This window comes from Saccopteryx leptura, chromosome 1 (assembly GCF_036850995.1).
Source record: "Saccopteryx leptura isolate mSacLep1 chromosome 1, mSacLep1_pri_phased_curated, whole genome shotgun sequence".
Taxonomy (NCBI): Eukaryota; Metazoa; Chordata; class Mammalia; order Chiroptera; family Emballonuridae; genus Saccopteryx; species Saccopteryx leptura.
Genome location: NC_089503.1, coordinates 108,236,241 through 108,338,723, shown reverse-complemented (window position 1 = coordinate 108,338,723; position 102,483 = coordinate 108,236,241). Strand labels below are relative to the sequence as shown.

Below are 102,483 nucleotides of genomic sequence, written 5' to 3'. Positions count from 1 at the left end.
CTCAGAAACTGGGATTGTAGTCTGCCTCAATCATTAACCATTGCTTTAGTTTATTTGCTTTTTAAATTTTTATAAAGTTTATTGGGGTGACATTGGTTAATAAAATTATATAGGTTTCAGGAGTACAATTCTATAACACACCATCTGTTTATTGTACTGTGTGTTCACCACCCCAAGTCAAGTCTCCTTCCATCACCCTTTATCCCCCTTCACCCCGCCCACCCCCTTTCTCTTTTGAAATCCCTCTTGTAAACTATTGTCTGTGTCTATGAATTTTTCCTTTGCTTAATCCCTTCACCTTTTTCACCCAGTTCCCCAACCCTTATCCTGACAGCTGTCAAGTCTGTTCTCTGTATCTATGAGTCTGTTTCTATTTTGTTTGTTAGCTTATTATGTTCATTAGATTCCACATATAAATAAAATCATATGGTATTTGTCTTTCTCTGACCAGCTTATTTCATTCAGCATAATGCTCTCCAGGCCCATTCATTCTGTCACAAAGGGTAAGATTTCCTTCCTTTTTATGGATAAGTAGTATTCTGTAAAGATGACTCATTAAATACCTGACTGCTTGCACCATAGGCTTAATTTGTAGAACCACCTACATCGTTGCCTCCTAAAATAAGAGACAACTATTTACCTGAATTGACTTATTCTCAAGACTGACACTGTTTCTGAGACCGCTATATAACAATAATGTCTTAACTGGTTCTTTCCTAATGCTCCAACCTAAAATTTGGCATAGATATTGAGCTGCCTATAGACTCATATATGGCAAGCATCTCTCTGAGGAACTTCAGGGACTCAACATTGCCACATTGGCATTGAGGGGTTTTAAAATGTTTTGTTCAATCTATGATGTATTTTGATTAAAAAAAATCCTGATCAAAAGGGCGAATTGAGGAATAAAGAAATAAAATGAAATCACTAGAGTCAAGCTGTTAAATTACTAAATTGAAGTAGGCTGAGGCATAAGGAAATGATTCTATCCTTGCTTTAACTAGCCCAGGGAACTTAAACTTTTGAACTCTCCAGTTATGTTTAGAGAGAGAATGAGAGAGAGAGAGAGAGAAGGAGGAAGAGAGAGAGAGAGAAGAAGGGAGGGAGAAAAAGAGAGTGGGAAAGAGAGAGAGAGAAAGAGAGAGAGAGAAATTCTATAGATAACCCTCTGATTATCCCCTGAAGGAGTTAAGATAAGAATGTCACCATGTCCAAACTGCCTGACATCCATTATCCAGGCCACCGGACTTCTGGAAGATTATCATCTCAGACCAATCCAGAGGCTAAGAATGGAAAACCAATTCTTCTCAATAATGTACTTTTTACTACAAGTCCTCTTAGCTTTTCTTTCTTCTTCACAACACACTGGGTATTGCCTGGTTGAGTTTCCGGTTTGAAACCCTAAGACCCTTGAAAACAATTTTGCTATTTGATTTGTAGCCAAAGCCTCCTGACTTTTTGTGCTCAGTTAACAAAAACTAGGAAAGTATATTATAAAAACTAAAAGAAGGCCCTGGCCGGTTGGCTCAGTGGTAGAGTGTCGGCCTGGCGTGCAGGAGTCTCGGGTTCGATTCCCGACCAGGGCACACAGGAGAAGCGCCCATCTGCTTCTCCACCCCTCCCCCTCTCCTTCCTTTCTGTCTCTCTCTTCCCCTCCGGCAGCCGAGGCTCCATTGGAGCAAAGTTGGCCCGGGCACTGAGGATGGCTCTATGGCCTCTGCCTCAGGCGCTAGAATGGCTCTGGTTGCAACAGAGCAACGGCCCAGATGGGCAGAGCATCGCCCCCTGGTGGGCATGCCCGGTGGATCCCAGCTGGGTGCATGCGGGAGTCTGTCTGCCTCCCCGTTTCCAACTTCAGAAAAATACAAAAGAAAACCCCCAAAAACCTAAAAGAAGAGTCTTTCAAGAAGGAGAAAACAGCCCATAGTGCTGACCCCCGAAAGTCAAGCAAGGTCTAGCAGACATCGAAATCACCATCCCAATGTCCTTGTCATACTTAGTCCTAACCGATAGACAAGATGAGGACTGAAAAGTATCCTTTAGGTTTGTTTGGTGGCATGGAACTCACTGGGACCTTAGGATAATGGGCTCAGAAGCTTAGAGTAGACTGAGAAGTGAGAGTGAGGTGGGACATGAAAACCTAAGCGAAGATGCCTCTTTCTAAAGTTTGGCTCTCTGGTGGAGGGCAGGGCATGGGGGCGGGAAGCTTGAGGAGGAAGAAAGACACCGCCAAAGCATGGGCTTAGTTTGCTTTGAGATAAGCTAGAGCCAGGCTCATTGAAATACTAATGGACAGGGTCAGTAGAGACTAAAGGACCAGAGAGACAGAAGATAATAGAGAGCAAAGTTTCCCGGACAGGTAACATGTGATGGCAGCCAGGGCACAGGTGCAGGGACTCCATAAGGAGAGAAGTTAAAGTTGTCTTCCACCGTAACAAGAGGGACAGAGGGAAAATGGTGGAATAAAGGCACTGGAAAGCTTGGGATGATGGGGAATATGGACCAGGAGTCACAACTCTCTGGGTAATGCTGAGTTAGATCCATGAGGAGAGGGAGAATTTTTCTTCCTATCTTCTCCATCAATAAAAATACCCATTTAGGCCCTGGCCAGTTGGCTCAGTGGTAGAGCGTCGGCCTGGCGTGTAGAAGTCCCAGGTTCGATTCCCGGCCAGGGCACACAGGAGAAGCGCCCATTTGCTTCTCCACCCCTCCCCCTCTCCTTCCTCTCTGTCTCTCTCTTCCCCTCCTGCAGCCGAGGCTCCATTGGAGCAAAGATGGCCCGGGCGCTGGGGATGGCTCCTTGGCTTCTGCCCCAGGCTAGAGTGGCTCTGGTTGCGGCAGAGCGACGCCCTGGAGGAGCAGAGCATCGCCCCCTGGTGGGCGTGCCGGGTGGATCCCGGTTGGGCGCATGCGGGAGTCTGTCTGACTGTCTCTCCCGGTTTCTAGCTTCAGAAAAATACAAAAAAAAAAAAAAAAAAATACCCATTTAATCTCCAGTGATGGCTCTATTCATAAATATCAAAGCCAATCTTTCATAATAATATAACAGCCTAACTGGTGGAGGCGCAGTGGATAGAGCGTTGACCTGGGACTCTGATGCTCCCTGGTTCAAAACCCTGAGGTGGCTGGCTTGAGCGCAGGCTCATTTGGCTTGAGTGCAGGCTCACTAACTTCAGTGTGCAGTTGCTACTTGAGCATGGGATCACTGACATGATCCCATGGTCACTGGGCTGGTCACTGGCTTGAGCAAGGGGTCCCTGGCTCAGCTTGAGTCCCATCCCCTGTCAAGGCACATATGAGATGCAATCAGTGAACAACTAAAGTGACACAACTATGAGTTGATGCTTCTCATCTTTCTCCTTTTCTGTCTGTCTGTCTGTCTCAAAATAATAATAATAATTATTATTATTATAATTTAAGAAACCTAAGACTAAATAGTCTAAATTCATCCTCTCCTAAATTAGCTTCTTCAGCATGTATATACTGGGTCAAAATTAGGCAGTGGGTTTATAATGCCCAAGCACATCATGCTGTACCCTACAGAATGCACCTGATTTAAATGAGACTAAACCACTTATAGCAAGAATGGAAAGAGAGACCTTAAGAAACACACATGGATATCCACATGGAATAGAATGAAGTTGGACCCTTACCTCACACCATATGCAAAAATTAACTCAAATGGATCAAAGAGTCAAAATACACAAGTTAAAACTGTAAAACTCTTATAAGAACACCTGGGGTAAGCCTTTATGAACTCAGTTTTGGCAAAGGAATCTTAGCTACGATACTCAAGCACAGGCAACAAAAGAAATATTAGATAAACAGGATTTCATCAAAATTAAACTTTTGTACTACAAAGACAACAAAAAAGTGAAGAAAACAACTCGCTGAATGGGAGAAAATATTTGCAAATTATATGTCTGATAAGGGACTTCTATCTAAAATTATATAAAGAACTCTTAATTCATAAAGACCATACAATTAAAAAACAAAGGATCTCAATAGACATTTCTCTGGTTCCAAGAAAGATAGACAAACGGCCAACAAGCCCATGAAAAGATGTTCAGTATCAACATTATTAGTTATCAGAGAAATGAAAATTTAAAAATGCAACAGATACCACTTCTCACCCACTAGGATGGCTAGAATAAAAAAGGCAGGTAATAACCAGGGCTGGCTCTTTAAGACATGGAGAGATAGAATCCACATACATCACTAATGGGAATATACAATAGTCCAGCCACTTTGGAAAACAGTCTGACAATTCCTCAAGAACTTAAACAAAGAGTTACAATTTGATCCAAACATTCTGTTTCTAGATACATACCCAACAGCCATGAAAACACGTCCATACAAAAACATGCACACAAATGTTTTTAACAGTATTATTCACAATAGCCAAAAGGTGGAAATCCAAATGCCCACACTGATGAAGGGATAAACCACACAAGTTATTAGGCCATACAAAGGAAGGGAGTTCTTTTTTTTTTTTTTTTTTAATTTATTTATTTTTTACAGAGACAGAGAGTGAATCAGAGAGAGGGATAGACAGGGACAGAGGGATAGACAGGGACAGACAGACAGGAATGGAGAGAGATGAGAAGCATAAATCATTAGTTTTTCATTGCGTGTTGCAACACCTTAGTTGTTCATTGATTGCTTTCTCATATGTGCCTTGACCGCAGGCCTTCAGCAGGCCGAGTAACCCCTTGCTGGAGCCAGCGACCTTGGGCTCAAGCTGGTGAAATTTTTTTGCTCAAACCAGATGAGCCTGTGCTCAAGCTGGCGAGTTCGGGGTCTCGAACCTGGGTCCTCTGCATCCCAGTCTGACGCTCTATCCACTGCGCCACCGCCTGGTCAGGCAGGGAGTTCTAATACATGCCACAATGTGGATGAACAGATTATGCCAAGTAAAACAAGGTGATCACAGAACACGCCATATGTGATTTCATTTACATAAAATATCCAGAATAAGCAAATATAGAGACAGATAAATAATCGATTGCTTAAGGCTGAGGAGCATGAAGGGTCAGGCACTGACAGCTAAAAGGTATGGGGTTTTTTTACTTCTTTTCCAAGTGAGAGGAGGGGAAATAGACAGGCTCCCACATGCGCCCCAACCGGGATCCACCCAGCAACCCCCATCTGGGGCCATGCTTGCAAGTGAGCTATTTTTAGCACCTGAGGTGGAGGCTCCACAGAGCCATCCTCAGTGCCTGGGGATGGAAGAGAGAGAGAAAGAGAAAGAAAAGGGGGAGGGCTAGAGGGGAGAGAAGCAGGTGGTCACTTCTCCTGTGTGCCCTAACTGGGAATTGAACCTTGGACATCCACACTCAACCACTGAGCCAACTGGCCAGGGCCATGGGTTTCTTTTTGAGGTAATGAAAACGTTCTATTGGTTGTAGTGATGGGTGCACAACTGTGAATATGTTAAAAAAAAAACTATTGAATTGTATACCTTAAGTGGGTGAATTGTATGGGATGTGAATTATATCTCAATAAAGCTATTACAAAACAAGAAACAAAAAAAGGAAAGGCCTGACCAGGTGGTGGCGCAGTGGACAGAACATCTAACTGGGACATGGAAAACCCAAGTTCGAAACCCCAAGGTCACCGGCTTGAGCGCGGACTCACCTGGTTTGAGCAAGGTTCACCAGCTTGAGCCCAAGGTCACTGGCTTGAGCAAGGGGTCACTCACTCAGCTGTAGCCCCCTGGTCAAGGCACATATGAGAAAGCAATCAATGAACAACTAAGGTGCTGCAACAAAGAATTAATGCTTCTCATCTCTTCTCATCTCTCTTCCTGTCTGTCTGTCCCTATCTGTCCCTCTCTCTGTCTCTGTCACACACACACACACACAGAAACTCACAGCTGGAGGGCAGCTTCCCTCCACCCAGTCTGTTCTCCCTGAGAGTCACGAATATACTGAATCACCTGGTCTGTGTAGATGGCCACCCCAGAATGTGGCGTTGGGATACAGCCACAAAACTGTCTGTGAACTGAGCAGCCATGGGCGTCATGCTAGAATTCACGGTGTCTAAGTTGTCCTTTGTCTTGACAGTTGGCTCCTTTCCACCGAATCAGTCCAGGATAAGTTCCCCTTGTGCCTACAACACACGGAGCCCTTATTCCCTGGCATGTGCTATGTTATTGCACAAAAAGATCAACAAGGTTTGAATCTGTTCACACAGTAGAACTATACACATCAAACTGGTTATGCAAAGGCAGGAAATGGGATGTGTTACGTTAGGTTTTTCTTACCAGTGACCATCAACAGAGGCTGTTTAACTTCTTGGCTTTTAACTCGTTTTTTAAAGAAAACTCACACACGACTTATTTCCGAAATTCTTGCCGCCCTGCCCTGGTGCTCTGTAGCTCGAAGACTCCGGGGCAGGGCTGCATCTTTGAGAACGTTACAGCCCTTCGAAGGGTTGGCAGGGGTTTTGCAACTGGGTGATGAAAGTAGAGGCACTCTGAATGGAAAACACTGTGCAAGTATTTTCATGTAAGTAAATGTTCAACTTTACGGTCAAAATGAACATAATCGCCTGACCTGTGGTGGCGCAGTGGATAAAGCGTAAACCTGGAAACACTGAGGTTGCCGGTTCAAAACCCTGGCTTGCCTAGTCAAGGCACATATGGGAGTTGATGCTTCCTGCTCCTCCCCTTCCTCTCTCTCTATCTCCCCCCATCCTCTCTAAAATGAATAAATAAATAAAATTTTTAAAAAAATTTTTTAAAAAATGAACATAATCATCAAGTTAATTTTGCTATTTCTTGTGCAGCAAGGGACAGTGTGAATCAAATTGTCAAGAATTCTGGTAAATCAAGCCCTGTACCCCGAAGCTCTGAGGCAGGACAAAACTCACGCCCCTGATTCTAATAGGAAGGGCATTTAGAAATGCCTGTAGGCCCTGGCTGGTTGGCTCAGTGGTAGAGCGTCGGCCTGGTGTGCAGAAGTCCCGGTTCGATTACCAGCCGGGGCACACAGGAGAAGTGCCCATCTGCTTCTCCACCCCTCCCCCTCTCCTTCCTCTCTGTCTCTCTTTCCCCTCCCGCAGCCAAGGCTCCATTGGAGCAAAGATGGCCTGGGCGCTGGGGATGGCTCTTTGGCCTCTGCCCCAGGCGCTAGAGTGGCTCTGGTCGCAACAGAGTGATGCCCCGGAGGGGCAGAGCATTGCCCCCTGGTGGGCAGAGCGTCGCCCCCTGGTGGGCGTGCCGGGTGGATCATGGTCGGGAGCATGCGGAAGTCTGTCTGACTGTCTCTCCCCGTTTCCAGCTTCAGAAAAATACAAAAAAAAAAAAAAAGAAATAGAAATGCCTGCAGGCATCGAGGCTACAGAACTATACCCCTTTATAAAAAGGGAGGCACAGGCAGTCCCAACATTGGAATCTGAGGCACAATCAGGGAGTTTCTCCCAAGGTAGGAGAGCATGAGTGGAATAGGCTTGAAGAGGCTGCTCCCAAGCCCTGCCTGATGCTCTCTGAGCAGCTCTTACCTGAGATGCACTGAGACTACCTGACTCAGAATGGCCATGAACAACAGCTGAGTAAGAAAGGCAAGATGAAGAGATGTGGTGGCCCTGGCCAGTTGGCTCAGTGGTAGAGCATTGGCCCAGCATGCGGAAGCCCTGGGTTTGATTCCTGGCCAGGATACATAGGAGAGGTGCCCATCTGCTTCTTTACCTTTCACCCTCTCCTTTCTCTCTGTCTCTCTCTTCCCCTCCTGCAGCCAAGGCTCCACTGGAGCAAAGTTGGCCGGGGCACTGAGGATGGCTCCATGGCCTCCGCCCCAGGTGCTAGAATGGCTCCAGTTGCAATGGAGCAATGCCCCAGAGGGGCCAAACATCACCCCCCTAGTGGGCTTGCCGGGTGGATTCTGGTCAGGTGCATGTGGACATCTCTCTTCGCCTCCCTGCTTCTCACTTCAGAAAAATTTTAAAAGAGAGAGAGAGAGAGAGAGAGAGAGAGAGAGAGAGAGATGTGGTATAGCCAACACCGCCTCCATAGTTCATATGGTCTCTCAGAGGGTCTCCAGCAGGGCTGGGCCCTGGTTGTGCACAGCAATCCCTGGCTGGCTAAGGGCCTCTTTATCGTTTCCCCTTTCCTGTCTTAGATCCCTGTTCTGGCAGTGCTGACTGGGATCATTTGCCAAATCTTTACCTCCTGGGGGATTCCAAAGGCAGACTTCCAGAGCGCAGTCCAGGGGCCCATCGGCAGCAGCCCCACTGAGCAAAGGCCACAGCAGACTTCATATCCCCTAAGACTCCTGTAAGCGATGAGGGTGGAGATCCCCAGATTAACTATGTAAAACTGATTGCATATCCAGTAAACCTAACTATACATAATGATTGAATGTTATGAATTGGCCTAAGTCAATTGGGCCATTCAGCAATTGTGACACTTTTCTGGTAAATGTCAGTAGCTTCAGGAAGTCAGAAGTAGATGGGAGCCAAAGGTCCCTGCCACTATTGTCACAACCTCCTTAGCAGATGGCATTCACAATGAAAGCCAGCCCTGGACCAAGTCTACCAGATGTGCACACATTTATTAACTGCACAAGCAATCATATTTCCTGTTCTTAGGTTAGGGGGAAGTCCCTCTCTCTGTCCTTTACCCAGTACCTCACATGACAGTTTCTCTCCCAAGGTGGACACCCTGAGACAGCAGAACCAGCTACTTCTGTGGCCCGTCAGAGGATGTGGAGGTCACTGGACCAATGAGGTTTTAGAGCCTGTGCTCTGCTCCAAGGTGTTTACACTGCTGGGCCTGACAGATATTTTTATCCCGTAGGACTGAGGAAAGGCCTGCATATTTCTAGCAACCGGCAGGTGCCAAGCAGAACACTCCTTTCACCACTGAAAGCTGATTAACACCCTACGTGCTGCTCAGCAAACCCTCTGCGGTAGATTTTGAAAACATCTAAAATGCTTCTGTAGCCACCTTTAGAACTTGCATTCCTGTTCAGAGTGTTTCAAGTGTTAACTGCTCCTGGGGTGAAGATTAAAGCTCATTTATGCCCTGGCCGGTTGGCTCAGTGGTAGAGCATCGGCCTGGCATGCAGAAGTCCCAGGTTCGATTCCCGGCCAGGGCACAAAGGAGAAGAACCCATCTGCTTCTCCACCCTCCCCCTCTCCTTCCTCTCTGTCTCTCTCTTTCCCTCCCGCACCCGAGGCTCCATTGGAGCAAAGATGGCCCGGGCACTGGGGATGGCTCCTTGGCCTCTGCCCCAGGTGCTAGAGTGGCTCTGGTCGCAACAGAGCGACGCCCTGGAGGGGCAGAGCATCGCCCCCTGGTGGGCAGAGCGTCGCCCTCTGGTGGGCATGCCGGGTGGATCCTGGTCAGGTGCATGCGGGAGTCTGTCTGACTGTCTCTCCCCGTTTCCAGCTTCAGAAAAATACAAAAAAAAAAAAAAAAAAAAAAAAAAAAAGCTCATTTATACACACACACACACACACTCCTCTGCTTACATGAAGTACTGAAATGACCATACACACTATAACAGGGGTCCCCAAACATTTTACACAGGGGGCCAGTTCACTGTCCCTCAGACCGTTGGAGAGCCGGACTATTAAAAAAAACTATGAAAAGCCCTGGCCGGTTGGCTCAGCGGTAGAGCGTCGGCCTGGCGTGCGGGGGACCCAGGTTCGATTCCCAGCTAGGGCATATAGGAGAAGCACCCATTTGCTTCTCCACCCCCCCCTCCCTTCCTCTCTGTCTCTCTCTTCCCCTCCCGCAGCCAAGGCTCCATTGGAGCAAAGATGGCCTGGGCGCTGGGGATGGCTCCTTGGCCTCTGCCCCAGGCGCTAGAGTGGCTCTGGTCGCAGCAGAGTGACGCCCCAGAGGGGCAGAGCATCGCTCCCTGGTGGGCAGAGCGTCGCTCCTGGTGGGTGTGCCGGGTGGATCCCAGTCGGGCGCATGCGGGAGTCTGTCTGACTGTCTCTCCCCGTTTCCAGCTTCAGAAAAATACAAAAAAAATAAAAAAATTTAAAAAAAACTATGAAAAAACAAACAAAAAAAACACAAAAACTATGAACAAATCTCTATGCACACTGCACATATCTTATTTTAAAGTAAAAAACCAAAATGGGAACAAATACAATATTTAAAATAAAGAACAAGTAAATTTAAATCAATAAACTGACCAGTATTTCAATGGGAACTATGGGCCTGCTTTTGGCTAATGAGATGGTCAACATCCAGTTCTATATTTCTCACTGCTAGCCATAACAAGTGATACGACGCACTTCCAGAGCCGTGATGCGTGCATCCTGCGTCACCGGAAGTAGTACTGTATGTGAGCAACGCCCCGCTTTGCGGTGCTGCCACATACAGTGCTCCTCTCACTGACCACCAATGAAAGAGGTGCCCCTTCCGGAAGTGCAGGGGCCTGATAAATGGCCTCAGGGGGCCGCATGCGGCCCACGGGCCATAGTTTGGGGACCCCTGCACTATAATAACAGCTAACAGTTACTGAGCATTTACTATGTAATATGTGTTTCAAAGGAACTCATCTTTAACCCCTAAAACCCCAGTGAGGTGGGTTCTTTGAACATTGCCGTTTTACAGATAAGAAAACGGTAACTGAAGGATGTTAACTCACTTGCCCAAGTCTCACAGCTGGTAAATTGCAGAGGGTTCAGACTCAGGCTGTCTGGCTATAGAGAGAGCACCTTCTTAACCACTACACCAAACAGCCTCTGACAGGAGCCAGTGCCACAGTTAAGTCAGAAAAATGCAGAAATGTGACATCCATACTGTTACTGAACTTGGGAAGCTCAGTGCGCATACAGAACCAGGCGGAGAGGCCCCAGACCAGCTGTTCTCAACCTGTGGGTCGCGACCCCGGCAGGGGTCTAACGACCAAAACACAGGGGTCGCCTAAAGCCATCGGGAAAATACATATTTCCCGATGGCTTTAGCCGCTGAGAAGTCACGCTACCATCTGCAGCAGCGCTATTCAGCTTGAACGCACGCCGTTATGGACGTGCGTTCCAAACTGAATGTATGGACGTGCGTTCCAAACTGAATGCCTGCGGTCATGCGCAGACGTGATTGCATCATCCGTCTGGGGCCTAAGAGGAGGGGGATGCCGGGCGAATGCTCCACAGTCCATAGCAGCGTGGCTGCTCGTCCATAGCAGTGCATTACGTGTGTCCCGCGCTTGCTGATGTCATCAGTGGGCAGGTGCAGCAAGCGCCGGAGGACAGAAGCCTAGGAGGCGGAGAGGCAATGAGAATACATAATGCATATCAGAATCATAACTGTAGCAAAATTACAGTATGAAGTAGCCACCAAAATTATTTTTTGGTTTGGGGTCACCGCAACATGAGGAACTGTATTGCGGGGTCATGGCATTAGAAAGGTTGAGAACCACTGCCCTAGACCTACATGAAGACCCTGCCCACAGCCAGCCAGCCCAGACTCTTTCCCAGGACTGGGAAGGAGGACCAAGATTCCAGCGGCAATATAACTAGTCTCTTGGGAGCAGAGTTGTTCCAGTGCAGGGGTTCTCAAACTTTTTGAAGTCAGGGCGCATTTAAAATCCTACAATTATTTAATTGTAGGCTCACTATATACAAATTTCTGAGAAATGTGTTATAATAATTAAGTCAAATATTAAAGAAAAAATATAAAGTCCAAGCTTGCTTTTATGGTAATTAAACAAAATAAATATGACAAAATTAAATTTATTCTGACATTAAAAAACATTTTTTTGCCTGACCTGTGGTGGCACAGTGGATAAAGTGTCGACCTGGAAAGCTGAGGTCACTGGTTCAAAACCCTGGGCTTGCCCAGTCAAGGCACATATGGGAGTTGATGCTTCCTGCTCCTTCTTCCCCTTTGTGTCTCCCTTCTCTCTCTCTCTCTCTCCTCTCATATGAATAAAATTTAGAAAAAGAACAAGAAACATTTTTATGTTACATTTTTTGGGTTATGCTTTTTAGAATTTGTAAAAAAGAAGGGTTAAAAAATAAAAAAAAAGACAAAAAGTTATCTTTTTATATATATAGATACATTCTTAGTAAGATTTAGTAAATTTGGCAGGTCCCAGCACGAATATGTTAAGTTTTTTCATTCTTGTGTTTATGAGAAACATGAGCCTGATGTGTCCTAGCAATTTCTTCAATGTTTGGGCATATATTTGAAAGGCAAACTCTCATTTCCTCATCAATACATTGAAGAATTCCTCTCTTTTTACTCTTAATTGTGTTGAATGCAGAAAACCCCCACCATACATATCATCTTAACTTTATACCAAACAAAGGATAGAAGAAACTTGCCTCCAGTCTTTCTGGGGAACTTGAGGGTAGTGTAAACAATCCAGCACCACAGCTTAACAGCCTTTTGCAACCTAATCAGGCAAGTGAGGTGGGGGGTTGGGCAGACTGTCAGTTTACAGCCAATTCTCCACACCTCTGTCCCCCAAAAATCTAAACTCCAAAAACCCTGTTGGTTCTTTGGTTCCCAACAGGCACATATTTCTCTGGAATACCATAAGGCGCACCTGGAAATCTTCTAGGGAGCACCAGTGTGCCCTGGCGCACACTTTGAGAACCATTGCTCTAGTGGTTTGGTTCCAGCTCATCTTCTGGAAAGATGAGAAAGCTGGTGTGCAGAGCCAGGGAAGCAAGGAACACTCCGGAAAGACTCCAGGGGCTTCAGTACTGAGACCCCACAGCATCTCGAACCCAAACCTTCATGTACATATGATTCCTCTTTTCAGCTTAAGTCATTGCAACCCAGAGTTCTAATGGATGCAGCCAATTAACATTTTCAAGCAAAAAAACCCCACCAGGATTACTTTAGGAAGATTCAGCAGCAGCAAGAAAGGGACTAAAAGCAGAGAGTTCATAAAGTTAATAACAATGATCCAGGCAACAGAAAATAATGACACAGGGTGACAACGGAAATGGGAAAGGGGGCCTCAAGTGAGGACACTGAACATTCTAGTTCCTTCTTCAAGTTCTATTGCCGTATTTCCCCATGTATAAGACGCACTCTTTTTTGAAAAAATTGGGGTGTAAAAACTGGGTGCGTCTTATACAGTGGTTGTAGATTTTTTACTAGCATTTCCCACTTTTTCGTGCTTGTTTTGTGCTCATTGTTGAAGACAGTGATTCATCATCAGACACAGATGAGGACAAGCTGATGAATGGGAGTTTTTTTTGGGTTTTTTTAATGAATGGGAGTTTTGACAGTGATTAGGAGTTGTATGAATTTTATGATAAATACAACTTGAGTTCAATAACTTTATGTAACACATTTTTTTCAAATTTTGGGCCCCAAAATTAAGGTGCATCTTATACATGGGAGTGTCTTATACATGGGGAAATATGACATATCCTTCTGGTGGCCAGGTAGTTTGATAAGGATTAGGTTTATCTTCTCCCAAAAACCCCCAACATACTCCCACATACATTTTTTTTCTGTATTTATAAATTTTAAAATATGTACTTATTGATTTTAGGGACAGGAAGGGAGAGAGAGACACACAGAAACATTGATCTGTTTCTATGTGCCAGGACCAGGGATCGAACCCTCAACCTTCATGTTTTAGGACGATGCTCTAACCAACTGAGCTGTCCATCCAGGGCTATAAGTTTTGAAGAATTTATTTAAAAAATTTTCCAACATTTTATTTTGGAAAGTTGCAAACACAGCAAAGTTTACAGAATTTGGGGAATGCCCATGCTCCCAGATGTGCAGCCCAGATGGTACCGCTGACATCCTGCTGTGCTTGCTTTGTCATATATCTGGCATGTCCATCCCTCTGTCCTTCCATTACTCCATCTTACTATCAGTGCCAAAGTAAGCTGCAGACAACAGTGCACTCCCCCTAAATAATCTGGTGGTAGCACCATTTAACTGGAGTTCGGCCTTCGCCTAGTTTTCTTTTAATGTAAAATTTAAATACACATCTTAAACGCACTCACGCTGTTTTGCCCTACACCTATATGACCCCAAACCTTATCACGACATAGAGTGTTACCATCATTCCAGAAGATTCCTTCATGCCCCTTCTCAACATCTCTGCCCCCACCGCTTTCCCCCCACCCCAGGCACTCTCTACTGACTGTTTTCCACCCTAGTTTGGGGAGAAGCTGTGTTCAACTCCCTTTGAGGCTACTCTGAAGAGCCCCAGGTGCTCAGGGGCAGTCTGAGAGATAAAATGCGGTTAGTCCGCATTCCTCCCCAGGCCAAGGCCACCATGAACTGTGCCCCCAGTGCTGGGGTAAGCCAGCACACAGTCATCTGGCCCCAAGCCACTGTGAAGGTAATTTGAAAAGTCCTCCATTTAGGATTAAAAACAAAAACAAACAAAAAAGAGCCACACAGCCTTTTATAAAAGTAATACTGTACTCAAATCTAATTTTTTTTTAATAACTGCTTAACAAAAACTGAATTAGCTAGCAAAACTGGAAAGTTTCCCTGAAAAGGCCAAAACTTACTGTGTCTATTTCCAGATGATTATATACATAATCTTTTTTAAAATGTTTTTTATTGAACATTGAGAGGAAGGGAGAGGGGGAGAAAGGAATGGGGAGAAAGGGAGAGAAACATCGATTTATTGTTCCACTTAGTTGTGCATTCATTGGTTGCTCCTTGTATGTGCCCTGACTGGGGATCAAACTCACACCTTGGCAGAGTGGGATGATGCTCTAACCAATTGAAATACCTGCCTGGCCAGGCCTATACTTCATATCTTTCCATTGCTAAAGGTAGGCAGTGTAATTAGAAGATTAAAAAAAAAAAAAGAACCTAGGCCTGAACCACAAAATAGGCCAAGATGTCTGTGTTTTTAAAGACACAAAACCAAAACCAGCCCTGGCTGGATGGCTCTATGGATAAAGCATCATCCTGAAGCACTGGGGGCATGGGTTCCACCCCTGGTGAAGGCATGTATGAGAAGCAATCAATGAGTACACAACTAGATGAACAACCAAAGGGAACAGCCAACTGATGCTTCTCTCTCTCCCTCTCTTCCCTCCCCTCTCTCCCTTCTTCTCTATCAATGAAAAGTAAAAAACCTGACCAGGTGGTGGCGCAGTGGATAAAGTATTGGCCTGGGATGCTAAGGACCAAGGTTTAAAACCCCAAAGTGGTTGGCTTGAGCTCAGGCTCACTCACCAGCTTGAGCATGGACCCATTTAGCTTGAGCATGGGGTCACTGGCTTGAGCAAGGGATTATAGATATGACCTCATAGTTGCTGGCTTGAGCCCAAAGGTCGCTGGCTTGAGCCCAAGGTCACTGGCTTGAGCAAGGGGTCACTCACTCTGCTGAAGACCCCTGGTCAAGGCACATATGAGAAAGCAATCAATGAAAAACTAAGATGCCACAATGAAGAATTGATGCTTCTCATCTATCTCCCTTCCTGTCTGTCCCTATCTGTCCCTCTTTCTGTGTCTCTCTATCTGTCTCTGTCACACACACAAAACAAAGTTATTTGGTATTACCCATGGCTGGCCTGGTTATCAGAAATACTCGTGCGCACTTGGCCACATTCTGCTTATATTTGCACTCACAGCACAAGTAGGGTCTTGCTTCTCCTACCCCCACCCTAATACTGTCAGGGCAGTAGAGTGTGTTATGTGTGGGGGGATTGGAAGGCTATACATGGAGGCCTAGTCACTATAGACCCTGTCCTTACATGGTCAGGAGTGGGGGGTGGTGTCCTGCCTCAGGACACCTGGTGCTTGGTGTCCATCTGTCCTGCCTCAGGGCTGGCTTGGTAAGTGCTCTAGAGCCCAGGGACACATAAGCACAACTGAGGAGACTTCTCTCCTGTTAAACAACCGTGGCTGCAACCACAGGAGACACTCAGCAAACAGGCTGTAGTCCAGGCTCCCCTGCTCCAACTTCCCCTGCAGCACAGGAGGTGACACAGGAAGGCACAAGAGCCAGGAGTCTGCACTCCGAATGAGACCCCACCACAGTCATCCTGTTTCTCATCAGATGGGAAATGCCCCACTCTATGCCTCCCCCAGTCCTCCCACGCCCTCACCTGGAAACCAAGGGTAAAGCAAACTCAGGAGAAATAGCCAGTTCCGCACGAGTCCAAGGGCCCTCACACCAATGTAGAAAATCAAACAGGAGAATCTGCTCATCGACGGGGTCCTAACTACTGCTTGGGAGCTCAATACACATGTTGAGACTGAGGCAGGTGAAAAAAACATGGTAGCAACTAGGGCTTCATAAGTTCCAGCAAGGTCGCCTGACTTGTGGTGGCACAGTGGATCAAGTGTTGACCTGGAAAGCTGAAGTCACTGGTTCAAAACCCTGGGCTTAAAACAACAACAACAACAAAAACTCCGGGCTTGCCTGGTCAAGGCACATATGGGAGTTGATGCTTCCTGCTCCTCCCCCCTTATCCCTCCCTCTCTCTCTCTCTCTCTCTCTCTCTCTCTCTCTCTGTCTCCTCTAAAATGAGTAAGTAAAAATAATTTAAGTTCCAGCAAAGTCTCAAAGCCAGATCTGTGACACAAGGAGGGGCAAGCAGAGGAGGGGGCATCCTTCTCATCCTGGCTTCATGGGCAAGGTCTACAGGTAGGAAAGAAATGGAACTTCCCCCAACAAATACAAGTAACAGCTCTCAATCCAGCAAGTGTTAAATAAACATAGAGAACAAGAAAACTTGCCGGCACACATCTCCCTCAGTGCCTGCTCGCCATCTTGGCTGGGAGGCGGGGGGCCCTCCCCATCATGGTTTAACTGAACTCAGAGCTCTTCCAACAATAAACACAATTCTCATCTCAGACAGCCCCACAAAAGCAAAGAAGCAGTGTGCTATTTAATTTCAAGCACTTAAAAAACTGTTTCTGTTAGTCAGTCCAATAGGCTTCCTACCCTATTTTATTTTTCATCATAGCATTTTATCACCACTTGAATTTTTTTTTTTTGGTTCTTACTTTAGTCTGAGACTGGAAAATTTTCATATTTTAATTTTTTTATTATTATTAATTTTAATGGGGTAAATTGACATTGATAAATCAGGGTACATATGTTCAGAGAAAACATCTCCAGGTTATTTTGACATTTGATTATGTTGCATACCCATCACCGAAAGTAAAATTGTCTTCCATCACCTTCTATCTGGTTTTCTTTGTGCCCCTAACCTCCCCCCCGACCCCCCTTAACCACCACCCTTTTGTCCATGTCTCTGAGTCTCATTTTTATGACCCACCTATGTATAGAATCATATACTTCTTAGTTTTTTCTGATTTACTTATTTCGCTCAGTATAATGTTATCAAGGTCCATCCATGTTATTGTAAATGACCCAATGTCATAATTTCTCATGTCTGAGTAGTATTCCATAGTACATATGTACCAAAGCTTTTTAATCCACTCATCCACTGACGGGACACTTGGGCTGTTTACAGATCTTCGCTATTGTGAACAATGCTGCCATAAACATGGGGGTGCATTTCTCCTTTTGAAACAGTGCTATGGTGTTCTTGGGGTATATTCCTAAAAGTGGGATAGCTGGGTCAAAAGGCAGTTCGATTTTTAATTTTTTGAGGAGTCTCCATACTGTTTTCCACAGTGTCTGCACCAGTCTGCATTCCCACCAGCAGTGCAGGAGGGTTCCCTTTTCTCCACATCCTCACCAGCACTTATTCTGTGTTGTTTTGTTGATGAGCGCCATTCTGACTGGTGTGAGGTGATATCTCATTGTGGTTTCAATTTGCATTTCTCTAATGATTAGTGATGTTGAACATTTTTTCATCTGTCTATTGGCCATCTGTATGTCCTGTTTAGAGAAATGTCTATTCATTTCTTTTGCCCATTTTTTTATTCGATTGTTTGTTTTCCTGGTGTTGAGTTTTACAAGTTCTTTATAAATTTTGGTTATTAACCCCTTATCAGACGTATTGTCGAATATGTTCTCCCATTGTGTAGTTTGTCTTTTTCTTTTGTTCTTATTGTCTTTAGCTGTGCAAGAGCTTTTCAGTTTGATATAGTCTCATTTGTTTATCCTGTCTTTTTTTTTTTTTTTTTAACAGAGAGAGAGTCAGAGAGAGGGATAGACAGGGATAGAGAGATGAGAAGCATCAATCATTAATTTTTGTTGTGCATTGCGACAGCTTAGTTGTTCATTGATTGCTTTCTCATATGTGCCTTGACCGTGGGACTACAGCAGACCGAGTAACCCCTTGCTCGAGCCAGCGACCTTGGGTCCAAGCTGGTGAGGTTTACTCAAACCAGATAAGCCCGTGCTCAAGCTGGCGACCTCGGGGTCTCGAACCTGGGTCCTCGGCATCCCAGTCCGACGCTCTATCCACTGAGCCACTGCCTGGTCAGGCTGTTTATCCTGTCTTTTATTTCATTTGCCCGTGGAGATAAATCGGCAAATATATTGCTGCGATAGATGTCGGAGAGCTTACTGCCTATGTTTTCTTCTAAGATGCTTATGGTTTCACTACTTACATTTAAGTCTTTTATCCATTTTGAGTTTATTTTTGTGAATGATGTAAGTTGGTGGTCTAGTTTCATTGTTTGCAGGTAGATGTCCAATTTTCCCAACATGATTTGTTAAAGAGGCTGTCTTTACTCCATTGTATGCTCTTACCTCCTTTGTCAAATATCAGTTGCCCATAAAGGTGTGGGTTTATCTCTGGGTTCTCTGTTCTGTTCCATTGATCTATATGCCTGTTCTTATGCCAGTACCAGGCTGCCTTGTAGTATAACTTGATATCAGGAAGTGTGGTAACACCCACTTTATTCTTCCTTTTCAAGATTGCTGAGGCTATTCGTGTTCTTTTTTGGTTCCATATAAATTTTTGGAATATTTTTTCTATATCTTTGAAGTATGTCATTGGTATTTTAATTGGTATTGCATTGAATTTATAAATTGCTTTGGGTAATATAGACATTTCAATGATGTTTATTCTTCCTAACCATGAGCACGGTATATGCTTCCACTTATTTGTATCTTTCTTGATTTCTTTTATCAATGTTTTATGATTTTCCAAGTACAAATCTTTAATCTCCTTGGTTAAATTTACTCCTAGGACCTAGGTACTTTATTTTTTTGGTTGCAATAGTGAAGGGGATTGTTTCCTTAATTTCTCTGACAGTTCATTTTTGGTGTATAAAAATGCCTCTGGCCCTGGCCGGTTGGCTCAGCGGTAGAGCGTCGGCCTGGCGTGCATAAGTCCCGGTTCGATTCCCGGCCAGGGCACACAGGAGAAGCGCCCATCTGCTTCTCCACCCCTCCCCCTCTCCTTCTTCTCTGTCTCTCTCTTCCCCTCCTGGAGCCGAGACTCCATTGGAGCAAAGATGGCCCGGGCGCTGGGGATGGCTCCTTGGCCTCTGCCCCAAGCGCTAGAGTGGCTCTGGTCACGGCAGAGCGACGCCCCGGAGGGACAGAGCATCGCCCCCTGGTGGGCGTGCCGGGTGGATCCCGGTCGGGCGCATGCGGGAGTCTGTCTGACTGTCTCTCCCCGTTTCTAGCTTCAGAAAAATACAAAAAAAAAAAAAAAAAATAGCCTCTGATTTCTGAGGGTTTTTTGTTTGTTTGTTTGTTTGTTTTTCATTTTTCCGAAGCTGGAACGAGGAGGCAGTCAGACAGACTCCCGCATGCGCCCGACCGGGATCCACCCGGCATGCCCACCAGGGGGCGATGCTCTGCCCCTCTGGGGCGTCGCTCTGTTGCATCCAGAGCCAGTCTAGTGCCTGAGGCAGAGGCCACAGAGCCATCCCCAGCGCCCGGGCCATCTTTGCTCCAATGGAGCCTCGCTGCGGGAGGGGAAGAGAGACAGAGAGGAAGGAGAGGGGGAGGGGTGGAGAAGCAAATGGGCGCCTCTCCTGTGTGCCCTGGCCGGGAATTGAACCCGGGACTTCTGCACGCCAGGCCGACGCTCTACTGCTGAGCCAACCGGCCAGGGTCTGATTTCTGAGGTTTTTTGTGTTTTTTTTTTTACAGAAACAGAGAGAGTCAGAGAGAGGGATAGGAACGGAGAGAGATGGGAAGCATCAATTATCAGTTTTTCATTGCAACACCTTAGTTGTTCATTGATTGCTTTCTCATATGTGCCTTGACCGTGGGCCTTCAGTAGACCGAGTAACCCCTTGCTTGACCCAGCGACCTTGGGTCCAAGCTGGTGAGCTTTTGCTCAAACCAGATGAGTCTGTGCTCAAGCTGGTGACCTTGGGGTCTCGAACCTGGGTCCTCCGCATCCCAGTCCAACGCTCTATCCATTGTGCCATCGCCTGGTCAGGCTGAGTATTAATTTTATATCCTGCCACCTTGCTGAATTCATTTATCATGTCCAGTAGTTTTTTGACTGAGACTTTAGGGTTTTCTATATACAATATCATATCATCTGCAAATAATGATAGTTTTACTTCTTCTTTTCCATTTTGGATGCCCTTTATTTCTTCTTGTCTGATTGCTGTGGCTAGGACTTCCAGAACTATGTTGAATAAGAGTGGTGAAAGGGGGCACCCCTGCCTTGTTCCTGGTCTTAAAGGGATTGGTTTTAATTTTTGCCCATTGAGTATGATGTTGGCTGTGGGTTTGTCATAGATGGCCTTTATCATATTGAGGTATGTTCCCTGTATTCCCACTTTGCTGAGAGTTTTGATCATGAATGGGTGCTGAATTTTATCAAATGCCTCTTCTGCATCCATTGAAATTATCATGTGGTTTTTCTCCTTCCTTTTGTTTATGTGATGAATCACACTGATTGATTTGAGAATATTGTACCAGCCTTGCCTCCCCAGAATAAATCCTACTTGATCGTGATGAATGATTTTCTTCATATATTGTTGGATCCAGTTTACTAATATTTTGTTGAGGATTTTAGCATCTAAATTCATCAGGGATATTGGCCTATAATTTTGTTTCTTTTTGTTATCTTTGCCCGGTTTTGGAATCAGAATTATGCTTGCCTCATAAAAGGAGCTTGGAAGTCTTCCTTCCTCTTGAATTTTTTGAAATAGCTTGAGAAGTATAGGAGCTAGTTCTTCTTTGAATATTTGGTAGAATTCACTTGTGAAGCTATCAGGCCCTGGACTTTTCTTTGTTGCGAGTTTTTTGATAACTATTTCGATCTCATTTGTTGTAATCGGTCTGTTTAGGTTTTCTGATTCTTCCAGATTAATTTTTGGAAGATTATATGTTTCAAGGAATTTGTCCATTTCAAATAGGTTGTCTAATTTTTTGGCATACCCTTCTTCATAGTATTTTCTTACAATATTTTGTATTTCTGTTGTGTCAGTTGTTATTTCTCCACCCTCATTTCTAATTTTATTTGAGTCCTCCCTTTTTCTTTCTTTCTTGGTGAGTCTGGTTAAAGGTTCATCGATCTTGTTTACCTTTTCAAAGAACCAACTCTTGGTTTCATTGATCCTCTGTATTGTTTCTTTAACCTCTATGTCATTTATTTCCGCTCTTATCTTTTACTATTTCCTTCCTTCTACTACCTCCAGGCTTTACTTGCTATTCTTTTTCTAGTTCTTTTAGATGCTGGGTCAAGTTGTTTATTTGAGCTTTTTCTAGGTTCTTAAGGTATGCCTGTAATGCTATAAACTTCCCTCTCAGGACTGCTTTTGCTGTGTCCCATAAATTTTAAGTTGATGTATGCTCATTATCGTTTGTTTCTAGGAAATTTTTTATTTCTTCTTTGATCTCATTGTTAACCCATTTGTTATTTAATAACATGCTATTTAGTTTCCAAGTGTTTGAGTATTTTTCAATTTTTCTGTTGTGGTTGATTTCTAGTTTCATGCCATTATGATCTGAGAAGATGTTTGATAATTCCAATCTTATTAAATATGTTGAGACCACTTTTAGGCCCTAATATGTGGTCTATCTTAGAGAATGTACCATGAGCACTCGAAAAGAATGTATATTCTGATGCTTTAGGGTGAAAGGTTCTGAAGATATCTATTAAATCCATTTGATCTAATGTGTCCTTTAAGTCTGCTGTTTCTTTGTTAATTTTCTTTCTTGAGGATCTATCTAATGATGTAAGTGGGGTATTGAAATTCCCTACTATTATAGTATTGCTGTTGATCTTGCCCTTTTTATGTATCAAAGTCTACTTGATATATTTAAGTGCTCCTATATTAGGTGCATAGATATTTATAATGGTTATATCTTCCTATTGGATTACTCCCTTTATCATTACGTAGTAACCTTCTTTATCTCTTACTATAGCCTTTGTTTTAAAGTCCATTTTGTCTAATACAAGTATTGCTACCCCAGCTTTTTTTTTCATTTCCATTGGCATGAAATATTTTTTTCTATCCTTTTACCTTCAGTCTATGTGCATCTTTTGTTTTAAGGTGTCTCTTGTTTTTTGTTTTTTTTTGTTTGTTTGTTTGTTTTTTGTATTTTTCTGAAGCTGGAAACGGGGAAAGACAGTCAGACAGACTCCCGCATGCACCCGACCGGGATCCACCCGGCACGCCCACCAGGGGCGACGCTCTGCCCACCAGGGGGCGATGCTCTGCCCCTCCGGGGCGTTGCTCTGCTGCGACCAGAGCCACTCTAGCGCCTGGGGCAGAGGCCAAAGAGCCATCCCCAGCGCCCGGGCCATCTTTGCTCCAATGGAGCCTTGGCTGCAGGAGGGGAAGAGAGAGACAGAGAGGAAGAAGGGGGGAGAGGGGTGGAGAAGCAAATGGACACTTCTCCTATGTGCCCTGGCCGGGAATCAAACCCGGGTCCCCTGCACGCCAGGCTGACGCTCTACCGCTGAGCCAAATGGCCAGGGCCTTAAGGTGTCTCTTGTAGACAGCATATGTATGGGTCCTGTTTTCTTATCCATACAGCTACTTTATGTCTTTTGATCGGATCATTTAATCCATTTACATTTAAGGTTATTATTGATATGTAGTTGTTTATTGCCATTTTATTCTTTAAAGCTGTATTCCTCTTTTGCTATATTCTTTTTCCCCTTTGATGTGTTTACAACAGGCCCCTTAGCATTTCTTGCAGCATTGGTTTGGTTGTAGTGAATTTCTTGAGTTTTTGTTTTTTTTTTTGTCTGGGAAGCTTTTTATTTCTCCTTCAATTTTCCTGGATAGCTTTGCTGAATAAAGTAGTCTTAGTTGTAGGCTCTTGTTCTGCATTACTTTGAATATTTCTTGCCACTTCCCTTCTGGCCTCAAGTGTTTCTGTTGAGAAGTCGGATGTCATCCTTATGGGGGCTCCTTTGTAGGTGATAGCCTTTTTTTATCCAGCAGCTTTTAATATTTTCTCTTTATCACTTAGCTTTGGTATTTTAATTATGATGTGTCTTGGTATAGATTTCTTTGGATTTCTCTTTAATGGACTTCTCTGTGCTTCTTAAACTTGTGAGAGTTTTTCCTGCACTAATTTAGAAAAGTTTTCAGCTACAATATGATTGAACAATGTCTCTATCACTTGTTCTTTATCTTCTTCTTCAGGAACCCCTATGATGCGGATGTATTTCTCTTGTTGTCACAGAGCTCTCTTAGAGTTTCCTCAGACTTTTTGAGTCTCTTTTTTCTGCTCTGCTTCCATGCCTTCATTTATCTTGTCCTCTAACTAATTTGATCCTCAGCTTCATCCATCCTGCTTTTAATTCCTTCCATTGTGGTCATTTCTGATATTGTATTTGTCATTTCTGATTCTTTTTTATTATTTCAATGTCCTTTTTTTATATTTGCTGTCTTTATTTAGGTGTTTGTAATGACCACCTATTGTTGTTCTAAGATCTTTGAGCATCCTAACAATCATTTTAAACTCTGCATCTGGTCATTTGGTTATATCTGACTCGTTCAGGTCCTTTTCTGGGGATTTCTCTTGATTCATTTGTGTTGCACTTCTCTGTCTTCCCATTTTGTCTGTGTATAAGAAAGTTTTGGCCACTGGAGTCCAATGAGTGTGGCCTCTGTGTTGCCTAGGTATGGTCTTTCTGCAGCCCCACCACCCCTGCATAGGGCATTTGGGTATGGGTGTTGCCGGTGCCAGGCCACTGCAACCATCGCTGTGATTTCCGCTTCTCCTCCACGGGAGGGGCTATGATCACCTGCCTGGGTCTACAAGCCTCGGCAGCATTGGCCTTCGCCCCCACCCCAGCAGGTGGGGTTATGTGCGGGGCCCAGGCCGTAAGCCTGGCACCACAGGCAGGGGTGAGCACCTTTGCTCATCTGCGGGTCTCCACCTGTTTCTGGGCTTTTGCCCCGGCCCCACGGGAGGAGCCCACTTGCGGGTTGTCTGCAAGCCTCCGCTCCATGGGTGGGCAGGGCTGTGCACACCCCTCCAACCCCCCTCACTTAGTTGCGGGTCTCTGCCTGCTCTAGGCTTTTGCTCCACTCCAGTGGGAGAAGCCCACTCGGGTAGGCTGCAAGCCTCGGTTCCGCGGGCCTGGCGAGGCTGCATGCTCGGGTGCCCTTGCTCAGCGGTGGGTCTCTGCCCCTTCCAGGGCTCCTGCCCTTCCCCCACATGCTGGATTGCAGTCGACCCGCAGCTGGGCTTGACCACTTTCGCCTGTTCCCTCCACCCCTGCAGGGCAAGACTGAGCTCATACTTGGGCCTCTGTTGGGGCTGGTTGGCTTCTGCCCTTGCCAGCTGAACCGTGCTTCCGTGTCCTGCCGCCGCCTGCCCTCCGGCAAGCCCTCAGCTGTGTGGGTAGGGGCGCTGCAGCTCAGACCCTAACACTCAATACTGTAGTCCCTAAACCTTCCTCCTTCTAAGCAACTCTGCTCTGAGTGCTGCGGGAGAGCTTGTTTGGCTGGTGTCCTGCTTCCTTTTGCTGGTATTGCTGTTTCCAAGGGAAAAATTCACTTCAGATTTGGGGAGTGACTCAGCCCAGGGATTAGGGAGGCTGTCCCTCAAAATGTTTCTCCCTGTTGACTCCTAGATTACACTCTTTTCCCACTGCTCTGGTTCTCTCTTCTCTGCCTGTCCCTCAGAGCCCTGGGTGAGTTGTGAGAGAAGTTTTCTGCACTGTCCCTTTAAGAAGAATCCTGGATCTGAGAAATCTCTTTCTCACAAACAGTATCCTGACTTGTTTTGCAGCTAAATAATGTCCGTATGCCTCTTCTAGGCTCTGGGGATGCAGGCTGGGGCTTTGTTCCTGGGGCTCAGGTCCCTCCCCTCTCCACTAAATCCTCTTCCTGCCATGCAAGTCTCTCCAGGCTGCTGTTCGATCCAGGGAGTTGGGCAGCCCTCTCTGCGTTTCCACTTTTCCTACCAGTCTGAGTGTGGCTTCTTCGGTGTTCCTTGGTTAAAGAGTCCTCTTAGTGGCCCTGGCCAGTTGGCTCAGTGGTAGAGTGTCAGCCTGGTGTGCAGGAGTCCCGGGTTCGATTCCCGGCCAGGGCACACAGAAGTGCCCATCTGCTTCTCCACCCTTCCCCCTCTCCTTCCTCTCTGTCTCTCTCTTCCCCTCCCGCAGCCAAGGCTCCATTGGAGCAAAGTTTGCCCGGGCGCTGAGGATGGCCCCATGGCCTCCGCCTCAGGTGCTAGAATGGCCCTGGTTGCAACAGAGCATCGCCCCCTGGTGGGCATGCCGGGTGGATCCTGGTTGGGTGCATGCGGGAGTCTGTCTGACTGCCTCCCTGTTTCCAACTTCGGAAAGATACAAAAAAAAAAAAAAAAAAGAGAGTCCTTTTAGTTTAGTCCAAAGTTGGTTTTTCCAGATGATAGTTCTTAAAATTAAGTTGTAATCCACTTTGGTTCTGGGAGGTGGAAGTTGGTATGTCCGCCTACTCCATCGCCATCTTGCCGTCACTACTCTCACCACTTGAAATTTTAAATACTTATTTGGTTATTGATTTTACACTATATCCAACCCATAAACCACACACACACACACACACACACACACACAAACACATACAATAAGTAAGAGTAACCATTCCATGTCTTATCATCCACAAGGAAACAGTATTGCTGATAAATTGTGCTTTAATTTTTGCAATCAGCTATGATGCCGTGAGATACAAGTATAAACTTCCATTGTACATCCAGAAAATAAAAAGCACTTTAATACATATTTAGCCCAACAGCTTATTCCCCTAAAAAAAAAAGTTTTTAATGTAAATAAAGCTAATTTATTTTCAGTGTAAAAACTTGGAGGTATAAACAAACTCAAGATATTATATACAGTAAATTAATGTACATTTCCAAACTTGAACAGTGCAACATTTTAAACAAAGCAAATGGTCTCATTTCAGCTTTAACTGTTAAGCATTTCAATCTCGAAATGTCACAATATATAAACGTATTGAGAATTCTGTACACAAATACAAGTTTATAAAATCTGATTTCAAATATAAATACATAAATTGTCATGACCTTCCATGTTATAACAGCTTATTTTTCTATCGCCATTTAAAAAAAATAATAAAAAAATATTTCAATGCACATTCAACTGCTATGACAAGGGCCATGACCTTGTGCCTTTAAACCATTTTTGTGAAGTGTAAAGCATCACACCGGGAATTTCTGGAATGAAAATTACTAAGATCTTAAGACTGAAAAGGCTACTGTATAAATATCCACGTTATAATATGGTAACAAAAATAGTTAGCTCCATAGTGTACTTGGGAAGCATTGGGGCAGAGAAGTAGAAGTTAGTGCTTGTTTAAGGCCCACAGAGCAAACGAGAAGGGAGCTAATGAACTAGTGTGTTTTTAAAATCCCTACTGCAAGCCTAACACTGACCTTCCTAGTGAGACTCTTAAGGCAACTGAGACTAAACGTGTGCGGCCCCCAATACATGATTTTGCCCTTCCCTCAACCGCTGGTCATTTTAAAGGACCAACCTGGCTCATGTGTCAACAAGGAGTGGGAGAACGGCAAAGCATTTTCTGGAACTTACATAAGACAATCAGTGCAACTGAGAAACTTTGTCAATAGTTTCAAAATTTCTCATGACCCTTGAGCAACTATGTTTTTCTAAACATGTAATATTGAAATTGGGATCCATACTGGAGAGCAAACATATAAAAGGCAAACATTCCATTTGAAACATTCTAACATTAGATTCCTCCCTTCCCCTTCCTTCAGTGGGACTTAACAGGGTTTCACTGAGAATGAAAAAACCGGTCCTTATAAAGTGTACTTTCCTGCATTAAAAAATATAGATCATTTAGACAGCAGATCCTAGAAGGTTACCAGACATAGGTAAGTTTCCTCTATGGCTTTTTAGATCGCTGAGGTACTATATGATAACCATCATTTCTGATATGTATGCTTAACTGCTTCCATATGAAAGCCACCTTCAAAAGTGATCCTCATCAGTCTGTCAGGTAACAGAGAATGTGGGGAAGCCATCGGAGGGGTGGCCACGGGGGACCTCGGCACGCTACTAGAAAAAGGCAAAGCGATTTACTTGCAAACACTGAGGGCCTCTGGAAGAATAAAAGCTCCCCTGGGCATACCAAAGAGAGCCCCTCAGTTCAACCAACAGGTTAGCAGCAAGACCCTGGGACCACATGTGCCAAAGGCGGGCAGCACGCAGGGGTGGCAGTGAGTGGTGTGGATCAGGCTGGGACCTCAAGGCATCAGCCCACGAAGAAGGGTGGTGTGTTGGGCCAGCCCAGCACCACCACACAAAGTGAAAGTCTATGCAGGAGGGAGGATGGTCTGAAAGACCGGGATGGGGCACACGAGTGGGATTTCTCCAGCTTTTCTACAGGCGAGAGGATGCAGAAAGGAAAAATGCTGTTTTTGTTTAAATCAACACCATATACCTCAATACCTCTGAATCTTTCCATTCACCACACACACATCACATAAAGCTGAACTTGCCCCGCACTGAGATGGGTTAGAGAAACCCTGACTATTCCCAGTGACTGGAGAAATTATCTTGGCACAGAAACGATCTGAAGAAATGATTGAGTCTAAGAATATCTTACCAAAGCCCTTTTGAGTAGTACACCAGCTATTGCAGAGTCTGTTTAACACTTATGCCTCAGATAACAGCTGCAATTTTATTATGGGTCAAGTAGTAATTCTTTCAATTAATAATACTAGAGATATGGTTTTATTTGCATAGTCTTTCAGGTATATGGGAAAAAAAGAGAGAACCAGCTCTTTTCCTGAAGGCCCAGGTTTCCTCCTACAGAGCCCTGGGCTAACGGCCCTCCATCCGCACAGTAAGCTTCGGCATGACACCCCAACTGGAGCTCAATGTGTTGGATTCCTATCCCAGTCTTCAAAATTCCCCTTTCACAATCCCTGAACGGACAGATCACACATCCCCTAAATCCACAAACTCATCTTCTCGTTTGGCCAGGTCTTCTTCATCTCCTAGTGCTTTCCAGCCACTGGTGGGCAAGACGGGCTTGGAGGAGTGTCGCTGCAGCAAAGCAAAAGGAAACAAAGAAGACAGGCGGACAGAGTTCCTCAGCAGGGAGGGCGCCTCTGCCTGGAGGGCTGCCTGGTGGTGGTGTCTCTCACTGATCTTCTCTTGCAAGCTCTGGACCTCCTCCATCATTTCCAAGAGTTTGCTCATGGTGGCCACCATGCCACCACCCAGAATTTGGGCTTCTGGAATCCAACGCATGTAGCGCTGGGCCCAGACTCTGATTTCTGGCCCCTCGATGTGAGGCAAGAGCAGACCGTGGTAGTCCGTGGGCTTGCTGTGCCAGCTGTCATAGAACTCTCGAAAGTTGTCTTGCAGATCATCAGAAGAATTAATTAGTTTGCTAATTCTCTTGCCCAGAAGGTTTTTAATTAAATGATCTGTTTCTTCCCTGAAAAACCCTCTTTTGGGAGATGACTTAGACTGGGTGAGTGGCAAAGAAAGCTGCCGTTGATGCTTTGAGAGAAAACACAAACAAAAACCTCTGGTTAGTCTGACAGCACAGGCAGCATTGTTCTCATCAAAGGCATAATCCTGTGTTAACCAGTCACGAGCCCTCAGAATTGCCGTGTGAATGCAAATTCATAAAAATAATGTGATACCCAGAGAGGGCGGGGCTTCCTGTCTATTCCACAATGCAGTCAGCTGCACTGTGTTTATACACAAGTGGGTGAAACCAGGCATGTCCGCAGCTGTGCAGAAAGACAAGCTGTGACACAGAGGGACACTCAACACCCCCCTCCCCACTGTCACAAAGGCGCCAAGGGGCACTAAGTACTTGTGAAGAACAAGTTTAACTTAAGCTGGGGTAATAATTTAAGAGAGTTTGAAGGTGGTATCTATTCATTTTCTGAAAGAAACAGAATGTTTCCTTTTTTTTTTTATTCAGTGAGAGCAGGAGAGGCAGAGAGACAGACCACTACATGTGCCCAGATCAGGATCCACCAGGCAAGCCCCCTACAGGTGATGCTCAGCCCATCTGGGGCATTGGAACGTTGCTTCATTGCTCAGCAACTGAGCTCTTTTTAGCAGCCTGAGACAGAGGCCATGTAGCCATCCTCAGCACCCGGGGCCAACTTGCTCCAATCGAGCTATGGCTGCAGGAGGTGCAAAGAGGGAGAGGGAGGGGGAGAGAGAGAGAGAGAGAGAGAGAGAAGGGGAGAGGGAAGGGTAGAAAAGCAGATAGGTGCTTCTCCTATGTGCCCTGACTGGGGATCGAACCTGGATTATCCTCACACCAGGCTAACACTCTACCACTAAGCCAACCAGCCAGACTGTGAACACCTCTGAGGAAGCAGTGCCAACTATCAGAAGATCCTACCCCTTCAATAAAATAAACTTAGGTTACCAGGTGTCCAGTGGGAGTTTAAGCCTAAGTCAGAAAGATTCTTTTGGACGCGTCATCTAGATGTGGCAAAAAAAAATTGAGAAACTGACTAAATTAACCAGATGTTCTTGTCTGGAAGCTGCACGGAGTGGAAAAGGGGAGAGCTCTCACACGGTTTTTGTTCCTTGGCAACTTGTCCACAGCCAAGCATGGCACTTCCCTTTGGGGCGCACTAGGAAAGGGCCGTGAAGGCGGGCAGAGTGGCCGGAAGCCACAGGGGGCTCAGGGGTCAGAGGAAAAGGTGAAAATGTGGGGAAGCTCTTTCTCTCCTTGCTCCTGAGGTATCCATTTGAAATAAGAACAGACAAAAGCTTTATTCTCTGGCTAGATTTATAACAATTCTCTAACATATTTCTGCTAGTGGTTCTTCCTTGTAAAAAAGTATTCTTTATTATGAAGGAAATACAATATTCCCTTATAGAATCAAGAGTAACAATAAAAATATAAAGAAAGCAAAACCATGGAGAAAAGCCCAACTCAGAGATTACTAGGATTTTTCACTTTCCAGCCGGGGACAGGGGAGCTGAAGGCCAGGAGTCAGCAGCCTCTCTTCTCCCTAGCAATGCAGGTGAGTCGGGGTGAGCAGGGGAGTAAGGAGTGCAGGGGGACCCTAACAGCCACCAGGGTCTGTGCTCAGTGGCCCATATGCATCAATGTATCCAATTCTCAAAGTCACTTCTAACACCCCATCTTACAAATGAGGAAACTAAGGCACTGAGGTTAAGTAATCCGCCATGGCCTCAGCTACCAAATGCCAGAAGTGGTTTCACTCACAGACAGTCTGGCTCCAGAGTATGGGCTCCTAACAGACTCTATTTGTCTTAGACGCCCCTTCTACCCATCCTCTAAGTGAACAGTGTTCAAGTGGGGACGGCACCACATGCCTGGAGCCTGGTCAAGGCTGAGGCTAGGTTGAGATCATATGCCTGAGCAGACCCATGGCCTCCTGAAGTCATTCACAGAGCAGTGTTTCATGCTGGCCAGCCACAGCCTCTTCAGTCTCTATAGAACTTCTCCAAGCCTGCCCGTCCACTTAACAAGGAGCCTAAGCCTGACATCTGGTCTCCTAACCCGAAGGCTTCAAAGCTCCTTGTTGCCCCAGCCCCAACCTGAACTTGTCTAGTACTATCTGAGATTGTCCAACCCTTTGGCTCAAACCTCTCCCATTGGTCAGTTTCTGGAGCCCGGGCTATCTGCCCCAACCTACAAGGAGAAAAGACATTGAAAACACCAGATCTGGGCAGAGAAATGCAACCCCATCTTACAAGGTAGAGCCTTAGTTTCCTCCTGTACAAAATAAGGGGTCCAGCCTTGCCATCTCTGAGGTCCTGTACCCACTGTCCTGGGGCAGTCTGTGACCCTAACCCAGCTCTCTAGGGAAGTGGGCCTGTAGCCACCAGGGGGCATAGCACAGGAAGAAAAACGAACCTCTGGCCACGCTGCTCCGAGGCCCAGGGCGCTCTGCTCCAGCTGGGAGGAAAGAGGTTAAATCAGCAAACACCTTCACCCTGGGCCTGAGGACCCTCCAAAGGGCCAAGCAGCAGCTCTTACGTTGTTTGGCAGCTGGCACCTTTTGTGAATACTGGCTCAGGCTCGCCTGGGTCCTCAAGCCTCAAGAATGAGGCCACCTCCCACACCAGAACAAGCCAGGCTCCCTGGAGCTCCCCAGGGCAGGCGGTGACAAGCACTGCCTTGGAATTTGCCCAACTGCTCTCCCCTTTGCAGGGTTTAAGGGGCGGAATACTGGGCCAGGAAACGCCACGTAGATCATGCATCATCTAGGGAACTCTGGACTCTGGGTTTTACTAACTAGTAGTCAGGAACAAATACCTACGTGAAACCCGAACTATTCGACATTTGTGGTTTAGAGCGCAGGGCCAAATCTGTCCGGGGCCTGCTTTCTGTGCTGGAACAAGAGAGCGGGGTGGGGGGGAGAGACTGCACAGGTCGTGACAAAAAGGGTCAAAGGTGCATCCCCCAAAGAAAGGCCTTGCTATGAAGACATGCACTGCTGCACAGAGTAACACCCACACCATCAACGTTCCCTTCACCCCACCAGCCACACACTCAAATAAGATGCACAATTCCAGGAACACGACAATTTTGGCAGCAGCAAGCAACATTCAGCAAGTGGCCATGTCTCATCAGGGCAAAGGCTGATCTGCTGAAAGCAAAGGGTTCTCAGGGACCATGAGCGTTTGTCCTCCACAACTGCACAGACGGCTTGCAGGATCTGCAGGGAACTTTTATCCTACACACATGGGGTATCTGGGCAGAAGAAGGGGTTAGGCATTGGACAGCTTACTTTGAAACGCATTCCTTTCCGCTGGCCTTTGTCCAGTTTTGGCTTTTCCATATACAGAGGGTTTTTGAGCAACGTCTGGGCTTTGGGTTCAAACTGTACAGACCAGTCCCACACGGTGAGCAGAGTCAAAGGCTTGCTTTGTGTATCCTGGCTCTCCCTGCCCTGCCAAAACAAGCATAGGTCACGCCGCCGCAGGAGGGCCGGGGCGCACACACATTCCGAGGGCCGGCCGCCGCGAAGGGCGTCCCTCACCGCTGGGAGACCGCGCATTCATGGCCCCTCACTTCTGAAGGCTTGTCCTCTAGGCTTTGGGTGGGATATGAGGAAAGGAAGGAGGATACACTACTTCACAGCAGATCACACGCCAGCCACTGTCCAGGGCACTTTCACAACAACCTGTGAAGTCACTGTACGTTTTGCAATTTTACATTTGAGAAAACTGAGGCTCAGAAAACTAAGGTGAACCGTCTGAGGTCCCAATGCTGGTGGGCAGCAGGGTTGGGGGCTGAGACCAGGGTCTGTGTGACCGGCAGCCCAGGTCCTGTGGTTCCCTCTTCACCGCAGGACCTGGCAGAATCCCTCCCGGAGGCCTGGCTCTCGCAAACCCCGCCGCCTGCCACAGGCTGGTCAGGCACTGAGGCAGGCCGGTTGCCACCCTCGGCAGCACGGCCTCAGGAGACTGAGGGGACAGGCTCAGTTTCCACACTCTGCCTCGCCTCCACTCCTCCCAAGCACCTCCACAGCAGGCAACGGAGGAGAAGGCAGCTGGTCTGACCATCTTACAAAGGACAGCTTTCAGTTCTGTTTAATTCCCCAACGCCAATACTTGCTCCCACCTCTAATATTTACTGTGTGACTGAGGGAAAGTTACTTCCCTTCTCTGTGCCTCAGCTTCTCGGGGATAATAATAATTCAGGTCCACAGGTGTTGTTAGGATTAAACAACAATCCTCAGAAAGCTCTCAGAGCAGGGCCTTGTACACTGTCAGTTTAGTATGTTTCATTCTTATCATCAATCTTACTTACTGCACCCTGCTTGTGAGACATGGCTTCTTCAGCTCACATGTTCTAAGAGGGACTCTTACCATATTAGTTTCTTTTTGATGAGGCGAATTGAAGAAGAAGGTGCTAAAAATAGGTATGTACAGACTATCTGACAAAACGGTCAGGTAAGTCTCCGTGAATTCAAACGCTGGGGGGTGCTGGTGCACCAGCTGCCAGACACAATCTAAGAAAAGCAGGAACACAGGAACCTACATGGAAACAAGACATACGTTACTGAGTGGGCACTGAGGGTCCACTGCCAGCCACCTGAGTTCAGGTCAGCCATCTCTACACTGTGGAATCACCACCACTGCTGAGCACCGTACTCTCTGGGTAACACAGAAGGCCTCACCCACCCCAAGCAGTAAACACGTCTAACTGAAACCCCATGCTCGTGGATTAGCACCAGCATTCGGCAGGACCTACCTGTGCCTCATTTCAGAGACGAACTGTGCAAACTCTCACTATCGGTCAGTGTTACCAGATGAGCACTTGCAGCTGATTTTGAAGACAGGAAGCACTAACATTGGACCCCAATTAAGTGTAATGTTACTCCCCTGAAAGAATTCCATTCTTCTTAATTTTATTACAAAAAAAACTATATTCAATTGTTTCAAACTTTGTCAATACCTGCTTTCCCACCCTCTCAATGAGAGCCCAGAAAAAGAGAAGACAGGGGGGCAGATGCAAAAAAAAAAAAAAAAAAAAAAAAAATATATATTTTTTTCACAAAAATATTTTTAAAAGACTTTATTGATTTGAAAGGAGAGAGAGAGAGAGAGGTGGGGGGGGGGCTGGAAGAGCAGGAAGCATCAATTCATAGTTGCTTTTCATATGTGCCTTGACCAGGCAAGCCAGGGTTTTGAACCAGTGACTTTAGAGTTCCAGGTCAGTGCTTTATCCACTGCACCACCACAGGTCAGGCCAGAAATGTATTTCTTCTAACTGATGGCCTCCTTCCTTAGCTACCGAGAGGTGAGTCCTTCATTACTAGAAATGGTGGTTCTCTAGGGTGCTTTGTCACTCACAAAGTGCTTACCCCTTGTGCCACCAGTGGCCCTGTCGGGGGTCAGACTAGCCATGGTACAGCCTCGCCAAGGCCAGCCAACCTCACACACAGCTCTCGACTCCTGAACTGAAGTCCAGTGCCACGTCATCTATATCACAAACAGACCACCCAATTTTCCTTCAAAACTCTGGTGTGTTGACATGAGATGCTAAGAAACCTCATTTTATGTTCATTACCATCAAACAGAGTGAAAAATATCTGCACCTCTTTGTGCAGTCAAGGACATGGGCTCAGAAACTATGAGTGACTTCTGCCAGGGCTGGATCGTCAGCAGATCAGTCTCTTGGACTTTCTCTCCACTAGACAAGGTGCCTGCCAGTCCTAAATTCTTAGACATAAAAGCACTCTTCCCCAGGCTGTATCAGCTCTCTCTGCCCATCATATTATCTGAATCCATCAGAAAGGCAAAGCCCATTCCCAGAATGAAAGACAGTGACTGCCGTTCAGCTCAATGAGATGCTGAGTAGTAGAGAGGCCTGAAAGAAGGCCCCAGGCTAGCGGGAGAGGCCTGGGTCTCCAAGGACACCGCACGGCCATCAGGGCACGCGCCTCCGCTCTCTAGTCCCATAGCGTGTGGGCAAAGCCGTTTGCCTCACACAGAGAAGATGTGCTCATTATCTGGGGTAAGAAAAACCAAGAGTCATGCTACTAGCACACAGAAGCTCTGCGGGTGATTGAACTAAAGAAAATGCCTGTTTTCGTTTTTTCTTCAATACCCATTAATAATACAACCAAAGGTGTACAGCTGTAGGCGAGACAAGTACAACACAACTTGGGGGCTCATTTTCACTAACCAAACTAGAACACTAACACTTCTGTGCTTGGACTTGGAGGCCCAGGTCTAGGGCAAGTCACATAGCCAGGGACAGAAAGGTCATGTGCACGGCTCAAGGACACACCTCTAAGGCTCTGACAGCAGGGCGATAATGTCACTCTTGCTTTACTTTGAAAAGGTTTATGTGCAATGAAAATTTATTTTGTGTTATGTATTTTCTATATGAAACTTGTACCCTGGCCTGACCAGGTGGTGGCACAATGGATAGAGCGTCAAACTGGGATGCGGAGGACCCAGGTTCAAGACCCCAAGGTCGCCAGCTTGAACATGGGCTCATCTGGTTTGAGCAAAACTCACCAGCTTTTGGACCCAAGGTCGCTGGCTCGAGCAAGGGGTTACTCAGTCTGCTGAAGGCCCATGGTCAAGGCACATATGAGAAAGCAATCAATGAACAACTAAGGTGTCACAACAAAAAACTGATGATTGATGCTTCTCATCTTTCTCCGTTCCTGTCTGTCTGTCCCCATCTGTCCCTCTCTCTGACTCTCTCTCTGTCTCTGTAAAAAAAAAAAAAAAGTTTAAACTTGTACCCTGAATACTCATTTTTTTGTGAAGGCTAACTTAATAGAAATTATAGGAGTCTCACTCACTGAGTTAATTTTTATTTAAGTTTTACAAATCAGTATTACTCCCACCGTGAAACATATATACACCTTTCGTGTACACAATTTAGAACAGAACATGCTAAACACAGTATCTCTTTCCTCTGGAAGGATTTCGATATTGTTTAAACATTCAAGGTCATTAAACAGTGAAGTGACCACAGCTTCCTACTGAGTTGTATAGTGTGCACTCTGCAAACAGCAACCCTACAGTGATGGACAGAAATGAACAGATTGGGCACTTCTTCACACGACGCAAAATGGCCTGCACTGAGGACACTCACCTCCTCCTTGTCACTCTGACGTAGATGGTTGCAGCGATCCAGAAAACAGTGCCCGCCCATGACCCACTCCTTCTGGACGAGGCTCTGGAAACCAGTCTGGGTTCTGCAGTGGGGGTCCATCATCACTTGCACCAGAGAGGAAATGAGGCAGCAGAGGTCGGATGCATTCTCTTCTTCGAGGGCCCAGGGAGCAGTGCAAAGAGGAAGGAGGGTAAAGTGTGTTAAAACCTATAAAGAGCACTCATATGCACAGCACTCATAGCAGCACCAGGGTCTGCAATGGACAGTCAAGCTCTAATTCCCTGCAAACAAGGGCCAGCAAAGAAGGTAATGTTTCAGACGGAGAGACAAAGCGCTTCTAGCCTGCCTGGCTAGGTTCTAGCACACACTGGAACTAAATATGGATTTGCTTACAAATGAATAAACACAACATGGCAAATCCATTGTCGGTGTGTGGGCGTTCAGGTGTGTCACACAGTGAGGTTGGCACACACACATCAGTGACCTGCTGTGTTCTGTAGATCAAAACCCTCCAGGGTGGTGTGTCAGTTTCTATCACAGAACTCACTGTTCCCAGGCTCAGCTGTTTTTCAGATTTACCTCAGAACTCCTTCCTTCTTCCCAATTCCTGTACTCCTTCTGCCATGGTGATAGCTGACTATTTCTGAAGTGCACCTAATGCTCTGATTCTCAGCTCCATGCTCTTTCAATTTCTGTTAAGGGAGCAGAGGGGCCTGCTGCTCTTTGCCTGGCCTACAGGGGGAGCTCTCTAGCCTACTTCCTCGCACCCAACCCTGCAGTGTACTGTACAAAACACAACGACAATTCCATTCAAATACCTGTTTAACATTCATGACTCATAGCATATAAAAACACACTTCTACATCCACGCATTTGTTTTAGAAAGTTTTAAGATCCAAAAGTCAGGGTCTAACACCCCAGAGTTTCCTCTTTACAAATAAAAGTGCAACTCACGTTGCTACTTTAAAACATCCATGAGGATAATGGTGCTGGTATTACTGGAACTAAAGAAACAAAAAATGGGCTTGTAAGTAGGGAGCGGTTACACTGTTCAAACTCTCTGACCCCAGAACCGGAAGCAGTACAGGGCCAGGTTTACACGTATGCTGCTTCTACACCTACAAGCCTAAACTACACAAACACACGAGTTTCAAAAAAAAGAATTTTCATCTTGGAAGAGGGGCTAGAAAATGAGATTCCAGATTAGAGACAACTCTCTAGTCCACCTAGGAGCAAGTGACACCTCAACCACATTAGCCAAAGATTCCCATTTCATTTTATGCGCCTCTGTGGTCAGTGCAGGCTTGCCCTGGGGACTTCTAGCTCTCGAAGCCCCAATCTTTGGCCTTCCTCCTTTTCATCAGGTAGTCCTGTCCTACTGGTGGTGGGTAGGTCTTCTTCAGTAACATGCTTAGGCCAACTCTCCCATTACACTGTAAACTTCTAGAAGGCAGAAGTATAGAGACCTGCACATGGTATGTGCTCAATAAACGTACTAAAAATCTGAGCCAGCACTGGGCAGTGCAGAAGTCACATATGGGCAGACCCTTTCTCTCACCAGCCTGTGAAAGCTAAATCTCAGCAGTCATGGAGTGTGTCAGAGAAATGATAAAAGCCTGCGTAGGAGAGCATGAGACGATCTACTTAATTCGAAATGTAGGGGTATAAAAAACCTAAAATTCTAAAGCAGACATTATTTTAGTTCAGTCCTAACCAATTCCTGTAATATCTTTGTTGCATGGTGGTTTACACTTGCTTTTACACATTGTGAATGTTTATGTCTTGTTCTCACATACAGCAAGTTAAGCGCACTGAGGAAAAGGAAATTACAGACCACAAAGTGTCTATGGCAACTGCATGAGTTTGTCAAACACAAATATATATAAATAATTCAACTGTCCATAGGTCTCTTTCTATAAAAGGGATTATCTAAAGATTATAACTTTAACCAACTTGAGTTAATATAAAACAAAATTCACCCTGGCCAGGTGGTTTAGTGGATAAAGCATCGTCCTAGCATGCCAAGGTCACAGGTTAGATTCTCGGTCAAGGCACATACAAGAAGCAACCAATGAGTGAGCACATGACTAAATGAAACAATTAAGTGGAACAAGTGGATGCTTCTCTCTCTCTCTCTCAAATCAATGGAAAACATTTTTTAAAAATCCCAAACATTAGGAAATGTGAGCTTTGGTAAAGATACCAAATAATTCCTTCTTGGGCCACTAACAGATCTGCCAGATGTCAAGTGAAAGAATTTGTTTTTGGCCTGGCCTGTGGTGGTGCAATGGATAGAGCTTCAACCTGGAACACTGAGGTCGCCGGTTCAAAACCCTGCACTTGTCTGGTCAAGGCACATACGACAAGCAATCAATGAACAACTAATGGGAAGTAGCTATGAGTTGATAGTTCTCTTTTTATTTTGTGATTTTGTGTGTGTGTGAGAGAGACACACACAGACACAGAGTAGGAAGGGAGGGAGTAAGAAGCATCAACTCGTAGTTGCAGCACTTTAGTTGTTCACTGATTGCTTCTCATATGTGCCCTGATGGCGGGGGGCGGGGGTGGCACTCCAGCTGAGCCAGTGACCTCTCGCTCAGGCCAGAGACCATGTGCTCAAGCTGGTGAGCCTGCGCTCAAGCCAGAAAAGTCCACACTCAAGCCAGCAACCTCAGGATTTCAAGCCTGTGTCCTCAGTGTCCCAGGTCAACACTTTATCCACTGCACCACCATGTGGACAGGCATGAGTCAATACTTCTTGTTTCCCCTGCACTATAAAAATCAATCAATAATTTTTTTAAAATTTTATTTTGTAATTAAATTTAATGGGTTGATACTGATCGATAAGAGTATACAGGTTTCAGGTGAACATCTCTATAGCATTTGAACTGCTGAATGCACTGTGTAACCATCACCCAAAGTCAAGTCATTTTCCGTCACTATATATTTGTCCCTCTTTACTCCCCTCCTCAGGGAAATCCATGAGTCTCAGTTTTATATCCTACCTATGTGATATATATAATAAACAAAACCTTAAAAATAAAAAAAAAGAATTTGGCTTTTCACTGTAATTCTGCAATCCAATGCAAAGGATTCCTAGGTCAGGGTAGGAGAAACTGGAAAGGATATCTATACGAGTTGATTCCTTGTACAAACCAATACCTATAACCTAGAGCTATATGTGCAGAACTGAATCTCAAGTGGAGGAAAATGGGACCACACTTTGGGTTTTAAATATTTTACCTAAAAGAAGAACGTTCATGTTTTGTGCTTCTAGACATTCTATTATCTCTATTGCTTTTTTCAGGCAACGTCTAAATGGGAAAGAGATAAGAAAAAAAAGGCATTAGTTCTTGAACTTGATGTTGAACAATACGAAATTTAGAGACAGTCTGACCTGATCTGCAGCTTTTATCTTATTTATTTTTGCTAAAACCCTCCAAAAGAAACAAATGACCATTTATAATATTCAGATACAGCAAGACACTCATCGTCTATTGGAAACTTAAAATTTTCAGAAAAGAATCCCAAAATCAATGTAAAAACACTAAGAGATGATTTCCAAAGTAGGAATCCTTAGTGAGAACTCCGACCTGAGTCTGTTGGTGAGTCCCAGTGAGACTCACAACAGCCCTCACCTGCAGTGTGCTGCATGTCCATACTGCTTATTCAGGGTCACCTGCCAAATGGTCAGTGTGGCCAGAGACCCAATGTGCCCACAGTGCCTCTCTCATATGCACTGGCCCTGAGACTGTTGCCATTGTTGGCAGCTCTGACCTCACTCACAACTAAGGCTTCGCCTATGCCGGTCAGGGTCACTGCCCTGCCCTTCATTTGGGTGGACGCTCACCCTCCTCTGCACCAAAAAAGAAAGGTTCTCTCATGACACTTACCACTGTTTGCAATAACACAGTCAATTATGAGACATGCAGCAGGCTCTTTAAACATATTTGTAAGTGTGGGGGGCACAGCCTAGCTGAGAGAGAGCGCCATGCTGGGTACGAGGGAGAGTTCTCTCTCCTAGGATATATCCCAGGACCGGGCCATTCCCTCCCCGATGTGACCCTCCCTGGCCTGTGCCTCCCACCGCTGCTCGCTCCTCTATTTAAAGGCAACAGTGAGGAGCAAGTCCAAGTATGAAGTACAAAAGGGAATATGATTCTGCTCTCTGGGACTCTCAACCTAATTCTAAAGCCCCCAATGACAAATTGACATTAATCATGATTTAAAACATTTTTTCAATAAGTAATGAACATGTAAGACACAGAATTCTTCTGAAAAGGTATATAGTACAAAATCAGCACCCCTCCCCTTCCATCCTGATTCCTCCCTGCAGGCCCACACTGCCGCCTGGGGCAGAACTCTGGGCACCTCACCCCTCTTCTCGTTCCTCTCAACGCCTAGTCTACAGGCTACAGTACAACTCCTGTGAGCAGGTGGCACGTCTGTAAATTCTGATCAACACACAAAAACAAAGTAAAAGCATGAGCCCGAATAGAACATGTGATCTAAGAATACTGAACTGTGAAATAGAAGATACTTAAATTATTTGTCAATTATTTTACTACTTTGAATTAGAGAACTAAAAAATTCACAAATAAAACAATGGTTTGAAATACCTGATGATGTCAAGCCAGCTGCTATTTTCCAATAGAGAAAACCATTTTATGTCTGTGTCCCAAAATTCAGTACTGTTATCTGAAAAAAATAATAAAAGAGTAAAGAAGTCAGGTGGCTTGCTCACACGCCTGCCATAGAAATACCGATGCTACTCAGCTGTGCTATTCACAGGAGAACCCAGACACAGGTCTCCATTTTAAGGAGAGGGTGTTTAAAAACCAGCTGAAATGGTTTTTGAGCTATTAACACCCTGGAAGGATATTGCAGTCAAAAATGGACTTTTACTGTTCAAATAAAGTGCCTACAATATGTATCAGAGGCACGGTCTACCCTATAACTCAACAAGGAGAGTAACACACTTTGGGCAGTGACAGCTGACATCAGGATGCTGCTCCGAAAAGTGGAAAACACGACAGGATATATCCTGATGCCATGGAGGCCCACGGGGGGAGCCCTGCTTCTGCAGGAACCCTCAATACACAAATACAGCTGCCCTGTACCTCCCTATCCCCCCCATCCTTCCTGACACAGAGAGCCCTGCCTTTCACAGAAGTCCACTACTTCAAAGCTGCAAATTCAGATCAAAGAAAGACACCTCCACAGGTCCTGAATGTTCACAGTCCTATATCAGCTAGATATCTCTCTCTCCAGAGATAACTACTTTGTATGAATGTATTTTATTACACGTGTCACAATGTGTTTTAGTTACAGGTATACCCTTCTGTTTCTCTTGACATCATATTCATTTTTATGTCCAATGCCTTGCATAGTTAGCGCACGTAACAGAACTTCAGTAGACGTCGGCTGAATGAATGAGTCCTGTATTAGTTAGGCTTTGCCAGGCTAAAAGGTTCAAGTTATGAAAAGTTACCTGTAACTGTGACAAATCTCAGAAGGTACTCATTCAAGAATGAGAAGAATCAATAGCCAACTTAGCTTGATTAAATATGATTCAAGTTCTAAATTGTTCACAATGGGCAGCCTGGGCAGGGAAGTGGGGTGGCTGGGATGGGCATATTTCATTTTCTACTTTGTATATCTCTGATAAATTAAAATTTTTTTACATATATATATCTTTCCAGTCAGAAAAAAATATTTCCACTGGAGTGGGGGAGTCCATTCAATAAGCCACTAGGGCAAACAAACAAATCATGCACTTTACAGATCACTCCAAGCAAGCCAGAGTACAGGCATTGCACAATTCTACAACTTTTGAACAGAGAAGCCCCAGTGTTCACCACTGGGTGACTGGTGCACAGAGGAAAGGAGAGAAGGGCACAGGTGGCCCTGTGTTCACTGCCATGACAAGGGGCAGTGGGGTAAATGCCTGAGGAAAATGGCGGGGAGTGTGGCAATGGCAGTCATGCCTTGGCCGCCGGCCCCTCCACTCCATGCCGTCAGCCCTTGCGGCTTGGAAGTTCTGCGCACGACCCTAAGGAAGCCAGGGAAAAGGCAACAACCGGACACATGACGTATGCTTTCCCCATTGGACAGAAAGGTTTTACTCAGCACTCTTCTCACCTATAAGAAACAGCTGTTTAAATTTAGAGTAGGCAGTCTGGATGTCCTGAAGAGATAGGAAGTTGCTGGAGAGGTCTTCAGTTTTGATCATTTCATAGGGTGGCCTGTGGATGATCCTGTAAATTCTAGGTATCAAAAAGTAGCGAGAGATTAGAAGGGCAGGCATGAAGTAGAAATGACTTATTTCTTCTGAGCACTTACTTTGTACCAAGATGTGTGTGCAGTTTTGGAGGCGTCCTCCCATTTAACCCTCACCTACAAGGTGAGTACCACAGGCCTGCCAGGCTCGGCACAAGCGGAAACGGAAGTAGGTGGAATGCAACTTCCTGGCCCAAGATTATGCAGTTTATGCCAGGGTTTCAACTAAGGCAATTTAACTCCAAAGTCTATGCCTTTTCTGTTTTTAATTCATGCCCTTTGGAATTTTTAAAACTTTTTATTTTGTAAATTTTCAAACATTCAGAAAAAATGGAAAAGAATAGCACAGTGGCATGTGCCATGACCTAGATTTAACAACTGTGATCATTACTGACATTATGCCACTTGCCCCAAATGCTTCAGCGTGCATCTTCAAAAATAATGCAGGTGACATTCTTAATGATTACATTATACTCCTTTCAAAGTAATTAAAAATGACCACTTTACCTTGCGTTCCGATCACTCATCCATCTATCAGAGGTAAACAGAAATGGACACACTACCAAGAACTGCTCCCTGCTTCTCAGAAAATAAGAACTGAGCTGAACAATAACAAAATGTGGAACAGTACTGACCCATCCAAGAAGCTCTTCTGGATTTGTAAAATGCCATCATCCTGTTCTTTGGGCAGTGCTGACATTTTCAAAAGGGCACATCCATTGTGGTAGGACCAACACCATATCTGCAGAGGGAGATCAAGGTTTTCCAAATATAATATACATAACCCAACAGGGAACAGATAAGCTTAGCATTTAAATTCATACAGAAAAATTTATAACTTCAATACAAAATGGTTGGATATACTCAATTTTGCTAAGCTAAGAAATAGTTACAATGAGAAAGACTGACTTAGTCTTAAATACAAAACAGGTCTCGGTAGACATGCTCAGACTTGCTTATGGTCTAACATACACCTTTTGATTTGGCTTTTGTGTTGGGAACCGAGATGAGGACAACAATGTTATTATTATCGAGACAGTGGCTATTGTTTGAGTGAAGCTTACTGTCAGGATTTTATATGAATTAACTCATTTAATTCTCACTCTGAGGCTGGTATGATTATTATTCCCATTAACAACAAGAATCAGAGGCTTAGAGAGACCAAGTAATTCCCCAAAGTTGCAAAGACAGCCACAGCAGTCTGACTCTAACGGGCGTGCGCTACCTGGATGGCAAGAAGGGGGCAGTGCCTATCATAATGCAAGTTCACACTAGAAAAAGCGGCAACTTGGCTATTCAACATATATTGATACAAGAATCATATGTGCAAGGCACTCAATTAGGTTGTGACAGGATATAAAGAGGGCTAAGATACTCTGTTTACCTTCAAGGAGCTTACCCGCAAAAAGGGAAAGTTTCCCAATATAATAAAGGAGAGTGTGGTAAACCACAAGAGATTCCAAGGAACATACAGGGCAAAGCAGGAAGAAGCCATATGGATGACCTTAACTGACAGGTTCCAGTGCTTTTCCAGATACAGTGGGCAATTTCATTTGTTTGTTTGTTTGCTTTTTGCAGGAACAAAAGATCAGAACTGATCCTAGGGCAAAGTAATCTGCCAGCAGAGACTGGAATGGAGGAAAGGGTGAGGCTGGGGGACCCAGCTGAGTCCATTCATGGACTTCAAGCCTGGTATGAAGGCCTGGCAAGGGTGGCTAAAGCCCAACCCCTGTTCTGCTGACCAAGCCATTGGGCCTCGGCCCAAAGGTAAACATAGAAGCTTTCAGCTGCCCAGCGGGGCACCTTGTTGCCATTCTACTGCACTGTATAAACCAGACCTTGGATATGCTAGCAGCAGCCTGGTCTGGAAGACTACAGACATCAGCACACAACCCAGATGACACTCTGCATTACACTTAGAAAGTCAGAAAGAGGAATCAGTTTGGTGTTCCAGGGGAAGACCGTGTCATCAGAATTGGGTATGTTGGGTGTCTAGTGTTAGTAGGACACCTGGGTGATGATATTCAGACAGCACCTGAGATAAGGGTTCTGAGCTCAGAAGAAGGCAGAACTGGAGCTCTGGCTGTGGAAGCTGACTGCCAGCTGACGCGGAACAGACAGGAGCCCACCCAGGGAGCGAGGCCACAGGGACCCAGAACTACCCAAAAGCTCTGACTCCCTGAGGGCTGGGCAGTCTTAGATTCCTTAAGATTCCCAATGAGGCGGAAGTGTTAGAACAGTGCGACAATTCAAAGGGCCCTCTGTTGCCCTCATATGCCCTTTTCCAATGTCATGCAGATTGAAGGAACTACCACAGTTTTTAGTCCTCTGCCAAAGACAGTGATATTCTGAATGCCCAAGCAGTCCTGTGCCCCTAACTGGCATAGCTCATTCTGATTAAGGGAGAAACACTCAGCCATGACTGGGTGACAGATTCTAAGAAATTGTGTGTTTTTAATCCTCTTTATCTCCTTTCCTGGAGCAGAAAGAGTGGCTCTTGGTGGTATTCTACCATAATTCCTTTTCTATTGGGGGCACAACCATAACTGAGCTCAGCCGAGAAGTTTTTACTGCATCCCAGAAGTTTTCATGCTGTGTTGACACTCTCTTGTCTGTATATATCTTTGATCTCTGCTTTTATTTCTTCTTTGACCCAGCCATTTTAAAAAAGAATACTTTTCAATTTCCACACTTTTGTGGGTTTCTTTACTTTCTTTTTGCAGTTTAATTCTAATTTCAGAGGGTTATGGTTAGAGATATGCTTGGTATAATTTGAATCTTCTTGAATTCATTGAGGCTAGTTTTGTGGCCCAACAAACATATAGTATGTCCTTGGGAATGTTCCCTATGCACTGGAGAAGAATGAATAATTTGATGCCCTGAGATGAAAGGTTCTGTAAATGTCAATTATGTCCATTTGGTCTAGTGTGTCATTTAAAGTCAATAATTCTTTATTGATTCTCTGTTTGGATGATCTATCTAGAGCTGTCAATGGAGTATTGAGGTGTCTAACTACGGCAATGTTTTTGTCTGTTTCTCTTTTTAGTTCTGTTAATAATTGTTTTTACATATTTTATATATTTTGGTGCTCCCTGACTTAGTGCATATATATTAAGAAGTGTTACTTTTTTTTTTTCTCTCTAAAATTTTATGTGTTGATTTTATAGGTTGGGCGGTGAGAAGTATCAACTCATAGCTTCTTCACTTCAGTTGTTCATCGCTTGCTTGTTATATATGCCTTGACTGGGCAAGCCCAGGGTTTTGAACCAGTGACCTCAGTGCTCCAGGTCCACAGTTTATCCACTGTGCCACCACAGGCCTCCTTTGTGTTTCTGTCAGTTATTTTTGTTTGGTGGTATTCCATACTTCTTTCCTTTGTTTCCTCTTTTTTGAAGCTATGTATTTCAGTTTTAATTTTTTTTTCTTTTTTTTTTTTTTCTTTCTTTTTTTTTTTTTCATTTTTTCTGAAGCTGGAAACGGGGAGAGACAGTCAGACAGACTCCCGCATGCGCCCGACCGGGATCCACCCGGCACGCCCACCATGGGGCGACGCTCTGCCCACCAGGGGGCGATGCTCTGCCCATCCTGGGCGTCGCCATATTGCGACCAGAGCCACTCTAGCGCCTGGGGCAGAGGCCACAGAGCCATCCCCAGCGCCCGGGCCATCTTTGCTCCCATGGAGCCTCGGCTGCGGGAGGGGAAGAGAGAGACAGAGAGGAAAGTGCGGCGGAGGGGTGGAGAAGCAAATGGGCGCTTCTCCTGTGTGCCCTGGCCGGGAATCGAACCCGGGTCCTCCGCACGCTAGGCCGATGCTCTACCGCTGAGCCAACCGGCCAGGGCCAGTTTTAATTTTTTTAATGGGTGGTTACCATTAGGTTATTGAGGAAAAACATTTCACATATATAATAGTTCTTTGTCTTATGAATGCTTCTGTCCTCCATCTTCCTTTGCTAATTCAGACCTTTATTCCCTCCCTTTGTTTTTATTGTCACAGATTATCCTTGTTTATATTGTAAGCTTGTTGGAGCTTTTACTTGTAATTTTGTGTTGTTTTATTCTTTGTATCAGGTAGAATAATCTGCTTGAATATTTCCTGCAGTGGGGGTTTTCTCATACTAAATTCTCTCAGCTTTAGTTTATCTGGAAAAGCTTTTATTTCTCTTTCATATTTAAAGGATAACTTTAAGGGATCTAGTATTCTTGGCTATAATTAATTCCTCTCTTCCAGTACTTTGAATGTTTGGTTCCACTCTCTACTGGCATGTAGAGTTTCTGCTAAGAAGTTTGATGATAACCTGATGGGCTTCCCTTTATATGTTATTTTCTTCTTTTCCCTAGTTGCCTTGAGGATTCTGTCATATATTTTTGACAGTTCTAATACAATGGGCCTTGGAGAAGGCCTCTTTTGGTTGAGCCAACTAGGTGTTTGTTCTGTTTGCTTCTTGGATTCAAAGATCTAACTCTTTGCCTAGGCTTGGAAGTTCTCATCAATTATTTGGTTAAATAGCCGCTCCATTCCCTTCTTCCTCTCTTCTGCTTATGGTATACCTATTATTCTTATATAGTTCATTTTTCAATTCATTTATTGAGTTCTTCATCTCCATAATTTGTTTTGTTCTTTTTTTTTTTTTTTTTTTTTTTTTTACAGAGGCAGAGATAGACAGGGACAGACAGACAGGAACGGAGAGAGATGAGAAGCATCAATCATCAGTTTCTCGTTGCGCGTTGCGGCTTCTTAGTTGTTCATTGATTGCTTTCTCACATGTGCCTTGACCGCAGGCCTTCAGCAGACCGAGTAACCCCCTGCTGGAGCCAGGGATCTTGGGTCCAAGCTGGTGAGCTCTTTGCTCAAGTCAGATGAGCCCACGCTCAAGCTGGCGACCTCGGGGTCTCGAACCTGGGTCCTTCTGCATCCCAGTCCGACGCTCTATCCACTGCGCCACCACCTGGTCAGGCTGTTTTGTTCTCTTTAAAAAGTTTCAATCTCTTTGGTGAAGTACTCGTTTTGTTCATTAATTTGTTTTCTGAGTACATTAAATTGCCTATCAGGGCTTTCTTGCAACTCATTAAGTATTTTCAGATTTTTTTTTTTTTTTCAGAGAGAAAGGGATAGACAGGGACAGACAGACAGGAACGGAGAGAGATGAGAAACATCAATCATTAGTTTTTCATTGCTCATTGCAACACCTTAGTTGTTCATTGATTGTTTTCTCATATGTGCCTTGACCGTGGGCCTTCAGCAGAACGAGTAACCCCTTGCTAGGAGCCAGCAATCTTGAGTTCAAGCTGGTGGGCTTTTTGCTCAAACCAGATGAGCCCGTGCTCAATCTGGCGACCTTGGAGTCTCAAACCTGGGTCCTCAGCATCCCAGTCCAACGCTGTATCCACTGTGCCACCGCCTAGTCAGGCAGAATTTCATTTTTTAATTCTTTGTTGTTTAATTCCTAAGTTTCCATGTGATTGAGATCGCTTTCTAGAGATTTTCCATTTTCTTTCTGTACTGCATCTCTTTCTTGGTTATTCATGGTATATGGTGGACACTTCTGTGTCTAGCAGGTATTTGCAAGTGGCCCTTTCTTTTTTTTTTTTTTTTTTTTTTTTTTTTATCATTTTTCTGAAGCTGGAAACAGGGAGAGACAGTCAGACAGACTCCCGCATGCGCCCGACAGGGATCCACCCGGCACGCCCACCAGGGGCGACGCTCTGCCCACCAGGGGGCGATGCTCTGCCCATCCTGGGCGTCGCCATATTGCGACCAGAGCCACTCTAGCGCCTGAGGCAGAGGTGGCCCTATTATTTTCCAGTAGGTGGCGTTGGATTACAAGTTTTAGCTCTGTGAAATCCCCCAGCTGACCCCCACTGCCATGCTGCAGCTGCAATGATGGGTGTGGGGTGAGCTGTGAGGACTTGATCATTTTCTTCGTTCGTCCTCCTGGCAATGGTGATCTTTGGTGTCTGTGTGTCTTTACCTGAGTCCTGACAGACCAAGGACAAGACAGAGAATACCCCCCTATTCTTCAGGGGAAACAGTGGTTCTGCAGAGTTGGTTCTAGGTTATGCCACTGTTACTCTCTGTACCCCACAAAGGAAGAGAAGAAGGACCTGGGAGGTTGGGGGACCCCAGGGCATTTGCACTTCCCTTTCTCTGTCCCCTAGCAGGCAGACCAGGGGAACACTGGTAGTGTCCCAGAGTTTCATTCTCTGCCCTGTCACTCACTTAGTCACTGTTCTGGTCTTCACTCCTCAAAGTGCCCCCCAACTAATCTCTCCACTCCTTCTGGCAGAAGAAAACGCAGATGCACTAGACTTCTCCCCTTTCCAGAGCCCCCCGCCCAAGTGGTCGGCTATGGAGCTGCATCCTTATCCTTTGCCCCCTAGTCACTCCCTCCCCACCTTTAGCTGCTTCAATGCATGGATCTTTCAAGCAAGCCGGGAGCCCTGCTGGGGTTCCTTCACTGAGTTACAGCCATGCTGTAACTGTTGAATTTTCAAGGGGACAGATCAAGGGTATCTCTCACTCTGCCATTGCTCTGACAGAACAGTTTTCAGATATATGAAACTATCACTGATCAATCTTTTGGTGTACCACCAAAGAATAGTCTCAATTATCAGAAAAGCCTATTAAATATCCCTTTCTTTCTCAAATACATATCTGTTAGGCTGGATTTTTCTTCATGTATTTCAACCAAAGCCTAGCATACCATAACAGACTAAATGAAAGAAGCATATAAAAGAATCCAGCTGTCTTCTATTTTAAAAAATGTAAAACACTGATATTCTTCTGTTTTTTTTAAATTTCAGACAAAACAGTTATTTTTCATAGAAATGTTATTTACATGAGCAGATAATGAGTTTATAACTACAATAATAATGTTTAATATTTCAGTTTTAATTTTTTACATGGCAAATTTCAATAGATAACAACTACATAAACAAAAACTCTTTGAGATCCTCAATAATTTTAAAGAGTGTAAAAAGTCCTGAGATCAGGGAGTTTGAGAACTATTGCTCTATATTAAAGGTTGCAAACTGGTGGGAAACTTTGGGTCTCCAGATGCACTTACTGGTATGTACCATCTCAGGCCCAAAGACATGTTTTTTTCCGAGATCAGACAAGATCGAGCGCGTCCAGGGTGGTATGGCCGTAGACGACGTTTTTTTAAAACATCCGAATCAAACGCATACATTTAGAAATCAGGAAAACACATAGAAATCCATATTTGTGGTTTTTCCTGAGAAATCAGGGCATCTAGCAAGAGCAGGCCCATATTCCCACATCACATAGACCTCCTGGAACAGAGGGGTGGCCACCCTGGCTCACTCTAGGGGCCACGCTCATTACTTTGCCCAGTCTACATGTGCTTCTAGGCAGGTGACTCCTGCGTACACATCTCACCTCCTATACAGGACTGAGTGACCTTTCTAGTGAATCAGCCATGTGCACAGAATAGCATTTATTTGTAATTCTCAGTCCTCACTAAATTCCTGCAGGCTTGGCAACTCCCAGCCACCCATTAGAATCTAGAGTAACTGCCAGTCTTGCTTTCTTTCATCAGTGACACACTAAATATGGCTCCCATCCCAGTCTATTCTACAAAAACTCAGGAGCTTTTTATTTTGGCTCTGGGAAAAAACATGGCCACGCCCATTCAAAGATTAATGGTATGCACCAAAAGGAATCGTAAGCCCCACTACCCTTAGAGTGCTCAGCTCAGCCTCAAAATTATTTAGGTGTTAAATCAGGTTGGCTTTCAACACCAGACAGACCTATAATCCTCTTAAAGCTTTTTAAAGATGTCTTTGCTAAGAACTCATATGCATCTGTGAAAACTTTAGAACCCTGTCCCAGGGAGCCTCGTGTCTGAGTGACTTCTCTAGGGAGTCCCTAAGATATTTTTGGATCACTCTTGGACTGAGGACAAACTCTCTAGTACCAAAGCCAAGGGCTTTAAGTAGGACAATCTGCCAAGAGGGCCAATGAGCAACCCATGGCTGTTTGGGTCTCCAGATGCACTTACTGGTATGCCGTGACCCTGAAAGCGTGACACATTCTCTTCAGGAAGAGGGGTGGGGACAACAAAGTATGCTGGCAACCTGGAAGAAAGAGATGTCATCAATTTTTGTACTACAGTTAATTCACTAAATATGAAAGCTCCATTTTTTTTAATGATTTTAATTTTATTTATTTATTTTTTACAGAGACAGAGAGTCTGGAATGGAGAGAGATGAAAAGCATCAATCATTAGTTTTTCATTGCGCATTGCAACACCTTAGTTGTTCATTGATTGCTCTTCCACATGTGCCTTGACCACGGGCCTTCAGCAGACCGAGTAACCCCTTGCTCAAGCCAGCGACCTTGGGTTCAAGCTGGTGGGTTTTTTGCTCAAACCAGATGAGCCCGCGCTCAATCTGGCGACCTCGGGGTCTCGAACCTGGGTCCTCCGCATCCCAGTCCGACGCTCTATCCACTGCGCCACCGCCTGGCCAGGTGAAAGCTCAATTTTAATGTACACAGGAAGCTACGCAGAGTGTTAGGAAATGGACCAAATTTCCCTGTTAAGAACCAGCACAGACAAACTCTTTCCAGCCAAGTCAGTCGGGAATCTGAGTTCAAATCCCAGCTCTGCCTCTGATTGTGTGTAACCATAGATAAATTATCCCACCTCTCTGGGTCAGTTTTCTCAACTATATAATAAGAGTGTTGGAATATGTGATATCTAAAAGTATATGAATTCCAAAATTGGGAGTGATCTTTCTTATCAAATAGAGACAATATAAGCACTTGTGCTGTTTTCCGTCAGACTAATATGAAATCTAGTAATTACTATAACTACTGCCCATTTTATGCTATAATAACACAAGTGATTACTATATGCCAGACTCTGTTCTAATTATTTAATCTGAATTATTCATTTGATCTTCCCAACAACACTATGAGGTATGTACTATTATTCTTTCCATTTGAGACACAGCACTACTAAGGCCTTCCCAGGTTACACAATTACTAAGCATTAGTGGAGCTGGCCCTAAGCAGTATGACTTCAGTTTCTATATGAGCAAATGTAGGTTCTAAAAATACCATACCAAACCTGTTAGGAAGGGACGTGGGAAAAACAGGTTTTCAGAGTTGCAGGGACAAGAGATATATAGAGACACAATCTTCTCTGGTTAGCAGCTGAAGCTTTCTTTTAGTAAGAAGGTTGCCTAGGTTTTTCACTGTGGAGCAGTCAAGATCTTTCCCTCAAAGACCTAGAAAAAAAGCCTCACGGGAGAGAAGACGGTGCCTATGGTATAAGAACTACAATGAAAATAATCAGATGGTGTTTGTATGCTGCATGTGTTAAGTATATCTCTTAAGTATTAGCTCATGGCAAAGATTAATTTTCCGAGTTGAAAAGATATGAATTTGAATGTGAGTAAGCTACTGGATCAAATCATTCATAGGAAATGGAGCAACATTTAAAACATCACCATGGGGATATATGTGGTCATCAAAATCTAGACTGTGGGAACTATGAGACAAATGATCTGGTTTTTTCAAATAATTAATTTTAAAAATTGATGGTGTGGCCTGACCTGTGGTGACGTAGTGGATAAAGCGTCGACCTGGAAATGCTGAGGTCGCCGGTTCAAAACCCTGGGCTTGCCTGGTCAAGGCACATATGGGAGTTGATGCTTCCTGCTCCTCCCCCCTTCTCTCTCTCTCTCCTTTCTCTCTCTCTCTTTCTCTCTCCTTTCTAAAAAATGAATAAATTTAAAAAAATATAAAAAAAAATTGATGGTGTAAGACCCTATCTATATATTGAGACATCAGAAACCTATCAATTACAAAATATCAATCTCACTGAATCCTGATTAATGATAAAACAGATAAAAAGATGAAAGATAAATTGTTTTGAAATTTATAGAATCCAACAGGGAAAATTTGAACACTGGGTATGAAATGATATTAAGGGGCTAATATTAAATTTGAAACTTGTCATAATGGTTTTATGGTTATACTTATAAAAAGAATCATTAAGTCTTAAGAGATGTATACTGAAATATTTATGAATAAAATACTTATGATGAGCTCTGGAATTTATTTCAAAATAATCCAGGGGAAGCATAAGGAAAACAGGATGAGTCATGAATTAATAACTGTTGAGGCCAGGTAATTGAGAAAGGGCATTATTAGTTCATTGTATTCACCTTTCTTTTACACTCTTTGAAATTTTCCATTAAAAATACCTCAAAGATAATTAAAAAGAAAAAAAGCTACCATAATGTGCTGTAAAACCAGGTTTAGGAACCATGGTCAAGGCTAAGATACCTTGAACTATCAAAACACAGAACAATTATTTGGCTTTTGAGGTTTTGAAGTGCTTGGAAGATTTTCTTATATGTCTGCTTGAGTGGGTGGGTGGTAAGACATCCCCTTATAGATGTTGTTGTCACTGAAGTAAAAACTTCTTTACATATCATGGCTCTCAAACTCAAGCTGCCTGTTTTTGTTTTTTTTTTCTTTTTTCTTTTTTTCTTTTTTTATTTTACAGAGACAGAGAGTGAGTCAGAGAGAGAGATAGACAGGGACAGACAGACAGGAACGGAGAGAGATGAGAAGCATCAATCGTTAGTTTTTCTTTTTTTTTTTTTTTAATTTTATTTATTAATTTTTAGAGAGGAGAGAGAGAGGGAGAGAGAGAAAGGGGGAGGAGCTGGAAGCATCAACTCCCATATGTGCCTTGACCAGGCAAGCCCGGGGTTTCGAACCGGCGACCTCAGCATTTCCAGGTCGATGCTTTATCCACTGCGCCTCCACAGGTCAGGCACCAATCGTTAGTTTTTCATTGCGCGTTGCAACACCTTAGTTGTTCATTGATTGCTTTCTCATATGTGCCTTGACCATGGGCCTTCAGCAGACCGAGTAACCCCTTCTGGAGCCAGCGACCTTGGATTCAAGCTGGTGGGCTTTCACTCAAACCAGATGAGCCCGTGCTCAAGTTGGCGACCTCAGGGTCTCGAACCTGGGTCCTCTGCATCCCAGCCTGACACTCTATCCACTGCGCCACCGCCTGGTCAGGCTCTTTTTTCTTTTTTTTTACAGAGACAGAGTCAGAGAGAGGGATAGATAGGAACAGACAGATAGGAACGAGAGAGATGAGAAGCATCAATCATCAGTTTTCCCTTGCAACACCTTTTCATTGATTGCTTTCTCATATGTGCCTTGACTGTGGGCCTTCAGCAGACTGAGTAACCCCTTGCTCGAGCCAGCGACCTTGAGTCCAAGCTGGTGAGCTATGCTCAAACCAGATGAGCCCATGCTCAAGCTGGCGACCTCAGGGTCTCAAACCTGGGTCCTCCGCATCCCAGTCCGACACTCTATCCACTGCACCACCACCTGGTCAGGCCAGGCTGCCTATTAAAATCATATGGTAAGGCCCAGCCGGTTGGCTCAGTGGTAGAGTGTTGGCCTGGCATGCAGGAGTCCTGGATTCAATTCCCGGCCAGGGCACACAGGAGAAGCGCCTATCTGCTTCTCCACCCCTCTCCTCTCCTTCCTCTCTGTCTCTCTCTTCCCCTCCTGCAGCCAAGGCTCCACTGGAGCAAAGTTGGCCCGGGCGCTGAGGATAGCTCCATGGCCTCTGCCTCAGGCGCTAGAATGGCTCTGGTTGCGACAGAGCAACACCACCACAGATGGGCAGAGCATCGCCCCCTGGTGGGCATGCCAGGTGGATCTCGGTCAGGCGCATGCAGGAGTCTGACTGCCTCCCCGTTTCCAACTTCAGAAAAATACAAAAAAAAATTGTTTTTAAATCACATGGTAAGATTAAAAATTCTTAATGTCCAGCCTCCACCCAGAACTATTATCTACTAGAAGCTTAAAAGCTCTCCAGATGTGCGATTAAGATGAAAGCTGTTGTTCTAGAACAAGGGTCAGGAACCTATGGCTTGCGACCAGATGTGGCTCTTTTGATGGCTGCATCTGGCTCGCAGACAAATCTTTAATAAAAAAATACTAACGTTAAAAATATAAAACATTCTCATGTATTACAATCCATTCATTTTCTACCACTCATGTTCATGGTTGAGGGTGACTGGAGCCAATCACAGCTGTCCTCCAGGACAACACAAAATTTTTATTGGATAATGCGTATGTACACGGGTCATTGTATGGCTCTCACAAAATTACATTTTAAAATATGTGTCGTTCATGGTTCTCTCAGCCAAAAAGGTTCCTGACCTCTGTTCTAGAAGATCCTGCTACTCAAAAGTATGCAACAGTATCACCTGGATGCTTATAATGAACGCAGGTTCTCAGGCACAAGCCCAGACCTACAGAATCAAGGTCTGCATTTTAATAAGCTCCCAAAGCAACTTAACTGGACAGGAAACTGTGAGAAACAGTGCTCTTGATGGCAACTTACAAACAGATCACTGCTTTTCCACTTTTACTCAATTACCCTTGGAGTTCCTTAAAACCAGATTCCTAGCTCCTTCCCCAGAGGCTCATTCTACAGAGCCAGGGTGGGGCCATATTGCTTGAAAACATTCATATGTCTTACAAAGTTGTTTTACCAGTTAATCTTTTGTTTCTCACTGAAGGGTGGAAAATATAAGAACCAAATGGATTAGCATATCACGCTAGTACCACGCAGTCACTCAAGGAGGTTGCCCATAGATGGACAGCCCTGCACCAGTGAAGGAGGTTGGAGATGTCCTCTCCTATTCCACTGAACTATAGGTGGCTCTATGGAGTCTGTCATGAGACTCCCAATGTTGACAAGCAAGTAACCCTCCCTCCTCAGACAGCAGTCATTTCAGTTATTAGGATGAGTTCAGAATACAAAGTAAACGGCCTTTTCAAATACAGGACAACTTTATTCAAAAACAGTTATATGATCTGCTCAGGCACAGCCTTAGTTAAGGTGGGGGAACCCCCAGAGTGACAACAACACCCAAGCAGCAATGTCTTCCTGTGGCACCATCGGTCAGTTCATGGGTTCCTCTATTTCACATATCCTACCAGTTAACACCTGCCTAGGGAGGTGAGAGGAGAGAAAGGCTTTTCAGCAGAAGGAACAGACTGTGGAGCTGGGGTAGCACACTCTGATCTCAGAGGGAGCTGACATAGACACTCAGTTTCTTATCCTTATCCAAACTGATGGGAGTCCCTTCCAACTACTGATGGGCTTTCATTAATTTATTCTGTCTCCTATTTCTGGAGTCCCTCGTAAATCCAGGCACTGCACTTGGTTCTGAGGCTATGCACAGTGGAGCAAAAGTAGGTTTACATTTGTGAGTATATGAAACAGTGTATTCTGGAATTATTATTTACTAATTATTATATTACTTTCCATCCTAACAACTATAAGCCTACTTTTGCCCCACCCTTTAATGAGGCACAGAAACAGCGTCCTTGACTACCCAGACTTGCCTTCTCTACCAGCTGTATTTTTGACATCCCAAATTCTACGCAAATACCAATAAATTTAATCAGTACGTGGCAGAATTTTTTCTTAACAGTTCTGAGAATGGGAATGCCTTCTGTCAGTACCAACATCACAAAACAAACTATCACCTCCTAGGAGCAGGGGTTTCCAACTTCTTCCTGAGTAAGAGCTAGCTTGCTCTTTTCAAGCTTTGTGACTGCAAAGGGGAGCAAGAGCTGACGGGAGTCGGGGGTTGGGGGACGTGATACAACACTCACCCGGCATGCCCTCCCAACTGTCACCCCAGCTCCCGCTGTGACAGGAGGGCTGATCTTATAAACATTTTCTATACATACATACTCATAATGAAGTTTAATTTATAAATTCAGCACAGTAAGGGATTAAGATTAACAACAATACTAATAAAAAAGAACAATTATAATAATATAATGTAATAAAACTTAAATGAATGTGATTTTTCTCTCTCAAAATATATTATTGTACTGTACTCACTTTCCCACTTACAGGAAGCACTTTACAGTTTCTCTTTGCATTTCCAAATTGTCAGCATCACTACTCTTGCACCTCACGGCCATTTTTTGAGTAAAATAAGGCTTACTTGAACATGAGCACTAACATACCAGACAATCAGACAGGTGGCTAGTTCTGCTGGACAAAGGATGGTATAATTCATATTTGGGGAGAGACACAGAGAAACAGCATGAAATTTCATCATGCTACTCAGAACAGCACCAACTTGACTCTTATAAATTGTCCATTTCTGGAATTTTCCATTTAATATTTTCAAACTGTAGCTGCCCGCAGGTAACTAAAACCACAGAAAACAAAATAGTGGATAAGGGAAGGCTACTGTACAAATTCTATGAACTTTTAGCTGAGTGCTGGGGCATTCGATTCCAAAATGATAAGATTCAAGTTTCTAAAAGGGAATTATGCAGAGTCATCCTTTAAAATGTAGGTTGGGCCTGACCTGTGGTGGCGCAGTGGATAAAGTGTCGACCTGGAATGCTGAGGTTGCTGGTTCAAAACCCTGGGCTTGCCTGGTCAAGGCAAATATGGGAGTTGATGCTTCCTGCTCTTCCCTCCTTTCTCTCTCTCACTCTCTCTCCTATCTCTAAAAATGAATAAATAAAATCTATAAATTAATTAATTGTAGGTCAGAATCATCACGCCTCTGCTCCTACTCTTCCTCAGGGAACTATAAACTCTTCTGAAGGCCCTCAGCCAGTCACTACCCAGCTGCCCTCTCCTCCCCGACCTCCCCCCTACTTTTCTGTGCCCTGTCACTCCCTCTTCTCCCAGACTTCACCCCTACTCCTCTGTGCCCCATCACACCCTCTCCTCCCAGAGCTCCCCCCTACTCTTCTGTGACTTGCTCACTCCTCTCCAGCCCCCTGGGCTCCTCGCTGTTCCTCACACAGCCAGACAAGATTCCACCTCACAGCCTCTGTTCCTACTGTTCTCCCTGCCTGACCAAACATTCTGGCCAACAACTCTGCATTCCCTAACCCCTTCCCTGCTCTATTTTCTTCTATAGCACTTATTACCTTTTAATATACTATAAATGCACCTGACCAGGTGGTGGTACAGTGAACAGAGCTTCAGCCTGGGATGCTGAGGGCCCAGTTTGAGCACAGGCTCATGTGGCTTGAGCGCAGGACCACTGACTTGAGCGTGAGATCATGGACATGACCTCATGGTTGCTGGCTTGAGCCCAAAGGTCACTGGATTGAAGCCCAAGGTTGCTGGCTTGAGTATGAAGTCATGGACATGACCCCATGGCTGCTGGCTTGATCCCAAAGGTTGCTGGATTAAAGCCCAAGGTCGCTGGCTTGAGCACAACGTCACTGGCTTGAGCAAGAGGTCACTGGCTTACCTGGAACCCCCCAGTCAAGCACATATGAGAAGCAATCAATGAACAACTGAAGTGCACAACTATGATTTGATGCTTCTCATCTCTCTCCCCTCCTGTCTGTCTGTCCCTCTAACTTTCTCTCTCTCTCAAAAAAATAAAATACTAGAAATGGTCACTTATTCTATCATCATTTTCCTCCACTGTAATGACAGCTCCAGGAGGGCAGGGGTTTTAGCTCTATTACTGCTGTATCTTCAGTAGCTAGGATACTGCCTGGCACATAGGAAGCACTCATAAATTTTCACTGAGTGAGTAAATGAATTGAAGTGTTTGATAAGACAAAAGCAAATATACACTATAAATTCAGAAATGCCTCTAAAAAATTTTTTTTTTGCATTTTTCCGAAGCTAGAAACGGAGAGGCAGTCAGACAGACTCCCACATGCGCCCGCCTGGGATCCACCCAGCATGCCCAGCAGGGGGCGATGCTCTGTCCCTCTGGGGCATAGCTCTGCCACAATCAGAGCCATTCTAGTGCCTGAGGCAGAGGCCACAGAGCCATCCTCAGCGCCCGGACCATCTTTGCTCCAATGGAGCCTCGCTGCGGGAGGGGAAGAGAGAGACAGAGAGGAAGGAGAGGGGGAGGGGTGGAGAAGCAGATGGGCAGTTCTCCTGTGTGCCCTGGCCGGGAATTGAACCCGGGACTCTTGCACGCCAGACTAACGCTCTACCACTGAGCCAACTGGCCAGGGCCGCCTCTAAAAATTTTATACTTATATTACAGATACAATAATGGGAAAAAAGATACAAATTCACTTCTAAATGTTTTAAGGGTATTAATGTGGAGAAAGGAGAACTCTTCTGACGGGAATGTAAAATGGAGTAGCTGCTGTGGAGAACAGTCTGGCAGTTCTGCAGAAAGTTAGATGCAGTTACTATACTGCTCACAAAACTTAAGGGATATTTCAAAATTAATATGAAGCAATAAAATATCCCCTAATTTTTGTGAGCACTGAGTATATGGCCTAGCAATTCCACTTATAGGCACTTACCCAAGAGAAATGAAAATATACATTCACACTGAATCCTGTACTCAAACGTTCATTGCAGCATTATTCATAATAACCAAAAAGTGAAAGCAACCCAAACGCCCAACAACTGAAGATTAAAGAAAACATGGTGTGTGTGTGTGTGTGTGTGTCCATGCCCTAGAATAATGTTCAGCAATAAAAAAGAGACATTCTGATACATGGTACAACATGGATGAACTTTAACAACATTATCCTAAGTGAAATAAGCCAGGCATAAGGATCACATACTGTATGATTCCACATAAATGAATGTCCAGAACCGGCAAATACAGAGAGATAGAAAGTAGATGAGTGGGCGTAGGGCTGGGGTGTTATGAGGATGTAGGAGAAACTGTTAACGGGTATGAAGTTTCTTTTGGGAACAATGAAAATGTTCTAAAATTGACTGCAGTGATGGGTGCACAGCTGTGTGAATACGCTTTAAAACACTGTATATTTCAAATGGGTGAATCTTATGGCGTGTGAATTAACCCTCAGTAAAGCTGGTTTTTAAAAGCCCAGTACGGAAAGCTTACCTTTCACAGAGTCTGTAGCCTTCATTGGCGCTCACTGCTTTGTACTTCATGTTGCCTTTGGTCCGCTCTAATTCCCAACACCAGTCCTCAAGAGTGTCAAACATCACAGTATGGTCCTTAGGGTTGATGGCTAACAAAATAAAATAAAAAAAGACAACAAAATATTGTCATGAAGGCTGGTCTTTTAATGATGTGCAAGTAAATCCTCAGGCCCCACTTTTCTCTACTATGCCCTTTTTTTTTTTTTTTGTATTTTTCTGAAGCTGGAAATGGGGAGGCAGTCAGACAGACTCCCGCACGTGCCCGACTGGGATCCACCCGGCACGCTCTGCCCACCAGGGGGCGATGCTCTGCCCATCTGGGGCGTTGCTCTGTCGCGACCAGAGCCACTCTAGCGCCTGGGGCAGAGGCCAAGGACCCATCCCCAGCGCCTGGGCCAACTTTGCTCCAGTGGAGCCTCGGCTGTGGGAGGGGAAGAGAGAGACAGAGAGGAAGGAGATGGGGAGGGGTGGAGAAGCAGATGGGCGCCGCTCCTGTGTGCCCTGGCCGGGAATCGAACCCGGGACTTCTGCACGCCAGGCCGACGCTCTACCACCGAGCCAACCAGCCAGGGCCTACTATGCCCATTTTTATCCAAGCAGATCAAATTCACTGCTTAATCCTAACATTGTTCCTCTTTTTTGTCATTAATCCAAAATTATGACTGAGGCTCTGTATTTTTACACTGGAGGGAAGGAGGTGTTCTAGTTCCATTTCTTGCAAAAGTAATTACAGCTCCATTTTCAGTCATCTGACCATTAGATAATTTACATAACATAAAAGGATCCTGAGTGGCACTAACAGACGGGCTTAGCACAAATGCTAAAATACTATTTTTAGTCCTAACAATATGTGCAGAGGATGGCAAACTCATCTGAACCGCGTGTCAGAGACCTGAATGCTAGTACTCCTTCATCAGAAGATAACTCTGCCAACAAGAGGGTTTTCCAGTGTGACTCGGATTCCTGAAGGCCACAGAGGGATCAGAGCCACGGGGAGGGTCCAGGCCTGCTGCCAAAGGCTGCATCACGGGACGAGACGGGACAACACTTCTGCCCCTGCCCCCACCCCGCTACTACCCGCTGGAAGGAAGGCCCAGGAACACTGCTCCTGCAGCCCAGCAGATGTGTCCCTGGCCCTTCTCCACACCACCACACTGCTTGCTGCGGGTGACATGCACCACAACAGTTTTGGGTATTTATACAAATTGGTTAGTTTAAGCCTTTGCACATCTAAAAATACAAGCATTCCAGGGAAAAAGAGTTTCTGATAAAACTCCCACCTGCCCTTTTTAACAAAACCAGATCATTGTGCAAAGGATGACAATAAAAATAATGATAAAGAGCAGTAGTTAAGCTTACATAAGCTGCTAGCACTTAGTATATGCTAGGCACTGTTCTGAGCATGTTACATGCATGAACTCAATTCTTATAACCCAACAGGCTAGGTGATATCATTTCCTCCATTTTACAGATGTGGCAGAGAAAGGCCAAATAACTTGCCCAACAACACAGAGCTAGGCAATGGCAGAACTGAAATTTAAACCTAAGCAGCTATAAAGAAAATTTCCATAAAGTAATAAATGCAAAAAAAAAAATCCCCATTGACGTAAATATTAATACTCCAATTCAAGCATAGATAATTTTCTGCGTAATACATACAGAAAGGTCCTTCCCTAAAATGCCATGTCATAAGCATTTAGAGTCTTAGCCAAAGCACAGTTATGAATATTAAGCCTGGGAATAATTAAAAATGTTCAGACTGCCAAGCAGTCAGCTCTACAAACCCCTATCCAGTGAAAAAGCTCATCGGTCAATTCACGTTTATCTGTTATAATGTCACTTATCAAAAGCTATGGATTAGAAGGAGGAGAAAAGAAGGATGGAATTAAAATAGAATAAAAGATGCTTTGTATGCTGGGTCTTCTGACACAAAAAGCTACCACAAGGTAATGAAACTAGCAGGTCAATCAAGGTAAAGGCTTTAGCACAGAGACCAACACATGCTGGCCCACTGACAAATTGTCCTACGCTAGGTTGAGGCCAAGAAACAGGATATAAGGAAGAAACAGAACTTCTAAAAACAGGATGATTTTTCAAATGTAAACCCAATACATGTTTATATAAATAATGGGGATCAACAGTCATATTTTGCATATTTCATATTGCAACAAGCTGCTATAAGCCAACACCCTGTTAATGAGCACTTGTACATATATCTACAGTGAAGAGATCTGTCATTCACAAAGACAAAATTACTGAGTAAAGAAACAAATTTTATGTTCAGCCTAATAGCGTGAACTATATTGGTATGCCAATGTAACCTTCTGAACATAACACGTTCTGAATAATATGTAGTTATACTCTCAATTAACCCTCATTTAATGACTGCACCCTCTGTGTCATAAATTTAAAGATTTATAATCTTCACACTTCAAAGGAAGCATTAACACTAATGTTTTATAAATGAGAAAACAGAGGCTCCAAGATCACACAGCTACTAAGTAGCTGAGCAAAGATTTGAACTCAAGTGAGACAGACCCCAAAATTCATACTTTTTCTACTAATCACCATAGTTCCCAAAATACAACCAGCTCTCTCAGATATCTCCATCTCTGCCTAAAATACCCTTCTATGACTACTACACATTCCCACATCTCCCATATCACCTTAAGCACAGCCCCTGCCCTCTGACAGCCCTCCCTCCCTCCCCCAGGACAGGTGGGCACTTCCTACTCCTCCCACGGTCCCTTCCAACAGAGGACACATCCCTCAGCTGCTTCTGACATGATGCTCTTAGAGGGCAGAGATTTAGTCCTGTTCGCCTCCATATCCCTCCTGCCTGACCCACAGCGAGTGTTCCTGCATTCCAGAAAGCCTGATATATGCTGTTTAAACTAACATGCCACTTCCCTGACAAAAAGCACATAGCACAAAAGATTACCAAACATCAACTTCCTGTTAAGAGTCCCACTATGCCAAGGTTGAGAGTTCGATCCCTGGTCGGAGCACATGCAAGAATCAATCAATGAATACATGAGTAAGTGGAGTAACAAATCAATGTTTCTCTCAAATCAGTAAATAAAAATTAAAAAGAAAGAAAAAGAGAGAGAGAGAAAGAGAAAGAAAGAGGGAGGGAGGGAAGGAGGGAGGGAGGGAGGGAAGGAGGGAGGGAGGGAGGGAGGGAGGGAGAGAGGGAGGGAGAGAGGGAGGGAGGGAGGGAGGGAGGGAGGGAGGGAGGGAGGGAGGGAGAAAAAAGGAAGGAAGGAAGGAAGAAAAAGAAGGAAGGAAGGAAGGGAGGGAGGGAAGGAAAAGAAGGAAAGAATTTGGAATCTTACATTTTTTTAACTACACTGTGTGGTCTTTTTCTACAATGATAACTGCAAAACCTTAGAGTTCTCCTTTAAGTACTTTACATACTTTCCCTAATTTAGTCTTCTCACCATCCCAGTGAAGTAGATGCCACTACTATCTCCACTTTACAGACAAAGAAACTGAGACAGAGAAAATTTAAGTAATTCACTCAAGGTCACACAGCTAATAACTGGTGGGTTTGGGATTCAGACCCAGGTATTCTGGCTCCCATGTAGATACTGCTTCCCAAGGTATTCCATGAAACACCTGGCTGTCACCTGTTGTGTTCTTTTATGTACAACTGTTCCACTTGCACCAAAATATTTGCTATAACACATGTTCTGGTTGTTCAAAAGCTTTCTAGAATGCAAGGCATTCTCTAGAGCCTTACAGAATGAAATCAAATATATTAAAGTGGAAAAAAGAACCAAGGGACAAACGGGGCTATTTTAAACCTGTCTCGATTTTGGTTTTCTACAATCTCACATCCCCAGTTATAATATGTATATTGATTTCATCTTTCATAAGAAGAAAACCAATAATCCCTCACAAAAGACAACAAACCTAAGAGATAGATAAGGCAACAAAGATCACAGGAAAAAAATAGAAACCTTTTTTTTTTTTTTAAAGAAACCTGAATGTGTTACCCTAGCAAAGGTGACCAATTACTAGAGAAAGGAGAAAACGCCGCAAGGGCGGGCTTTCTTCCGCTAGTTTCAGGTAGAAATCGGAAGGTCTGCCTACCTACAAATTAAACCCAGAACACACTTACCTGTATTGTTTTGTACAGCAGTTGCATATGAAAACAGAAACAATCGTTTAAGCAATTTAGGGGCCAGAGTATGATGAATTATGCCACTGACAATCTAGAAAAGAACCAAGCAACAGATACAGTCATGTTTTTAGCAGATAAACAGAGTTATTAAGTTTTCAGTCCTGCTGCTAATAGGCTCCTATGGGCAGCACACTAAAACTCTCGTTGAGGTCTGCATTTATGATGTTATCTCTTAGAATAAAGCAAAATAAAAAAATGCTAACCATTTTGGTCAGGTTTTCTAAAAGCTTTGTATTGCTAGGGAAAATTTTAAAGCATAGTCTAATATCTCAAAACCTAAGTGCTAAAAAAACATCAAGTGCATACCTGATTGGTGGTGGCGCAGTGGATAGAGCTTTGACTTGGGACACTGAGGATCCAGGTTCAAAACCCCAAGGTTGCTGGCTTGAGTGTGGGGTCACCAGCTTGAAGCCCAAGGTCACTGGCTTGGGCAAGGGGTGACTATCTTGGCTGGAGGCCCCCAGTCAAGTCACATAAGAGAAGCAATCAACGAATAACTAAAGTGATTCCAACTAGAAGTTGATGCTTCTCATCTCTCCCTTTCTGTGTGTCTGTCTGCCTCTCTCTGTCTATCTCTCTCTCATTAAAACAAACAAAACTTCAAGTGCCATATTCAGATACTCTAAAAATCTGACATTGAAGACATACAGCTGATATGAGTTATTCTGACTCATTTGTGACCTTTAGGACTTTCTTCTAGAAGATTAGAAAAAGAAATCAACCCATTGTATTTTTTGTTCAAGGTTCCAAACAAAAGTATGCTTGGATAGATGACTAAAACCATTATTCAAAATGAAGTTTCTGGCTTCGCAGGGCATTTTCCATATCCACACCACTCTTCTGCTCAGAACAGATACTGGAGTCATGTTTATTATTCTAACTGAACTTCCTCACTACCTGCAAGAATCAAGGACTTGCCTATAACCGTGCATAACTCACTATAGCCAAAGATGACAGAGCAACTGGCCTCTCTCTTGCCTGGTTTCCCCTGATGTACACTATCATGAGAGTGGCAAGTTTGAGAGCTTCAACATCTCAATAAGAGAATTCGTAGAAGTCCCAATGACCACTGTAACCAGTTTGCCCAGTTATTCCTCTTAATTTGCTGTGGCAACCAGATTACATTTACTGAAGTGTACAAAAGCACAAGCTCATTTGGTGAAGCTGCTTTGCCCGTCTAATCTGTGTACCATACACTTCCACTACTTCCAGATAGAAGTTCATTCATCCAGGGGCTGGGAGTCACTGCCACTGCTCTGTGGCAGATGGGCAGCTTCTAGCTGCTCCACCCTTCCCTTTCCCCAGCTGCCTCCAGCCCTGGCTGTCTACCTCCCACCCTTCCCAGGCTCCAGGAATAAAACATTATGTACTGAACAATTAAAGCATGTGCCAAGATAACACACAGCTCACTTTACCAAATGTCTCTCATTTCTAGTCAAAGTATATGGGATTATAACCAATTTCAACTGTGCGGAAAAGGCTCTCCTCAACCTTTATGCACTGTAAGCGAAAAACAGTGGGGAAAACCTGATGGGAAACAGAACCTAAAAACACATGCAGCTAGTTACCCTTTTGACTTCCTCTTCCTTCGTGTACCTCAGACAAAAGTGGAATACCCGGAGGTCTTTGCAGTGGATGATGAGCTTCTCAGGGTATTTCTTCAGTTGTCCAAAGAGTATTTTTTTTTTCTCATCAAACACTGCACATACGATAAATAATAAAATCAGGAAGGGAAACTGTCATAAGGCAACAAATGAATGCTAGAGAAACAAGGTGTACTATTAACTTCTACGGAGACCTCCCGGAAGTGAGAGGAGGACTGTTAGCAGGGGCCTGGCGCTCTGAGGACTCAGTCCTTCGTCCCTCAGGAGCGCTAGACTGAAAAGCACTGGCCCTCATCGGGAGGGCTGACTCCACCGACTTACAGAAAACAGCTCTCCCAAGGACAGGAGGCCATCAGGGACATGGTTTCAGACAGTCAATGCCTGGATTTATGGCTAGGGGCCCCTTCTGCCACCTCCCAGAGTTTGGACCACGCAGCACCTACCAGCATTAGAAACATCATATATGACTAAATGATTTCTGAGAAAGTCCTATTTACAAAAAGAGGTAGAGCAGAAAAGACACCTGGATGCAGTACAGCAGACCTTTATCAGATCCACCTTTAATGCAACCTACATGGTTCACACTGACAGCAAAGGATGGCTAAGACCTAGTACATAACGGCATTGTGGAGTCTGAGAAAGAACAGGGTCTAAGTTCAAGTCCGAGCTCCGCCAGCTAAGTGATCCCAGATAAGCCACTTCATATCTCAAGTTTATAATCCATAAAACTGATTTAAGTAAGATAAATATGTGAAGAAGTTTTAGTAAACTATAGAAGACCATAAAAACATTATCAGCTACACTTTCAAAAGTTGGCAGGCCCCCCGGGGAAAAGAGATACTTACCTCCATAAATCTGATCAACACAGTGAAGTGTAATGTCATTTTCTCCTATAATCTTATTCTTAAATTGAGTTTCCTAAAAGATTAAAAAGGGAACAATTGTGACTCCATTCTCTGCACTATTAGACATGCACAGCCACAGCAAACCACAATTCTCCACTTGGACATTATGAAAAACAGGGAAATGCTGCCACATGCCTAGGAAAGGGACAACGACATGTGTGAGAAAAGCAACAATGCCTAGTTTGTAAAAGTCAGGCAGAAGTGCCATTCCTGGGCTGCTCGTAGGCAAAGTGCCGCGTCACACATGACCACTTTGCGAGGTGCAGGAAGTGGCACACAGCTTACAACTGACCCACAAATGCATGCAGGTGAGTGACAGCTACTCAGGAAGAAAACACGAGAGATGCACGCTGCTCTAAATGCTGCCTTTTAAAGGACTGGGAACCAAGCCACCACCGTGGACAGCGGCCACAGGACTAGCCGGCACTGGTGCTGCTATGTAAGGAGCGAGGGCGGGCTGGGGTGGTGCGCTGCATCAGTGTACAGTGCTCTCCGGCTGCTGCGGCCAGCTCTCCCCTTCCTGCACCGCTCGTTATCTCCAGCAGCGGCAAGGCACACAAGGCCACACCACTCGGTGCAGAGCATACCCAAATTCAAGGGCTGCATTCGGCATCAGTTTCATAATTGCACTTAGTTCCCGAATTTAAGGATGAGTTTAGTATAGAGAAAACAGGGGGGAACCAATATATTTGGGGAGATGCAATTCCAATGAGTGCTATAAACACTGTGATGAAATAAAGAAGAAAATAAAGAAATAAAGAAGAAAAAGCATCAATCTATGAAGTTAGATGTAAGCCAGTGTGACATGAGGCATGGGCGGGAATTTCAAAAGTGGTCCTACCACTAGGAGATCCTGAAGGACCGAGCAGGTGAGTGGTGAGCAGGACTTCTGTCCTTTGTATCAGTGTGTGTGTTGGGGGTGGGGTAACTGAGAAGCTGGGAGAAAAGACACTGTGGGCACAACTGCACTGCTCCCTCAAACTCAGCCAAATGCCGCCCAGACATACATCGTTATCCAACGCAGATTCATCGCCCAAGAAAGCAATCTTGAAGTCTGTGCAGACAAGCTTCCCATAGATCCCACGCTGACAGGAATCTTCCTGGACATACTTCAGCACTGTGCTGGCTTCACAGAGCAGCTGCTCACCTGGGTGAAACCACAAGTCAAGTCCTCTTTAGGGTCCTCAGGGAACACACAGCATGTGAACAGCAAAAGCTTCCCCAGCTGTGTTCATGAAAAGACCAGCACACAATACAAGGCAGCCCTTCAGGAGTTGACCCTTTCCAACGAGGCAGAAGCTGCAGATTTAAAGCAGAAGATGGGGCAGAGGGCGCCCCTGACAAGTGAGGGAAATGGCTCAGATACACCTTCACATAGGCATCTCCCTATCTTCTCACTGTGGATAATGCGAGTTTCCAAAGAGCAGGAAATGGCCGGAGCTACACTTGCAAGCATAAGATCTAGTGTTTTCATTTCTCAGACAAGCAGACATCCCACAGAAGCAACACTCTAAACTAGCAGAAAGGCTCACAGTGTGCTCAGAGGTAGACGTCAAGCCGCCTTCTGGTGAGGGTGGGCTATTTCTCCCTGAACTACTGAGCGGGAGTGGGTGTCTCCCTGGCCACCGGGCTTTCAGGCTGCTTCCTCAGATGCGGAGGCTGCAACATGACCACACTAATTCTGGCTCCACAGACAAAGATGGGAGGAAAAGGGAGGTCAGAGGTTTGGGGGGGGGGGGATGGTTTCCTCTCTTTCTTAGTTAAGACTATTTCCTCTCAGTGTGTCAGCTTTCCTGCTCTATCTGCAGGCACCCAGCCCACGTGAAAAGCCGTACTTCCTGGAGGCAGAGTGAGTCTCTACAGTCAAAACGTTTAGGATTTCAGAGATAGGCATTCTCTTATTCCTACAGAGCAGCTCTTCAGGGCTACATGTCCGGAGGGCAGGAAAAGACAAGCTGATGGGGGAAATAAAACATTAAGTGTAAATTGCTTGCAACAAAAAAAGAAAAGGAATTTCTTCTCCAACAGACAACCACTTTCCCTTAGACTCTCCCTCTGGGTATTTCCTTCAATGTCTCTTTTTTCTTTTTTCTTTTTTTAGGTGAGAGGAGGAGAGATAGTGAGACAGACTCCCACATGAACTCCGACTGAGATCCACCCGTCAAACCCCATCATGGGCCAATGTTTGAGTACCTAGCTATTTTTAGCACCTGAGGCTGATGTATGCCAATGGGAGCCATCCTCAGCGCCCGGGGCCACACTTAAGGCCACAATGGTACCAACTGAGCCACTGGCTGTGGGAGGGGAAGGAGAAAAGGGGAGGGAGGGTAGAAGAAGCAGATGATCACTTCTCCTCTGTGCCCTGACTAGGAATCAAAGCCAGGATGGATGTCTATATACTGGGCTGACACTCTACCACTGAGCCACTGGCCAGGGCCACCTCTATGTCTTTAAATATACTGTTTGGCTCAAAATTCATTTAGTCTAATCTTCAATATGTAAACAGAGAAAAGTTACAGACACTAAAACTATCAAGGGACACATATTATGGTATGTTTCACCTTCCAAGGGGTTCAATACGAAGGAAATACTGTCATATGGCTCAGTTACTAGGTCAGCTTCTAGAGAGACCACAAAGTTTGAAGAGAACAATGAAGTCAGGGCCTCATTAGGGTTTAAAATAGTACCAGAAAAAATGTCTCAGCAAAGTCCGAGGTGAAAGACATGTGAGCAAGGCTTCCTGTGCTTTCCACCCAAGTGTGAAGCAGCTTTTAACAGTGCATCTCTCCCAGGACCAGGCACGCTGTCATCAGTGTGGGTCACACACTGGAGACTGGAAACTGGCATGTGGTGGCCACACAGCATCCAGGGGAGGCTGTGCCTCAGCCACCAGCATGTGTGTGCGAGGTGGTCTGATTTGGGGGAGGCGGAAAGCACTCAGCCTCGTCTAGGAAACTGGGGCTCAGAAAAGTCAGCTGTGCACTCATAGCGGCACACCTAGAGGAGAGCACCAGGTAACCAGGGGAAGGGGAAATGTACTAACACTGAACTAAAGTTATTTTCAGAATCTATAACCCAAGAAAAGAAAAGACAATAGGGTATATGGGTTAAGGTTTAGGCCATTATTATAGAAAAAAGCCTTTTAAACTTAAAACCATTTTTTAAACAAAAGTTATAGGATTCCAATATATTTACCAAATAGGTGGACCAGCCAGAAACTTGTACATATTTATACCCTCCCCATAAAATGAAATAAAACAAAAAGTACCAGAACGAGTCCCTGTTGTTTTGGGAAAATACACCTTTAAAAACTTACTTTTTGGCCCTGGCCGGTTGGCTCAGAGGTAGAGCGTCGGCCTGGCATGCGGGGGATCCGGGTTCGATTTCCGGCCAGGGCACATAGGAGAAGCGACCATTTGCTTCTCCACCCCCACCCCCTCCTTCCTCTCTGTCTCTCTCTTCCCCTCCCGCAGCCAAGGCTCCATTGGAGAAAAGATGGCCCGGGCGCTGGGGATGGCTCCTTGGCCTCTGCCCCAGGCGCTGGAGTAGCTCTGGTCATGGCAGAGCAACGCCCCGGAGGGGCAGAGCATCGCTCCTGGTGGGCGTGCCGGGTGAATCCCGGTCGCATGCGGGAGTCTGTCTGACTGTCTCTCCCCGGTTCCAGCTTCAGAAAAGTGCAAAAAAAAAATTAAAAAATTAAAAAATTAAAAACTTACTTTTTAAAAAGCTATTTGGGATTAGAAAAAAGAAAGTGGAAAAAGAACTGAATGCACAGCTCACAGGAGAGTCCCACATATGAATACAACACGCTACCAAGTCATTTGTTTCTGCATTCAAAAATGATTAATGCGGCTCTGGCCAGTGCTGGTTGGCTCAGTACCTAGAGCATTGGCCTGGCATATGGACATCTCAGGTTCAGTTCCAGGTCAGAGCACACAGGAAAACCGATCCTCTGCTTCTCTCCCTCTTTTCCTCCCACAACCAGTGGCTTGATTGGTTAGAGCTTCGGCCCCAGGTGCTGAGGATAGCTTGGTTGATTCAAGCATCAGCCCCACACAGGGGTTGCTAGGTGGATCCCAGTTAGGGTGCATGCCGGAGTCTATCTCACTATCTCCCATCCTCTCACTTAAAAAAGAAAAAAAAAAAGAAATGATTAATGCTTGACTCAAGCTAAAAAATCACTCTCCCTCATTTCAAAAATACCTGACCAACCCAGGCTCCCTGGCGATGACCACCGAAGCAAAGCCCTGGCAGCCCTGGTCTGGGGCTAGTAAACCGTAGCACACTGGGCTCTGGTGCTCAGATGCACAAACAAAGACGAGAGGCGAGGCCATCGACCAACAGCCCAAGCGGCACTGGCACTACGCTATGCTAAGAAAAGGCAGCTCCCGGTGGGCAGCAGGAAAGGGGTGGGGGGGTGTAAGGCTTTGTGGGAGACCAGGGTTTTCCTGACTGAGGACGGAATCCTGGATGAGGCCAAGTAAGGCAACCTGAAAAAGGCCTCATTTGCTTGTGAATGAGGTGAAAATTTCCCAGGTTTATTTTCATCTGCTTGGGAAAGGAAAAGAAGAAAAATTCTTTGCAGATGTTGTAATACTCACACCCAGGTGTGTAATTATTGAATTAAAGACCTTGATATTTGTCCAACTCATTACTGGTATATGTTGTCTGGGTGAAAACAAAGGCATACATAATGACAGAAGAATGACATAATTTATCACTGGCTTTGAGTTGCACATGATGCTAACATAACTGTTACCTGGCAACAAGTGAAGAGTTACTTCCTTCTCTGTTACTTCCTTTTCGTTTGTATGAATTTCCTAAAAGAGAAGAACAAAAGATAATATTTTTCTTTGTTTAAGGGCTCAAGAAGAATAACTTAAAGCCATACTTTCAGAATACACACAACATATTACCCTCAGGAGTTTATTTGACAAGCTAATGACTTTTATAAAAAAGTATTTTTTAACTAAAGGGAGACAGAAAATTCCAACAAATTAGTTCAACGTATTAAATTATTTAGGACTGACAATTATTAGTTGTCCCAAGTGGAGCGAGAGGGTTGGGCATTCCCTATATAAAGCATAAAAAAATCACACAGCAAAGTAAGGCAGCTCAAACACAGAGTCAGAAAGAGAATGGACTACATCTCACAGAATGGTTCCCCTCTCCTTCCACGGAGAAGCAAAGACTAAAAGCAATACATTTCGTGTTATATAGAGAAAATAGACTTACATAAAGGGCTTAGAGGTAATAAAAAAATATGAATGTATCAAGTCAATACTGATCCATCTACTCGGAAGCATACGAGGGCTCAGTAAAGACAGCTAAGACATCTTTTGCCCATTTTAAGTCACCTAAGATGCCAAGACAGTGCCATGAAATGCTATAAGTTTTAGATTTTATTTATTCATTTTTAGAGAGAGGAGAAGAGAGAGAGAGAGAGAGAGAGAGAGAGGGAGAGGGAGGGAGGGAGAGAGAGAAGGGGGGAGGAGCAGGAAGCATCAACTCCCATATGTGCCTTGACCAGGCAAGCCCGGAGTTTCAAAATGGCAACCTCAGTGTTGCAAGTCGACACTTTATCCACTGCACCACCACAGGTCCGACGCAATCACTTTTAATAAGGAATTAAGTCCAGGTTCTGTGATCACATCTTCAAATGCTTCCCTGTTGGGTTTGGTGTTTATTGAATATTCAAAGATAATCAGCAATATTTAATGAATTAATGGACCAAAGCAACAGTCATAAGTGGCTGTTAACCTAACAAGAAGAGAAACACGGTAGGTCTCCTAATGCAATGTACCACACCACCTATGAAGTAGTCTTTCCAAAACAGTGAACCTCCACCTGATAGAGCATCGATGTCAATCTACTAACTTATAAGAAACACTGGGACAGAGAAACATGTTAAATGACACCATGGGGATGCAACCAGTCAAATTCTGACTCTGGAAAATTGTACAAGACACAATTAGTTTTGTCAAATTTGTTTTGTTTTGTCTTGTTGGTAGGAGGCTCTGGTGGTATGTGTTACCGGAAGTTAATCCACACTGAAATAAGACATTGGTTCTTGATCCTAAATTAGAAGAAACTTGGGTACAGCTGAGGCAGGGAGAGGCTAGACAGCCTATCTTCTCTGAGGCTGAAGAAGAAAGTCATGGCCGTTTCAGAGAACCCATTTTGAGCAAGGCGTATTTTAGAGATGGCTACAATTTCCATCCCAGGATAGAATCAAGTCCCTCAGAGACAGTCCTTCCCAAACTTGGGGAGTGGCAGATTATCTGCGGAGCCTGTTACCCCTACAGACACTCAGACCTTACCACAAGCCTATGGCATCCGAGTATTTTGGTAATTTAGAAATTGTCATTGAGAATATTTACCATCTGTCACTGACAAAGAACTACATTAAAGCATAATTATTTTTTTTTATTTATTCATTTTAGAGAGGAGAGAGAAAGGGGAAGAGAGAGGCAGAGAGGGAGAGGGAGAGGAGAGAGAAACAAAGAGAGAAGGTGGGGAGGAGCAGGAAGCATCAACTCCCATATGCGCCTTGACCAGGCAAGCCCAGGGTTTCGAACCGGCGACCTCAGCATTTCCAGGTCGATGCTCCATCCACTGCGCCACCACAGGTCAGGCAAGCATAATTATTTTTGACAAGCCTATCATCTTTCTCTGAGGAGAGAGTGAAGCTATTCATTAAATTCAATCAGCTGTAAAAAAATTAAAAAGCTCTAGCCATCATCTTGACTAGTACTTGGAATTTGGTTCAAACACTAAAGCCAGCATGGTGAAGACAACCCTAATATGTCCACAGAAGTATCTATCATCTTCTGATAAAGAATTTACACTATCCAAAACTACCTATATTAATTTTTGAAATAGTTAATGGAATCCTTTCTTCAGCAATTAGAAGACACCTTTTAGGATTCTGTCTTACCCAAAAATTCCCTTTCCCCAGACAACTGTTCCCTGTTCCCCCAATGTTTTGAACCTCCTGCTCCCCATCAACTGCACAGGGAATAGACAGGAGTCCCACAAAGGGCTAGTCATTTTATCTCCCCTATGGACTCGGCTAACAGAAGCTGCTAATCAAGCTGGCTCAGACCACAGACACATGGGGAAGCAGAGGGAGCTGTTCTGCAGAGAATGAGACCTATGGAGAGGCTATGTGCAGATACAAGCCCAATCAGGGCCGGACGCCCATGGCTTTCCAGGCTTCAGTGAGGCCCACAGTTCCATGAATCACACCTGGGCTATCTTTATAATAAATCCCCTTGTTAGCATAAATTAGCTACAGTGGATTTTTGCTGATTTTCACTAAGGTCATACTGACTTAAGTCTAATGCATTAACAATAGATGGGGTGTCTAGCTTCTCCCTGCCTCAGTTGTACCCAGGTTTCTCTAAACCACAGATGAATAGAATCACGTCATGCAACACGTCAATGTACAATAACACATTCAGGGTCATAGGATCAAGAACCAATGTCTAGCCACAACTACCTGCTAAAACTGGCAAGAAAAGTCAAGTGCCAGAACTAGGACCTACTGCCTCAAGTGTGAGGGTTTTAGGTGGAGTGAGGATATATGAGGCCTCCAAGCCATAAATCCTCATAGAATTCTTGCCATTATTCAGCGATTAAACCCTCTGAAAGGCTCTCCTCAGCTACCACCACCTCCCCTTCACGACCTCTCTGGGTATAGAGGCGCACACCTCACCCTGTCCCCTTCTACACATACAAGCAGAAACTCACCAAAAAAAGAAAAAGAACCCCACATCATTCTTAGCCTTGTCATTTCCAAACTGAGTCACATATGTATGGACATATATGTATATATACATATATACATATACACATATACATATATACAGGACTGGGCAAAAGTAGGTTTACAGTTGTCAGAACACAAAATAATTTATCCCTGTGTTGTTATAATCATAACCCGTATGTCTTTTTCCATACAATTGTAAACCTACTTTTGCCCATCCTTGTCTTTCTATAAAGCAGAGGATGAGGAAGACAGAGGTTTGTACATGGGAAGAGAGAAGGAGATTTCTAAGGAGACAAAGATTACTTATTTTTATTAATTGAATTTATTGGTGTGGCACTGATTCACAAAACCATGCAGGTTTCAAGTGCACAACTCAATAAAATAATACCACTGCACACCGTATCCTGTGCCCTCCGCCCCAAGCGGAGTCTCCTTCTGCCCCACCCCCCACCTCCCCTCTGGCTATTCTCACGTTTTGTCTATGTCTATGTTATGTATGTATATTTTTGGCTAATCTCTTCACCTTCTTTCATCCAGTCCCCTCATCCTCCTCGCTGAGACAAAGATATTTAAATATTTTATTTCTTGATTTTAGATAGAAAAGCAGGGAGCGAGATCATAGTTTGCTTCACTTTAGTCGTTCATTAACTGCTTCTCGTATGTACCCTGGCCTAGGGTTCCAAACTGGCGACCTCAGCATTCCAGGTCCATGCTCTATCCACTGTTCCACCACAGGCCAGGCAGCCAAAGATAATTTTAAATGAATCCCTACCAAGTGCAAGGTAAACAGGAGCTCACAGTCCAGTGGAGAGAACAGACAATACCAACATCCTGTACTTCAGAATACAATATGACAATACTATAATAAAGTTATTAATGCGGGTCTACGAGAACAGAAGAGGGAACCTGACTCTGTAGAGACCAACAGAGGGAGAAGTGGTGGAAAGACTGCTTAAGCAAGTGCTTCTGGGGAAGTGGCTTGTCAGGAATGTGCAGGAGTTCAACAGGTGGACAAGCAAAGAGAGAGGAAAGCAAAGAGAAGGTGCAAAGACCTGGAGACAAGTAGATTCCCAACAGTACTCAACCTCCTATACTCAAAGGCTGCTATTCCTCAGCCTCCTTCACTGCAGATGGGAGAGGAGAGTAACGCACACAGTAATGTACACGCTGCTGCTGCTGCTGCTGGACAGCCGGCCTCCAAGAGAAAGTGCTCTACAGCCAGCATTGAAGGCCTGTGAGCCCCTGTCTCAGATGCCACTACACAAACTACAGCAAGACTTGATTCATCCAAAACACACATCACTCAGCAGCCTCACCTATTTGGAACACTATCGAAAATTAAATTCAAAAAGTCTTCTGGGGTGACGAAGTACGATCTCTCTTTGGGTGATGGGTATGCAACAGAACTAAATGACAAAATAACCTGGAAATGTTTTCTTTGAATATATGTACCCTGATTTATTGATGTCACCCCATTTAAATAATAAAAATTTATTAAAAAAATAAAAAATAAAAAAAATAAAAAGTCTTCTGAGCAATAAAAACAGATGTGGCCCTGCTCGTGCATGGCAATCAAAGCCCTCCACAATCTCTTTATCAGGCTTCAGATTCCACTTCAACTGTGTGCTTTTAACTATAATAGCAATAGCCCAGCCCTGGCCAGTTGGCTCAGTGGTAGAGCGTCAGCCTGGCGTGCAGGAGTCCCGGGTTCGACTCCCAGCCAGGGCACACAGGAGAAGCACCCATCTGCTTCTCCACCCCTCCCCCTCTCCTTCCTCTCTGTCTCTCTCTTCCCCTCCCGCAGCCACGGCTCCATTGGAGCAAAGATGGCCCGGGCGCTGAGGATGGCTCTGTGGCCTCTGCCTCAGGCCCTAGGATGGCTCTGGATGCAACAGAGCGACGCCCTGGATGGGCAGAGCATCGCCCCCTGGTGGGCATGCCGGGTGGATCCCGGTCGGGCGCATGCGGGAGTCTGTCTGACTGCCTCCCCGTTTCCAGCTTCGAAAAAATGCAAAAAAAAAAAAAATAGCAATAGCCCATATTTATTATGCTTCTATTATGTGCCACATAAGTACTCACTAGTGTCTCATTAATCCTCACAATGTTAGTAATCAGTCTTATGTGCACGTTACAGATGAAGCAACCGAGGCGTAAAGAGGTTCAGTAGCTTTCCTTTTGTAGGAGGTAAGTCACTAACCAAGGGTTCAACCCAAATCCTAACTCCAGAGCTCACATTCTTCGCTGCTGGGTAGTAGTTCTAACAACCATGGTCTCCAGTTCGTTTCCTACTACAAAAGAGATCAGTTGTAACGTCTACTGCCTATAATAGGAAACCAGTCTCCTATTATAATACAAAACTGATTAGAACAAATTTTTTAAATTCCCTTAAGAGAACTGTACTTCACTGTACAAGGATTTGCCACATGCAGGACAAAAGCATGTGAAAGCAAGTCAGCTAACACCCCTGAGAATCTGCTCAGAGGCTGAAAAGCAACCTGGTTGTTTTCATTCCATTGGTTCTCAAGAAGTAAATTCTCTAGTTTCACGGAGTTCACACTCAGGGTGCACATTGCAAAAGTGTGACGGACCTAGGGCACCTCAGGAAGTACAGAAAGGGAAGGGCTTTGAAAAGAATGGGGTAGTGTGGTGGGGATTCCTCACAAGGCCAAACCTCCTGTAAATGTTCACATCAGCCCTGCAATGCTACCAGCACTTTGAGTAAAAAAACTGAAGTTTCTAGTCTCAGTTCCATTTCATCCAGCCAGAGGGGCAGATTCCAAGATGCATCATCCCTAAAGCTTCTAAGACCAATTTCTTTTGATCGCATTTGGCACCAAAGTGCTAAAAGTAGACAACACATTTTATTCCCTCATCTCCACTTGTCTAAAATGGAAATTTAATACTGTTTTCTCCATTAAAATGGAAAATCTCAGAGGGGGAATATATTTGCATCCACATATTAGGTGGGAATCTACGTGTACCATAGAACAAAACTTACCTTTTTTAAAGCAGAAAGTTGTATTTTCATGCATCATAGTACTCATAATTTTTATTTTTTCCACTTATTCCTCCAGACTTCTCTATATGCATGTACCAAAAATAGAAAAAATATAGACTTGGGAGTACAATCCAAATCCAAATCTGGTACCTACAGACATGACTTTGGGCATGTCATTTAAACCTGAAACCTGACTTAGCTTTAGCTTCCTCCTATATAAATGGAAGAATATTAGCTACTATGAGGGTATGAAGAGATGACATGGTAAGCACCTGGCACCCGTATTTCAGTGACTGGGAGTTGTTATAACTGAAGGACATCGCAGTATCTGTGCTGCTTCCCGATTTCCTTTCTTCCATCTTCTCCTCACCTTGGATGAGAAAACAACTGAAATATACTGCTTAAGAGCTATGGTTATTCAAGAGTCTGTCCCATGAGTAGAATAATTTCTACTTCACTCTCAATTCTGTCCCCAAATTAAACTAAACTAACTCTACTAAGGAGATCTCTCATTCCTTTCTTCTGTGGATCAGAACCCCTGCAATTAATGCCATCCAGGTTGGCTCTAATTCGTAAGACTTTGACTACAGAAATATCTGAAGCCATGGAAAAAGAAACAGCATTTTTTCTATAAACAGAATTTATTTTCTACAAGTCCACAGTGACTTAGGTATGGTCATTTTCTGTCTTATCTTCTGCATTAGAAAGTACTTTGAACCCACTACAAGACCAGAAAAGTTAAACTACGGGCTTTAGGAGATCACCACATCCAAGGAAGGGACCACCTAGGTATGCCTTACAAAAGGACAGCTTTCTTGACTACTGATTTTATTGAAAACAGATCAATTGCTGAAAGTTGCTTACCCATTAAGAACACTACTCAGTCATTAAAAAGATGAAATACTGCCATTTGTGATAACATAGATGAGTCTTAAGAATATTATGGTAAGTGATATGTCAGACGGAAAAAGACAAGAACCACATGATTTCACTCATATATGGAATATAAAACAAAAAGCAACAAACAAAAAATACCAAACTCATAGAATCAGATCCCAGTATTGTGGTTACCAGAAGGGAAGAAGGGTGAGGAGAGGATGAACAGGATAAAAGGGATCAAATAATATGATGACTAAAGGAGTCTAGACTTTGGGCAGTGAGCACATAATAGAGTATACAGATGTCATATTATAAAGGTATATACCTGAAATTTATGAAATGTTATCCCAATAATTTTTATAAAGGATAAAAACCTGTAGCCTGACCAGTGGTGGCACAGTGGATAGAGCACTGACCTGGGATATTGAGGTTCCAGGTTCAAGACCCCAAGGTCACCAGCTTAAGCACAGGGTCGCCAGCTTGAGTGTGAAATCATCAAAATGATGTCAGGGTCATTGGCTTGAGCCTAAGGTCACTGGCTTAAAGCCCAAGGTCGCTGTCTTGAACCGCCTCAGCTGGAGGTCCCCCGGGCAAGGTACGTATGATAAGCAATCAATGAACAACTAAAGTGACACAATCACATGTCTATGCTTCTCAATGTCTCTATGTCTGTCTCACTAAAACAAACAAACAAAAAACCTGTAGCCTGATCAGGTTGTGGCGCAGTGGATAGAGCGTAGGACTGGGATGCAGAGGACCCAGATTCGAGACCCCGAGGTTGCCAGCTTGAGCGCGGGCTCATCTGGTTTGAGCAAGGCTCACCAGCTTGAGCTCAAGGTCGCTGGCTCAAGCAAGGGGTCACTCAGTCTGCTGTAACCCCCCGGTCAAGGCACATATGAGAAATCAATCAATGAACAACTAAGGAACCACAACGAAGAACTGATGTTTCTCATCTCTCTCCCTTCCTGTCTGTCTGTCCCTATCTGTCCCTCTCTCTGACTCTGTCTCTGCCACAAAAAAAAACACACACACACAAAAAAAAACCTGTATAAGCACTTGAGTACTAGAATTTAAGGAGCCACACTGTAGACAATCACCACTAATATCCAACTTTTCTATGGTTAACACTTCAAAAAAGGTATACATGTATACCACCCACTTCTTACAGATAGTCAACTAAGGAAAAAAAATAAGTACCACCTCCACTACCATCACCCCACCCAAAAAGAAATCAAAATACACACCAGTCTTGAGAATAAAAATAACCGTAAGGACTCCAATAAATCAGAGAATACAAAGAGGAATTAGAAAGGAACCCTCTCCTCAAAAAGCTGAATTTTTCTTTTAATTTGGGAAGCTATCCGTTTGGCAGGGAGGAGATGGAAGACAGAATGGAGCGTACTCAGGGGCTACAACCTATTGTTCCTTCATCCCTATGATTTACAGTAGCTCTTCGAATGTCACAAGAAAAACAAAGAAAAGACTAACAAATATGAAGATAATATTTCAATGTTTTTGAGAAAGGGAGTACTGTAACATCTGTGGCTTGTTCATCACAGGAGAATGAACGTAGTTGAGTGGAGGTGAGGGAAGTGGTCACTGACAAGGTAGGTACAGGAGTGCCCACATCTGGATGTGCTGAGTCTGGATATGGATCTTTTTCTTTTTTTTTTTAATTAAGTGAGAGGCAGGGAGTCAGAGACAGACTCCTACATGCACCCTACCAGGATCCACCTGGCAAGCCCCCTACCAGGTGATGTTCTGCCCATCTGGGGCCACTGTTCTGTTGCTTGGCAACTGAGCTATTTTAGCACTTGAGGCAAGGCCACAAAGCCATCCTCAGGGTCTGGGGCCAACTTGCTTGAACCGTTCGAGCCATGGCTGTGGGAGGAGAAGAGAGAGAAAAGAGAGAGAGAAGAGAGGGGTTTGTTTTGTTTTTGTTTTTTAATTTTATTTATTAATTTTACAGAGAGAGGAGGAGAGAGAAGAAGAAGTATCAAGTCATAGTTGCTTCACTTTAGTTGTTCATTGATTGCTTGTTGTATGTGCCTTGACCAGGCAAGCCCAGGGTTTTGAACTGGCGACCTCAGCATTCCAGGTCAATGCTTTATCCACCGTGCCACCACAGGTCAGGTGATGAGAGCTTTTAAAAATATTCCATCGGGGTCCTGGCCGGTTGGCTCAGTGTAGAGTGTCGGCCTGGTGTGCCGGAGTCCCGGGTTCGATTCCTGGCCAGGGCACACAGGAGAAGCGCCCATCTGCTTCTCCACCCCTCCCCCTCTCCTTCCTCTCTGTCTCTCTCTTCCCCTCCTGCAGCCAGGACTCCATTGGAACAAAGGTGGCCCGGGCACTGGGGATGGCTCTATGGCTTCTGCCTCAGGAGCTAGAATGGCTCTGGTTGCAACAGAGCAACGCCCCAGATGGGCAGAGCATCGCCCCTGGTGGGCATGCCGGGTGGATCCTGGTCAGGCGCATGCGGGAGTCTGTCTGATTGCCTCCCCATTTCCAACTTCAGAGAAATACAAAAAATAAAAATAAAAATATTCCATCGGGGCCCAGAGAAACATATGGGAGACTAAGATATAATTACCAGGGCTTGGGCATTATATAGATGGTATCACTAAATGCTCAGACTGTGGTACTGAAGAAGGAGTGCATCCGTTAAACACTGTCATGTCTGTGGCATTAGTCCAGAAAGACCAGCAGTCATGGAGCCTGTCCAGTGAAAACCGCAGGAGTGCAATGGCTGTGGACAGGCTGGCAGGCGTCATCCCCAGACCCTGCAGCCAATTCAACCAGTGTCCAGTGACAGCTGCTTTGGTCCTACCCCTGTTCTCTGGGGTGCTAGCAACTTCTCAAACTGTCACCTGGTTCTAGTGGAGGGCCCAAAGTGCCCCTTAACTTTTTGCTCCTTCTATCACACTATCCTTCAACTCGGAAGCTCCCGACCCAGCTGCCTGCTCAGCAAATGTTGACATCTTACTTCTAGAAACTACGAAATGTGGATGGAATAAATTCCCTCCTGATCCCAATTAACTATAATGTTCAATGTACAGAGGAAAAAGGCAGAAAGGTAGGGTTTCTTAATAATCAAGCAGAACTGGTTATACTAGTTATGTAGACAGACATTTTTCTGAAGACATCTATAAGCTAATTCACTTGAAAGTGGTGCATATTTTCAACAAATGCGTCCAATAAACTTGGCCTACGTGTTTTGTGTGGCACCTCATGATACTGCGGTCTGGACCAAGCTGCCTGTTATGGCACAAAAGAATAGCACTACTGGCACTGGTCACAGAATGTCCAGTTACAAAATCAGGATGTCCCAGTGGCCTGAATTCAGTTGGAAGAGCATAAACATAATGGAAAGTTCTGCTGGAGCAGTAGAATCAGTATTGAGGTTTTTTTCTTAATTCCTTATTTCTACATTTATCCCAATGTTACAGCTACTCCTTTTGTTTGTCTTAATTTAAAAAGAGTATAAGGGAATGAACAAGTCTTCCAGTTTACTCATGGTTCAGCCCACAAATCAAAAGTAGCTACATCTGGCCTGACCAGGGGGTGGTGCAGTGGATAGAGCGTCGGACTGGGATGCGGAGGACCCAGGTTCCAGACCCCGAGGTCGCCAGCTTGAACGCGGGCTCATGTGGTTTGAGCAAAAGCTCACCAGCTTGGACCCAAGGTCGCTGGCTCAAGCAAGGGGTTACTCGGTCTGCTGAAGGCCCGCGGTCAAGACACATATGAGAAAGTAATCAATGAACACCTAAGGTGTCGCAACAAAAAACTAATGATTGATGCTTCTCATCTCTCTCCGTTCCTGTCTGTCTGTCCCTGTCTACCCCTCTCTCTGACTCTCTCTGTCTCTGTAAAAAAGAAAAAAAAAAGTAGCTACATCTGTTCCTGCTCCAACAGCAAATGTCAGTAATACCCAGGGGCCAGCAGCTGCCACTGCCCTCATGCTATCTAAGAACCTCCCCCAGGGCTGAGCCAGACAGCCTATGCCAGACAAGATGTGAGGATGTCACCCCCCTTCAGCAAGCTTATGGCCAAAGGAGCCACACCTACTGGAGCCCCCCTCATATAGCTGGCCCAGCATTACGAAGTTCTCAACCTGATCTCTCCTCAGAACTGTATCTCTGAAAAGGAGTGGCCTAAAGCAAGGGCTCCAAGGAACCTGAGGAGCGAAACCCGTGAGTCAACATGCAAGGTGTAAGTCTTGTTACTCAAAGCTGCAAGATGACCCATTTCTAATATAGACCAAGTCATGTCAACAAACAGCTCCTGAATATCCTACATATGAAATGCTGAGGATAAAAACATGAGTAAGAACTGACTTCTAACTTTCAGACAGACACATAAAAAATCATAATTGGAACACTGGGTAATCAGTACCCTAACTCCTAGAGCCTGCAAAGGATTATATCTCTACTCATCAGCTCACATAATCTTCACAACTTTGTTAACTGCCATTATGGTCCTCACTTCACAGGAGGAAAATGAAATTGACCAAGGTTAATGGGACTCAAGCCTCAGTTTACCTGACCAGTCACACTCTTCACTACAATACAACCTACCAGGCCCTGCTCACCACACCCTCCTCAAGGGTGCTGTCTCTGCTCCCTTTCCTTTCATACACTTTCATTGACTGAACTGTCATTTCTTATACACATGCTCTCATCCAGCACTGCAAACCCAGGGAGGAACACAACACAGAGCCCAACCTTCCCAGAGTACATGGGAGCGACCACAGTATGAGTAGTAATAAAGATGTGTGCAAGCTCTGGCTGATAGCTCAGTTGGTTAGAGCTTCGTCCCAAAGCACAGAGGTTGCTGGTTTGATCCTCAGCCAGGGCACATACAGGAAGAAATCTATGTTCCTTTCTTTCTCTCTCTCTCTCCCTCTTTCCCTCCCTTCTTCTCTCATTAAAATTAATAAATAAAAATTGTTTTAAAAAAGAAGATAATGATCAGCAGAGATTAGATTACAAAGAATCTTTAAAAAAATAAAAGAAGTGTGCAGCAAAATGCTGCTCGGAGAAGGACAGGCTATAATGGGAACACAGCAGAAACACCTAACTGCACTCAAAGAGGGACAGAAAAGACTGCTACCCTCAGGAGGTGTCGCTTATACCGAGACCTGAAAATCAGCAGAAATGAGTTCCAAGCCAACCAACCTACACTCCATACAGCTGCTCTTTCTCAAGTCTCCTTTCTGGGCAAGGTCCCCTTCCCTCCTCCCAAGGCCTGTGCTCTCTTCATGAGCTCTCCCACTCACATGTTGCCAACAATATGTGCTAGTGACCCCCAAATGGCTCTTCCCTCCAGATCTCTCTTCAGAGTTATAAATCTGGACACCCAAACAGCCTCCAGGCAACCTGCACTGGAATGTCCCTCAGAACCTCCAAATTCACATTTCCAATGTATCTCATCACCTCCACCCTGCTCCTCACCAAACCAGCTCGCCCTCCTCTGGAATCCAGCTCAGTAGATGGCCCCATCATCGACCCAGCTAGCCATGCCAAACACCCAGGGTCATGCTAACTAATCCCTGCCCTTCACATTCTGTCTGCTCTGCTTTCTTAACAGCTCCAGAACCCACCCACGTCTGTCCATCCCTGCGGCCGCTCTCCAAGCCAGGCCATCGTCATCTCTCACCTAGCATGCTCCATGACTCCAGCTGCACTGTGCCCATCTAGCCCCAGTGCATCCACTGGGCCCACCCAATCCATAGTCCACACAGTTCAAGTCCTCTGCAAAGCTGTCTTTGACCCAATCTCTCCCCTGTATTGCAATAATCTCTTTCCTTATCTCTCTCCCCAACCAATGATCCCAACTGGGCTGAGCTGTACCTTTATGTATCTTTAGCTTCAACTCCCGAGTATATACCGTAATTCCTGACAGATAGTAAATTGTCAATAAAAGTCTACTAACAGAATGTATAAATGAAAACATACAAAGAGACAAATATTTTTCATCATGGTAATATTCTTTAGTCCTAAACTGTTCTTGAGAAAAAAAGAAACCACTCTATTAAAAATGACTATCAAGTATCTGACAAGTACCAGGTATTACTGAACTTTTGTCATGCTCCTCCCTTAGCTGGCTTTCTGAAATACCCTCTAGTCTCACTGATAGGGTAGGGGCATACCAAAGCGGACTTTAAATATGAAGTCTATTTCTGAAGATATAGACTAGAGCAGTGGTTCTCAACCTGTGGGTCGCGACCCCGGCTGGGTCGAACGACCAAAACACAGGGGTCGCCTAAAGCGACCCACAGGTTGAGAACCGCTGAACTAGAGACTCAGTGTCCAGTCCTTGGGAGACAGAAATCCCAATAGAATTTGTTTCCTGGAGCTGATTCCAGAGCTGCTGGTCCCCTGCTCCTGGCCGGGGGGCACCCCTCCCTTCCCAGCCAGTCTGGCAAGCAGGCCTGCTTCCCTTTGAGAGCATGACCAGCTCAACTCTATAACAAGACACTGTCTTTTGCAATTACAAGCAACAATTACTCTGACAATAAACTAAAAAAAAAAATCAGTATCTGCCAAAGAAGCAGACAGGCAGTAAGAGGCAAACTGACAACCTCTGTCTGGACTCAAGGTAGCAGACAGAGCTATGTGGGTACCTGGTCTTTAAATACTCTGCTGTTTACTCAGCAAGCAAATCAGTTCTCAGCCACCATATGTTCATCTCACAGGGCTAGCTGGGAACTCTCAAGAGCATTACAGACATTTATAATCCACAAAAATATATGTCTAGCCTGAGCAGGCGGTGGCGCAGTAGATAAGAGCGTTGGACTGGGATGCAGAGGACCCAGGTTCGAAACCACGAGGTTGCCATCCTGAGCACGGGCTCATCTGGTTTGAGCAAGGCTCACCAGCTTGAGCCCAAGGTCGCTGGCTCGAGTAAGGGGTCACTCCGTCTTCTGTAGCCCCCCCAGTCAAGGCACATATGAGAAAGAAATCAATAAACAACTAAGGAACCACAACAAAGAACTGATGCTTCTCATCTCTCTCTCTTCCTGTCTGTTGCTCTCTCTGTCACAAAAAACAAAGTAAAAAAAAACAAAACTGCAATTTAAGATATTTATATATATATCTAGCCTGACCAGGCAGTGGCACAGTGAATAGAGTGCCAACCTGGGGTGTTGAGGACCCAGGTTCAAAACCCCAAGGTTGCCAACTTGAGCGCAAGCTCATCCGGCTTGAGTACGGAGTTGCCAGCTTGAGCATGGGATCATAGACATGACCCTTTGGTTGCTGGCTTGAGCCCAAAGGTTGCTGGCTTGAAGCCCAAGGTCACTGGCTTGAGCAAAGGGTCACTGGTCTGCTGTAGCCCCTCAGTCAAGGCATGTATGAGAAAGTAATCAATGAACTAAGCTGATGCTTCTCATCTCTCTCCCTTCCTGTCTCCCTTGCTTGCTCACTTTAAAAAAATGTCTAACTTAAACATATAAATTTGCTGGAGGTTGTACTGCATCCACTTTCACATGTCCTACGTCATTATCTTGACAAGAATCTGTGAGGTATTTCCACCTAAGGCCAGTGAAGCTCTGGGAGGGGAAATAATACACCTGGGCGCACAGAGCTCAAGAGGTGTTACTAGTACTCATTCTCAGGAGGCGGGACACCAAATTCAGTACTTTTAATTCTAACTTTGTTTTTGTACAAGATTTATTAAGACATAATTCACATAACATTCAATTCACCTATTGAAGTGTACAATTCAATGGTATTCAGTATATTCCCAGAGTTGTACAACCATTACCACAATCAACTTGAGAACATTTCATCATGCCTAAAAGAAAGCCTGTGCCTGCTAGCACTCATCATTTGTTCTCCCTATCTGCCCCCAGCCCCAGGCAACTACCAATCTTCAACGTTTTCCCCATTACAAAAGGATACCATCCAGCGTCCTGTCCTTACAACTGTACCAAGTCTTCAGGACAGAGATAGGCAACGCCCTTTGACAGTGCACTACCCTAACGCTTGTGTAATACTTCCCTTCGTTCCAAATCATTTCTTTCACGTTTAGACTGCTTTCCCCCCTTAGCTCGGATATTTTTAAAGAAAGGAAGTAACTGCTCACTAAGACGCAAACTAAGCCCTCACTCTGCTCGAACAGCTCAGTCTTTATTAACGGGCAGTGAAAAAGGATCACCCACTCCTGCTTAGCAAGGATCGCTCTCACCAGACATTCCTCCGGGCCTTAAACAATCCAAAGGCTTCATCAAACTCTCCTTAGTAAGACACTCAAGCTAAAGAAGAAATGTTAAGACCAAATACCAATGTAAGCCTCAGAACCCGTAGCCATGACCTCACCAAATAGCCGGCTCAATTCCAACAGAGAGCTGCTCACTTGCTGGAACCGAAGCTGCCTGAGGAAGCAGAGGCAAGCCAGACACATAGGCAACCGGGTTCTAGGCTCCCAGGCCAGGTCACAGGTTTAACAAACAACAGGCCCTGGTGACAGCTAGGACTATCTGAGGGCAAAACACCTAATGCCAACACGGATTCTTTGGGCATAAGGATGGGAGAGCAGAGTCAGCAATCACATGAAGGCCTAATATAGTTCTGAACCTCAGCTCCCTAAATTATGGTGCAGAAACATAAAAAGACCCCTGAATGATGCCCTCACCACCTGCCCCCTGAAGCCCCCTCCTGAGATGGCCCTGATCCACAGCTCTGTCTGCAGCTACCTAGGCTCCACAAAGCCACCTGAATGGCAGAGCAGCCCTGCCCCCCAGGAGCTTACAGTTCCGCTGGAGAAACAAGATGCAGACACAGCACAATTACACACCAAGGAGGAGAGAGAGTACTCAGCGTCCCACCGCGAGCCTGAGCTCCAGACAGCCTGTATCACAGGCAAAAGGCAAGGGCAGTAAGGAGCAACGTAGGGATGCAGAGGTTCTACTGCAAGGACTTTCGAGATGGCCAAGCCTGGTGCTTTCTGAGCTATACCCATACTCTCTCTTCTTTCCTCTCTCTCATAAATATACATACTCATGCCCCTAAGGCATGTGTGAATCTCTAAAGCAAGACTTGGGACAGTGTTTTGTAAAAGTTCCTCAAATAACCCTGTTGTTTAAAAAATGTTCCCTGCCAAACAGGTTTAAAAACACTCCCCTAATCCAACTCTATAAATCTAGAAGAAATGGCCACAGCCCAGGCGTCCCAAAGTCAGGCGAATGCTCTGGCAACAAAGCCAAAGTGGGAAAAGTCCGCGGTGAGCCTGCTAGCCTTTAAAGGGCTAGACCCGCCCTGGCCGGTTGGCTCAGCGGTAGAGCGTCGGCCTAGCGTGCGGAGGACCCGGGTTCGATTCCCGGCCAGGGCACATAGGAGAAGCGCCTATTTGCTTCTCCACCCCTCCGCCGCGCTTTCCTCTCTGTCTCTCTCTTCCCCTCCCGCAGCCAAGGCTCCATTGGAGCAAAGATGGCCCGGGCGCTGGGCATGGCTCTGTGGCCTCTGCCTCAGGCGCTAGAGTGGCTCTGGTCGCAATATGGCGACGCCCAGGATGGGCAGAGCATCGCCCCCTGGGGGGCAGAGCACCGCCCCTGGTGGGCGTGCCGGGTGGATCCCGGTCGGGCGCATGCGGGAGTCTGTCTGACTGTCTCTCCCTGTTTCCAGCTTCAGAAAAATGAAGAAAAAATAAAATAAAAAAAAAAAAAAAATAAAGGGCTAGACCCGTGGCCGGCATAAGAGGGAATTCAAACAGGAACATGCAAAGGCTGCAAACAGGAGCCAGGCCATGGTGTATGGCTGCCATGGGGTGCCACAGAAGGGAACCGAGGTCTGTGGTCCAGGCACAAGAGGAAATGCTAGCAGACAAGATGGTGATGGAAACGAAGACACCACCACAGAGGTGTGGAGTACAGGGACTGGGGAAACGGGACTGACAGGTCCTCCTGGAAGCCCTTAAAACACGGGGAAGTACTGTTTCAGTAAGACAAAGAAGGAATCCATGGAACAGCTCACTGAAAACAAAAACTGTGCATGAAGGGTGGTCTGCCAGGTAGATGGGAAAGGTGCCTGTTGTGAACATGACATCGTCCTACAGGAGGAACAGCATCCCGGTTCCCGATACAGCCTCTGAGAGTGCAAGGGAAGAACAATGCCGGAAGGGACTGCAGGCTAAGTCTCGCCACTATCAGGACCTGCACCAGGGGCCCAGAGAACACATGAACACACACACAGAGCTATAGCTCTGGGGAGAAGTGCACTGGCCACTCCAATTCACATTTAGCAAGTGTTTACCATATGCCAGTTACCATGTTAACAACTTTCCATGGATTGCCTCACTGAAGACTAATAACAATCTTAAAGGCTAGATACTATTTTTTTTAAGAGAGAGAGAGAGACAGGAAGAGAGAAGAAGAGGGATTAGAAGCATCAACTTGTAGTTGCTTAACTTTAGTGTTTTTTGATTGTTTCTCATACGTGCCTTAGGGGGAGGCGGCTCAAGCCAAGCCAGTGACCCCTTGCTCAAGCCAGCTACCTTGGGCTCAAGCCAGTGGCCTTGGGCTCAGGCCAGCAACCCTTGGCTTCAAGCCAGCAACCTCGGGATTGTGTTGATGATCCTACGCTCAAGCTGGAGACCTCCAGGTTTTAAATCTGGAACCTCAGCGTTCCAGGGCAATGCTCTATCCGCTGCACCGCCACCAGTCAGGCAAGATAATATATTTTTAAATCCCATTTCACAGATCACGAAACTGAGACTCAGAGTTAGATACCCAGGCCAAATCCACAGTTAGCAAGTAGCAGAGCTATAACTCCAAAGCCATGATCCTAACCACGACATAACATTTAAAGAGGTAGCATAAGATGTATACGAGTGCTTGGGGAAAGGTGTCAGGTGGGCAGTGATGGGGCTGTCAGAGTCTTATCATTTACACTAACTGATGTGACTAACAGCAGCTGCAGAAACACACAGCAAGGCCTCCTGTGCTCCCCCCCCCCCCCCCACTGCTATATAAATACCAGGTCAGCTGAATAGCAGCTGAGGAGCTAAAAGCCTTGGGGCAAAAGCTTTTCAAAGGTCTTGGAGCAAGAGGAACAGGGGCAAATGAGAAGGTGCCTATAGGCTGTGAAGGGTCAGACTGACCTAACAGTCAATGCAGCAACCAGAAAGAGGAAGAAATAATCCTGTCATTCCGCAAGCACCCTGTATCCCACTCTTCAGGACTTCTCTCACTTGCACCCCCAAGTTATATAAGGGATAAGGACAGGTGCTCCAGCCACCTGGTCCCAGCATGTCCATGAGCCTGCTGAGCTGTCCCTCTGGGATGCTGCCATAGCGTCCCCTACCTCTCCACACCAGAGCCCACTTAACACTGCCCTTTCCCAAACCTGCACATCCTTCAAACGAGGCTGGATGCAGCATCAGGAGCGGCAGTGGGCCCTCCTCCGTGCTCGGAGAGCCTACTGGGCCCTTCTGACTCATGAGCAAGCAGCACCAACCTCCATGTGTCAGAGCCACCTGTTGACTTGTCATCTCTGTTGTGAGCATCCTGAGTGGACAGGCTGTTTTCTTTGCATTCCTAATTCAAACACAGTGCTTACTAAGCAAATGGAAGGTATACAATTAATAATTCTTTCAATTCAAGTTATTGTTAATAATAACAGTATCTAGCATTTGTTGAGCATCTGACGTGTCGGGTCCTGAGCTAGACATATGTGGTATTCCTTCTTATGCTCAAAATAAGCCTGCAGGGCAGATGTCATCCAACGTTACAGGTGAGGAAAGGAAGTCAGAAAGCTGAAGCCACAATGGGAAATGGATCTATCTCAAGGGTGTAAAGCAAAACAGGAACTCAATTTTATGTCTGGAGAAAAGGCAGGAACAGTGAGACTTTTCATCCAAAACTCCGGACTTATTCCCTTCAAGGTTTTCTCAAGGTTTTGTTTTCTCTCCTAGCAAAATATCCAGCAGTTCAGAACCATTGTCTGAAACAGGGGTTGGCAATCTGTCACAGGGGAAAGGCACACGTCAAAATATTTCACCATTGTGGCCAGGACTTCATATACGAGCCCGGCTTTCCTTGTGGCTGAAGCTTCTCCCTTCCCCCAAAGCAATCACCTTAGATGCCACTTCTGAGAGGCTCCCCACCAGCCAGGTCTACAAGAAACAATGAAGGACAGAGGCACGAGAGGGAAAAGCAATATGATTTTATGAAAAGTATTTACATAGAAAATCAAAACCGCATGGTCTTGCAATGCCTATGAAATAGTTATTACTCCCAGAGGTGATTAGATTTTACATACTCATATCTTAAACCACTGAACAAATGAGATAAATGGACAAAATTTGCCCTATGACAGACAGACTTGTTAGAAAAGAGGGGAGAGTGAGAAAAGTAAATATACAAAATGAAACTAGCAAGTCTAACCTGTGGTGGCGCAGGGTATCAAGCATCAACTTGGAACTCTGAGGTCGCTGGTTCGAAACCCTGGGCTTGCCTGGTTAAGGCACATATGGGAGTTGATGCTTCCTACTCCTCCCCCCCTCCTCTAAAATGAATAAATAAATAAAAATAATTCAAAATGAAACTAGCAAAATGTCAAAGGTCAAATGTTAACAATGAAAAGTCAACTACTGCCTGACCTGTGGTGGTGCAGTGGATAAAACGTCGACCTGGAAATGCTGAGGTCGCCGGTTCGAAACCCTGGGCCTGCCTGGTCAAGGCACATATGGGAGTTGATGCTTCCAGCTCCTCCCCCCTTCTCTCTCTCTGTCTCTCTCTCCTCTGTCTCTCTCCTCTCTAAAAAATGAATAAATAAAATTAAAAAAAAAAAAAAAGTCAACTACTAAGTGCTTACATTAGGTAGGGATTTTAAATATAATCAAATCATTCTCAACTGTATAAAGGAACAATGAAAAGGGGAAAAAAAACTTTTAGAGATAATGAAAAATATTCTAAGAAAGAGTTTCCAACAGTGAACTTTCCTGGCATGATACCATGGCAACAATCACAACTGGTAACAACTCCACTTTCATTAATAGCTTAACTAGGAAAGATTTCTGTATTCTAAGATTGACCATCAAGCGTTTTTTGATACCACCCAAGTGGCTCTAACCAACTGCTTCTGAAGAGCAGCAATGACAGCCCACATCTACTAAAGGCTAACCACATGCCAAGTATCCTGCTAAGGGCTTTGCTGGCATAATCACATTTAATATTCATTAATATTCACATATATCTTTCAGGTGCTATTATTATTATCCCCACTTTTCATGTAGAAATACAACTGAGACTCACAGGTAGCAAGAGAGCAACTAACAAGAGTTTGCTCCCTTAAAGCTGTCATACTGCAGCAGGTAGAGGGGACTCCAGGAAGGGCAGGCCCTCCATTTCTACCTCCCCTCTTCTTCCTCCCAAAGCAAGAGAAGACCAGAGGTTATAAGAATTATTCCAGTTCAACCCTACTTCCCAATCCATCTTAAGTTTATTTTAAATGATTCATGAAAATGCAAATCCACTGTTCTTACGGTCTCAATAAAGAGCACATCAGAAGTCACAAGCATACCCTGGTGAGAAACTGAGCGAGTTTCCCCTCTGGAAAACAACTCAAAGTATAAGCTCCATTGACACAGATCAGCAGTTCTATCATCAAGCCTGACAACCACACACAGGTTATCAATTTTTATACATACATGAGATACACACACACACCAACCAACAAAGCTTTGCTTTAACAGACTAAAAAAATAAAAATAATTGCTTTGGTTAGGGTAGCATAACTAAGGGTGATTTCATTTTTCTAACTTCCAAAGCAAGAAAAGTTCCAATGCAACTTTATTACACTGTCTTTATCATTAAAATAGGGTATATATCTTTTATAGTGATAAAAAAAAAATTTTGGCCCATAAATTTAAGTTTTCTCTAAAGTACTCTATCATACGGGATGGTTTAATGTGGAAGTAGTCCAATAACATCAAACATTCTGTTGAGGATATTCAGAGAACAATCTAGAACTTTACACTTCTCAGCACAGGCTCCTCACAGCCTAGGATTTTGAAGGCGGTCAGAGACGGAAGTAGGGCAGAGAGAAGAGTATCGTGCTCTGGTGTGGTGGCTGCCTGTCTTGGCAGCGGCCCGATCAGGAAGTGCTGCTTGACAGAGCCTCATGACATCTTCTGATGCTCCATCTGCAGAAGTTGTGTGAGGCTGGAATTGACCCAAGGAGATGCCGCAGGAAGTGTATGCAAGGGAGAAAAAGCGGAAGCTTTGGATAGATCATCAGGCTAAAGCCACAGCTAAGAAAGTGATCATTTCAGGAAGAACTTTTAATGTCCTTTAATAGCCTGTTAAATCACTATCAATGACCTCAATAAGCTCAAGGGAAATATTCTACTGTTAAAAAATTAGTTTGGAATAGAGAAAAAGTTACAGTCTTAAAAAAAAAAACAAGTTAATGGATCTAGATTTTGCTTTTCAAGGTAATTTTTACTGCTAGGATGGAGTAAGTAGGGATAAGCCAATCTCTTCCTGTCATCCATTCGAGTCATCAAAATCAGTGGTCCAGTCTGACCAGGCGGTGGCGCAGTGAATGGAGAGTCGGACTAGGATGTGGAGGACCCAGGTTCGAGACCACGAGGTCACCGGCTTAAGCGTGGGCTCATCTGGTTTGAGCAGGGCTCACCAGCTTGAGCCCAAGGTTGCTGGCTCAAGCAAGGGGTTACTTGGTCTGCTGTTCCCCCGTCAACGCACATGTGAGAAATCAGTCAATGAGCAGCTAAGGAGCCGCAGCGAGGAGTTGATGTTTCTCGTCTCTCTCCCTTCCTGTCTGCTGTCTGTCCCTCTCTGTGACTCTCTCTGTCTCTGCCACAGGAAAAAAAAAAAATCAGTGGTCCAGGCTGTGGCTGGTTGGCTCAGCAGAACATCGGCCTGGCATGCGAAAGTCCTAGGTTCGATTCCTGGTCAGGGCACACAGGAGAAGCGACCGTCTGCTTTTCCACCCTTCCCCTGTCTCCTTACTCTCTGTCCTTCTCTTCCCCTCCCGCAGCTAAGGCTCTATTGGAACAAAGTTGACCCGGGTGCTGAGGATGGCTCCATGGCCTCCGCCTAAGGCGCTAGAATGGCTCCGGCCACATGGAGCAACGCCCCAGCTGGGCAGAGCATCACCCCCTGGTGGGCATGCCGAGTGGATCCTGGTCGGGGCATATGCGGGAGTCTGTCTGACTGCCTCCCCACTTCTAACTTCAGGAATAAATAAATAAATAAATAAATAAATAAATAAATAAATAAAATCAGTCCAATACAGTATTCCACCACAAAATAACCTCAATCATATCATCTTTGTATGCCCAACTCCTAGACTAGTGCCTGGTACTAGAAGGTGCTGAGTGAGTAGCTGTTGAATGAATTAACTTATCTCCATGGGGTCTATATACTCTCAGTCATCTGGTGGATAATCAGACAAAAGCTAAGAAAGAAACTGTCACTGGAGACTGCAAATGAGTAAGCACTCTGGCGTGCAAACACAAACTGTGACTATAAGCACATTTCACTAATAATATGCCCTGCATTCATAAACATAAGGGAGTCAGACTGTCTTAGTTTAAATCCTGCATGGCCCTTTGCCAGCTGTGACTCTGAGTATTTAATCTCTCTGGGTCTCACTGTCCACATCTAAACATACAAAAAAGAGAGGTAACAGTAGTTGGTATCCACTGCATAAGACAGTGAAGAGGCTGAAATGAGCTAAGTACAGATCCTGTGACACAGAGTACCTAATAAATATTAGTAATTATTTGTTTTTTTAATTTTGACCTGTACCCACAGTAAATTCTCTGGGAAGAGCACAGGACCATCAGGTCACCTCTCCCCACCAAAAGAACAGCTGTAAATGAGACTAGGCAATCGAATATTCTTTTCCCTAAGAGATAAATGAAAAGAAAAATAATCAGCTCTTAAGTCTGGATATTTTATGACCCATCTCAATCTGTTTCTCTTCTTGCCTTCTCTTCTCACGCCTTCATAAAACTACTCCTGAGCTCCTGAGAACCTGGCTTAGCCACTGGCACTGCTGGCTCTTAGGAGACAGTTCTTAACGCTGTTCTGCAATACTGCTGTGGCCCAGGAGGACGCTTAACTCTGCAGGCCTCATTTCCACATCTGTATAACAGAAGGAGAGCACAGACCTCAACTAGATAATTTTTAAATTCTCTTCAAAATCTAAAACTCAGACCTGGGCACCTGGCTCATTGGACAGACTGGCAGCCCAGCATGCAGATGTCCGGGGTTCGATCCCTGATCAGGGCATACATGAGAAGCAATCATCTGCTTCTCTTCCTCTTCCTTTCCCCGTTCTCTCTCTCTTCTCCCATACCCATGGCTTGACTGGTTCAAGCATTGGCCCTGGGCGCTGAGGATGGTTCTGTTGGTCCTAGCGTCAGCCTCAGGCACTGAGGATAGCTTGGCTGGTTCAAGCATCAGCCCCAGACAGGTTGCTAGGAGGATCCTGGTTGCAACACATGTAGGAGTCTGTCTCACTAACCTCCCTTCTCTCACTTAAAATAAATAAATAAATAAAAATAAAAAACAATCTAAAACTCCATAAACAAGAAATTGATAACTATTATTAGTACATTCAAGTCAACTACTGTCTAATATCTACTAGAAAATACATTCTAACTGTATTTGTAATACTGCACAAATATGGGCACAAGTACAGCAGACTCTAAAAGCTGAATTTTTCTTGGTATTGATTTCAGGGAACAGCATATGACTACCCTGAAGTTTTTATTCAAGTCCCTTATCACAATGGAATGAACTACATATTACTAATCAGAATTTTCTCTTAGGACCACTTAATGGTCTTTTACTTACAAGCTTCTGGGTACAGACTAAGCATTTCTAATCACTATAAATTACCAAACCAGTTCTTCTAATTTCAAGGTAACAGCAGATAGCTGACAGTTTGGAAGAATTGGAACTGTCACTCGGCACCAGAAACGTGATTCACTAGAAAAACATTTAACACTACTTTCTTTGGTTCTTTGTGCTACCTAACATCTCTCCAAGACACTGTATGTGTCTATTGAGGAAAAAGGGTCAAATTAAAATGACAAGTTAACAATTAACATGGAAAGACATTTACAATATACATTTCTAGTGAAAATGGCAGATTACAAAATAATATCATCAATATTAATCCTATTTTGGTAAAAATATACATACACCTGTACACATCTGATAGTATATAATTCACATTGTTAATAGGCTTATAATTTTTCTGTAAAACACTTGTTATCTTTCTACAATGAACAGTCACACCTCCTGAAATAATTAAAACAGCTGTTTTATCTAACAAGAAAAATGGATCTGGCACCCAAACTATTAACAGATGATGCCCTGAAGCAGAGCTCAGCAGCCAGCAGTTTCCAAGCACAGAGCCCGACAGCCTTTGTACATTGTACCTGGAGCTGAGCTAGGGTGGATGGTGAGATGTTTTAGGTACCAGCCATTAAGTACCACCAAGATAGGTCCAGATTTCTCCTTCCTACTCACCTCAATTGCCAGAGCCATTGGCCTCCTACTAACAAGCTTTACTGATTTGTAACCCTCTGGGCAGAGTTTACAAAACTGACCAAAGGTCCTAAATTACAGTTCAGGATTTTAACTTTCACATTCATTGATTTAGGAGGATCAATAACAGAACAGCCTAAGTTACTTTGGCAAAGAACCAATTTTAAAAGTTGGAGCTAACTACTACCCCTCATTTAAGGTTGTACAATGCTAAAGATTCTGACCCCAAGAGCAAAAAATAAGCCATGCTCTGGCCAGCTAGCTCAGTTGGTTAGAGCATCCTTCTCTTTCTATCTCTCTCCCCTCCTTCCTATCTCTCTCTAAAATCAATAAATGAAAAAAGTTTTAAAATAAACCATGATGTTTAAAAGCATCATCTTCAAATACATTATTCAGTTAAACACATCTGTTTTTAACACAAAATGCTAACTCCTTATAGATTCCTTGGCATATCACAGGCAGCCACCATTGAACTTCCCAAGATCTGATCAGTCAAGAACAAGTTCATCACCAGGCACAGGTATCATTAAACCATAAGGTGTGGCCTGACCTGTGGTGACGCAGTGGATCAAGCATAGACCTGGAATGTTGAGGTTGCCGGTTCAAAACCCCGGGCTTGCCAGTCAAGGCACATATGGGAGTTGATGCTTCCTGCTCCTCCCCCTTCTCTCTCTCTCTCTCTCTCTCTTTTCTAAAATAAATAATTAAAAAAACAAAAAAACAAAAAAAACATAAGGTGTGAAGGTTGTCCTGGCAGCTCAGTGACCTACCAACAGAAATGTCTTGAAAAACTGATTTTCCAGTTTCCATAACAAAAGTAATGCGTACAAAGTAGTGACAGGAAGACAAACATCAAAGGCAGTCAGTCAAGATGAAAGCAAGGTAAGGGAAAGAGTAGAAATAAGAGAATGACAGTCCTCAGAAAAGGGTTCTGAAGAACTCCTCCTACTGTGTGAGCAAGAGAATGTCACCAGATCCGGTGCTCTCAGGGGTACATAAACTGAGCCTCCAAGCTGCTCTCATGCATTTCCAGTAATTTGGTATCTACAGTAGCAAAAGCTACATACATACTTAAAAACCAATTGCCTTCTCACCTCCCATTCACTTATCTTTTTAAAACCATCCATAATTTATGCCAGAGCCTTATCCTCTGTTACTGAATATTTTTGAAGACAAATTACAACAAAGAAGCATAGAGTCTACACAGCACTATTTTACTGCAAGAAAATAAAACTACCAACTATAAGGATCTGAAAAATGTGACCACTTCAGGCTTATTTTGGTTCTGAACCACTCCCCTTCCCTAATTATCCCTCAAAAGAAATGTAACAGACGCTGAGGGCAAAGAGGGAAAACAAGTCTAATTACAACATGTGCACTTGGTGGATGAAAAATTTGAACATTCTTGAACTCTGGCCACATTTCAGAAGACTTTCCACTTGCAGCTTACCCTCACTGAAAAGGAAAGGTTAAAGATCAGTTGCACTTCAACCAGAGCTCAATCAAAAAAGACACAAAGAGAAACTGACCACAGTATTGCCCATGATATTACAAGGGAAGCTAGCTAAAAATTCAAGATGACCATGACTCCTTATCAAGCACTTACAGAGAGAGGAAGGGGAAGTGGTTTTTATTTTATTTTAAAATTAGGACTAACAATAAGACCCATTTCAAGAGTCTGGAAAAACACACATTTTGAATTTGAACATACATATGCAAAGATTTCATGCCCCAGGTGGTCTCACAGGCACACACGTCCCGATCAAAACCCTTCCTCCACAGCCCACGGGCCTTTACTTGACAGAGACGGGAAGACAGTTGAAGACAAGAGTTGCCGATTAAAATGCTGAGAGAGGAGCGGAAAACAACTTCAGGAATCCAAAATGAGAACGCGTCTAATTGGGCATTTCGACTGGGAGCTACTGCTCCAGAAGCCGTCAGCATGGCCTACAGCTGTAACCTCTCCAGCCTCCTCTCCCGTGACTCCCCTCAGCCACAGGGCTGGCCTCCTGGATGCTCCTCCAACCCTCCAGACCCTTTCCCACTAGCACAAACTGTTCCCTCAGATCCCAAGCATATTTTTCAAGTCTTCGCTCAAAATGCCATCGCGGCAAGGAGAAAAAAGGTGACACTTTTTCTCCATGATAATTAGCACCTTCTAATATACCACCTAATTTACTTATGTCTATTTTATCTACGTTCACGCCTCTCTCTCTCAAATAAGCTCCAGGAGAGCAGAGGTATTTGTTTTGTTCACTGATGTATATCCCAAGCGTTAGGACCAGTGCCTGGCACAGAATAGATGCTCAAAAATTATTTTCTGAATGAATGAATGAACCTGACAGTGAAACTCCAGGAGAAAAGCAAGAGGTGGCGGGAAGGGTGAGTGGGTGAAACGAAAGGGGGGAGGGCGACAAAGGGGAATTCACAAGGGAGAGAAAAGACCCACGGAGGCCGGGGCGACCCCGAGTTTCCCCCTGCAGTGCTAATGGGAGGCGAGAGGCGGTGCACGGTATCCCGCCAGCGGCATCAAATAGCGCTCTTAGGAGCAGGCAGCCGAGATGGGCGAGCTCTGAAGACTCATGAAAAATTCCAAGGGCAGGGCAGACCCTCCCGGGCGGCGGGCTCTGGGCAGGCCCTACGAGGGACCGGATCACCCAGCCCTTCCCCGCCCACGGCGCCCAAGAAGCCCGGCTCCTCTACAGTGCGCCCAGGAGCGTCCCGAGCCGCAGTGCCTTCGGGCTCGGGCCCCTCCACCTGGTCGACAGCGAGCCGGGCCCTGCGCTGCGGCACCTGCCTGCCTCCGCCGGGAGTCTCCTCCCCGGCCCACCAGAGGCCCCAGGGCGCCCCGGCGGGCCTCACCCCGCCCGGCCGCCCTCCCGCACACGCCCGCCGCCCTCTCCGCAGCGGGGAAGGGGCTCCCGACGCCCCTCTCCCGGGCCGCTCAAGCCGGACGGCCCGCCTGCGCGGCGCCCCCTCACCTCGGGGCGTACGTATGACACGAAGGAGGGTTTCAGCGCCTTGCTGCCGCCGCCACCGCCGACTACCCCTTTCCCCAGCATACCACCGCCCTGGGACGCAGCGACGCGCGGGAAGAGAGGTGGCTGCTCGGGCTCCGGCAGCGGCGGCAGCCACCAGCACAGGCGGCCGGGGCTCCGCCCATCCCCTGGGCCGCGACGGCCACGGCACCGCCCGCGTCCGGCTCCGCCGCAGACACCGCTCGCCCCGCCCATGCCCGCGGGCCCCGCCCACTCCGCGCGAGCTGGGAGACTACAGCCCAAGGCCACGCCCCCTCCATTCGCGGCGGGCGAGTCTTGCGGGAGGAGATCCGCTGAAATAGGTTCTAGTTCCACCTCTTGCGGCAAAGCCCTCCCCTCTGCGTTATCTGATTGGCCAGAGGCGCCGCCGGCCAAGCCCCACGCCTTGCCCCTTCTTGAATCAACCTGGAGAGATGTTTACTCTGACCAATCCAGAGAGCGTTCTCTCCGGACTCTTCGGCAATTGGATATCAAGAATGTCGCCGTCGTCCAATGAACCTGCGGTCACTAAGTTATGAGCAGAGTTAACAGTTGTTCTCGTTGTTTGTCGTTTTGGAATAAAACTTCCGAGAAGTATATGTTGAGTCGCCCTCCCCGTATGAGTTCCAAACCCCACATTAATTTACATTCAGGTTTATTATTTTAAATGTAGAAAACAATGAGATGAACCAAGAGTTAATAGGCACTGAGGAATAGGTTTGATGTTTGATTATATAAAAGGCCTTATAGATCTCATTTTTCAATTTTTTTGTGTGTGTTTCTGACAATGTTAAAAGCCTTAAGTGCTCTTATCCTCACTCCTAAATTACAAATAAAACCCTCATTTTTAGGCAAGATTGCAAAGAAAATTTAAGTAACACATCTGGCTAGACATATGAATAATACAGGACACAGCTTTCAAGAAGTTCAGTCTAGCCTGACCTGTGGTAGCGCAGTGGATAAAGCCTTGACCTGGGGTGCTAAAGTTGCTGGTTTGAGATCCTAGGCTTGCCCCATCAAGGCATATACAAGAGGCAGCTATGAGTGGAAATAAAACTGCTTCTCCTCCAAATAAAACTTTGAAACAGAGAAAGAAATTAATTTTTGTGTCAGGAGCTAATGCTCTTATGCTTTTCATTACCATGGGTGCCCCCCACACACACACACACGTACTGCTCCTCCCAAACAACTCCAAATAAACATAAAATCTAAGTGATAATGAGTGTACTTACTTTTGCAAACATAGTTTCAGGACATGTCCTGTAGCCTTCTCACTGGATCTAGAATGCCAGGTTTCTAAGTTTCAATGTCATAGAATGAGCACTGAACTCAGTGCAAGATCAAGCAGATAGAGTTTATTGAAAAGAGCTTGTGTACAAGGAAGTCACCCAGAAAAGAGAAGTCGAGCTCCCTGAGGGGTCCTTGTGGATTGTGTACACAGGGGCCTGGGGGTGGGTGCAGGGCTTGGGAATGAGGATGTCAGTTGTCCCTAGATCATAATCTGGCCACGGTTGATCCTGAGGGAGTCACAAGATGTTTTCCATGGTCAGTGGACCACCCAAAGGGCTTGCAAAATAATGTTCGCACAAATATTCTAGTTACCATTTAATTGATGAAACAACTATTTTGTAGAACATGATGTTAAGAAAGGATGTTATTGTCATATTCTTTTTTTTTTTTTTTTTTTTGTATTTTTCTGAAGTTGGAAACGGGGAGGCAATCAGACCCCTGCATGCGGCCGACCGGGATCCACCTGGCACACACACCAGGGGGTGATGCTCTGCCCATCTGGGGCGTTGCTCTGTTATGGCCAGAGCCATTCTAGCTCCTGAGGCAGAGGCCATGGAGCCATCCTCAGTGCCTGGGCCAACCCTGCTCCAGTGGAGCCCTGGCTGTGGGAGGGGAAGAGAGAGACAGAGAGGAAGGAGAGAGGGAGGGGTGGAGAAGCAGACAGGTGCTTCTCCTGTGTGCCCTGGCCAGGAATCGAACCCTGGACTCCTGCACGCCAGGCTGACACTCTACCACTGAGCCAACTGGCCAGGGCTCATATTCTTTATATTAAGGATATGGTTAGGTTAATTTTAACTATGAAATTTTACTGCAAGCAAGGAGTCATAGTCAGCCTCCAAGATGGAGTTTGTTTGGTCCAGAGAAGTCCCGCATTACCACTATACTCTTTCAGCCTTATTTCCAATTAGATGCCATCGTTTAGTCCAGGAGTCCCCAAACTTTTTACACAGGGGGCCAGTTCACTGTCCCTCAGACCGTTGGAGGGCCAGACTATAAAAAAAACAAACTATGAACAAATCCCTATGCACACTGCACATATCTTATTTTAAAGTAAAAAAACAAAACAAGAACAAATACAATATTTAAAATAAAGAACAAGTAAATTTAAGTCAACAAACTAACCAGTATTTCAGTGGGAACTATGCTTCTCTCACTGGCCACCAATGAAAGAGGTGCCCCTTCCAGAAGTGCGGCTGGGGCCGGATAAATGGCCTCAGGGGGCCGCATGCAACCCGTGGGCCGTAGTTTGGGGACCCCTGGTGTAGCCTATACAGTTTTCAGCGTTGTAGCCACCACTGAGCCGCATTATCCTCATTTTCAGGTGGGCAAACATATGCCAGTAATTTGCCTCCATGTCACAACTAGCTACTGACAGAGCTGGGATTCCAACCCAGGTCTGTCTGATTCCAAAGCCCATGTTCTTAACATTATTATAATTATATTGATACAAATTAGAAAGCAGCTCAATGAAAGAGTATCGATTCTATTTGGGAATGCCATGTCAAGCTTCGCAAACAAAGACATACTTTAAGGAGGTTTTGAAGAATGAAATTATGTGTCAGGACTAATAACACCACTTTTTATTTCACAACATTTTTCATTTTTCATAAGAAAATGGCAGGGCAGATTTTTACATTCTGAGCAAATTTTTACTTCCCCACTTTTCAAAGGACTTTAAGTTTCCGTGATCTTCCGCCATAGTCAATATGATAGGTGTGGGCACCTATGCCCAGGGCCGGCTTCTTGAACATGCAACCAGTGCAGTCACACAGGGCCTGCACTTAGAAGGGTTGCAGTCTTGAGGTTCTGAATCACTTTATATCTGAATTTGTGTTTTTGGAGTGAAGTGTGATGGGACAATGGAACAAGCCCAGGGTCTTGGAGCTTGGAGCCTCAGCTCCTGTGAAATGCTACTTCCCATCCTTTCTCCACTTCTTCTTGGGTTCCCACTGGGCCCTGGCACCTTGGCCTCCCCAGCCAAACCTAACACTGCCACCAACCTCTGTGAGGGCAGCAACAAGGCCTCATTGTCCAGGAGGGATGAAGGAGATATCTCACATTCTGTCATTCCCATTCCAACCCTCGCCCCCTTGAGTGCTTGGGCATCAGCTAGCAGATGATCAGGATTGGATACAGTGCCCCATTTCATTCCTGTGTCTCTGGGTGACATAAGCAATCATCCCTGTCCTAGGCTGGCAGCACCAGCACCATGGCCACTGACCAGAGCCTCTCACCCACTCCCACCCAGATACCTAGTATGTCCAGGCATATAGGCTCTAATTCCTTGGGGTCACTCATACTCTGTGGGAAGGGAGTTGACTTTCCTGTGCTGGGTCAGGACCCCACCTTTTCATTTTGCACTGGCCCCTGCAAATTATGTAACTGGTCTTGCCTACACCTTTTATCTGTAACCTTGGACAATTTACTTCACCTCTTTGCCTGTATTTCTATCTGGGATGATAGGAGAAACAATAATAATTACCTCATGGTTGGGGATTGTTTTGAAGATTAAACGGGGTATCCAAGTGATGTCTGATAAGCAGCAAGAACTAAATAGGTGCTGGCTGTCTTTAGTACGATCTCACCAAGGGACATAATTTACCCCTTCTACTGCATTGTACAAAGCAAAGTGACTTCTCCCAATAATCAGCTGTGGGACTCTATTAAGCAAAGAGGTTTTGTTTGTTTGCTCATTTTACTTTTAACATCTGACCCACTCCTTGGATTAGAAATGACAGCTTTTATTTCTAATCCATCATACCAAATTTCCTTCCCTTCAAACCATCCTACATTGTAAATATTGACTTATTCTCCTCTTCAGTGTTCAGTGATTTGCAGTATAATGAATCTGGAAATTGACAGTACCACTACATGCGTACAAACTCAGAAAATTATAGCCAACAAGTGAGAACAGGTTTTTTTAAATTATATATATAATATTTTATTTAAAAATTAAATTTAATGGGGTGACATTAATCAATAAGAGTACATAGGTTTCAGGTGACCATTTCTATAGCATTTGAACTGTTGATTGCATTGTATGCCCATTGCCCAAAGTCAAATCATTTTCTATCATATATATTTGTCCCTCTTTACTCCCCTCCCCCACTTCCTTCGTCTAGTAACTACTTCACTTTTATTTATGCCCATGAGTCTCAGTTTTATATCCCACCTATGTGTGAGGACAGTGTTGAAAGACTGAAAAGGCTTGCTGCTTCCATGGCCAGTTTTGACTCAGTCATGGAAACCCATACCTT

At 44.9% G+C, this 102,483-nt stretch overlaps 1 protein-coding gene across 2 annotated transcripts; it reads right to left on the bottom strand.

The window, feature by feature from the left end:
• Nucleotides 1–25,871: 25,871 nt before the first annotated feature.
• On the bottom strand, nt 25,872–98,126 carry MTMR12 (myotubularin related protein 12). Of its 2 annotated transcripts, XM_066373808.1 has the most exons (17): nt 97,901–98,126; nt 70,507–70,567; nt 66,755–66,894; nt 65,688–65,760; nt 64,807–64,937; nt 63,176–63,269; nt 59,012–59,141; nt 50,137–50,212; nt 42,754–42,860; nt 41,981–42,105; nt 40,459–40,537; nt 39,083–39,153; nt 35,819–35,991; nt 33,070–33,237; nt 31,986–32,147; nt 31,109–31,150; nt 25,872–28,749 (listed from the first exon to the last, which is right to left on the bottom strand). In XM_066373808.1, exons 1-17 carry the CDS (start codon nt 97,979–97,981, stop codon nt 28,180–28,182), a joined length of 2,283 nt encoding a protein of 760 aa, XP_066229905.1. In that variant the 5' UTR covers nt 97,982–98,126; the 3' UTR covers nt 25,872–28,179. The 2 variants fall into 2 exon arrangements, with proteins under 2 accessions (XP_066229905.1, XP_066229913.1); XM_066373816.1 differs by lacking the exon at nt 31,109–31,150 and having other exon boundaries at nt 97,901–98,124.
• Nucleotides 98,127–102,483: the final 4,357 nt, after the last annotated feature.

Coding starts and splice junctions, on each gene's coding strand:
- MTMR12 (XM_066373808.1), bottom strand. CDS start 97,981: ATGCTGGGGAAAGGGGTAGTCGGCGGTGGCGGCGGCAGCAAGGCGCTG. Junction 59,142..63,175: donor TGCTGTACAAAACAATACAG/GTAAGTGTGTTC, acceptor TTATTTTGTTAG/CCATCAACCCTAAGGACCAT. Junction 39,154..40,458: donor AGCTGGCTTGACATCATCAG/GTATTTCAAACC, acceptor TTTCCCATTTAG/ACGTTGCCTGAAAAAAGCAA.